Source organism: Pteronotus mesoamericanus, unplaced genomic scaffold (assembly GCF_021234165.1).
Source record: "Pteronotus mesoamericanus isolate MK-2021 breed Mesoamerican mustached bat unplaced genomic scaffold, CSHL_Meso_final contig_27, whole genome shotgun sequence".
Taxonomy (NCBI): Eukaryota; Metazoa; Chordata; class Mammalia; order Chiroptera; family Mormoopidae; genus Pteronotus; species Pteronotus mesoamericanus.
This window is the reverse complement of record NW_026555115.1, coordinates 25,051,742-25,195,311: the sequence shown is the minus strand read 5'-3', so window position 1 is coordinate 25,195,311 and position 143,570 is coordinate 25,051,742. Positions and strand designations below refer to the sequence as shown.

The 143,570-nt window shown below is 45.8% G+C and overlaps 1 protein-coding gene across 1 annotated transcript; it reads left to right on the top strand.

The window, feature by feature from the left end:
- Positions 1-36,431: 36,431 nt before the first annotated feature.
- On the top strand, positions 36,432-127,720 carry PDIA5 (protein disulfide isomerase family A member 5). The gene is made up of 17 exons (XM_054575206.1): positions 36,432-36,554; positions 62,427-62,553; positions 65,488-65,575; positions 77,243-77,326; positions 77,579-77,624; positions 81,801-81,893; positions 84,912-84,972; positions 90,165-90,232; positions 96,381-96,472; positions 96,564-96,635; positions 102,624-102,760; positions 113,810-113,880; positions 114,448-114,608; positions 116,348-116,478; positions 120,480-120,550; positions 126,950-127,084; positions 127,501-127,720. The coding sequence occupies exons 1-17, from the start codon at positions 36,510-36,512 to the stop codon at positions 127,579-127,581; spliced, it is 1,563 nt and encodes a 520-aa protein (XP_054431181.1). The 5' UTR covers positions 36,432-36,509; the 3' UTR covers positions 127,582-127,720.
- Positions 127,721-143,570: the final 15,850 nt, after the last annotated feature.

Sequence of the window (143,570 nt, the reverse complement as noted above, 5' to 3'; positions counted from 1 at the left end):
AAAGGAAGGAAATTGTGATGCATGCTACAACATGGATTAAGCTTCAATACACTACACTAAGAAAAATAAGCCAGACACGAAAGGGTAGATCCTGTATGATTACATTTCTATGAGGTACCTAGTATAGTCAAATTTATATAGAAATAGAGTAGAAAGGTGGTTGTCAGGGACTAAGGTGATGGGAAAATGGGGAGCTAGCATTTAATGAGTATAGAGTTTCAGTTTAGGATAATGAAAAATTGTGCAGATGGATGGCAATGATGGCTGCACAACATGATTCAACTTAATGCCACTGAAGTGTACACTTAAAAATCATGAAGATGATACATTTTATGTTATGTGTATTTCACCACAATTAAAAAAGAAAAACAGTGATCCAGTCTATATATTTGGAGGTAAATATTTAAAAAAAATAATCAGCATACTAACTATTGTATTATATATACATTACTACCCCCATCACCACCGCCACAACAAAAGAATCTATGGCCCACCTGATCAGATTTAACATCTTTATAAATATTCTGAGGTGGAAAGTCACATAACAAACCTCCATATTACAGATAACTAAACACATTCTTCTAATTGCAATAGAAATAAACTGAAAGGCTTTGACAGTAGGAGGCACCAGAGCAGGGGTCCTCAATCCTAGGTGGGCAATAGTGTTGCCTGGGGGTGCTGTAACTGGACCCCAGCCCCCGGAGAGTTGCCTTGGGGTGGGGTCTGGGGGACCGTTGTTTTGCCAAAGCTCCCGCATGACTCTACTCTATAGCCAGAGGTAACTGCGTAGGGCATGGAGGCTGAAAACCTCAGGCTTCTGGGGTTGGAGTCTAGGCTCTGCTATTTGCCTGCTGTGTGATGATCAGGCTACTTAATCTTTCTGTTTCTTAATATTCTTGTCTTCAAAATTGGGTAATAATAATCCCTACCTCAGGGGGTTACAGAGAGGATTAAGAAAAATACTGCACATTTTGCACAGTGCCTAAGGCATTTTTAAGAGCTCACTAAACGTTAATTATTTTTGCTATCAACCGCGTTTGTATCAATTAGCAGAAAAGGGACAGATGAATTTAACATGGCATGTACAAATATGTTTAAAAAGAAACAAATTCAAACATTGTGACTAATATCTCTGTCAAAAGGCAGGAAAGGGCCCTGGCCGGGTGGCTCAGTTGGTTGGCATGTCATCCCGTGCACCAAAAGGTTGTGGGTTTGATCCCCATCCCTTCCTCTCTCTCTCAAATCAATGAACATATCCTTGAGTGAAGATTTAAAAAAAAAAAAAAAGGGAAGAGGCCCATATCTTTGGAAGCATTTCCCCTGCTAGGTTGTGAGTTTGAAGTACTCTTTTGCTCCAAAGGCCAACGAAACACACCAGGCATCAGCAAGGGGTCGGGGAGACTGAGAATAATTGAGCCCATGCCGTTGCATTTCTCTAAACACACTACACCCTCTCCTCATTGATTTGTGGTGAGTTCTAGTCACTGAACCTCTGAAGGGATATCTTGACACTGGAGAAGGAATGAAGATGGAACACTTGCGGGCTGCTGAAGGAAGCCAGGCCGTCAAGGTTAGAATTCTCCAGACTGAAAAGAGGACACGATAAACTCATCAATAACCAGTAGAAGAAGAACAGGGACTTATTTAACCCAAACACTTGCTGGAAGGGAAGATGAGCGAGGAACAGTTAGAACAAATAAAAGAAATGGGTAATAAACTTGGGAAACACATTACTCCACAATGTAGTACATGAGAGAAATATAAACCAATTCCCAAGAGCCTGGACAAATTAATGTCAAGAGGTGTAAATGGATCCCCAGGGGAACTGACATATGTCCACCTGAAGGTTGGGATCAGGCGAGGCAGTGGCCATATCCTAACAATGGGCTGAAGAGACCGTGGTCTGACCAGGGCGTGCATTCCAATTTTCTTAGTGTCTCTATGGAGGTATTAGGAAAAGGGTCAGGAATGAATATGAATGAGCTATGTTCAGGGACAGTGAGAAAACTGATTTGGCTGGAGTAAAGGGGCCATGTTAGGAAATAGGCAGGCGGTTATCTGAATATGAAAGACTGGATTAGATTATCAAGGGTACCCTGAACCAGTGCTAATGGGCTAAAATTAGTCCAAACATCACAGAATGTTGTAGCTCTTCTAGCCCAACCCCTACCTTTAAAGGATGAAAATAACGAAGCTCAAGGAGATCAATTTACTTGCCCAATGTCCTGTACCATGTTAACAGAAGAGCAGAGATGAGAATCCTGAGGCTCTTCCATACACCCCATGACAGACTGGGTCTGGGAAGGACTTTGGAGAAAGACCACCGCTAAATCAATAACTTATAACCTTAAGCAAGTGTTTTGGTTCCTCTGAGCCTCTATGAAGTAACATAACCCTCTTTAAGCCACATTAGTTTGAGGTTAAAAGTACAGACTTGGCAAAAGTCACAAAGCTCCACCCCCTTCAGCTCTGCGGGAATCGTAAGCTTTCCCCAAATTCTTCCCAGTTAGTCCTTGCAAGCCCCAGCATAAATTTCAGCCCAGTTCTGGGCCCAACCCTGTCAACTGTACTTGTTTTATCCCTCCTCCTTGTTTTGGTTGTTTGGGGTAATGTCCCCAGCCTCTATTGACGTCCCATTTGAGTGCCCTCCTAGTGTCTTAATGTTTGTGTAGAGGGCACTAACTCCCAGGGTGCAGAAACCACTTGCCTTAATTTTCTCTCACTATCCTTAAACTTTCATTTATTGATTTTAAAGAAAGGAAGGGGGAAGAGGAGAGAGGGGAGGAGAGATTTGTTGTTCTACTTATTTATACATTCATTGGCTGATTTTTGTATGTGCTCTGACTGGGGACTGAATCTGCAACATTGGTGTATTGGGACCGTGCTCCACCCAACCATGCTATCCGGCCAGCGCTTCACTGTCCTTTTTTATGGTTTCTTGAAAATGGAACCAAAGTAACATTGGGTATTTGTTCATTCTGTTCTGTAGCTGTCACGCCTTAGGACTGGAGTCTGAGTCATAGGACAGTGCTACACTCCCTGTGGCACTCAGAATTCACCCTCCTCCAAAACTGGTTCATTGCCCTTGAATTTCTTAGAACTGTATCCTCACTGCCTAGCACAATGTAGGTGCTCAACAAGTATTTATTAAATGAGTTACTGGGCAAATTTCTCTCTTCCAGTGGATTCTCTGTTCAAACTTAGACAATTTTTTTCCCAGAAGGCTCAAACAACTCCCTGCATCCTTGTCTACCTCATTTTCTCTGAAGCTTAAAGATAAATGGGCTTGTCTGCACCTTCCAGTAAACATAACTTAGGTTCCAACTAGGGCCCTATAAATCTAGGGTGTATGCAATGAGATAGTGTAGGTAAACATGTTCAGCATAGAGCCTGGGATATCAGAGATACCTCAACACTGTAATTCCTTTTCTTTCTTTGCTGACTAGGATCACTTACCCAGAAGGGGTGGGGGAGGGTCATCAAAGGCTTCACACAAAGAAATTGATTCAAAATGAAAACAATTTGAAATCAGGAAAATAATGGTGCATCTACATCTGGCATAATGTGGGTAGTTCTACCCACTAAACCTTAAAAGGGCTACAAGGCTTTTATTTACTGCAATTTTGATGTTAGACCTTACCTATTTCCAAAGACGATTGAAGGCAAGCAAAAAAAGTTAGAAAACAAACACATATGAGAAAAAGTGGGAAAGAAGAATAAACGTATGAACGTTGGGTTGGATTCATGTGATTCAGGAATGGAGAGAGTGATAAGTGAAGCTGGGAACAGAGTATCAGTTCCCGGGGGCAGGGCCCTGTGGCTGGGGAAGGCCAGGGTGGTCATCAGTGGATGGCCATGTCACAGGTCATATGTTTGGGATGGAGGCCAAAGAGACCCATCCACAGGAGTTTCTGGGATAGAAGTCGTTGGCTTTTCTTTGATCAATCCGAGAAGAAAGTACAAAGCTGGTTAAAAGGCAACAAAAGAGATATGTTGGTAGACTTGAACTTGAAAATAAAAAATAGTATTGCTTTGAAGGAGGCAATTTGTTCTGATGCGACAGAATATTTGAGATGTTAACAAGTGTATTTTTTTCTTCTCTCTCTCTCTTTTTTTTTGGTGGAGGGTCTCCATCTCATTGTGGCCTCAAGGCAAGGGAAGAGAAAGCCCCCTTGATTTTCTAGACCTTGGGAGTGACACAAGAGGGTTTATCTAGTTCCTTTGAGCGGGGGGAGGAAGGGAGAGGGTGAGGGGGAGAGCTGGAGGGGTGTTTCAGTTAGAATGAGGGGCCATGCACCCGGGGAATGTGGTCTGGACTGTCTCCCCAGCGAATGTGATGGGGATGCGACCACCAGTCAGAGGCCCCCCTCACCAGTGCAGTCTCCATTTAAAGGAGAACGTAACATTACCCCGGCCAGTGCCAACTATGAGGCCCATAAAATCTGCAAACAGACACCACCTCCACTTACAACCCTGCTGGGGGAGCATTTGCAGGATCCCATCATCCTCCAGGAACTCAGTACCATTCCCAAGGGGAAAGGGAAAATCACCTTGAATTGATTAAGCTTTCCATAAAAAAAAAAAAAAAGGCTAAGAAATACTGAATTTTATTGAGTTTATCCGAAAGTGACCAGAATATATTTCTTTCATCAAGCAGAGTAGGGGCTCAAGGTCAGAAATTAACTTGCGTTATAAGAAAATGAAGTTACATGTTTGCACATCATAGTCTGTGGATGTGAAATGTGTACCTGCTATTCTGGTTTTTCTTGTCGTTGTTGTCATAATAATGCCTCAATTAACCAGAGCTTTAAGTTTCAGGAATAGTCCTCAAATGAACATTAAAAACTATTTCTAATAGCAAATAGTCCCTGGTCATGGAGTGACAATGAAAACAATAAAAGTAGAAAAAGACCGAAAAGCTCACACTAAGACTGATAGATTTTTATGCCAGATGCCATTATATTTCTTTCTCTCTTCTACCACTTCTTAATTGTGTGACCTTGGACAAGTCACCTAACTTCTCTGAGCCCAAGACTCGTAGCAAAAGAACTGTGAACACGCTTCAGAAACCATGATTAGCTGTACATGTGCCATGCATAACTCCCCTATCTGTGGATGACTTCAGGCCACGCTGGTTGTATTTGTCCCTCAGCCCCTAATGAAGTGTTTGGCATGTGCTAAATATTCCTTCTGTGTGCTGAACTGAACTGAACAGGTTGACGACAGCTAGTAAAGTCAAAATGCTCCCTGGGAAATTGAAAGCTACAAGAAGAGAAATAAGTAGAAGGAGGGCAGGAAGCAGAGCAGAATTAACATCACAGGAAATGGTGGAAAAGTCAGACAGGAGCACTCCAGAACCAGACCCTCTAGCTGCGTGGCCTTGGACAAGTTAATTCATCATTCTGGACCTCATCTGCCAAATGGGAATAATAACAGTACCTCATTTACTAGGTCCATGCCAGGATTCAATGAGTTAGCATAAATAAAACATCTGGTGCATAGTAAGAATTCAGTGTTCATTATTTCTATTATTAGATATATCCACAGGGCATATGAAAATGGGTAGGTTAATTAATAATGAAGGAAATATAAATGAAAACAAGATACCATTGTCACCTATTGGCAAAGATTATTTTAAACAATTATTTACAGTTCTTGACCCTTCACATTCTATAAAGATATAAATGAAATGGAGGGGATGGTGATGGGGAGGAAAGGATTCTTTTAAGAGGATTCCTTTGGAGAGAGTTTTGCTGAGAGTCACAGACACACACGGAGACCATCAGGGTAGGATGCCAGGGTCTGGCCTCAACTCAAGCCCAGTGAGGGGGGTTCACAGGCAACTCAGGGTTGCCTGGGAGGCAGAGACTGAGAGAGTGGCCCTGAAAGACACACAGCGGGGAAGTCTCAAAAAAAAAAAATACATGAAAGTGCCCACAGGAGAAAAGAGTCGGCTTTAAATATTTGCCATGCTATGACAGCACGAGGCCATTTTTTGACAGTATCAGTTAAATAAAAACTTTCTTCTCCTTCATCCCACTCCTTTTCCCGCTGTGACCACAGAGGGATGAGAAGCAGCAGGTAGTGAATGAGAAGAAGGAAAAGTAGGCTGACCACTCTCATCACTTTGGCAGTAGGCTGCCAAAGACAGACAGCTTGCCTGCAGCTGATCCCAGTCGGGAGAGTGAGGGAGGAGTCTTAGCTTTGAGTGAAAGATAAGAATAAAAGTGCTAATGGAATTAACATTCTATTACTGAATTTAAGATTGTGTCTGCATCTTAAAGGGATCATAGACTGTTTTTTATTGAAAAGTGAGTAGAGTTTATACATTCAAGGGCAGAGAATAGATTTCTTCCACTAAGTAGGTTTAGAGAGACATGGGAAACAGAAAAAAAGAATTATTTTTTCATTCTCTTCTCTGAGCACTGTTTACTAATTAGGTATTGTTTCAGGCAGGGCTCAGCTGTTGCTGTGGATGGCTGTATTTGTCTGCCCAGCACCCGGCGCTCTGTGGTAGCAGCACCCTGATTTCTCTGTAGGGAATGACTCCTCTTCAATGCTGCAGTTTTGGGGGGCATGTTTATGAAAGTGCTCTAATGGAAGGGCATGACCCCAAGCTAAGCCAACTGGACGTTCTCTCCAGACTCCTGGACCTTGAGGGTAGGGCTAGCATGCTCCAGCAGCTGTGACTGGTTAGTTCTTCTACCAGACCTCTGGCACTTACCTTGTTTCTGTGGGCTCTCCCACATCCTTCAAATAAATTTCTCTTCCATGTAAAGTAGCTATTACCCATTTCTGCTGGTTGCAATAGGAAGATCCTAAGTGTTAAACTGGAGGGAAGCCATATGTGCCAGAACAGAGCTGGTGGTATGACAAATGTCACCCTATCAGAGGGATGGCCAAGTTCCACTAATGAAAATGTCACAGAGCACATCTCAGCTTTTGTTGAATGTGGACAGTTATGAAAGGTGGCAGGTAGTAGGTAGAGGGATAGCCAGGTATATGGGTAGATACGGATACAACTTTTATTTCTTAAATTGTGTAGTCATCCTCCCTCTGGCCCTATGTCAGTTGAATTGGCACACGGATTTGAAAGAGCAAGTGTGGGGAGAGAGTCGTGTATTTTCTTTCTTTATTGTTTAAAAAAGATTTTATTTATTTACTTTTAGAGAGAGGGAAAGAGGGAAAGGGAGGGAGAAAGAGAGGTAAACATGGATGTGCCTCTTGCAGGTGCTCTGCCTGGGGACTGGAATCGGGATGACGTCCAACCAACTGAGCCCCACCAGTCAGGGCTAGAGTCAAGTGTTTTCTGAAGGGCTGCTTTGGTGTTTCAAAGTGAGCAACAGAATTAGAAAGTTATACCAAGTTAGTGAAAAGCAATCACTTTGTCATGAAGCTGTAGACCAATTTTGTGGCTTTTTCAAGGAACTCTTCTGAATAGTCTCTCTTGAGCAGTTTTACAGTGTTTCTGAAACCTGTTTGTTATTATGTGAGGCTTAATGACCTCTGTCTCCATAGGCAAATCAAATGTCCTGGGGCTTAAGCAGAACAAAACAGATTAAAATCAAGAAATGTGCATTGAGCCCTATAGGAGACATAGTTGGCGCCCTGTGCAATAGCCATCTCCACTCCCCAGGGCCACTTTGTTGTTAATAGAATATGTGTACTGTTCAGGTATCAGGCAGTCGTATTTCAGGGGCCGGTCACCTCAGCCCCATTCCAAAGGGCAGTCTTAGTCATTCAAAATAATTTTTTTTTTTTTTTTTTTTTTTTTTTGCTGGGGATTGGCTTTGAAAAGGACTTATAACTGAATTCTGTCCAGTGAGATAATACTACCCATTTGCTGGGCAGAGTGTTCCAAGAGAAGTTTCTTAGCCTTACACAGAAGCCCAAGAGAGAGATTGCCCCTTTTCTGCCTCTGGATGGTGGCATATGGAGATGTAGTGCCCGGAGACAGTACAGCTGTCTTCGTGACTGTGAAGAGAGCTAGCCAGTGTACTTGGGATGGCAGAAAGGAAAGATAGAACTTGAATCATTAATAGGGTTAAGCCAATCAATTGAACAACCCTAAAACAGCCTTATCTCTACTCTAGCCTTCTTGTTATTTGAATTAATGGTAAATCTCTTTAATATTTCAGTCATTTTAAATTGTTTTTTGATATTTGAAAGCCTTTTCCCTCAGGGAGTTTGCAATCTCTTTTTATAAATTTCATGGAATGAATCTTTCAAATATATGGTACCATTTGCTTTTAGACAAAGGTATTTTTTCCTAACCGGTACTAACATCCTTTTGAACCTTATATGAAAGATTACTTGGGACCGCAGAACTCCCTAGGTAAGCAAAGCTATCCTATTACTAGATAATTATAAGATGCTCCCTGAGTTTATGGTCTGATAATGCTTTTACCAGCTTCCTGCCCTCCCCTGTCACCCTCCCCACTCCCTGTTGCTTCCTTGACCTGACCTATGGAGCAGGGGGATATCCTGAATATCAAGTATTATTACAAAACAAATGTCATGAACAAGCTGCTCTATCATGTAGATACCATAGAGGATTTCTGCAGCCTTATGACAATATTGAAGATACAGCTTTCATATTGCTTTGGCCTGAGAGTCTGTGAGAAGTCAAACATTAAAAACAACTTGAGGAAATCACAACCAGTGGCGTATTTGGAGAAAAACGTCACCTGATGAGGAGGAGAATGATAATACCAATGATGTTTTGAATAAATTGGTGTCAAAACACTTCTGCCCAGCTTCTTGATAATGGCAAAAGATAACCTTCCTTCACATTTAAACCCTGACTTCCTTCACATGAAGGCACAGTGGGTCCCAGTCTAGGTCTAGAGATGTAGAAACAACTGATATGTTCTACATGGCTACTGAAGGGTTAAAAGTAATGGAAGGCCACAGTGAAGAAGAAAAAGCTGTTCCGGAGGACCCAGCAATCACTGGAGAGAAGGCATTTCTGGCCTTTGATTCACTAATTAATTTTTTAGAAAGGTAGCTTGCAGTACATTGCCCCCAAGAGAAGACAGGATACAACCTTCACATCGCTTTATGAGAAAGAAGCAAATAACCAAAAAGCAAGCTTTGGGGCTTTTCCAAAAGAGCAATTTGGAGAGCATTTCCTGGGGTCAGTGATTATTCAGCCCTATGGGCCATCGTGTCTGCCACAATTACTGCAGTGCAAACGGATGGCTGGTGGTATTTGGGAGGCTGACCACAGAGTGCACGGCATGAGGGGACACCCTAAGCTTTGACGCCACCTATCTCCTACCACTCCTGCCTCCTGTTTCTACCTATCCTTAGTTGTTTGACCTTGGGAAAACCTCTTACCTTTTTTCAACCTTAGTTTTTCTACTTGTAAAAAGCAAATAATAGGCCTGCCTGCCTGCCTTAGAGGATTATTGTAAAGATTACAGATAATGTGAATGTAGTGGATGCTTATTGTTTTGTAGATCCATATTCCTTTATCTGGCAACCGCCCCCTCACTCCGCCTTGAAGGTTTCCAGGGCAATCATCCCATTGGTACCATGACCCCCTGCCCCTTGGCTGCAGCAGATTGGTCTGAGATACACGTCAACAAAACCAGGCCAGCTAGGGTCCTATCCAGGGAAGTTTAAGAACTGAAACAACCTAGAAGGAAGAAATAGTCTCATATTTTAACTAAGGACCCATAAATTGAAGATATGAAGATTGCTCTGTCTGCAGAGCAGAAAAAGGTAGTCAGCAAGGAGGGAGAGACTAAGGAAGGAGGAGTCCAAAGATCAGCAGAGAGAAGACTGAACTTTCCTTGGGTGCCCCCTAATCCCAAGGCTCCAGCCTGGTCCCACTCTGGACTTGGTGAGAGACTCCATAAATCCCCCGACACATCTCCATTTTTGTCTAGCTTAGCACAAATCCTTTTCTGATACTTAAAACCAATGGAGCCCTTCATAATCCAGGGTATTATCCCTCACTCATTCAATAAATACATCTTGAGTGCCTCCCCTGTGCCAAGCTTGTCCTAGGGGTTGGAACATACAATCTCCATCCTTATGGAACTTACAGTCCAGTGGGGAATATAGGCATTTCAGAATAATCACCCAAATAAATATATAATATAACTTTTGGTTCTCTTTCCTTGTGTTATTAGAAAAAGGCTAAATCATGTCCTTTTTAGACACTCAGGAAGACAGAGAAGCATCTTAATGGAGTTAAAGCTCAAGTCCTGGCACTTTAACAGTTAAACTTCAGTCATGTGGAAAATGTACTAATCCCAACAGCCTATTCCCTCCTGCCAGATGAGTGAGGCAGAGCTGTGTATCCGTGGGCCTTACGTTTCCCATCATCACCTTTATTGCTCTCTTTAAATCCTGGGGTTTCAATTTCTTTTCCCATCAGAATGATTCTGCTGGTAACACCCACAGACCTTGCTCCCTGTAGCCCCCAGGCTGGTGCCTCCACATCAAGTAAGAGCCATCTCTCCCAAGTGGAGGGCTGCACACACCCCAAGGAGCTGTGTTGTCACTGATTTATGACTCCCTGTCCTCTGCCTGTTGAGGAAAATCACTTTATCAAGATGAAAAGTCAGCGGTGGGGGGTGGAGCAGGGTTTCCTGTTTGGCTCCAATCACTCTGCTGCATATTCCACAGGCTGTTATATTTACAAGTCATCAGGACTGCGTGTGAGTGATTTAGAAAGAAATGACCAAATATTGAACAGAGGTGTGTGATTTGCCTTACATTTATTCAGTTATGCTTTTCAGGATTTGAATGCAGGGTGGTGAGTGTGAGCGATTCTGAATGTAGACATAAGAAGCAGAGCAGTCTGCCTGCAAATATTTTAGGGGAGATACCTTGCTGCTTCTTAGTTTCCCACTTAATGAATGTGAATTCACTTGGGGTTCTCTAGCACCACTTTCCTTTTCATCAATATCATGGTCATCACATTCAAACCTAGATTCTTGAGCATCCCCTTAATTGAACCTATCGTTTCACAGATAGGTTTAATCCTGGGGTTAAATCCTGAGGAAATTGAGGTTCAGAAAGAAGGAATGATTTGCTCCAGGTCATACTATAGAATTTGAGCAGAGACTAAAAACCAAATCCTCTGACCTTGGATTCATTATTATCAGGTCTCTTGTGCTGGGTGAAGTGCTGGGCAAAGCCTGAAGCACTGGATGTTGTCCAGTGACCTCAGGGTGGTCTGCAGCCACCTTGACATTAGGGTAGCCCCAAGTCTCAGACAGATGTGAAAAAATACACAAGGCAGAATTTTCTTACTACCTGTTTCTATCTAAGTAGTAATATAATCATATTACAAAAAATGTGGAAGTAGAGAAAAGAAAAAATTAGTTCTATCACCCTAATACAATCTATGTTAGCATTTTGTTCTTTTCCTCATTATTTTTTCCTTTTTGTTTAGTTTACTTTGCATGCAGTTGTGACTATAGTTTATTCACATAATCTTTTATCCTGTGTTTTCATTTAATTTAATGGCACAAGCATTTTCCATGTTATTGTTTTGTCTTCAGAGCCATAACTTTAATGATTACTTAATTTTATACCAAATAGATGTATCACAGTTTGCTTACCCATTACTGTAGCATTGGACATTTAGATCTCTGCAATATTCCATTAATATAAATAATGCTGCAATGAACATCTTATGGATATAGCTTCCCCCCATATTTATGTTATTTCTCTAGGATAGCTTCCAACACTGGAATAACTAGGCCAGCGATTCTGAAAAGTTTTATGGCTCTTGTTAAGTATTGCCAAATTGCCTGCTAAAAGCTTCTTACAAATTTACATAAACAATTTTGAGTACGAATCCAAAAGGTGACCAAATAAAAAGTTAGCAAGGAATTAAAAAAGAATCACTTCCTGTACGCATCACGCATGCATTCTGGGTTGTATGCAGTAGGATAATCCTATGTCTTTCATAGAGTTGAAACGAGAGGAAGAAAGTAAAGGCCCTCAGTTTGTCATGCCATTATTATCTCCAGGCTTCTTGGCTGTAATTCTTGAGGCCGTACAACAGAGTCACCTGAAATACTTAGCAAACTGCTGATGTCCTGGGCTGGTCCCTGGAGATTCTGGTTTAATTGGCCTGGTATGTTGTTGCAGAAGTTCTCTGTGTGATTCTAATGCGCCAGCAAGCTCCCTTGGATGGACTCAGGGGCGGGCAGGGAGGCTGAGGAGGTCAGCAGAGGCAAAGACCCTAAGTGATCTCCCCAGACCTACTTCCTTCTCTGCTTCCTGTGCTGCAGGGAGCCCTCAACCCATGGGTGCCAACATGTCTCCTGCTGCTCCTCCCATCCTGAAGCCAGAAGTTATCGCCTGCATCCAGCTCCCACAAGCCCTGACTCTAGAGGCCCAGGATTTCCTGTGAGGAGGAAATGCCAAGGAGCACAATGCCAGGGACACTTGTGGAGCCTCCAAAGTGCCAACTGGGAGTACGGGTAGGCCTTATAAGGATAGGAATCTCAAATGTCCAACTTCCAGAGACATTTATAGTATGTTCATATCATGGAGTATCATGCAACTATTAAAGAAATTGTGTTAAAACAAAAAGCTTGGAGTTCCAGCCAAGATGGAGGCATAGGTAGATACACTTTGCCTCCTTGCACAACCAAAAGAAGGAAACAACCAATTTAAAAACAAAAAACAATGAGAGCAGCCAGAAAATTAAACTGTTTGGAAGTCCAACAACCAAGGAATTAAAGAAGAACTATTCATCCAGACTGGTAGGAGGGATGGAGAGGATGTGTGGCAAGACACTGGCTGTATACACCAGGACAAACAAGTGAAGAGTGAGACCATGCAACACACGGTTCCAGTGGGAGTTGGGGTGGGGGGGGAATAAAACCTCAGAACATCTGGCTGTAAAACTTTTTGAGGGTTGTGGTGGCAGGAGAAATTGCCAATCTCTTAAAAGAAGGTCAAGAACCAAGCAAGCAACATTGTTCTCTCTTGGACCCCTCCCCACATACAGCGCCACAACATAGTGAAGTGGGCTGCCCTGGGGTGGCAAATACCTAAGGCTCCACTCCTTACAATGTAACAGGTGCCCCAAGACAAAGAAATATGGTCCAAATGAAAGAACAGATCAAAACTTCAGAAAAAGAACTAAGCCATGAGGAGATAGCCAACCTATCAGATACACAGTTCAAAACGCTGGTAATCAGGGCGCTCATGGAAATGATTGAGTATGGTCACAAATTAGAGGAAGAAGTTAAGGCTATGTGAAGTGAAGTTAAGAAATATATACAAGGAACTAACAGTGAAGGCAAGGAAACCAGGACTCAAATAAATGATTTGGAACAGAAAGGAGATAAAGGTTTAACTGGAACAGAATGAAGAGACAAGAATTCAAAAAAATGAGGAGAGTCTTAGGAACCTCTGGGACAACTTTAAAAGTTCCAGCATCCAAATTACAGGTGTGCCAGAAAGAGAAGAGGAAGGCCAAGGAATTGAAAACTCCTTTGAAAAAATAATGGAGGAGAATTTCCCCAATCTGGCTAAGGAAATAACCTTCCCAGGAGATCTAGGAAGCTCGGAGAGTCCCAAGGAAGTTGGACCCAAGGAGGAACACACCAAGACACATCATAATTATATTACCCAAGATTAAAGATGAGGAGAGAATCTTAAAAGCAGCAAGAGAAAAGGAGACAGTTCCCTACAAAGGTGTTCCCATAAGACTATCAGCTGATTTCTCAAAAGAAACCTTGCTGGCAAGAAGTATTCAAAGTCATGAAAAGGCAAGGACCTACATCCAAGATTACTCTATCTAGCAAAGCTATCATTTAGAATGGAAGGGCAGATAAAGTGTTTCCCAGATAAGGTGAAGTTAAAGGAGTTCCTCATCACCAAGCTCTTATTATATAAAATGTTAAAGAGATTTATCTAAGAAAAAGAAGATCACAACTATGAACAGTAAAATGACAACAAACTCACAACTATCAACAACTGAACCTAAACGAAACAAAAACAAAAAAGTAAATAACTAGAACAGGAACAGAATCAGAAAAATAGAGATTGCATGGAGGGTTGTCAGCAGGGAGGAGAAGGGGGAGAATGGGGGAAATGGTACAGAAAATAAGAAGCATAATTGGTAGGTACAAAATAGACGGGGAGATTAAGAATAGTATAGGAAATGGAGAAACCAAAGAACTTACATGTAGGACCCATGGACATGAACTAAGAGAGGGGACTGCTGGAGGGAATGGGGGTACCAGGCAGAGGAGGATAAAGGGGAGAAGAAAGAATGTGACAACTATAATAGCATAATCGATCAAATATACTTAAAAAATAAGAAAAAATAAATAAAAAGCTCTTCAAGCTCTGAACAGAAAAGCCCAGGGCAAAAGAGATGCACAAAATATGGAGGTAAAACAACCTATTGCATGCACTTTCATGTGCCCAAAAGGTATCTGAAAAGATACATAAAAAATGACTAGTGGTGATGGCCTTCGGAGGGTTGGATTGGGGGCATGGGAGTGGGGAGAATGAAGGGAAGTTGAACTGTTCACCTGAGGCCCTTCTCTACTGCTTGTATTGTGTGTCTCAAGCATGCATTACTTTCCATTTTATTTTTAAAAGAATATTATAATGTCTGCCAAAAGCAGAGGGGCAGGGAGAAGTGATAAAAATAGTAAGAATGCTATTCTTACTATTCTTACATGCCTTACGGAACCTTGAAATTTCTAAAAACACTACAACTATCTCTTTGGAGATGAGTTGGGCCAGTATTTTTCCTATTTTATAGACAAAGAAACTGAAGCTAAAAAAACAAAGAAACAGCAAGGGCATTATCAGGACTAGTGAGAAGTACACTAGAGTCCAAGGCTCTGACTTCCAGCCTCTGACCTCAGCATCCTTATTACAATTCCATATTTTAGAAATAAATTCCAATGAAGCAGGATTCCGATATTCCAGAAAACATTGATTTCCATTTGCCATGGCTTTTCCTGCCCCCTTTACTCTTCCCCTCCCCTCATAGACCCTGGAGCTCTGGGTAGGCAGGGGAGAGTGTCCAGGACCTGGCTCCCAGAGGAGACAGGAGGTGGAGGATTAGGTAGCTCACCTTCCTTAGGTCAGTGGCAGAGATGAGGCCTAAGAGGCAAAGGCCCTCCCCTGGAGGTTCTAAGGTTATGGCTCCTCTGCCTTCCAGGGTGTGAGATGAACAGAGGAGAAAAGGCGAATTTGAGGGAAGTGTGTATTAGGAGAGGAGGAAATACAATAATTGATAACTGAACATGCAAGGTATAGCATGAAACTGACAAGTAGCACATTAGGTAGCTCAACTCTATCACATCCTAGTAGTAAAGGGTTAACCACAAATCACTGCCTGAATCTGGGTCTGAACTCCCCCAGGTCTGGGACAGAGCCCTTGAGGGGAGGAAAGAGAGAGAAAAAATATTTCTAACTCCACCAGAGCCCCATAAAACACCATACCTGCAGAGAGGGTCTTTTAAAGGTCATTTGGGTACCTGGTTTCCATGCTGCACCCTCTTCGCCTCACCGCCACTAAATCTGGAGTGCTTGGCAACATGGGGAGAGATGCATCTTCTTTACCTCTGTGTCCTCTACAGCACCTTGCCTGCTGCTGGTATAAACTCCCCCATAAATATACCAAAGAAAATGGAGCAAACACAGTTAAAAATGGTGATAGCAAATATCTATTCCAATTTGCTAATTTACTCATTAATTTTATATATTTATATATTATGTATTGTATGATATAAATATACAATAATATACTATTATATAGTATATTAATTTATAAATTTCTATAAATTATTACTTTATTTATAACTAATTTATTATTAAACTTGTGAAAAAGAAGCTAAGTTTTATTGATTCCATTTTACAGGCGAAGACCCGAGCGCTACAGACATTAAGGGAACCTAACTTGCCTGAGTCCACACTGAGTGTAAGGGGGAGCCAGGCCTGGCTGGACAGGATGACTTCAGGTTCGCTGACTCTGCCACTGCCCATACTGCTCTCCAAAAACAGTACATTTGTCTGAGAGAAAGTGTCCAATCATAGTTAATCAGTAGGAGATTTTCCACAGAAGGACGAGGTAGTTAAGAGTGGTGGTTTCAGAGGTGGGTTTGATGAGGGAGGATTTGGGGTCATTATGTAAAGAATGAGTCTGTGACATGTGGGTATCTGATGGAAAAATCTATCAAGTTACACGTATGATTTGTGCACTGTCTTGTATGTAGTTTATGCTTCAATAAAAATTAAATTAAAACAGATGAGCTAGCAAACAGTTTCCAGGGCTTCTGGTGCTGTCTTGTATAGCAAGATGACTGGTTAATTCTTTTCTTTCCCCTTGGAGTGGGAGATGGCAGGTGTTGGTTCCCCCTGCTCCACAGCCTCCCCCACACTGCCACTACGAGGAATAAAGGCCCAATCAGGTGCTCCTCTGCCCACACTTCACCCCCTGACTTCTTGTTACTTCCAGAATAAACCCCAGATTCCTTGGCAAATCCAGCCACATTCCATGCCTAACCAACTTTCCAATCTAATTTTTCATAGAAGAAGTAGCATAACACCCTGGGTTCTACCACTGTTGGCTATGTGACCTTGGTCAAGTCAGTGAACATCATCTGTAAATAGGTGTGGTGTGGATGTTCCATGAATGTGGTGAAGATGGTAGAGATTATGCACGTGGAAGGTAGAAAACAGTGTCAGGCACCCAGTTAGCCCTCAGTGAATGTTTGCTATCACTTCTCATTTTTCACTTGACTTCCTGGACACAGAGCTTATTTCCTCACCATTCCCTGACCGCTTTTTCCCCTCACTCCTACATCTTCACTCATTCAAATTCTTTTCTTCTTTCTACGAGTAACTCGAATGTTACTCCTCCAGAGAGGCTTTTACTGGCTGACCCCTCTTCCCCCTACTCCCAGCATGGAACTTCTCAATCCTCTCTAGCACTCTCTTAGTGCTTTGTCTGTACTTCCACTAAAGCACTTATTCTGTGGTACCTGCTCTGCTGTTAGTGCTTTTGCAGGGGACATTCTCCCTTGTTGTAATATAAACATCTTGTTCATCTCCAGGAACCTCCCAGTGAGTGACTGGCGTTCTGCACATCGGAGTGGACAATGCCTGAGATGTTCATCCATCAGGTGATCTACATCCCAGCACTTTCTATGAGACAGCCCACTATCCCCAGCAATTATTTGGTGCACTGTGACTCCCTGCCGTTGCTAGCCCCTCTGGCCACTGTTGATAGGACTGGGGATACATAATTGACCCAAGCTGGGCTGAGCAGAACACTCAGTCCTGTGACTCAGAAAGGGAGGAGACATTTTCTGTCAGTCTGACCTGCTCTGCCCCATCCCCAATGTTATGGGTTGAATTGTGTCCCCCACCCCCAACCAAATAATGTGACCTTCCCTGGAAATAAAGTCTATGCAAATGACCAAGTTAAGATGAGGTCACTAGGGCAGGCCCTAACCCAATACAACTGGTATGCTTGTAAAAAGAGAAAATCAGGGACAAACATGTACAAAGGAAAGTTAATGTGAAGTCACAGGGACAATCTACATCTATAAGACAAGTAATATGTAAGGCTACCAAAAACTAGGAGGGAGGCCCAGAACAGATTGTCCCTCATAGCCCTCAAAAGGAGCCACCTTGCCCTCCTCTGGACTGAGATCATGAATTTCTATCCTAAGCCATCCAGTTTGTGGCACTTCGTTACAGCAGCCTGAGGAAATGAACACATACTCCTTTCGGTGAACTTCTCCCCTCTCAAGCACATGGTCCAAAAAGAGTACAGTCCTCTCCTTTCCTCCTTCTGTGTCATGGCTGTCACCACTATGACCACCACCACCACCATCATCATCATTCCTAAAACTTACAGAGCCCTATTTTGTGGCAGGCACAATTCTAAGCACTCTAAATTTAATCTTACTAATAGTCTGGGAGATGGGTCTTATTGTTATCCCTATTTCACAGACAAGGAAACTGAGGCACAGAAAGGTCATGTGCCAAGTGTCACACAGCTGATAAGTAACAGAGCCAGAATTTAAACCTAGGCAGTCTGACTCCAGAGTCTGTTCTATCCTCTACCCTTGCCAAGTTCCCCTCCCACCTAACCCAGGGATGGAGACATGCCCCAAGCTGGGTCAATTAGAGTCCACTCCAAAGATTTTTCTTAAATTAGACTTTGCGAGGTAGAGCCAACCTTCTCTAGGGGCAAGATTTATCAGGTGTCATCAGTGTCCTTTAACATGTGGCAGGAGCTGGGCTACATTAAGGAAAGGACACTCACAGGCAAAAATGAGAAATGGTGAGATTAATCACATCCAGTCCTTGTTACTGTCGGTCTAGGAGGCCTAGCCACAGCCCTATTCCTCCCAAAGCTTGTTTATCAGAGCTATAAATTATGCTTTTGTCCAAGCTAGTTATGTTAGGTGTCCATCATTTGCAAGCACAAGATTCCTGACTAGCACATCTCCAAACTGGAAACTGGGACTGAAAGACTTCATTCTCATTGTGAGTGGTCTCGTGAGTGGTCTCTTGAGTGGTGGGGCTAAAAGTAAACCTTGGTTCCTATGAGGCAGCAATATTCTGCAAGGGTCAGAGTATGGAGAGAGAGAGTTGGGGTCTGCAGCAGAGATGGAGAATCAGATGCTGAGAGAGAGGGGATGGACAGGGAAGATCATGGAGTCCTGACGGTTCTCCAGGTCTGAGGCTTGGCTGCAATCCTGCCCTTGGGTTCTGTGACATTGCCGTGTGTTCATGTAATCAACTCCCATTTTTGGTTTAAAGTGGGACATGGTGGTTTCAGTAGGTTGTGTGCAAAGAATCATAAGTAATACACACACAGTAGGAACTCAAAGCTGTTGAGTGTAATTGAAGGTTTTTAAGCAAAGCAGTAAATAGGAGGGGGACTATTTCTTAGGAATATTGCTCTGGAACCTGTACATAGGAGAGATTAGCTGGGGAAGCATGGATAACAACAGAGAGGTACCCACAGAGGCCAGCATGAGAGATGATCAGGAACTGAGTGACCGGAGAGATGTCACTCAGACTCTGAGGGGGATACTGAGAGAGAGGATTTGGTGGGACTGAGAAACTGAGAAGTTATGGGAGTGAAGGAGAAGAGGATGTCAAAGAGAATTGGACATTTGAGCCTGGTGTCTAGAAGGAAGGATGAGACCATTAATAGAAGGAAGGAAGGCAAGAGAGAAAAATGAGCAGGCTCTCACATACCAATATTGAGCTGAGGAACCATTGACAGAGCTAATTAGAATGACTGAGCAAAAAGAAGTGTGTCCTGGCATTCAGGAGAGGAGTCAGCTATTGAAGCAGAGACTGGGGGGTCACCGTCAGCTGGGAGCTGGAGCTGGCAGAGATGCCAAGGCAGTTTAAAGACAGTATACAGGAAGAAAGAGCAGGAAGTGAGGGAATGAAAAAGAGAAAGAGTAGCTGAGAGAAAAGACAGAACCAGCATGTGCAATGTTGAAGAAATTGAGGAAGGAAACAATTTTCAGAAGGGGATCAAGGTGAATGGTTTCCAAATGGCAGATAGGCACAAGCAGGCAGTTCTCAGGAGTGTGAACTCATAGAGGAAGAGATGATGGGAACCTCCCAGGGGACCAATGAGTGGGTGATGAGGGTAGAAGACAGGTGGCAAAGTTTCGGGGAGAGGTGTGCTGTAATAATTGAATGCCACAGCAATCTGCAGCTGCTCTTTCCTTCTGAGGGAGTGGTGAGGATGATTTTACAGCTAGAAAAATATCTGGACAATGTGTTTGAATGGGAAACATGAAGCCTTCAGGACATAACTTGGGTGTGCTGGTGAGATTGTAAGAAACCTGAACCTCAACTGTCCTACCTCATAAAGAAGCAGAGGGTAAGAGATTGGAGGTGTGAACTGGGGGGTAGAGGGAGAAGATGTGAAGGAGTGGTACCATCCAGCGTTCTTGGTTGCAAACAACATAAACTGACCCTGCTTAACATAAGCAGAGAAAGTATTTACTGGCCGCTTTTTGGTGGCTTACAGAATACAGAAGTCATATTAACTATTTATGCCACTTAACAAATTATCCCAAAAGTTAGAGGTTAAAAACAACAAACATTTATTATCTTAGAATTTCTATGGGTCAGGCACTTGGGAGCAGTTTAGCTGAATGGTTCTGGTTTGGGATCTCTCATTAGACTGTAGTCTAGATGTCAGGTGGGGTTTCATTGAAGTTTGGGGCTGGAGGAGCTGATTCTAAGACGGCTCACTTACTAAGATGTTGGCAGGAAACCCCTGTACTACATTGGTAATTGGCAGAAGGCTTCCTCACATATGGGTCACTCCATAAATCTATGTGAGCATCCTTATGACATGGTAGCTGGCTTCCCCCAGAGTACCTGATCTAACAGAGAAAAGGAGGACGCTTCAAATACCTTTTATGACCTAGACTTGCAAGTCACACATTGCCACTCTGCCATATTCTATTCATGAAAGGTGAGTCACTAAGTCTAGCGTATCCTCATGGGGAAGGGCATTAAGCCCCTGCTCTTTTATTTTTTTTAAGATTTTATTTATTTATTTTTTGAGAGAGGAGAGAGAGGGAGGGGGAAGGAGAGGGAGAGAAACATGGATGTGTGTGAGAGAAACATTGACTAGCTGCCTCTCACAGCCCCCAACTGGGAATCTGATCCGCAACCCAGGCATGTGCCCCAACTAGGAATCTAAGCAGGGACCTTTTGGTTCGCAGGCCAACGCTCAATCCACTGAGCCACACCAGCCAGGGAAGCCCCAGTTCTTGATGAAAGGAAAGTCAAAGAATTAGTGGACATTTTAAAATGAAAACCATTGCAGGAAAGTTGGAGAACTAGACGTGAAAAACAAGTTGCATGCTGGATGTCCAGTATGCCAGCCAAGGTCTTGCCAAGGAACTGCTGGTTGGGGTGGACACTGTAGACTTTGCTGTCCAGGCATAGGTATTCCTCTTGTTAAGATTCCCTACTTTTTTGGTACCGCTTGCTCCAAACACAAAAATCAATGGCCTAAGTAGCTGATTGGCTGACTTGGATCATGGTGCCCACACCCTGTGTGTAATAAGGCCTTTGGGGCTTCTACAATATGAAACAGAATCTGAATTCCCACCAAGACCTACATAGTCGTAGATCCCCCAGACTCACACACACCACAAGAACAATGCCCATCGCAGAAGGATTCCTGTCTGATTCTCTGATGAGAGTCTGATAATTCAATTCTAACACTACTTCCTGGGGTTAGTGTAGACCCCATGAGTTAAGAGCTCAGTCCCATAAGACCGCCCCCACTTCAGACCAGCCACAAATGGAGCCCCCAGGCAACTCCCAGGTCTGTCTAGCTGACTATAAGTTTGGGGGTTCCCACAATCCTTCGCAGATTTGATAATTAACTTGAGTGACTCACAGGACACAGGAAAACACTTTACTTATGATTACCGTTATACAAAGGATACCACACAGAAACAGCTAAATGGCCTAGGGGTGAGGGCACACAGAGATTCCATGCCTTCTCCAGGTGCACCATCTTCCCAAAAAGTGTGTTCACCAACTCAGAAGCTCCCCAAATCTTATTGTTCAAGAGCTTCTACATCTTAATCTCCAGCTCTCTACCTCTCCCCAGAGGTGGAGAGGATGTAAATTCCACCCCCTAATCAGGTGTTTGGTCTTTCTGGTGACAGTTCCTATCCAGAAGCTATCTAGGGACCCCACCCTGAGTCACTCAGGATAAACTCAGGTGCAGTTAAAAGAGGCTCTTTATGAATAACAAAGACACTCCTCTGTCACCACTCAAGAAATTTCAAGAGATTCAGGAGCTCTAGTCCTAGAACCAGAGATAGAAACCAAATATATTTTTATTATACCACAGCTTCAGAGAGAGGTGATGCAAGCCACACAGTGATGGGGGTGGAGGCAAGGGCTCTGAGGAGAAGCCACAGCCAGTGAGGAAGTCCTTAAGATGAAATGCCACAGCTTTTATTATTTATTCCATGTCAGTCATTTGCCATTTGAGGTATTGTCTGGTAGTTGCGTGGTAATGTAACTCTTCTGTAATCAGTAAATCCTTCAATAAAACTCTGCTGTGTTCTTGTGTTTGTGCTTGCCTTGGAGAATCAAAGAAAGAGGGGAATCTATCATGTTTATAGCAGCACAACGTGGGAAGAAACCAAAGTACCAATGAAATTCAAATGCTTTGGTGAAGACCAGACATTGGAGCTCATCACTGAGGCTTCCTGGAAGCCCATCTCTGATTGTCCCCAGAACTCTCCAGAAGCATTTTGTGGGGGATGGTGTTGGTTATGAAATTTTGAGTCATTTATTTATTTATTTATTGTTCTGGGAAATTTTCTTAGATTTTTGGTTCTTTAATTGAATTTATTGGGGTGATATTGAATCATGACACCATACAGGTTTCAAGTGTACAACTCAACAAAACATCATCTGCACACTGCATTTTCTGCCCATTGCCCAAAGCAAATTCTCTTTCCGTGCCCATTTATCCCCTCTTTGCCCACCTCCTTCTATACACACATTTTCCCTCTGGCTATCACCACACTGCTGTCTGTTTGAGTCATTTAAATGTAACTATTAACAGAAGGGTAATCCCATAGACTGAAGATAATAAAACATCCTGGATTTTGACACTTGATTTTAAACTTGAAGTATTTAGGAATGTGAATAGTATTGTTAAGGAAGAAAATGGTATCATTAAAGAGTAACTCTGGATTTAGTTTTAGCCCAAAGTTCTTTTCCTTCCTTCCTTCCTTCCTTCCTTCCTTCCTTCCTTCCTTCCTTCCTTCTTTCCTTCTTTCCTTCCTTTTCTTCCTTCCTTTGATGAGCTAAAGCCTGGGGTCCTGTAGGTGAAGCTAATTTAGAGAGCTAAATTTTGAGGAAAAAAAGAGAAATTGAAAAAAACATTCAGAATGTCAGGGACATAATTCTCTAACAGGGGTGTCCAAATCTTTGGTGTCTCCAGGCAACAATGGAAGAAGAGTTGTTTTGGGCCACAAATTAAATATACAAACACAAATGAAAATCAAAATATCTCATAATGTTTTAAGTAAATTTATGATTCTGTGTTGGGCCATATTCATAGCCATCCTGGGCTACATGCAGCCCGTGTGCTGCAGGGTTGGACACCGCTACTCTCAAAGATCCTTTGACCAGGATGGAGAAGTCAGAATGTACACTTTCAGGGAGCTATGGTCTCACCCAGGGTTCAGGCTTTCTAAAGGGGCCTAAAAGCACAGGCCAGAGGGCTTGGCTGGGGGTGCTGGGATGGCTGGGATGGATGGGTAGGGTTGGAGGAAGGGAGTCACATGGGGAAGATGGTGTGTTCTAAGTGAAGGTTAAGGGGTTGGCTTAGCAGGTTTAAGTAGTCTACTAGCTGGAGATAGGACAGACAAGCAGAAAGGAGGGCGAGGCAATCGGAAAAGGTAAGGATCAATGCCAGAAAGGACAAGCTAAAAGTGCTCTTATTAACTTGAGAACTGGGCTCTTTAATGTGATGTTTTCTTAATGAAATGTCAGAGGGAAACTCTGCAAATGAGTCTATGATGAAGTTCAATCAATGTCCAATAATGGGTAGCTAATTATTATTCAATAAGCAACTACACTCTTTCCAGGCCTACCATAGAAACAGGTGCTGGCAGAGACACTCTGAAGCTCCCCCTTCTATACCTGTTTTTGGAAGAACATACTCTAACCCAGATCTGTGAAGATTCTTTTTTGGTCTTAAAATTACTTAGCAGCATATTCTGCTGTTGATCCATATTAATGTTGAGAAGGGTTTCTTTTGTCAAGCCCTCTTGCTAAAGTTCATTTCAAATATTTAATAAGCTCCTACTATGTGCAAGGCACTGGCCTAATCACTGGAGAGTACAAAGATAAGCAAGGAAAACCAGATGTAGTCTTTGCCTTCAAGAGTTCACATCTACTGTGTGTGTGTGTGTGTGTGGAGGGGAACGTGTTGAAGTATGGAAACTGGACACTATAGAAAATTATAATAAACAGTCTGGGACAAAAATAGATTTATAGCTGTATGTGAAAAAGCTATAAATACAAGTTTATTCTTGTATTATTTATTAATTATTGTATTATTTTCCATATGAACAACTGTAAACCTACTTTTGCCATATGAACAGGTCTATCAAAGAAAAATATTCATCCAGTACAAATGGTAGCTGGATATTTTGCATACAAAATCTCATTTCATCCTCAATATAACCTTGCAAGGGAGGTACTGTCATTATCCTCATTTTACAGAATGGGGATTTAAAGTCATGCGACTTCTCTAAAGTTGCACAGATGGTAAGTGGCAGAGACAAGACTCAAATTCATGCTTTCTAAGGTCACAGGTCATTTTTAAAATTTATTGTGGTAAAATATATACAGTATCCAGCACAAATAACACCCCTTTTTATCACAAAATCTAATAACACCCCTTTTTTATTATAAAATCATAACCATGTAATTCTATAACATAACATCACACACAAGCACACCATATGACATTTTAGGTGAAATGTTCAAATTAAAACTATAAATTATTACATCCATATTATTACCCTACCAACCACACTCAAGCAGGAGTTACTTCTGCCAGACCCTGTATAACATATTTACCATTTATTCATCTTTTTCTTTAAACTGAAGTGTCTTTTTCTTTTATTTATTTATTTATTTAGAAAATTTCAGATTTCCTTTTTACAGATTAAATTTTTAAAAAGTTGTAGTAAAATATACATAACATAGAAATTTTGGAATCAAGGTAGTGGAAGAATGAGTGGAACTGATTCCCACCCAGTGAATCCCACTGACTCCCTCCCAGGACCAATCTGGAATTACAAGTAAGTTATGGAGAAATCACCTGTAGCAAACAACTGAACAATAGTGAAAGAGGAGCCCTATAACTTTGGACAGACAGAAGAATCAGCTTTAGCACAACCTCACTGGTAAGGACTGTGGTAGAAACTCAAGAATGTGGGCAGGGTGTCCACAGGCAGCAGCACCAGAAGGATATTGAAATGGCCAGTTAGATCCCCCTGAAAAGAGCAGGGTCTAAACCATAAGTGGGGATCTCCAGCCTACAGCAGCACCAGAGCCCAAAAAGTACAGAGATAACAGCCAGCTGTGAAAAGCAGCAGAATTGTTCTCTGTCAGAGACTGGCGGCTGGAGATGCAAAGAATCATTTAAAGAGCCAATGCATAAATTTTTATTTGCAGCCACTTACCCTGGTGTCTGGCAAAGTCGGGGCAGAATGGGCTAAAAACACTGGAGGAGAGACTGGGGAAGGAGGCTTTGGGGAGAGAACTGAGAGAGTGGCTTGAGGGGATCCCGGTGCTGACTCATTCCCCATACGGCAGCAGCAATCTTGCTCAGGCAGACCACTCCCCTGAGTGGCAACAGTGTGAGAGGATGCAATAGCCCTGCCCCCAGGAGGGACTAGGCCCTTGGCCCAGTAGTGCTAAAGCCAGGCTGCTGAGTACAGAGTGGCAGCCACAGATAGTATATCCCCGGCTAAAGGAGGTGCAGAGTGGTCTAGAGATACTTGAGGAGAGACTGGAGACAGAGGCTTTGGGGAGAGAACCAAGAGAGTAGCTGGCAGGATGCCGGTGCTGACTCCTCCCTTGTACGTCAGCAGCCATCTGGCTGAGGGAGAACCCTCCAATGAGCGGCAGCAGTGTGAGAGAACCCAATAACCCTGCCTCCAGGAGCAACTCTGTCCTACCCTGTGGTGTTTAAGCTGGCCTGCTGAGTGCAGCGTGACTAGATTAACAGCTGAAGGAGATAGCCACAGACAGTAGATTCCTGGAAATCTCAGACTGCCTAAGATGAGACAGGGTCAACATCTGACATAATCAGAGGCAGATCCAGAAAAAAAACAAACAGTGGTCTTCTGTCATAGAAGTTCATACCACAAATTCAGGAAATCAAGACAAATCAATTTCACAAGCAGAAGCCAAAAAGAGTCTCACAAATAATGGGAAGACAAAGAAACCCCCCCCCCCAGTCTAAGGGAAAGGAGGAATCCCAAAAAGGGAACCAAATGAAATAGAGGCAAGTCAACTATCAGATATTGAATTCCAAACAATGGTTCTAAGGAATGACCTCAATGAGCTCAGTGAGCTGAGAGAGAATTACAAAAAACTACAGGGAAACTACAAGGAACTTACTGCAAACTATACCAGCATTAAAAAGGACATAGAAACTATCAACAAGAGGCAAGAGGAAATGAATACAATTTCTGAATTGAAGAACACAGTAGAAGGAATCCAAAGCAGGCTATCTGATGCAGAGGGCTGAATTGGAGAGCTGTAGGACAAGATAGAAAAAAGCTCCCAGAAAGAGCAAGAAAATGAAAAAAGACTCAAAAAGAATGAAGAGGCATTTAGGGAAATGCAGGACAACCTGAAATGTAATAATATCCATATAATAGGGATACCAGAAGGAGAAGAGGATGAGGAAGGGATAGAGAACCTATTTGAAAAAGTAACGATGCAAAACTTCCCTAACTGGAGGAGAGAAAAAGTCACACAAGTCCAGGACGCACAGAGGGTCCCATTCAAGAGAACGCAGTGAGGCCCACTCCAAGACACATCATCATTAAAATGGCAAATATCAAATTCAAACAGAGAATCCTAAAGGAAGCAAGGGAGAAAGAGGAAGTAACATACAAGGGAGCCCCAATACTGCTAGTGCCTGACTTCTCCACAGAAACACTACAAGCCAGAAGGGAATGGCAAAAAATATTCCAAGTTATGAAAAGCAAAGGCCTGCAACCAAGACTGCTCTACCCAGCAAGGCTCTCAATTAAAATGGAAGGCGAAATAAGGAGTTTCCCAGACAAAAGAAGGCTAAAAGAATATACCTCCACCAAACCAGCATTGCAAGATATGCTAAAGGGACTACTTTAAGAAGATGAAGAAAAAGAGTCTATGAATACCCAGGTCCTTTCACAGTCACCAATACTTGATATTACCAATATTTTTAATACTTATTAATCTGATTGTGACAATAATGTTATTTTAATTGCTACTTTATTATTTGTTGAAACTAAACCTGTTTTAGTATATTTCTTACCTATTTCTATTATTTTTAAAAAGCTTTAAATTACTTTTTGGTATTCTTTATCCATTTTTTGATTAAATGTTTGTAGAATTTTTTTCCCTAAAAAAATACTATTAACCTTATTTTAGATGTGTTGCAAATATTTTCCTATTCTATTACTTGTCCTCTAAACTTTTTAAATATGTATATTACTATGTAGTCTTAAATGTTTAATATAGTCATATTGTCAATATTTTACTTCATAGCTCCTGGGTTTGAATACGTTACTTCAGGGTAAGAAAAATATTATTTTGTATTTTTTCCTAAAACTCCTTAGATTTTACATATTGATTTTTAACTAACCTGAATATTTTTTGTGTAATGTGTGAAATAAGACTATGTTTGTTTTATTTCAAGTTAATAGTGGTCCATGCACCTTATTTGTTGAATAAGCCTTATTTTCCCCATTGATTTAAAATATCACTTTAATCATATGTTATGTTGTTAGACAGATATATATGTTTGTTTCTAGAATGCTCATTATATTTCATTGATCTACCTCATTATTTCTGTGCTGGTGTCATGTTGTTGTAATTAATGAGATTTTATAATGGATTTAATTTTTAAAATATTTTATAATGGATTTTGACATTTAAAAAATAAAGTCAATCTGCATTTAAAAAGAAAGAAGGAACTCCTACCTTTTGTGACAACATGTATTGAACTAGAGAATATTATGCTAAGTAAAATAAGCTAGCTGGGTGAGAGACAAATACCATATAATCTCATCTGTAAATGGAATCTATTCAACAAAATAAACTAACAAACAAAATAAACCACAGGCATGGAAACATGGAGCAGACTGAAAGTGACCAGAGGGGATGGGGAAGGAAGGCAATGGTGGAAAGAAGGGGAAGGGACTAAACAAAGAGCATGTATGAATGACCCATGGACATGGGCAACAGTGTGGGAATTGACTGTGGGTGAGGGGGCAGGCAGGGTGAGATGGGTGGAGGAGGGCAAAGGGGGAAGAAATTGAGACAACTGTAATAGAATAAACATGATTAAAAAAAATTTTGCCATCTTTACCACTTTTCAATATCCTACTGAAATTCTGCAACCATTAAACAATAACTTCTCATTCTCCTCTCCCGTTAGCTCCTGGAAACCACTGTTCTACTTTCTGTGTCTACAAATTTGTCACAGTTTATGCTCTTAAGAACTGTGTTCCACCCGGGAAATTGTGGTAGTACAGAGTAGGGACATGTATGCCCAGACTGGTGGGAGTGTTGGTGGGAGAGTGATGAGTGTCAGAAGAGGCTTTTGGAGGTTTGCCCAAGTTGAGTGGGTATCAGCCAAGCAGGGGAGTATGGGTGGCGCAGGTGGAGCTGCAGGCCAGCAGACTTGATGAGCAGAGGCAAAAGCTTGTGAGCAGCACAGAGGGTTCTTGGCACTGTGAGTGGTTGTGCTCAGTCCCTCTTTGGCGGGACTTGTGCTTATCCAGGTGCTGGGATCACCGAGTGATTTTTTAGCTGTTTCTTCTTTGGAATTCACTCCTCCTTTCACCTTTCTTGTTCAGAGCTGACTTTTCTTTCTTTCCACCTAATTTTTCCTCATTTTTAAAAAGATTTTTAGAAATTTTATCTATTCTTAGGGAGAGTGGAAGGGAGGGAGAAAGAGAGGAAGAGAAACATCGATGTGAGAGAGAAACATTGGTTGTCTCCCACATATGCCCCGACCAGGGACTGGGCCTGCCACTCAGGCATGTGTCCTGACCAGGAATCAAGCCAGTAACCATTCTTTTCATAGGACAAAGCTCAACCAACTGAGCCACACTGGCCAGGGCTCCTCCTCTTCTTTTTAAATTGTAAACTTCTTATTGAAATATAGCATATGTACATAGCAAAACCCATGAATGTGTGTGATGAATTTTCACAAGTGAACATACCCAGATGCCCTGCACTCAGATGGAATAACAGAATCCCCGCACCTCCGGAGATCCCTTCCAATGACGGCCCACTCCCTTCTCTGAAGGTAAGCACTACCCTGACAACTACAAAAATAGATAACTTTTGCCATTTTTATATCTTGGAATCATACAGAACACTTCCTTTTGTGTCTGGCTGCTTTGGCCAATTCTCATCCAGGTCTGAATGTCAGAAAATGGTCATTGTGCTAGTCCCCACCCCAGCTGAAATGATGGAGAAGAACTGGCTACACAAATATTAGGTGGTGTCACAATTCACAGTAAACAGCAGGACAAGAAGTTTCTCTGTCCTGGCCCTGCGGGCTGTTGCTGGAAAATGGATGGTGCCCATTGAGGGCAGTAACGGTAGAGGGACAGCACTTGCCCTGTGCTATTCCCCTAATATTTCAAGGAGAGTGACACTTAGAATTGTTAAACATTCCCAGGAGGGCCATAAATCTCATTTTAGCTACTTTCAATTGTAGAATGAAATGGCCTGTTTTCTTAGCAATTTTTATTTTTTCCTCTCAGTCCCTTGTCCTCTTGTTCTCTGGCTCGGAGGCTCATGGTTTCCTTCCTTCCTTCCGCTCCTGGACGCTTTCCTCTTTTGGTTGTTTTATTTCTGCAGAGTTCAGCCCTCTCCAGACCCAGGGCCTTTTAGCCAGTGTTGGCCTGAGGAGATACAAGAGTCATAAAGGATCCTGTAGGTTAGCTCATTCACCCTACCCTTCAGTTTTTGGACTTTTAAAACATTGAGATATGATGTACATACAGTAAAGTGTACAAATCTTAGCATATAGCTCAAATAATTCAGCTCAATTATTTTTAAAAAATATTTATTTTTATTCTTATTTTACTAAAAATAAAACTTCTGAAAACACAAGTGGTTATAAAAACCATGTAATATGAGCAATGCTTATGATTTGAGGTTAAATGAAAATAGACCAAACTAATGAAGATTACAACTATTCAGCTCAGTGCTTTAAGCAACCACACTGAGCCTCACAATATACAGTAGGTACCTAAAAAAGAAACTTCCCTATGTGTGCTGTCCTTCTGCAGTGGCTAGCTCTTGGACCTCCCCACCCTTTGTACTCTTGCCCTTTGCTTGCTCATTTTAGACATGTATTTCTGACTTGGTTTTCTTTTAGATTCTGCCTTGCTCCTGTCAGAATATGCTCAGGGACTACTTTTGGGCGTGCCTCTCCATATCTAACCCTACTTTCCCATCAGCCAGTTGCCTTATCTTGAGTACCTAATTTTAAAAATAAAGAAAAAGAAAAAGATTGGTAAGAAATCCAGGATACCTAAATGCCAATAGTCCTGTGGTAGCATTACAGGTAGTCTTTGCCACTTTTCCTTAGGCTTGAAATTTTGCAACGTGGTTGTGTTTGTTTTATAACAAGAAATATTTAAGGTTTGAATTAAAGTCATCTGCCAAGTGCTTTCATAGGTAACTATTGAATTTTCCTTCTGTCATGATTTCCAAGGATGGATATAAAACTGATATCCCTTTATCCAAGAAGATATCAGATCTGTAAGCTTATCTGGGTCAGAGAAATCTTTGTCACCTTTCTCTCTCCAAGTAGACCCTGCACAGAGAAAACAGAGACATGAGCATGTACTTCTCCTTCTTCAAAACTTGAGGTGCTCCCAATGCCTGCAGGATCAAGTCCCAGCTCTTTAATATGGTATTGCTCCCAAGACTGTTTATAATCTATTGCCACTTTACCTCTCTAACTTTATCTCCCCGTAATCTGCTAACCTTTTTCTTCCTTACTCTGTGTTACATCAGGCTATTTGCCACTGTTTAACATGCTAATGTTTTTTGCTTTTTTAAATTGGTGTATAACATTTATATAGTAAGGAGCATAAAACTTAAGTGTACAACTCAGTGGCTGTTCACATATGTTTAACTCACATCAAGATCTAGAACATTTCTAGAACTCTAGAAGGTTTCTCTTACTCCTTTCTAGTCCATGTCTACATTACCACTCAGAAATAACCACTATTCTGAATTCTATCAACAAAGATTAGTTTTGCCTGTTTTTGAATTTGCTTTTTTAAAAATATATATTTTATTGATTATGCTGCTACAATTGTCCCATTTTTTCTCTTCTTTATTCCACTCCACCCTGCGCCACCCCCACCAGCATCCCTCCCAATTAGTTCTTATCCAAGGGTCGTACATGTAAATTCTTTGGCTTCTCCATTTCCTATACTATTCGTAACCTTTCCCTGTCTATTTTGTGCTTATAATTTATGCTGCTTATTCCCTGGACTTTTTCACCCATTCTCCCTCTTCCCCCTCTCCTCTGATGTCCATTTCTGTGATTCCGTTCCTATTCTAGTTGTTTACTTAGTTTGTTTTTGTTTTTGTTTCTTTTAGGTTCAGTTGTTGATAGTTGTGAGTTTGTTGTCATTTGCTGTTCAAAGTTTTGATCTTCTTTTTCTTAGATAGGTCTCGTTAACATTTCATATAATAAGGGCTTGGTGATGAGGAACTCCTTTAACTTGGCCTTATTTGGGAAGCACTTTATCTGCCTTTCCATTCTAAATGAGAGCTTTGCTGGAGAGAGTCATCTTGGATGTAGGTCCTTGCCTTTTCATGACTGAATACTTCTTGCCAGCTCCTTCTTGCCTGCAAGGTTTCTTTTGAGAAATCAGCTGATAGTCTTATGGGAACACCTTTGTAGGGAACTGTCTCCTTTTCTCTTGCTGCTTTTAAGATTCTCTCCTCATCTTTAATCCTGGGTAATGTAATTATGCTGTGCCTTGGTGTGTGCTTCTTGGGTCCAACTTCTTTGGGACTCTCTGGGCTTCCTAGATCTCCTGGGAAGTCTATTTCCTTTGCCAGATCGGGGAAGTTCTCCATTATTTTTTCAAAGAAGTTTTCAATTCCTTGCTCTTCCTCTTCTCTTTCTAGCACCCCTATGGCTTGGATGTTGGATTGTTTTAAGTTGTCTGGAGGTTCCTAAGACTCTCTTCACTTTTTTGAATCCATGTTTCTTCATTCTTTTCTGGTCGAATGTTTATTTCCTTCTTCAGCTCCAAATTGTTGATTTGAGTCCTGGTTGCCTACCCTTTACTGTTGGTCCCCTGTGTATTTTTCTTTATTTCAGTTTGCATAGCCTTCACTTTTTCCTCCATTTTGTGACCATTTCTGTGGGCATCCTGATTACCAGTGTTTTGAATTGTGCATCTGATGGGTTGGCTGTCTCTTGATCACGTAGTTCTATTTTTGGAGCTTTGATCTGTTCCTTCATTTGAGCCATATTTCTTTGTCTCAGCGCACCTGCTACATTGGGAGGGGTGGAGCCTTAGGTATTCACCAGGGTAGGGAAACCCAGGTCCCTGTGTTGTGACACTGTCAATGGGGGAGGGGTCCGAGAGGGAACAGTGCATCTTGCTTAGCTCTCAGCCAGCTTTCAGTGTCTTCTCCAGATACCAACAAGCAAATTGGGCCCTTCTAGTGCTGATTCCTGGGCAGGGGGGTTGTGTACGTTCTAGGACCCTGTGGGTCTCTGCAACAGACTCCCCAGTGAGGCTGGGAGTTTCTCCTGCTGCTGCATTCTCAACAGGCTTTTATAGCCAGAGGTTTTGAGGCTTTGTTTCCCTGCACTGGAACCCTGGATTGTGTGGTCTGTCTTGCTCCATAGCTGTTCCTCCCAGTTTATCCGCACGGAAATGTGGGACCGCTGGGTCTTTCCCACGCATCCTCTCCATCCTGGCTGTCTGTCTCTGTCCCTCCAACCAGTCTGGATGAATGTTTCTTCTTTAACTCCTTGGCTGTCAGACTTCCATACAGTTCAATTTTCTGGGAGTTCTGATTGTTTTTTGTTTTTAAATTTGTTGTCCTTCTTTTGGTTGTGCAAGAAGGCAAAGTGTATCTGTCTATGCCTCCATCTTGGAGGGTCAGCTCAATTATTAATTTTTATATACATACACTATCATGGAACCATCATTTAATCAAGATATAAAGTATTTCTGTATTGAGAACCCAGAAGGTTTGTTCGTACTTTTTCCTTGCTGATCTTTCTTCCTGTTCCAATCCCTGCCATTGCGATAACCCTTATTTTTCTTCTTTCACTGTAGATCACATTTGCCTATTCTTGGACTTGAGGTAAATGGAATAATACATATGTACTTTTCTGTGTTTGGCTACTTTGATTCAACATCCGTGGGTTTGAGATTAATCCATGTTGTTGTGTGTTTCTGCAGGGTTTTTTTTTATTGCAGAATGTTATTTATTTATCTATCTTCTTTTAAATCCTCACCTGAAGACACGCTTATTGATTTTAGAGAGGCTGCCTCCTGTACATGCCCCAACTGAGACCAAACCTGCAACCTAGGCATGTGCCCTGACTGGGAATTGAACCTGCAAGCCTTTGGTTTATGGTACTACACTCTAATCAACTGAGTCAAGCTGGCCAAGATTATCTATCTATCCATCTTTTTTTTAAAAAATTTTTATTTATTTATTTTTAGAGAGACAGGAAGGAATGGAAGAAGAGATGGAGAGAAACATTGATGTACAAGACGCTGGATCAGTTACCTCTCATGTGCCCCCAACTGCGGACCTGAACTGTAACCCAGACATGTGCCCTGATGGGGAATTGAACCAGCAATCTGTCATTTCACAGGCTGGTGCTCAATCCACTTAGCCACACCAGCCAGGGCTTTATCTTTCTTTTTAAGGACATTTGAATTATTTCCAGTTTGGGCTACTGATTTAATTTGTTAGGGCTGCCATAATAAAGTACCACAGCTGGTACTTTGGCTTAAACAACAGAAATTTAGTTGCTCATAATCCCGGAAGGTGGAAGTCCAAGATCAAGATGTCAGCAGCGTTGATTTCTTCTGAGGACCTCTCTCCTTGGCTTGTAGATGGCTATCTTCTCTCTGTGTCTTCACAAGGTCTTCCCTTCTGTATGTGTGTCTTAATGCCCGCTTTTAATAAGGACACTGGTCATATTTGATTAAGGTTCACCCCAATGACCTCATTTAACCTTAATGACTTCTTTAAAAGCCTCATCTTCAAATACAGCCACATTCTGAGGTATTGAGCGGTTAGAGCTTCAACATATGAGCTTTGGAGGGGACTCAATTCAGTCCATAACAGCTACTATGAATGAAGCTGCTATAAAAAGTTTTATATATATTTTGCACATGTACCATTGTCCAAAGTGGTTGAACCAATATACACTCGCATTAGCAAAGTAGAAGAGTACAGGTGCTGTACATTCTCACTGGCTACTTCATTTGACAGCTGAGAAACAGAGATGAAAAGGAGAAAAAGAGAGAAGATGAAAGGCCCATTTTACCATATGCAGATCATGAGCTTGAGGTCACAAAGCAGAGCATGCAGAGCTGTCCCCAACCAGCTGCAGGAATTTCTGAAACTCCCCAACACCTCACCTCATACAGTCTTTCAATAATACACAAAAAAGAAGATTGAGAACCACCTGAGGCTCACATTAGGTGCTAGGCTTCAAAGTTAGGTAAAAACCAAGAAAGATGTAAAACTTAAATTCCAGTTGTAGCAACAGGCAATGAACTACATGACTAAGTAAGTAAGTACAGACTGTGGTTAAGTTCTGGGTAAGGAATGAACAGAACCCAGGCAATGGAATAAGGGGTGTGGGGCAGGGAAGGGTAAAATTTCCTTTTGATGGGTTGCTTTGAAGAGCCTCTCTAAGGGGGAACATATAGGAGAGCGCTGAAGGATTAGAAGGTGCCAGTCAGACCAAGGGCCAAGGAAAGTGTTGAGGCAGGGATAATAGGAAGAATACTAGCCCTGAAGTGCAAGCAGCTCTAGGGGGTAGGGAACAAGAAATAATAGGCTGTGTGACTGGATCAGTGTGGACAAGGGCAGAAGAGAGGCAGGAGATGAGGTCTAGAGGGCTCGGCCCACAACTTGCTGGGCTGACAGGTGAGGGGAGCAGTTGCAGAGAGCAATGGGAAGCCATGGTAGGGTTTTAGCGTAGTGACAACCAAGATCCAACTGACATGAACAAATGTTTTGTAGGGTGTGCAAGGAAGAAGAAGCAGGTAAATGCTTTGGGACTTTACCCTTGCCTTGGGCAGACATGGCAGTGACTTGGATTCAGGATGTGGCAGAAGAGATTTTGAAAGCAGAACTGACAGAGAGAGCATGGTGAAGGGTCAGAGGAGCATGTTGAGAAGTGAAGGGTGAGTCAAGCATGACTTCTAGGTTTTGAGCTTTGAATCTCAGACAGTGAGCAAGGAACTTTCAGGTATTACCTACCAACTACAGACTGCACTTCCCTGTCCACCTTCTTACTGTATATCTGGAGCCTCAGAATGTGGTAGGGTTCAATAAATATTCTTGACTGCATGCATGAATGTTTTAGAATATGGACTAAGTTTGATACAAGTTTTTAAAAAATGTTTAAATTGAAGTAAAATTCACATAACATAAAATTAACCATTTTAAAATGTATAATTCAGTGGCAGTTGGTACATTCACAGTGTCATGCAATGATCACCTCTGTCTAGCTCCAAAATATTTTCATCACCCCCAAGGGAGATCTTGTACCCACTGAGCAGTCAGTTCCCATTCCCTCCTCCCCACAGCTCCAGAAAACCACTAATCTGCTTTCTGTCCCTAATAGGGATTTACCTATTTCTAGATATTTTACAAAAATGTAATCATACAATATGTGATCTTATGTCTGGCTTCTTCCTTAGCATAATATTTTTGGGGTTTATCCACAGTGCAGCATGGCTGAAAAATATTCCATTATATGGACATACCACGTTTTGTGTAGCCATTCATCCCTCAATGGCTGGTTGCTTCCACCTCTTAGCTATTGTGAATAATGTTGCTATGAACATTGATGTACAAGTATTTGTATGAATATCTGTTTTTAATTCATTTGGGTATATAAGCAGGAGGGATTTGCAGGGTAATTTGGTAATCTATGTTTGACTTTGTGAGGAACTGCCAAACTGTTTTCCAACAGCTTTTTCCAAATGCAAAAAAGAAAAGTATTTTCCAAGTGCAAAAAAGAAAAGGCAGGTTGAAGCCTGGGAGTCAGGGATGAGGGCTTTTCCCATCCTCCAGAAAAGCTCAAGTTCTCTGGGCTGACTCCCGTCCTCAAAGTGGGGAAAATAAAACTTACCTTTGTGAGCTGAATGAGGTAACTTCTAAAGTTCTAGGCACGAGTAATCTCCCAAATTAATTGCCTTCCCTTACCATTGTGTACTTCCCTCACATCCTACTTGGCCTTGGCGGGGCAAGTCCACACCTCCAGGTCTTACAGCCCAGCCTTGCTGCAAACTACAACTCCCAGCAAGCACTTCTTCCCAGCCGCCTCTCCTCTCCTGGCGCGCATGCTTTGGCAGACGTGGCACCGGGAACTAGGAGGCGGGGAGCGGCTGGGAAGTGGCGGTGGCAGTTGGACCCGGCGGAGCTGCGGGCGCGGGAGCCCGAGTGGAGACCAGAGCCGGCCGTGGGCAGCGGTGGCGGGGATGGCGCGGGCCGGGCCGGCGTGGCTGCTACTGCTGGCGATCGGGGTGAGGCTGTGGCGCTGGGGTTCGGGCCGGGGCCGGCACCCGCACGTGCGCTCGGAGTGAGGGTCCGCGCTCCCTACTGCCGGCCCATCCTGGACATGCGGGGAGGTGCCTTCTGCCACCGGAGTAGGGGCGTTCGTGCGAGGATGGCGGGGATTCAGTGGCTGCAGGGGAGGCAGCGAGCGGCCCCGGTGCCCTTCTCTCGGAGCGTTCTGGGGCGCAGGGGCGGAGGGAGCCCGGTGGCACTGGGCGATCCCTCTCAGGGTGCTTGCGCCGCGGGCACAACTTTGCGGGGGTGCAAGTCAGGAAGCGGCCACCAGCTTGGGCGAGACACCCGCGTGCAGACTCACTCCGGGCCCTACACCTGTTGTGAGTGCGGTATGGGAAGGGGGTCCTTTCCACCAGCACTGCCGGAAACCTTGATTTAGGGTCACTTGGTCCTTGGTTTCTTACCCTGGGCGGCTGGGAAACTGCAGGTCCACACCTGGGTCCCTGCCCGCAGGGAGTTCAGCTCCTACGCCTAACTGAGGTTGGCCCGAACCTTGGCCACTTTCTGGCTGTGTGACTCGGCGTATCGTTTAAAGTATATGATTCAGTGTTCTCTTCCTTGAAATGTGGACGGTAAAGATAACCCACCTCTCAAGGTTTTCCCGAGGGTTGGATGAGAAATCTGAGGAAGAAGCTCTATAAACTGCAAAATCATACAAGAGTGGAGGAGGGGTGGGCTGGGAGTACTGGGAGTGGTGGGTTCTCCAAAAGGAGTTTTCTACGAGTGTGTGAGATGCCTCCAAGACGTCCCTGGGAGAGGTCTGAATGGGTGTGTCCACGGGCCTTGGTGTTGCCTGGGTGTGTGATGGGATAATGTTGCCCCTTTCCATATTTTCCCATAACTTTTGGTCTCCTTTATTTTGAGACCATCTTGACTTCTTTTTTCCTGAAGTTTCAAGGAATTCTGTTGCTGGCACCCTCTCCAACCCACTTTTTTTTTTTTTTCTTTTGGGTGTGACAAGGATGCTAGGCAAACGAAGGAAAAAAGTCGAGTGTGGATTAAATTGTTTGAATATTTTGATCTCCCAGTACCCTGTCCTTTTGGGATCACAGTGAGGAGTGGCCCCTGTCTTCTGGTTGTCTGGAAGTGGGTGGGGAAGGAAGCTCTCTGTCCCCCAAGATCTGACCGTTCTCCCTCTGGGAGAGAACCAGGCTGGAGTGGGGCAGTGTCACTTCACCAGCATTGAGATGTGTTTGATAGTCTGCTTGCATTCTGTTCCCTGGAGCCAGCTGGCCTTGGCAGGTCTCTAGGCCAGGCAGGACTGCAGGAAGGTGCAGAGGGGACCATCTCCAGTGAGATATTCTGTCGGGTCTTTGCACTTGGGCTGTTTTAGGAGGTCCTGCTTTCCTTCTTTTTTCCTTTCCCCCTCCCTCCTGTGAAAGTAAAAAAAGAGCTTGGGAATTTGACTGGAAAGAAATTTCATTCAGCAAATATTTATCAACCACATTGTCAGGATCTGGGTTGGATTTTGGGTGGAGAGCAAAATACACATTGTCCCTGCCATCCTGTGTTGCCCTGGTTTGGGAAGGGAAGTTAGTCCTGTGAGCAAAAAAAGACAGAACTACGAATGCTAATATCCGAAGGGCTGGGTGCTTCCACAGAAGGGGAGCCATATGTTAATTCAGAGGGAGGGTCAGCTATGGCTTTCCTGAGGCAGTGGGTTGAGCAGTCTGGAGGGAGTGTGGGAGTCAGCAGTTGAGGTCTGCAGGTGCCTTCCACTCAGAAGTTCAGAAGAGTGGGTAGGTTTGCTGAGAGCACTAGAACCTGGAAATCCCTCAGCAAGGAATTGATGTTTTCTTTTTTCCCTAAGCCCTTGGCTTAGCAGGTGTGAGGCACAGGTGCATGGTCAGTGGAGAGTGGCTGGTGGACACTAGGATGGACTTTTGTAAATCTATACTCTATGTCCCTCTGATAAGGGCTTCCAGGTACTGGGAGTGTATTGAGTTTCTTTGTTCACTCAATATTTACTAAGGGCTAATACGTACACAGCATTGGGCTGTGACCTGAGGGATATGATGAAGTATAAAAGGAGTCTACAGAGTTTCATGGACAGGCATGTACACCCGCCACATGCTTTTAATAGCAAAAATATGGAAATGGCTTAAATGGTCAACAGTCATTAAATGGTTAAATGACTTTTGGCCCTGTCCATACCATGGGAAGTGATGTTTATGAAGAATATTTATATTTACTAGAATGCTGTTTATTATAAAAATGTTTTGTGATGCTAATGAAGGTGATCTAAAGACATGGAAAAGTTTTCTAGTGAGATGAGTAGGGGAAAAGCAGGATACAAAGCCAAATCCCAGGATGGCTGAAGACGGCTACCTGACTGTGTGAGAATTTAGAAGTGCATCAAAATATGAACAGTGGCTGGTCTGGAAGGTGGAGCTGTGGATGACTTTTGCTTACTTCTTTGCTTATGGTTTTCTGTGTTTTCCAAGATTCCTACATGAACATATATTAGTTTTAGATCAGGAAAGGTAATAAGCGAACATTTTTTAAAAGGTTCTTTGGGGGCCTCACCTTCCAGAAGAATACTGTGGTAGAAAGAGTGAACACTTGGGACAAGTTGGTTCTAGCCCTGCGAGGCTGGGTGGGTGTCTCTGCCCTTGGGGCATGTGGCTGAGGGGACTGAGCTGTTCTGCCCCTTCCTGCTGTCCGGCCCAGCAGCTACAGCTGGCCAAGCCGTGGAGCTAGGCTGTGTTGAAGTTTTTACTGGTCTGCAGACAGATTGGAAAAATAACAATGGTGAGTGTTTTTGGGTTTTTTTTTCATGAATCCAAATATTTTCAGTTTAAAAGCTTGTTCATTCTTTTGATATGATGTTCATGTTTGGGGATAGGGAGTGGTTTACAATATCCTCTTGAAAAATGAAAGTAGTGATGGTATATTGTGATTTTTTAAAAAGTCATTTCTTGATAAAATTTATTTTTAAGTATATATAACATACATTATACATTATATTTAAACATATATATACTTTAAAGTATATTATGCCAATCTGTGAGATTCAGAAGTCTGAGAATTACTGAGCTAACTCAGCTCTCTCATTTTATAAAAGAAAAGTGAGGCTTTAAGAGGGAAGGGACTCACTTAAGGCCACCCAGTTTCTAAAGGCAGAGCTGGAATTAGACTGAGGCTTATGAATTATAAATCAGGATTCTTCCCACTCCATTTCTGTCATCGCAGCCCCCCGCCCCCATCGCCTTCACGCTTCCCTCCTCCAAAGCCACTGCTAGAGCCTCTGCCCCGATGGTGGCTTGAAGCTCAGAACCCAGTGGGTGGAGGTACAGGAAACAGGAGATGTTTGCCCCTGGTCTCTCCTGCAGAGCTTTTAATGTACACGTATTTAGATTCTACATTATATATTTAATAGGCTTCTGTGGGTTGGCCTGGGGACCTAATTGCCATTTATAATGCTGTTTGGAACCTGGAGTGTACTTCTCCCACAGAAATAAACACATGACAGAGGAAGTTTTAAAGAAGAACTGGCATAAGTTGGGGGAATGGCTGAGTGCCGTGAGTGGCCGTGGATTCAGGCAAAGGCCAGGCTGTGGGGCACCGAGTGACCGGAGAAGGGCCCAGCTCACACTTCACAAAGGAAGGCAGAGTCTGAGCTCTGTTGCTATGGGGTCCTCCCTGTCCTGGCTCTTGTGTCCCCAGCACCAAGCCCAGGACCTGGCACGCAGTCGTCCCCAGTCCATGTTTGGCTGAGGGAATTCGTGGTGTTGTTGACAGAGAAAGGAAATCTTTCCAGACAGAAACGTGGGCAATGAGGAGTGATGGGCCAGGCTTGGCTGGCTGGTAGGAAAGATTTGAGTCTGGGAGTTGGGGAATAAGACTGCAAAAGTGGACCGTAAAGAAGCTTAAATGCTGACTTTTGGGACTTGATTCTGTAGGTAATGGAGAGACATGATGAAAGCTGCCCTTTGAATAGCGAGATCAGTCAGGCCACAGAGTACGGTTTCGGTTGGAGTGGGAGAGACGGGATTAATTTTCTCAGAACAGCACTTTCCTCCTCTTCTGTTATCTACAAGATAAAGTCAAGTGTCATGTAGTGGAAAGAACATGGGCTTTTTGCCAGCTAGACACTCAGGAGCTGTGTGACCTTGGGCCCTGCCTCAGTTTTCCTGTTTGTAAATGGCGGTAATAATATCCATCTTGCAGAGTTGAAAGGATCAGAAATCATACAGAAAGCACTCAGCACAGTGCTTGGCACGTGAGAGTGCCCAGTAAGTGGGAGCCAAAGCAGTCATCTCAAGTTGCTGAAGAAGAGGTGCTGGGGGAGCCAGTTAGGAGGAGGCGGTGGACAGTGAACGGCCAGAGTGTGTGTGAGCAGAGGCTGCAGGACATGGATGGCGACGACCTGTGCTGCTGTGATTTTCTCTGTCAGAGTTCCTTGGAGCTGGGCTCTTGCCTCGATTCTTGCCCCTGCCCACTGGGCCCCTGCACGGCCTCTGGTTTGGGGAGGGTTGGGGAGTGGGGCGGGGGGCGTTGGAGTGGTGGTGCATTGCAGGTGGGATAAGGGTTTAAGTGCTCAGTGTTTCTCTGCCCTTTCTTCTGAAAGTGGATTCTCTCTTGAGAGTGGATACACCAACAACACTGCCTCCCTGGAGGGTTCGCCCCAGCATTGCGGTTTTGTTCTGCAGGGCTCTTGTGTCTCGCTTGGTCGTTGGGGTAGGTTTCGGAGGCAGTCCAAATGACAGCGCGCCTGAGAGCGACGCGCGGGCGTGAGGACAGCCTAAGTTCTCTCACATTACCCAGACTAAGATGGTGTCTTTGCCCCCCACTCCCACCTCCTTCTCCGTCCTTCCATTTTTTTGCATCTGGCATCCTAGGCCCCATTGGGACACGGGAGGGGCACAGGGCTCGCGGTTGCCTGACCCATCCTGCAGCGCTGGCTGGAGCCTCGGGCTGCCCGCCGGATTTGTTGATGTGAATTATGACACACTTGGTACATTTGAAGAGGGCTTTAGAGTTTGCAAAGCATTTCCACATATTCCATGCCTGTGTAGTCTCGAGCCCCATGTTAACTTGAATACTTTTCCCTGTAGAGAGGGATGGGTGGGTGGACAGAGAGGTGGGAGGAGGGAGACCAGTAGACACGAGTGGAGGTATGGCCTGAAAGGCGGAGAGACAGACAAATGGGTTGGGACTCAGTAATAGTTCTTGGTGGCTTGCCTGACTATTTAAGCAGCCAGGTTGGTAGGTGCTATTTTCTGAAATAGCAACACCAGCCATTTTCCTGGGTGTCTGTGAGACTTGCTCTTTAGCTCCCTGATGGCCTGAGTAGGGGAGCAGGAGCAGCCAGCTGGACACTTGTCCATCCTTCCCCTCTTTCTCATTATTCCCTTCTTAGCTCTAGTGCTGTTCTCTCTGACCACCTTAGTCCAACAGGGCCTCTTCCCACTCACCAGCTTACAACCACTTCTAGTTAGCTTTGCAGTTAACAGGGGGAAGGGGTTAAAAACTCTTGTGGAGTGTGGAGTTAGAATAGCCTTTTCGTTCCCCAAGGTCATGCTGAGCCCCCAGTTTCATGTGCACTCTGCTCCCTCATGGCCTCATGATGAGCCTGTGCCTGGCTTCAGAGGTTTCCAACTCATTACAGCTGGTGGGGGAGGGGTAGAGAATCCGGGCCCCCCAAAGGATCCTGCCATTTATTCAACCCCTTGGCAAGAGCAGATAGATTTAATTCATGAGCAGATCCTTTAATCCTTTCCTTGGAAGGTATTAATGGAGATCCAGCTTGAGGGCCCTAAGGTGGGGCTTGAACTTAAAGGTGATTTGGTATCTGAGCCAAGACATGGGCTTGGCTGGAAGCTCAGCTCCTGGGCCAAGTAGGCCAGGCTCCAGAGGAACATGCAGGTTCGCTCTCATGAAGGGCTCGCACTTTGCTGGGTCCTGGGCAGAGTGTTGTGCCTGATCCTTATTTCAGAGGAATGTGCGCCACGATCGGCATGCTCCCCACATCTCTGATGTCCATTCAGTCCACAGATTGATCTTTCTCTTCTTTTCTTTTTTTTAACACATATTTCTTGGGAGTCTTTTGTGAGTCAGACGTACCATGCTACAGCTTTGGGGACATAATGATAAATAAGATGGGCCCATCCCTTTGTCCCATTGCTTAGTGGGAGAGCCACAGATTTATTATTTAATTCAGGTAGAAAGTGCTGAAAGGAGGAAATATAAGGTATAATAAAATGTGTAACAAGGGTCCCCAGCCTGGTACAGGGAGTCAGGAAAGGCTTCTCTGAGGACTTGTAGACCCTTTCTCAGAATAATGTTCTTTCAAAAATTATTTTTTTAATCCTCACCTGAGGATATGTTTATTGATTTTAGAGAGAGGTGGGAAGGAAAGAGAGAGAGAGAGAAAAGGAGGAACAGAAACATTGATGTGAGAGAGAAACATTGATTGGTTGCCTCCCAAACACACCCCATCTAGGGATCAGTCACTAGATGACACTCCAACCAACTGAACCACTGGCCAGGGCTAGAATAATGTTTAAATGTATAAACAGAACGCATGGGATTATAAAGGAAACCAGAGATACTGAAATACAGTTATACGAATCCAAATATTATAACAAATACGTGATAAAATATTTACATTTTTTATTAATATCATATAAGAAGATCTAGTGATAGGTTTGCTGATTTCTCTAATATTAAGTAGCATAAACAGTGTTTCAAGATATTTATACCAATTGCAGTGTGATAAGAAATGTGATTTCTGTTGATGGTAAAGTCACATACTGCCAGTGTTACTGTTTGTTACCTACATTCACAATAAAGGGTAGGCTAAATTTCAGTTAGACATTAGTGGAAATGAAGATGTGATATTTCCCCATACAGACTCATAGACCCCATGGTAAAGAAAAATTATCCAAAAACTTGGGAATAAAAGATGATTTAGTAACTTTTACGTCATACAGCAGTTTCATCTAAGAAGCTCACCCCGGGGCCATCTAGTGCTCTGGGGAATTTAACTTTGCTTATTATTCTTTAGGACCCACCCTCTGTAAAGTAGATAAGATGTAAATAATGTCTGGTAGAGAAGAGAGACCTGAAGGTTATTGCCCTGCAGGACATTACCAGTTTGATATCTAACTTAGCAGCCTTATATCAGTATTCTTTTTTTTAAAAAATCAGTTATATGCATATTACTATCTTATAACTTGTTTTTCAAAAACCTTTTTAAACTTTTTTTTTAAAGATTTTATTTATTTTTAGAGAGGGGAAGTGAGGAAGAAAGAGAAGGAGAAAAACATTGATGTGTTAGAGAAGGTTGCAACATCGATTGGTTGCCTCTCGCATGTCCCCTACCTGGGACCTGGCCTGCAACCCAGGCATGTGCCCCAACTGGGAACTGAACTGGTGACCTTTTGGTTTGCACAATGACACCCAACCCACTGAGCCACATCAGTCAGGGCTAACCTTTTTTTCTTATATCCTCTTGTGACTTGTCATTTTAGCAGGTCCCTTCTTAAAGAGTTCAGTAACACTTCGAAATGTGCTCAATATCTATTTTTATGAGTGAGGTTTTTAACATTTGAGAATTATACTTGACCCTGGTTTAGGAACTGCTGAGTGAGCAGGATGTGAGGGTGTGGTGCTCAGAAGGGAGGTCTGGGCTGGCGATGTTAATTTAGGGGTGCTGCCCAGAAGGTGGGTGAGATCTCGCAGGGGAGAGAGGCGAGAGGAAAGAGAAGGTGGACTGAGGGTGCGCCGAGGAACTTCAACTTTTAAAGGATAGAGAGAGGAAGGCTTAAAAAGAAGGGTGACTAGAGAGGTAAAGGGGGACCAAGAGCGTTTGCCCAGGTTGAAGAGGTTGAGCAAAGCAAGAACTAGAGGTGCCTGTAGGGTTAGCCATGTGGAAATCTTTGTTGAACCCCCACGGAGAGTCTTTCTGGTGGTGGTGGGACAGATCTGAGAGAGCTGAGGAGTGGACAGGAGAGAAGGGGGAGACAGGACGTTTTGGCTGTGGAGGAGAGCGTGACAGGAGGTCCAGCTAGTGGGTTTTTTTTCAAAGATGGGCCAGTGGCAGACGTTTTCCAACCTGGCTGTGGATCCAAACCACCAGAAGGGGCATGTGTAAAAATGGATTTACTTCAAGGATAAGGCCCAGGAATCTGTGTTTCTGAAAAGCTTGTTCTGAGAGCTGTTGTGCAGCTACCAACCAAATAAGGTTAGAAGTTTACAACATTAGTTTTACAGGGGGGATAATATTTGGGTAGCCAAGGTTGCTGCTCTGGGCCGAGTGGTGTGGCACAAGTCCTGCCCATGTCATGAGCCACACACACGAGTGACACTGGGAGGCATCACTTGGCTGGGCTTGTGTGATTTCTGCGTTTCTCTGAAGGCACGTGGGGGATTGCAGGCTGGTGGACAGGCTCCTTTCAGATGGTCACATTCAGCAGCTAGATTGGAAGGCAAAGTGAACTTTCTGGCCTCTGGGTCTTGTTCTGGGTGCAGCTGTAGGCAGTGAGAGGAAGCTCCAAGGACATTAGTGGGAAGATTTACATTGATGGGCTAAGAGAAGAGCATCAGATCTGTACTCACACATCCAGTCTGAATCCTGGTGCTGCCATTTTAGGCTTCCCCCAAGGCGAGGCCCAGAATGCCTTAGAGCCTCAGTTTTCTTATCTCCAAAGTGGGGATAGTACCACATCCCAGACAGATTGTTTATAGTTGTTTTTCAAACATTTTTACTGCAACCCCTGCAAGAATAATTATACATTTTTACATTAAAACCAAGTATATATATATATATATAAAACATACATTTATACATTTCACTGAAAATTTAGTCTTGCTATCTGTGGTACACCCTGATGTTTTCTGCTTAATGTCATTAAAACATGTGGGTGGTAACCCACTGGATGGATTTTGTGACTCAGCTCTTAGGTTGAGGCCTGGGGGGTGGAAAACACTGTTTGAGACTCCTAACTTTAGAGGATGGAGTAAGATAATGTGTGTACAAGCACAACAAGCACCTGAATTGTTACTTTCTTATCAATTACCAGAGCTTTGAGGTAGGGTTGGATTTCCAGAGCCAGAATTCACCTGCTCTTCCTCCCTCCCTGCTGCCTAGTTCACTCTTTTCTCTCCCCACTCTTCCTCATAAGTCCATGTTGTGCGCGCACAGGCTGGCAGCCACCCAAAGCCCTCTTGGCTCTCAAAGAGGTTTTCCAGAACATTAGGGTTTTAGGATCTAAAGTCCTGGTTAAATGTACTGCAGTTGCAATTTCAGGATAAGGAAAGCTATTTGTATAAGCCCTCGGGCGAGTTGTCCTGCCTCCCCTGTGTTGTCTCTTGTTGACAGCCACCGTTGTGCTATGGGGAGTATGGGGGGGGAGGGGCCACATTGTGTAGCCCACATATAAAGTGTGGTTATTAAAGGAAGCAGAATGTAAGAAGCACAGGAGTGAGCGGTCAGATGTGCGTGGCTCCGGGAACCTGCTGTCTCTCTGTTCTGACTGAGCGCGGAGTCTGTCAGACTCAGCTGTGTCTGAGTCATAGCTCTCATACTTATCTGCTGTATACAAGTTTCATAGCTCCTCTTAGTCTCAGTTTCCTTCTCTGTCAATAGGTATAATAAAAGTGCCTACTTCATTCACTTGCCGAGATAATTAAATTAGATAATCATGTGACCTGCTTTGCTTGCTCCTGCTCACACAATAAGCACTCTGTACTTTTAGCTATTATCATTACCATGGGCTAATCCCTAGGCCCTGAAATTTGGAATTAAAGAATCCATTCTTGGGTTCTATTCCTTGCCAGATACTTTCCTAGTTTTCTCATTCTTTTTTTTTTTTAATTTAATTTATTTATTTTTAGAGAGAGGGGAAGAGAGGGAGAAAGAGAGGAAGGAGAAACATCAATGTGAGACACCGCGATCTGTTGCCTCTCGCACACCTTCAACCAGGGACAGGACCTGAAACCCAGGCATGTGCCCCAACCGGGAACTGAACTGGTGACCTTTCGGTTTGCAAGACTTTGCTCAACCCACTGAGCCACACTACACTGGGCTCTCATTCTTAATAAATACACTTAATTCCCTCAGCTGCAGCTAGTGGGAGTTCCACATCCCAGGGCCGGTACGGCTGTCTGTCTGTCTGTCTGTCTGTCTGTCTCTCTCTCTCTCTCTCTCACACACACACACACACACACACACACACACCGCCCCCCCCCCCCCCCCCGCCCTTGTCACTCAGGGCTCATGGTGCTCATTTTTATTTTGAAGTCTGCTGTGTAGACATCAAACACTGGGAAGTATTGGTGATGAAATCTCCAAACTTGGTTTGAGGTTAGGCCTCACTCCTCATGAAGAATGGTGTTTAGCTATGGTGGTTGATGACAGATGCCTAAACTTTGCCCTTTGGAGGGGCATAAATTACCCGTATTTTAAAACTAATGTTCTTTTGTATATCTCTCCCTTGTCCAAGCCATTCTAGGTATGTGTTGTATGCAAAATGCTTTGCAGATACCACATACTAGTTCTTACAAAAGTACAAAATGTCAAATGAGCAGAGGACTGACAGTCAGCTAGAAGTGAAGAAGGACAGATAAGCACTACTCTTATTTTTTACTTTTCAAAAAGTAAAGTATACTTTTTTGAGGGAGGAAGAGAGAGAGAGAGGGAGGGAGATTGGTTGCCTCTGGAACACACCCTGACTGGCGATCAAACCTGCACCTTTTGGTGTCTAGGATGGGACAGCGTTCCAATCAGCAGAGCCACTTGGCCAGGGCAAGGGCAGGTAAGCACTATTCATATGTGGAAAGTGCCAATGAGCGCTTGCTGGATGGCGGAGGTTTATCAGAAGGACTGTGGAAGGCAGTATTTGATTGTGTTCCCGGCTTCTTTCTTTTTTTCTCTTTAGATTTTTTTTTCTCTGACTCTAATTTTGAAACAATTTCAGACTGAAAGAAGAGTTTGCAAGAATACTACAAGGATTCCCATCTACCCTCTACCTAGACTCCACAAATACTAACATCTTGTCACATTTGTTTTTATCATACTCACCCTCTACATAGGTAATGTAGTATTTTGGCTCAAGATTTAGTCCAGAATCACATAGTACATTATGTTGTCTTAACTCTTTAATCTCCTTTAATCTGGACTGATTTCTCAGTCTTTGTCTTTTGTGACCGTGACAGTTTAGAAGAATGTCCCTTAATTTGGTTTTTGATAATGTTTCTCTTCAGTGCATTCTGTCAGGAGGCACGTGATGTCCATGTGGCCCATTACTGGTATGTCAACGTTGGCCCCTTAGTCAAGAGGGTTTCTGCCAGGCTTCCGTACTGTACATTTCTATTTTATCCTGGGGAGATATGATACTTTGAGATTGTTAGTTATTTCCAAGGTGGTGGCCAAATGGTGGTAATTTTTTCTTTAAATACTAAAATTGATCATGCCTATTATAATGAGTTAGAAAAACAGACAAAGGGGAAGAATAAACTCTCTCCAAGGACAAAGCTTACTTTGGTGCATTTTCTTCTTCCAGTCTTTTCTGAGCATAATTTCACATATAATGATATTCATGCACATTTTGAATTTTATCTTTTAAAGCGTAACATTAAAACAAGCATTTTTTCATTGCGCCATCTTTGAAAACATTGTATAAATAGCTGTATTATTCTGTAGAGTGGTTACTCTAAATAACCATTCCGTGACTGTTGGATTTTTAGGTTGTTTACAACTTTTGACTCTTGTGAGTAAGAACATGTGAGTCACATCTGTGTCAGAGCCTCCGCTAATTTCCTGAGGACAGATTCCCAAAAGTGGAATTAACCAGGTGGGGAGTATAACTACTGCTAAGATACTTGATAAATTGTGCCAAGTAGCTTTCCAAAAGAATTGTACTAGTTTAGGCTTTTGCCAGCACTGTGTGACAGGTAGCCGGGCTCAGTATTTTAAGTTCACTCATGGCGATTCTCAACTTAAAAAATAAAACAAAACATTTTGACCCATCAGTCAAGATTTGTGTTGAGGTTAATTTCCTATATTTTGAATTATGAGAGCACAGGTATTTATTTCCCAAAATAAATATAGTGTGTAGCACGCTACCCTTTCCAAGCTCTGACATGCTGTTGCCAGCACTGGCACGGCCCTGAGAATCCTGAGCGTGGCTGTGTCTAGGCAGGTCGTTCAGAACGGTGTGGGACCTGAAGGCACAACTGAGGAGCAGGCGGGTTCACCTACGGAGTCCTGAGGGGATGTGTTTGCTATCCTCAGTATGGTAAGCTGACGGAGGAACGGCATGGGGAGGGGAGGGAGCTACCCACGCTGAAGTGGTGGGTGGAGGACAGGGGTTTCTGTGGATTAACATCTTTAGTTCCTCCAGCCTTCTGGATGCCACTAGGTTGAGCAGCTTCAGGAGATTTTGAGTCCTGGGCTCTGGCGGCCTGCCTTGAGGCTGGAGATGGCATGCGAAGAATGTTGAGAGAGGTCCTGTGTCAGAGAACCAACGAGCCCAGTGAAAGCCTGCAAGGGATGTCCTAGTCTCTCAGTCTCTTGCAGTGGTCCCCCTACTAGGAAAGGGCAGAGGCTGCAGGGAAATAGGAGTGTTACTATAGCTAATTTTCTTTTTATTTGTGGGTAGCTTTTACCAGGTGACCAAGATACCTGACAAGAACAGGCACAGTGAAACCTGGGTAATTAGTAGGAACATAGTGAATCAAACATGATTGTCTGTCTCTTTCCTTATTACAATTTATTTGAAATATAATGCATGGCTTGATGCCTTAGATACTTTGAAATATCCCAAATGGACCAGATGTTAATATTTCTTTCCAGTTAAAGCTTTTCTTCCAGTAGGTACTCAAGATCTATTTGTGTGTGTGCCAGAAAACACAATGATAGTGCCTTTAAAAGAGGATTTATTTCACTAATGTAGAAGCCTGGAAAAGGGTGTTCTAGGACCAGTATATCACTCTGTGGTGTCAGAGTCCCAGGTACCTTCCATCTAGTTACTCCACATACTTAGCCTGTTCTTCTCGTTGTCCCAAGGTGGCTGCTTGAGTTCCAGGCATCCTTCCCAAATTCCAGCTGGCAAGAAGGAGGAGGGGACTATTAGGGACTGTTCTAAAAGTAGCCACATAACGCTTCTGCTTACATTCCAGGGGCTGAAATTTAGTCACATAGCCACAGTTGCTGCCAGGGAGACTGAGAGGTGGGGCTTTTAATGCGGGTGGCTACATGCCCAGAGAAGCTCAGCTGCGTAAGGTATAGTGATGCATAGTACTTCTCTAGTAGTGGTCGTGAGAATAGATTTGCCAAATGTCACAACTGGAAAGGACTTCGGAAATCTCTTGGAGCCCCTTCATTTACAGAGGAAGAAACTGAGACTTAGAGAAGAGAGACTTGTCCAAGGTCACACAATCAGTAAACATCAAAGCCAGCACAGAAGTTGGGTTTTGGGCTCTTTCCACCAAACTTCTAGCTCTAAATTCTCAAACAGCTCAAGTTCTGTGACCTTGGGTTCAGGTCATCTGTTTTTAGCATTTTCCCTAGATCCCTTTGCCACCAGCTTCTTAAGAGTCTAAACTTTTGGATTCTGACATTTCAAAACTATTTTGAGCAAAACGTGGGTTACACTAAATTCTTCACAGCTTCTTCACAGGTTCCCAACATAAGAAGGATATCTTTTTTCAGGTGACAGAGCAAAAAAGGTCAAGTCTCACCTCTACCCTTTTTCCTAAATGTTAAACTTCTGTCTTAAATCTTCCTCCTTTAGCAAGCTGCTTTCATGTAATTGATTACCTCTGGTTTCATGATCTTCATTGAATAATGAATCTATGAGGACAGACAGCCTCCTTAGCTAGAGTGAACATGAGGGTGCTGGCATGCGCCCCAGAGAGGGGGAGATTTTTAAAGCTGAGGGTGTAATGTGACAAGGACTGTTCTCCCTATTATTTTCCAAAATTGTATGACTCTTTAGTCTGGTGGTGGTGGTGGGTGAACTTACGTGCAGAGAGAGGAGCTTGTGTGCTGCGTGTTGGAGGGAAAGCAGTGGAAGGGGCGCAGACTTCTGTACAGAACCCGACTGACAGCAGAGCTGGGCTAATGCCCCAGGGCCCTGAGAATTGGGCCGACCACAGGTGCCCTGGGCTTGCGGGACGCAGAGGGTCAGTGTGAATCTCTGCTGAAACTCCCCTTGCCACGGGATCTGGAAGAGTGGGGCTTTTCCTGGCTGTTCTGATGGGGCCTGCCTGGGAAGGAAGTGTTCCTCTCGGCTTGGGTTGCCCCGAGTCCAGGAAGCTTGTGGGGTTGAGGGAAGCAGGCTACCACCTCTGGCCAGGAGCTGGGAGACCTAAGCTCTGACCTTAGTTCTGTGTACCTACTGTGTGGCCCTGACAAGTCATTTAGCCTCTCTGAGCCCCAATTTCCTCTTCTGTGGGATGAGGCCAGTACCCACTCATCAGGTTTTGTGAGGGGCAAACGGGCACAAAATCTGGAAGGAGCATTTTACATGTGCTACGTGGGCTCCTGTCTGGGCCGCTGTGCAGATGGGTGGTTATCCCAGGTTTTATGATGCTGAATATGTGTGCGTGCACACTTCTTCCTGCCTGGATGTGCTCTTTTGCCTGATTGCAGGTTGGGCCCTGGAGAGGAAGAGGTGGTGCCCATTTTACTGTTGTCCTTGCTCTATGAATTGCCTCACTAATGCTCTTACTAAAGATAATTATAATTATTATGTACTTCCTTATGCGAAGTGTTACGTTAGGTTCTCTGTGTACTTCCCCTCCTCCCCTCGTTTAATCCTCAGCCAACCCTGCAGGGCAGGTGTCAGTGTTATTCCCTCCCTCTACAGGTGGGGAAATGACATTCTGAGAGGCACAGTAACATCGGAGATCATCATGCTGTGAATGAAGGCGCCTGGGCTTGACCCTGGGTCTGTCTGACTGCAGAAGTAGTTCTCTTTCTGTGCTGTCTGAGGGGTGGGAAAGCCACAAAGGGAGCACGTGAGAGTGTCCTATTAGGTTCGAGGGTCGTTTGGCTGGTCTGATATGGGCAAACACCCGTTAGGAGAACACTGCAGAGAGTATGGAAGATGAGGAGAGAACCCAGTTTCCTCCGTCCCATTGTCTCCTGTCATGGTGGGAGTAGGGTAAGGACTTACAAGCCAGGGACCCTGGGTGCTGCTGGGCTCTGAAGAGGGCCTTGTACTCTGCTGAGGGAAGAGGCGTAGGGGTGGAGGGGGCTGCTACTCTGATGGAGGGGCCTAGCGTTCTGAGGGAGGGGCTGCACTATGGCAGGGGTTTGGGGCTGGGGAGGCACTCTGATGGGGGGCTCTCTGATGCAAGTGGGACTTAGTTTTGGGGGCCTCTGTTTCCCAGGAGCAGCAAAAGGCAGGCCATCCTTCCCAAGTTTTTTTTTGCTCCGCACTGGGGGAATGGTTCATGGGTCTCAGTCTAGCCCTTGAGGGCAGCTCGGCAGGGATACCAATCCTGTTGAAGCTGCTGGTGGCTGAGCAAACCGGAAGCAATTACTGGAGCTGATCAGAAGTTCGTGTGGTGAACAGAGGGTTTTGTTTTCGTTTGCCTTTCTCTCTCTCGTCTACCTCTAAAGAAAATGACTTAGAATGTAAAGAGCCCGCCAAGGCTAGGAACAGTTCCATGGCTGGCTTGAAAGGTGCCTGGCTTCCGAAGCACTTTTCAAACACTGCCTCTCCCCCTGAGGGCTTGGTAAATCAGAGAGTTTGTGCATCATTAACAGTGTTATTGTTGCTGTAGTTATTGTTGTTATCAAGGCTTGTGGGTCGTGATTTAAGAAATCTGCAGGGAGATGCTAGGCGAGGCCAAACAAGGCTCACTGGAGCTGCATCTTAAGGAAAGGAGGGAGCGTGCACACTGGAAAGGTTAAAATAGACTGAAGCGGAGGAGAAAGGAGAATGTTAAGTGGCTGGAGGAGTATCCCTCGGGTTTAGGGGAGGGGGAGAGGGCTGCCCTCCTGGCTGTCCCTGTGCTTGCCTGCCAAGGTGAAGGTCTGTCTGAGACCAGACATGGGCTTTTCATCCTCCCTGCTCTCGGAAATGCTAAGCCCAGCATCTGAGTTCTTTGTACGATAAGTCTCCAGGTTCCCCTGGATCTGGCTATCCCACCTGTTTTTCTCTGTCACTCCTAAATCTCCAAACCGTGCCTCTCCCGTGCTCACGGATGGGCAGTGGAGACGGCTCATTCTTCTGACCCGGGTGGGTCACCTGTGCTCCTTCTATTGTCATCCCAGCTCCTCTGCTGGGTGTGCTGTTTCTTCTCAGCACTCAGCTTTTGACCCCCCCTGCCACCATGCTACTGAGATTCTCATAATGTCCAGGGACTTTGCCATGGCCTTTGCTTGCGGATTTCTTTAAAAATATATGTTTTATTGATTATGCTATTACAGCAGTCCCATTTTTTTCTCCCCTTTATTCTCTTCTGCCCTGCATCCCCCCACTCCCATCAGCATTCAGCCCCCTGCCCCCTTAGTTCAGGTCCGTGGGTCATACATATAAGTTCTTTGGCTTCTCCGTTTCCTATACTATTCTTAACCTCCCCCTGTCTATTTTGTACGTACAATTCATGCTTCTTATTCCCTGTACCTTTTCTCCTATTCCCGCCCCACCCCCCGCCATGATAACCCTCCATGTGGTCTCCATTTCTGTGATTTTGTTCTTGTTCTAGATTTTGGCTTTGTTTTTTTCTGTTGTTGTGGTTTTTTTTGTTGTTGGTTTGTTTTTTAGGTTCGGTTGTTAGTAGTTATGAGTTTGTTGTCATTTTACTGTTCATAGTTGTGATCTTCTTCTTTTTCTTAGATAAGTCTCTTTAACATTTCATATAATAAGGGCTTGGTGATGAGGAACTCCTTTAACTTGGCCTTATTTGGGAAGCACTTTATCTGCCCTTCCATTCTAAATGAGAGCTTTGCTGGATAGAGTCATCTTGGATGTAGGTCCTTGCCTTTTCATGACTGAATACTTCTTGCCAGCTCCTTCTTGCCTGCAAGGTTTCTTTTGAGAATCAGCTGATAGTCTTATGGGAACACCTTTGTAGGGAACTGTCTCCTTTTCTCTTGCTGCTTTTAAGATTCTCTCCTCATCTTTAATCCTGGGTAATGTAATTATGCTGTGCCTTGGTGTGTGCTTCTTGGGTCCAACTTCTTTGGGACTCTCTGGGCTTCCTAGATCTCCTGGGAAGTCTGTTTCCTTTGCCAGATTCAGGAACTTCTCCATTACTTTTTCAAAGAAGTTTTCAATTCCTTGCTCTTCCTCTTCTCTTTCTAGCACCCCTATGGCTTGGATGTTGGATTGTTTTAAGTTGTCTGGAGGTTCCTAAGATTCTCTTCACTTTTTGGAATTCGTGTTTCTTCATTCTTTTCTGGTCGAATGTTTATTTCCTTCTTCAGCTCCAAATTGTTGATTTGAGTCCTGGTTGCTCCCCTTTACTGTTGGTCCCCTGTGTATTTTTCTTTATTTCAGTTTGCATAGCCTTCACTTTTTCCTCCATTTTGTGACCATTTCTGTGGGCATCCTGATTACCAGTGTTTTGAATTGTGCATCTGATGGGTTGGCTGTCTCTTGATCACTTAGTTCTATTTTTGGAGCTTTGATCTGCTTTTTATTTGGGCCATATTTTTTTGTCTCAGCGCTCCTGTTACTTTGGAAGGGGCGGAGCCTTAAGTATTCGCTAGGGTGGGGCAACTCAACACATCTGCTAGTGGCACTGTACGTGGGGGAGGGGTCAAACAATGCCACGTGCTCGGCTCTCGGATGGCTTTCAGTGACTTCCCCTGGTACCCACAGGGAAATTGGGCCCTTCTGGTGCTGATTCCTGGGTGGGTGGATTTGTGTACATTCTAGGACCCCATGGATCTTTCCAGTGGACTCCCCAGTGAGGCTGGGAGTTTCTCCTGCTGCCGCATTCTCCACAGGCTTTTATAGCCAGAGGTTTTGAGGCTTTGTTTCCCTGCACTGGAACCCTGACTTGGACAGTCTGTCTCTCTCCCAAGTTGTTCCTCCCAGTTGTTCCACAAGCATATGTGGGGCCATCTGGTCTGCCAGCCACCACCTTGCCTACCCGGTCCTCCAGCCGGTCCTCCAGCCGCTGCCTTGCCACGTGGCCTCTCCTCTCCTCCTACCAGTCTGAATGAATGTTTCTTCTTTAACTCTTTGGTTGTCAGACTTATATGCAGTTTGATTTTCTGGCAGTTCTGGTTATGTATGGGTTTTAAATTTGTTGGTATCCTTTTTTTGGTTGTGTGAGGAGGCAAAGTGTATCTACCTATGCCTCCATCTTGGCCAGAACCAAAGTGACTTTTCTGCTTGTGGATTAATCACTGCTTTTTTGTGTGTCTCCTCCCTGGTTTGTGTGGACAAAGCACTTCCCACCTTTTCCTTCTGTCTGTCCTGTCCTTCCTTTTCCTTTTAAGTGAGGTATTCCTTCCTTGGGCTTCTCTCTGTAAACCTTGACCCCAGCGACCTGGTAGGCTTCGAGGCTTCTTCTCCAGCTTGTATTGGGGTGTCTTATTGTCCACATGTCCATGCCTGAGCTTATTATCATCTTCCTCAACATAAGACAAAATCCTTTGCTGCTTTTCAAGTCTTTCATTTTTGGCTATTGTTCCTCTCCTAGTCCAGAATCCTTGGGGTCATTTTAGCCTCTTTTCTCTTACTTCCTTGCTTACGTATGAATAGTCATTGAATTCTCTTGTTTTTCCCTGAGGCTCTTGGATTGACCCATTTCTTTCCACTCGGGCAGCCACTCAGCTGATCCCTTCACCTCCAGCCTCCTGGTGGCTGCCCAGCCTGAGGTCATGGCCACATGAAGATCTTAAGCCAGGCTTTCAAGACCGCCAGCCTGGCTCCACCTGCCCTCCCCGACTATGCTGCAACCCAGACCCTCACTGACTGCTATGATCTGTCTGGTGTCGGTGGTCCCTTGCAGGTCTCCCGAGAGCTGTCATGGACTCACTGTGTCATATGCTTCTGGTGGGTAATCTCTGTGTAGGTCAGGAGTGTGGTAACCAGTGTGCCTTGTCATGTTTATTATGCTGGACAAACATTTCATATAGGCCTCCAAAGAGCCAGGCACTGTTCTGGGCCCTGTCCTGCAGAGCTAGCTCCTAGTCTAGGGGATGGGGTATTGACAGGCAGGTGGGGAGGAGACAGACCTTCTATAAAGACCTGTCTCTGGGCAGTGCCCACTTTAAGTCCCAGTGTGATATCGGGCAATAGTGTTAAGCAGAGGCAGTTTGCTCAGTGCGTCTGTGGTTGAGCTTAAATTCTCTCCTGTGTGAGGGTAAAAAAAGTAGGGTCAGAAGTTTTGGTGGTTGGCTGGAATGTGGTTTATTTACTCTGAGGGTGGCCACTGATCAGATGACAGGAGGGATTTGCTGGGTTTTATAGGAAGGAAGCTGTGGGTCTGTCATGAGACTCGGCTCTTGTGGTTTCTGCTGTAGACACTGCGTTGTCGCTGCAGCCCAGCTACACGCCACCGAGCTGCCTGGGCAGGTGGGCACTGGGATCACCCTCCCTCCCCTTTTCCTTCTCCCCAGTTTCAGCAGCACAGGTGCCTGCTAGTCTCAGGAGGGCTGGTCCACAGGTCAGAATCCCCAGGCACAGGGCAAGGGCAGTTGTTTTTCTTAACTGCAGATTATTTGAGGATGAAAAACAGCAGAGTCAGTGTGTTTTTTTAACAGATTTTTTTCCCCTTTAATCCTGTGCGTTGAGCTATGAACTTTCCAGCCTGAAGCCCATTAGCTGTCCGTGAGCAGCAGAATAAATAACATGTAATAATAAAGTGGAATTAACTTTTTGGTGTGCTCTCAAAGTGGGCTGCGTAAGGGCAGTGGACTTTAGGCATTGTCCATGGCTCTGGCAGGGCAGAATGAGGGAGGAATAATTCCTCAGCACCTCTCCTGGATGGTTTTACCCTGGAGAGAAGGAACCTTGAAATCTAATGGCAAATTGTATTTAGAAACACTAAACCACATTTCTGTGTTCTCTGCTGAGATGGAAATTTGTATTATATATTATGGTAATGATACTATTGTAGGGCTTTACGATTTATAAAGTGTGTTCAGTAAGTTATCCCAATTTATCTTCACAGCAGTCCCATGAGGACTTTATGGAGGAGGTGTTACTATCTCCATGTCAGATGCCCGGCATTAAGCCTCTAGAAGGTTGGGTGATGTTGCTTAGGTATCTTAGCTGTTGAGTGGTAGAGCTCAGACTTAAGACTTCTGAGTCAACTAGAGAGTCTGGGGGTTCAGGTCCTGGCCCTGCTTATTAACTGTGCAACTTCGGTCAGATAATTTAACTGATTAATATGATCAAGCATATCAGATAACTTACAGTTGCCTCTTTTTGTTGATCACATTCTTCCATATTCCTGTCCTTGCTCCTTTCTGGCTGGTTGCTCTGTAAGCTGTTGAACAGTTGTCCTGGACTTCTCTTTACCATCGACATGGTAATTTTCCTTGCCTCTTTTCTCTCTTGGATCCTTTGTTTCCTACATTCCATGTCTTTATCACTTCTAATTTACATCTTATTCTTGTAGAACATGACTTCCAGTAGCTTCCTGAGAAAGGCTGCATTGGCAGTAAATTGTGCACACGTGAGATCTTATAGTTTGAGTTAATCTGTACCCACCATTGAAGCTTGGCTGGTTATAGAATAAATGCCAGTTGGAAGTCACAGCAGTTGACAATTATGAAGGCAGTGCTTCATTGTCTTCTTGTATGCTGATAACCAGTCTGAGGCCAATTCTGACTCCTGATCTTCTATATGTGGGTTTTTTTGTTTTTTCTTTCCCCCCTGTGAAACTCAAATCCACTCTTTGTTAGAAGTGTTCTGAATGTTTTTGGTGAGAGGTTTCTTTCTTTTTCTTTTTTTTTTATTTTTTATTTATTTTGATGCTGTGCCCTCTCAGCTGAAAGCTCACAGCCTTCAGTTCTGGGGTGTTTTCTTAAATTGTTTCGTTGACAATATCTTTTCTTCCATTTTTGTCTTTTTTCTCGAGTTCCTTTAATTTGGCTCTTGCACTTAATTGATCTAGCTTCTTATTTTTCTTATCCTTTGGCCCATTTTTTTCCCCCCTCAATCTTTTCATTTTATTTTCTTGGAGTATTTTTCACTTTTACTTTTAACTGTGTTGCAAGTTCTTTATTTTTATGAGTTTCACTTTCTAAGAGTATTTCCTGAGTCTCTCTGACTGTGCCTTTCTCATAACATTCTATTCTTGTTTTATGGATGCACTGTTTTATTTCTCTGAGAATACTAATTATAGTTTTGCTGTTTTATTCTTTTTTTCCTTTTTTTCTTTCTCTTTTTTTTAAATTTATAAATCATGTTTATTCTATTACAGTTGTCTCAGTTTTTACCCCTTTACCCCCCTCCACCCATCCCACCCTGCCCCCTCTCCCATAGTCAATTCCCACTCTGTTGTCCATGTCCATGGGTTATTCATACATGTTCTTTGTCTAGTCCCTTCCCCTTCTTTCCACCATTGTCCTCCTTCCCCATCCCCTCTGGTCACTTTCAGCCTGCTCCATGTTTCCATGCCTGTGGTTTATTTTGTTGAGTAGAGTCCACTTATAGGTGAGATCATATGGTATTTGTCTTTCCTCAACTGGCTTATTTCACTTAGCTTAATACTCTCCAGTTCCATCCATGTTGTTGCCAGTTTAGGAGTTCCATCTCTCTTTCTTTCTTTCTTAAATGCAGATTGATTTTATTTATTTTTTAAGTGTCAAAGTTAATTATAAAATATTAAAAAATTTAAAACCATTATAAAGTCTCAGCAATTAAACCAACATGACACCAGCACAGAAATAATCAAGTAGATCAGTGAAATATAATGCGCATTGTAGAAACTAACATATATATCTGTCTAACAATGTAATATATGATTAAATCGATATTTCAAATCCATGGGGAAAAATAAGGCTTATTCAACAGATATGGTGCATGGACCACTATTACTTGAAATAAAACAAATACAGAGCCCTATTTCACACATTATACAAGAAATATTCAGGTGAGTTAAAAATCAGTATGTAGAATTTAAGGAGTCTTAGAAGAAAATAGAACTATTTTTCATGACCTGAAGTAAAATATTCAAACCCAGAAGCTATAAAGTAAATATTGACAATATGACTATATTAAACATTTAACTATGTAATAATATACATAAAAAATGTTAAAGGCAAGGAATAGAATAGAAAAGTATCTGCAACACATCTAAAACATGGTTAATAGGGGTTTTTTTAGAGAAAAAATTCTACAAACCTTTAATCAATAAATAGATAAAGAATACCAAAAAGTCATTGAAAGCTTTTTTAAAACAATAATAGAAATAGGCAAGAAATATACTAAAACAGGTTTAGTTTCAACAAATAATGAAGGAACAATTAAAATAACATCATTGTCACGATCAGATTAATGAGTATTAAAAATATTGGTGATATCAAGAATTGGCAATTCTGAAAGGAACTGGGTATTCATAGAAACTTTTTCTACATGTTAAAGCAAGTCCCTTTAGCATATTTTGCAGTGCTGGTTTGGTGGATGTATATTCTTTTAGCCTTCTTTTGTCTGGGAAACTCCTTATTTCGCCTTCCATTTTAATTGAGAGCCTTGCTGGGTAGAGCAGTCTTAGTTGCAGGCCTTTGCTTTTCATGATTTGGAATATTTCTTGCCACTGCCTTCTGGCTTGCAGTGTTTATGTTGAGAGGTCAGCGGATAGCCGTATTGGGGTTCCCTTATATGTTACTACCTCTTTCTCCCTTGCATCTTCCTTTAGGATGCTCTGTTTGTCTTTGATATTTGCCATTTTAATAACGACGTGTCTTGGAGTAGGCCTCATTGGGTTCCTCTTGAATGGGACCCTCTGTGCTTCCTGGATGTGTCTGACTTTTTTTCTCCTCCAGTTAGGGAAGTTTTCCATTACGGCTTTTTCAAACAGGTTCTCTATCCCTTCCTCATCCTCTTCTTCTGATATCCCTGTTATACAGATATTATTATGTTTCAGGTTGTCCTGCATTTCCCTCAATGCCTCTTCATTCTTTTTGGGTCTCTTTTCATTTTCTTGCTCTTTCTGGGAGCTTTTTTCTACCTTGTCCTCCAGCTCGCTGATTTGGTCCTCAGCTTCATCTAGCCTGCTTTTGATTCCTTCTACTGTGTTCTTCAATTCAGAGGTTGTATTCTTCATTTCTTCTTGTCTCTTATTGATAGTTTCTATGTCCTTTTTCATGCAGATATAGTTTGCAGTAAGTTCCTTGTAGTTTCCCTGTAGTTTTTTGTAATTCTCTCTGAGCTCACTGAGCTGCCTTATAACCGTTGTTTGGAACTCAATATCTGATAGTTTACTTGCCTCTATTTCATTTAGTTCTCTTTCTGGAGATTTCTCCTTTCCGTTCGGGTGGGGGGTATTTCTTTGTCTTCCCATTATTTGTGAGACTCTTCTCTTTTGCTTCTGCTTCTTAAGTTGGTCTGTCTTGATTTCCTGACTTTGTGGTGTGAACTTCTATAGTAGGAGACTGCTGTTTTTACTTTCTGGGTCTGCCCCTGATGATGTCAGATGTTGACCCTGTCTGACCTTAGGCAGTCTTTTCGAGACTTCCAGGAATCTACTGTCTGTGGCTGTCTCCTTCAGCTGTTCATCTATTCACTCTGCACTCAGCAGGGTGCCTTAGACAGCTCAGGGTGGGGTGGAGGCCCTCCTGCAGGGGGTGGTTATTGGATCTTTTCAAGCTGCTGCTGTATGAGGGAGGAGTCCACACTGGGATCCCACCGGCTACTCTCTCCTTTCTTTCTCCAAAGCCTCTGTTCCCAGTCTCTCCTCAAGTGTCGCCAGACCTCTCTGCACCCACTTTAGCCAGGGATCTACTGTCTGTGGCTGCCACTCTGCACTCTGCAGGCAGGTTAGACAGCACAGGGTGGTGTGGCTATTGGGTCCTTTGACGCTGGTGTCGCTCAGGGGGAGTGGTCTCTGCCTGAGCAAGATGGCTGCTGCAGCATGGGGAACGAGTCAGCACCGAGATCCCGCTGGCTACTCTCTCAGTTCTCTCCCCAAAGCCTCCTTCCCCCATTTCTCCTCAGGCGTCCCTAACCCCCTCTGCCCCCGCCTTTGCCGGAGACCAGGGTAAGTGGCTGCAAATAAAATTTTATGCGTTGGCCCTTTAAACAGTTCTTTGCATCTCCAGCCATCTGTCTCTGGCAGAGATAGCAATCCTGCAGCTTTTCACAGCTGGCTGTTTTCTGTGTACTTTTTGAGCTCTGGTGCTGTGGGCTAGAGATCCCTGCTTTTGGTTTAGACCCTGCTCTTCTCAGGGGGATCCAACTGGCCGTTTCAATATCCTTCTGGTGCTGCCGCCCGTGGGCACCCCGCCCGCCTTCTCGAGTCCCTACCGCACTCCTTGCCAGTTAGATTGTGCTAAAGCCGATTCTTCTGTCTCCGAGGTTACAAGGCTCCTCTCTCGCTATTGTTCAGTTGTTTGTTCCAGGTGATTTCTCCACAATTTAGTTGTCATTCCAGGTTGGTCCTGGGAGGAGGTCAGTGTGACTTCCACTCGCTCCTCTGCCATCTTGATTCTCTCCCCCTTTCTTTTTTTAATCTTAAGTTTTATCTTTCTATTAGCTTGTTTTGCCCTTGTCTTTTGTGTTAAGGGCTCTCCTCAGCTATCTGGTGAACTTTGGTTATCCGCGTGTATTGAAAAGCAAGGCACTAGCACACGATCAGAGAATGAGTGTGGGGAGGGGCTGGAGGGCACTTGTTACTGAGAGGGCCTCACAGTGGGTATTCGAGGGGAACTCAGCTAGTTCATGGGAGGATCTCCAAGTCACTGTCTTTAGGTTGTTTTTCTTGTGCTTCTCTGTTTCCCCAGGGAAAAATTCTCTAATCTCCTTCCTGGGTAAATAAGACTGGCAGCATTCTGGGGGATGGGGCTCGGGGGGGGGGCGGTTGATCTCAAGGTTCAGTTTGTAGACTTCTCCTAACCCCCTGTTGTCTCTCAGGGCCATACGTCCGCCCTCAGCCTGGTGTCTCCCAGCAGAGCTTCTCTTACTATAGTTACCGCATAGTAAGCCCTGTTTTTCTGCCAGCCGGGCAGGGGGCTGTTGGCCAGCTGTGAGAGGATCTGCTGTGGGACTGCTCCTTATTCAGACTTTTAAAACATACACACACACTCACTCACTCGCTCACTCACTCACTCGCTCACTCACTCACTCACTCACTCATTCTGCTTTTAACCTACCTTTTATCATGCCTGCAGAGGTGACTTGGTATCTCCAGAGCCCAAGGGTTTCAGGGTTCTTGGAGACAATTAGCTCATTTTTGGTGGCTGGTTTCCTGAGGCTATTGGCTGAGTAGGGAAAGCAGAAAACCCCTCACCCATCCGTCAAGATCACCCTAAACATCAGAAGTGATCTTATTTCTCTGTGGATTTTGTGTCTTGGTGCTTCTAAGTGGGATGGAGTTTTCACGTTGCTCCAGTGTATGGTGCAGTGTAGAATGTAGACATTGACCTCCCAGAGGGGTCCTGGTTAAGTGAGTGGCAGGTATGTCCATGCAGCATGTGTCTATCGTATGCAACCCTTAGAGCCTTCGGCATGAAGAAGAGAGTGACCCAGAGACTAAGAGTGGACAGGGAAGTGTCTGGGAGTGTGGTGACTTGAAGAGGGGGATGGGGTGAAAAGGCAGCTCTAGTGTCCTGAGAAGGGACAGTGTCGTCTTATCCCTCTGAAGTAAAATGTGCTGTAGGCAACATACCTGCAGGCACCCATTCTTCCTTGGGCCTGGCCAGGAGCTGCGGTCAGGCTCACTCTCCTTGTCTCCTTCATTTCCAGGTGGTCCTGCCAGTGCGGCTGTCCTCCACAAAGGTCTCCTCGCTCATTGAGAGGATCTCTGACCCCAAGGACTTGAAAAAACTTCTCAGGACCCGAAATAATGTATTAGTGCTTTACTCCAAATCTGGTGAGTGCCTTGCCTGGCCTTCGGGACATCCGTCGGGGGTGGGGATGGGATAGGAAAGGAATGAGGGGGGCAGAGGTGGGAGGTAAGACCTTAGGACCAAAAACCACTCGGGGAGAGTCTGAGGGACATCGGTGTGTCCGTGTTCCTTGGAAGACAGGGTAGAGGCACGGAGGGGCATTAGTTCTGCTGGTTTTGGATCCCAGAGAGGCCATGTCAGTTCTTTTTTATAAGTATTTCTTAGAAAAAGCCTCATTACCTCAGGAGGGAGATGGCATGTGTGTGAAGGAGGACAAAAGACCCCAGGGATGGACATTCTGACTTCCTGGACAGGCATGCTTCTCCAGAGCTGATGATTAACAGGTTGGGCCGGCCCGTTGCCAGCTGAAATGGTCCCACTCCTGGGGGCACGCACCCAGGCTGGCAGCCCTGACCCTGTCTGGCCTCCACCTGCCCCACTCTGGGACTGAAACGCCAAGACTGTGTTTGGACTGGGCTCCACCCTCAGGACAGGGCCCCTTCAGTGGGGGTGGGAGCAGCTGCTCGCCTCTTCTGACCTTGGGGCTGGGAAGGGCATAGTGGATGGAGAGAGTTTTGCTTGGCTCTTGGCCCTGACTTTGAACATCTGACTGTTGATACTATTCCAGCAAAGTTAAGTGTTTTTGCTGCTCCTGATGGTGCCAAGTTTTCTGTGCCCTGGAGAAGCAACAGCCAGTGGCTGGGCCAGATCCGGGCATGGCTCTCCCGGCAGCTCATCGTTGACACTCATCGGCACTGGGGCTGATGGATATCTTGGACGTGTGTCGCTTCTGGAACCCGCACCCTGCAAGCACCCTGGCACGTGCTGCTCCTTGCCCTTCTGAGGGCCTGGCAAACGCTCCCTGAGTTTTTTGGGAGCCCAGCATGTGGCTAGCATTTCTCTGCTGTCAGGAATAGGGGTAAACAGAGGCCAGGGAGAAGCAGAGTTGCTCCCGAGGCCTGGCTGTAGGACCCTGAATAAGTGGCCCACCACCTTGTGTGCCCCTGGAACTGGTGTTTGTCAGTACAGGAACACACTCAGTTCCTTCTCTGGGTAGGTCCCGTCACATAAGCTTATCATCTTATATGGACTCTGCAAGGACCTCCTGCAGCACGTTCTCATTTGCTCCTCTGCCACGAAGGAGGCAGTGTAGGCTGTCAGATAACGTCCAGGTTACAAGTGAGGAATCTGAAGCCGGGAGAGAAAAGCTGACTTGCCTGAGGTCTGCCAGCCAGTAGACTGTAGAGCCGGTGCCCTGCCCTGCCTCTGTCTTGCTTCTCCTGGAAGGTAGGAAGAAATGTCGTATTTCTGCAGTGATGGGAGGGCTCTGCCACCAGGAAATGACTACGGTAAGTTAGAGAGTGGCAAGCTGGGATCTCCTGATGGCTGCTTGCAGGGCAGGAGGCAGGGCCTTGGAGCATCTTATTTTCTCTCCAGCCCTCACCAAGGCGTGGTCTCATTCGTTGACAGTGAGTTCCCCGTGCTGCCCACATGTCAGCTCCTCCCTGCTTCAGCAGTGGGTGTGGGTGATTATTCTACCTTCCTGCCCCCTGGCCCAGGCCAGGCACTAGACTTGTGACTGTGAGTGCACTTTCAGAGCAGCACAGTAACTGGGTTTTCTCCCCTCCCGTCCTTCCAAGCAGGGCTCCCATTCTGCTGCTGAAAGGCAGGGTTAAGGGAGGGACACCACCTATCGCTCTATTTCAGTTTCCCTCCCCCCTTCCCAGAGCCCACCAGCGCTGTGGAACGATGGCCTTTTCCACCTCCGCTGTGCCCTGCTTGTGTTGTCCTGGTGGGGGTTCCTGGCCCCCATTCTGGAATGGTGCTTTTTGTTCACTTCCATGAAAGGCTCAGCATGCTTTGTATTCGTAAACAGCTACCATTATCCGCACTAGAGAAGGAGACCTGTGGGGGCAGACAATTCAGACATCATTTCTGTTTGGCTTTGGAACGCATCATATGGTTTTTGGTGGGGGCGGGTAGGGGGAAGCCAACAGACTGCTTTTTCCACCAGTGTTGGCATGGTGGGCCTTTCAACGGAGCTCTGAGGGATGACAGGGGAAAGTGACACACCAGCCACAGCCACTCTGCAGTGGGACCTTGCAGGCTGGCAGTGTTGAAATCCCAGCCACAGAGGCTCCATTCCTAAGAACCTGCCCTCCTACCGTAGTTTCCAGGTGCTTTGCCCAGACCGCAGGAATGGACACCTGGACCAACAAAACACTTCCTTTCTTGGGTTCCTGCCACCCGGCCCTGAGGCATAGTCCACGGCCCTGCAGCTGACTCCTGAGGTGCTGCCAGGGCCAGTTCGGGGAAGTGGGCTGTGAAATCTGACCTGGGTACACTTGGCGTTGGTCCATCAGAATCTAGCGTCACATGTAAACTTTGTTTAATTACCAGGTTGTACCGAGCCCCTAGGTGAGTGTGTGATGGACAAATGAAGGAAGGGTCTGGCCCTTGCCCTTGGCAGCTCCCAGATGGGGTGCCAGGACAGACAAGTGTGGAACTGGCAAACTCATTTCCTACTTTAGTTACAGAATTGTAATTATTTGGTTATAGAAGTTTCAAAATTTGTCCCAAAAAGGTAGCAGCGAGTCAGAGACTCTCCTGGGAGTTGACTCTCCTGGCTCAGAGATCCTTGGGAGAGTGAGGCTTACGGGAGGGGTGGGGTGGGCTGGGGGTTCTGTGCCTGTGAGGAAGGGCCAGGGAGGGCGGCGGGCGCAGGGGTTCCTGAGCAGGGCTGGGCTGTGCTCACAGAGCTGTTGGGCACAGGGACCGCGTTTTAACTGGTGCTCAGGACCCCACCCACTCTGGGACTGGTTTCCTTCCTTCCTCGCGCCTGAGGGAAGATGGTAGGGGTGGCCCTGCTGTAGTTGGGCACAGATGTTTAATTTCTTTCTTTTTCTTTTTTTTAACAGAGGCTGCAGCTGAAAGTCATCTCAGGTTATTGTCCACTGTGGCCCAGGCAGTGAAAGGACAAGGCACCATCTGCTGGGTAGACTGTGGGTATGTCCTGGGGACATGGGGCATGGTGGCTAGAGGGCAGGGGACTTGGGGGCTTTGGCAGGTGGAGTAGGGAATTGTTCCTGGTTCACAATCTGAGAGAGAAGGTGTGAGGGAGAGATGCTGCAGAAAGACTTCCTTAGCAACCCTGCAGCATCGCCTGTGGACTGGAGACAGGCAGGCTCTGGCTCTCCCTCCTGCTCTTTCCAGCCCACCCCTCTTCTTTCCCTCTTCCATAGTGCTTTTACTTTTTACTTTGTCACGTGTCACTTGATTTTGTTGGTGGCAGAGGGAGCCTTGTTTTTTAGTTGGAGCCTTGATAACCAGAGAGGCAAGGTGATTTTCAGGATGACCCAGTGAGGAGGGGGGGTTGACAGCAAGAACCTGGGCTTTACCCCCAGCCCAGGCCAGTGACAGAGGTCTCCACTGCCCGCAGCCCAAAGGTGGTGGAATCGGCTGGCCGACCTCATCGCTGCCTTGGCTTCCAAGGTGACTCGTTAGCTGTGTCAGTCCTGGACAGGGGGCTTAGCCCTTCAGCTCTCTCCTCTGACTGTGTCTCCCTTCCCCCACCTGTCACAATGCCAGTGCCGTGTGCTCCTTTTTGTCCTTGTCCTTCCTGGCCTCCCTCCTCCCAGAGACTTTCTTGTTAGAATCAAGTGCCAGCCCACAGGAGGGAGTCCACAGGAAGGAGGGCTACTTAGTGTAGGGAAGGGGCCTCTTGATGGAATTCCTCTGATTCTTTTGAGTTTGGAAGCTGGAGTCCAGGGTGTACTCAGCCTTCCTTTCTTTTCAATCACTAAGAATGATTTCCACATCTCTCTGTGTTCAGTGCTTTGCTGCTGGGATTATATATACACATACCACTTGTCATATCATTAGCTCCCAATTTGCCATGGATTGGTAGAAACACAGAAAAGACACGCAGGTAGTGAATGAATGTAGGAAAAATGACAGTTTAGAATAGGCTTGTCCTTTGCACATTTACTGAGCACCAGCTGTGTGCAAGGCATTGCTGCACTTGGCGGAGAGCAGCATTTACACATCCTTCTGAGTACAGGAAGTGTTTCCAGATCCACTGTGTCCGGCCAATTCTCACCTGGACTTAGGGTTTATTAGGAGCGTGGGTTTGGGAAGAGGAGGGGAAAGAATTGCACTCAAGAGAATTGTACTCTGTTAATGTGGGGAAGAGGTGGGGCTCTGCTGGGAAAAATGTCCGTTCTCTTCCTGGATGGCCCATTCTTTTAAACCTTGAATGTAGCTGACCTTGCCTGAGTCACAAGCCTTGTCATTACCCTGTGGGTTAAGTGAGCTTTAATGGTCTCCACTCCAGTGCAATCTCCTTTCTCTACAATCTGAGTCTTAAATGGCTGTTTTACAAATGAACTTGATGGCCTCAAGCTTGTCCTGCCCAGGACTGGAGAGAATTGAAGGAGATGCATATTTTGACAAGGCACTAAATAAGACCAGAGAAGAAGTGTTAGCCCAGTAGCATTTGCTGTAGGCGTGTGTGTTTGTGCACGTGCATGCATGTTTGGCCTCATACCTCCAGGTTTATTTATATACCAACTTAATGGAAGAAACTGCTCTCTAGGGTCCCCAGTCCCTGGGCAATGGACCAGTACCAGTCTGTGGCCTGTTAGGAACCTGGCCACACAGCAGGAGGTGAGCTTGAATCATCCCAAAGCTCCCCCAGCCCCCTGCCGTGGAAAAATTATCTTCCACAAAACTTGGTGCCAAGTTGGTGATTGGGGACCGCTGTTCTAGATAGTTGGTGAGATTGTAGCTATTGGTGAATTCTAGTTCATAGTTGGTCTGGAAGTATTTTAGTCTCCCAGGCATGTCTCTGTCTCCAGCAGTTTGCCAGAAGTGCACTATGTGACTGGCAAAGTGACAAAGCCTGTTGGAGAGGACAGGATACTTTGGATTCTCCATAGCTGAGATGATGCCAGTTCTGCCTGATGGAGGCTTGTAAGTGGCAGAAGTGGGCATAAGAGCTTGGTTGTAGCTGTTCCATCTACCTGGGCCCACCCAGCAAGCATTCCCAAGCACTTGCCGTGTGCCCTGAGATGTACAGATGGGTAAGTGTCTTCACGTGTGCCAGGAGGAGGCCGACACCTAATCAGGAGACTGCAGTCCGGGTGAAAAGTGCTATAAATGGAGGCTATCTGTATAGAGTCACTTCATTTGCCTGGAAAGAACGCTTCACAGAGGAGGTGGGGCAAAGATCTCAGAGTATCAGGTCTTAATGTGCCCTGGCTCACCCGCCAGCAGCTCCTTGTGGTGTGGGGCCCTGAGCACTGCCTGCGGTCTGGCTGGTGGATATGGCGGCGACAGGCCTGCTGTTCCCTGGACGGACAAGGCTGAAAGGGGCCGGGGCGAGCCTGCAAAGACAGACTAGGACGATTAGAACACACTAATTCATTGGGAGACAATATAAAACTGCCAGTGGGAGAAATAATCCCATTGTGACTCTTGATGTGCTGAAATGAAAACCGAGGGGCACCTTAGAGCTTGTAAGAGGTAACCTTAAGACAAGAGGATGGGCTGCTCCATGCAGTTACCACTCAGTTTATCCCTGTAAAAGGAAGTATAAATTGAAATATTAAATAGTTTTTAAAATAGTTTAGAAGTACATGGATTGAGGAGCCATAATGGATTTGTTGGAAGCAGGAGTATCTCTGTTTGAAACCAGAGGCAGCCCAGGAGACAGAACTCCGGGCTCTAGTCCATGCAGGCCACCCTGGGTGGCAGTTCTCACAGACCAGTGTCACATGAGACTGCCAAGGGCAGGATCTGGCTCGGCCCTCCTGCTCCTAGACTTCTGACCTTCTGCCCTGTAAATCACTAGGGGGCCCCACTGTCTTAACTCGGGCCCTGTGATGACAGCTCTTGCTGTTGTCCTAAATGCGTTCAGCCTGTGTTTTTGAGTCTGAATGAGACGCTCTGGGGATGGGCAGAAGCTCTCTCAGGAGCTCTGTCTGTTGCCGTCTGCAGTGGAGTAAGTAGGTGGACTGGAGCCAACGTCTGCTCGCGTTTTATCTCAGCTGCTGTTAACTAGCAGGTGGGCAGCCAGGCGCACCTCCCCTCTCGTGGGCCCTCCGAGGCTCCCCAGCGCCCGTCCTTTCCCAGCTCTGCCTCCTGCCCTGCCAGCGGAGGGTTGGGGGCTGGGGTGGGGACACCAGGGCTTGGAGGGGGGTGACGGGGAAGGTCAGGAGTAAACAGTCCACTCTGTTTTTCCCCTTTAAAGGGCAAGTGAAGAGAAGGGCAGTAGTCCAGGATGAGAGACGGTAGTGCACTGGTGTGAGGCGTCTTTGGACGTGGATGGGAGTGGCATAATGGCAGAGACCTGGGTTGAAGGGTCAGCTTTGCTACTTGCTATCCCTGCTTGCTACTTGGATAGGACAGTTACCCTGAATCTGTTTCCTCATCTATAAAATGGACAATAATTATTTCTTCCTAGCCCCATGACGAGGGTCAGGTAAACAAAAGTTCTTTCTAGAATAGAAGTTAAATGTGAGATCCCATGCCACCATTGTTATTTTTCACCCGGGCAAGATTGTTCAGGGCATTTCAGGAAGCTGGAGGGGAATAATGGTGTTTGTTCTTCAACAGCTTTTTTCTTGGGTGAGGAGGCCTTGGTGGTTGTGAGAACGCCCCTGAAGGGTTTTGGGCATGAGAGTCAGCCCAGCTCGTGGGTGTTTTGCCCGGACCCTGAAGTAGTACAGGGTGCAGCGGAACTTGTAGGACTGCACGTCAGGAGGCCTGGCTCTGAGTCCAGGTTTTGATGGCAAACAGCTGTGGGACCTTTGACAAGTTGCTGCCCCTCTCTGGGCTTCTATTAATGTTTTGTGAAATGTGGAGTTAAATTTTCCAAATTGCACTCATCCATAAATAGCCTAATTCAAAAAATCTCAGAAGATGCCAGGCTTGGTGTGCAGTGTGTGTGTGTAAGTATGTGGTAGGGATGTGTCTTCTAGTCTTTTGGGGCCCTTTTTGTGTGGATGTCTCCCCATTTGGGGTATTTGCTTTTATATCTTTCCAGCCCTTCCCTCTGAGTGTCTTTCCTGTCTCCCCTTTGTTCCATGTCCCTTACTGGTTTTGATTGTTTCTTCCCTTCTCTGGTTCTGGCTGCCCATTCTTTTGGTCTTTTTCCTCCTCTCTTTTCTGTGTGGATATTTTTTCCCTCTTTATCGCTTTTCTGGCTCTTGCCTCCCTACTCATGAATACGTGCTTGCAGGCACATGTACCCCTCTGTGTTGGTCTTCTCCCCGGTTCCAGTAACTTGTGGCTGCGAGGTGTCAGTAGAGTGTCTGGCTTCTGTCCAGGGATTGGTCACCTCTCCCTGCCCCTCCCTCTACCCGCTGGCTCAGACCTCAGCAGCCACGCTCAGGTTGGCTGCTGGTAGTTGGCTGTTGATGGGTTGTATGTGAGGGAGTTGGTATTCCCCTCGTGCCCTGAAGCCTGGCTGGCATTGGAGCTCGGCCTTGGCGTGGAGCGCTGCTGTCTGGGCAGCTGAGCGGGAGCCAGCAGGCCGGAGCTGTGTCTGGTATCCTAATTCCTGGGGGCTGATTGTCACTGGGCTGAGGCTGCCCTGCCCATGCTCACTGCTTTCTTTTCTTGAGGGTTTAAGGTCATTACCTAACCACATTTTCCTTCTTCCCTACTCTCTTTGTTGCATCTGCTCTGTTTCCCCTGGAGCTGTGCTGCCTTCCCAGATCCAAGATTTGCGGCCTGCCAGGGTAGGCATAACGTATTTTGAAGTCCTATGTTTTCTTTAAAGAATGTTTGGATTTAGCATTTGCTCCTTTACATGTAAGCCTATTTAACATTACTTGCCATGGGACAGAGGAGACTCCCCAAAGGAGTGCTGTGTTGATGTGTCTTCCAATGCCTCCTGGCACACTGACAGGCACTCGCTGAGGAGTGGAGCCTTAGAATTGCTGTGCTGGGGAGGCAGGGGGAGGAGGAGAAGGCACGCTTCTCTCCCTCTATTCCCATTACTTTTACTAACTATGCTGCATAATTTATACTTTATTCTGTGCCTTCTTGAGGTAGGTACGAAGGAGAACAGCCAGGCCTGGGAGGACCCCTGCTGTACACAGCTAGTCCCTTCATCAGAGAGTGCAGCATGGCCGCCAAGGTCTGCCCAAGTTTAAGGCCCATTTATGCCAGGACTGTTTTCTGTTTCCTGCCTTGTGTCCTCCAGATACATTTGTTCATATTATCCTTGGTATTTGGCACCTGAAAGTCACTCTCACAGTATTTCTTGCTCACTTGCTCCTTGTCTCCCATTTTCTTCATGTCTCTGAACTGAGGGCACTTTCTTCCTTTCCTCTCCTACCAGCTTCAGGGGTAACAGGTCCATCTACTCAGAATCCCTCCATGTCAGACCTGGCAGGTGGGAGAAAGAGATTTACTCTTTCTTTGATGGGGAAACGGGACCCAGGGAGGCTGCGTTAGCCAGGGGTACCCAGTGGCCAAGACAGGCACGGGGCCTCGCCTCAGGTTCTTAGTGTAGGATACTTTTCCCCCGCTGCAGGAGGCCGCCGTGATTTGCATGGACGTAGGATGCTGAGTGGCTGAGCGAGGATCTGGCCAGGGGCCTAGGAGAGAGATGACGGAGGTTCAAATATTTCGGAGTCTCCACCTTCTGCCCTGAGTTCTGGCTCCTATTTTATCCACCAGCATAGAGGCAGCTTGTGTTGGTGCTTTAGTAATTCTTGACCCTGCAGAGGAATTGAAAGTTCCATTCAGCTCACAAGGACAACTCCAAATTTTGCAGCTCGGGAATCCAGGGGCCCTGCCAGTGGTCACGGGCTGGCTAATGGCAGGGCCAGATCTAGAAGCCATCAGTCACGCTGCTGGCAGTTGGGCTTTTCTCCAGGAGGGGCTGGTACATAGGATGCGACTTGGAAAATCCACATTCCCTCCCTTCCTGAGCCTCCAGTGCCTTGTTTCTTCCCTTTCTTCCTGCCTCCTCCACCCCTCCTTCATCCCTGAGTCTGACTCCCAGGAGTGGGAGTTGCCGCTCCCGTGGATGATCAGCCCTGCACCCGAAGATCTGGTAGACACGGCACCACACACCTGCAGCAGCCACTCCACACTTCTAGCCAGTCACCCCATGACAAATTCAAATGAGATGCCCATGTGCATGTGCTTGTCTGGGCCCAGGCTGGGAAGGGAAGTGTGTTCAGGCCTCTGAAATCATTTACTCCACATTCTCTGCAGAGGAGAGCCAAGGGCCATGGGATTGGATATTATGTGGCAGGTTGTGCAGAGGGAGGCTGGGCTCCAGCATCCCCAACAGAGTAGCAGGTTAGGCCCTTTTTTGCAGCTACTCTCCATGATCCATGGTGGTTTTCTGCCTCCCCCTCCATTCCTGCAAAGGGTCTCATTTCCTTGCTCACTGCCTATGGTCTCCTCTCCCCCTAGAGCCTTAGTCACTTGCTAGGGAAGGGAGAGAAAGAGGGAGGTAGCCAGTAGATCAATTAATTGTGCCTACTCTCTCAACCCAGAACCTTTTAAGTCCCTGTGCTTGGGCAATTTCTCTCTCCTGAACTCTTATGGCTTTTATTGTCCGTAGTGCACAGTTAGTGCACATACCCACACACACACACATTCTGAGAGACAGAATTGTCTGTGAGAGGGGAGCTGATCTGACCGAGGAGTGTCCAGAAGTGTCACCTGGTGGGATTCCTGGAGCTCCGTAGACAGATCCTGGGGCCCAGAAAGCCAGCAGTGCAGAGGCTCCTCCCAAGCAGCAACAAGACAGCATCAGTCATTCACTCATTCCCTCAGGTGAGTATAGAGTGCCTGCTTGGTGCCAGCTGCTCTTGTGACCCAGGGGAAACAGCCGTGAACAAAACAAAGCCCTCACCTTCATGGAGCAAACTTTTTGATGGGGGTGACTGTCAGTGGACACGCTGGCCAGATGTGGAGATGCGCGGTGGAGAGAGACGGCAGGGAAGGGAGTGCTGGAGGTGGATGGCAGAGGTGCTCAGAGAACACAGGAAGCTGCCTGCACGCCCCGCCCACCCCTGTGAGGATGTATGCATTTGCATGTGTGTATGTGCTTAGGGGATAGGGGAGAATCCTTGGGGAGTGTTGTAGAACCCGAGGGGGGAAGAAGATTGCATGGAGTCTTCAACAACGAGTCCTGTGGCAGAGGCAGAGCTGTGATTAACTCTTCTGGAGTTGGGACCACAGGCTGCAGGCGGGGGTCCACACTGAGAAACAAGCCTCCCAGATCCACTCAGGCAAGTTGGCCAGTTTGGAGCATTGCTCCTAAGCCTGGCCTGGCCTCAAAGGGGATCCAGGGCTGCAGAAGACTTTCCCAGGGAGTGGGTTCCAGCAGAGCAGGCAGGAATGGGGTTCTGGGATAACTCTGAACCCAGTCACTCCTCTCTGATTTGTGACAACCCCTGCCAGCCAGGCTCGATGGAAGAGAGAGCCAGCACGGGGTGGCTCTTCTCCCCTCCAGTGGCTGCCTGGCAGAGTCTGAGTGGCCACCACAGGCACAACTGGATGCAGGGTGCGGTGGAGGGAGGCCCACGGTGGTTTGATTCCTTCTCCAGGTGCTGTTTGTTGTTGCACTTGAGTGGATGGAAGGTGGTCACAGAAACAGTTGAGTGCAGCCAAACAAAGCTGGCCTAAGAGAGTGCCAAGGAACAGTTGTAAACATCCTTAGTTGAGCCCTGTCTTCTGGGGAATTAACTCAGGCCGAGGAAGTGCACCGCAGCCACAGTTGTTCTCAGACAAACCTACTTCCTGTCTGTGTAGCTTTGCCACAGCCTGCAGGATGGGGCAGACCCAGACTCTAAGAGCTGTTGTCCGTGGAGGCATGGGTGGCATCTCCACAGGGCTTCCCGGGAAGTTTCCAGCAACGGTGCAGTGGGCTGCCCTTACAGCAGCCTTCTTTTTCTTTTATTTTTTTATGGTTTAATTTTTCATTGAGATATAATTCACATATAATGTGTGTTTCAGGTGTCCAACATGATTCCATATTTGTATATATTGTGAAATGATCACCACAATAAGTCTAGTGATCATCTATCATGATATAGTTACAATTTTTTTTCATTGTTTACTGAGAACTTTTAAGATCTACTTTTTTAGTAACTTTATTTTTTTCTTTTTTTAAATTGTCTCAATTTTCCCCTCTTTGTCTATCTCCAACCAGCACCCTCATTCCTTCTGGCAGTCCCCATCCCCTTTAGTTCATGTCCTTGGGTCATGCATATAAGTTCTTTGGCTTCTCTATTTCCTACACTAGTCTTAATATCTCCCTAATGTTCATAGTTTTGATCTTCTTTTTCTTAAATAAGTCCCTTTAACATTTCATATAATAATGGCTTGGTGATGATGAACTCCTTTAGCTTTACCTTGCCTGGGAAGCACTTTATCTGCCCTTCCATTCTAAATGATAGCTTTGCTGGATAGAATTATCTGGGTTGTAGTTTGTTGTTTTTTTATCACTTTGAATACCTCTTGCCAGTCCCTTCTTGCCTGCAAAGTTTCTTTTCAGAAATTAGCTGACAGTTATATAGAAACTCTTTTGTAGGTAACTCTCTCCTTTTCTCTTCCTGCTTTTAAGATTCTCTCTTTATCTTTAACCTTTGGCATTTTAATTATAATGTGTTTTAGTGTTGTCCTGTTTGTGTCCATCTTGTTTGGGACTCTCTGCTTCCTGGACTTGTATGTCTATTTCCTTCACCAAATTAGGGAAGTTTTCTTTCATTATTTTTTCAAATAAGTTTCAGTTTCTTGCTTTCTCTTCTCTTTCTGGCACCCCTATGATTCGAATGTTGGTACATTTGAAGATGTCCCAGAGGCTCCTTAACTGGTCATTGTTTTTTTTTTGTTTTGTTTTGTTTTTGGATTCTTTTTCTTGCTGTTCTGATTGAATGTTTTTTTCTTCTTTATGTTCCAAATTATTGATTTCATTCACAGCTTCGTGCACTCCACTGTTAGTTCCCTGTAAATTTTTCTGTATTTCACTTAGTGTAACCTTCATTTCTGCCTGGGCCTTTTTTATGTTGCTGAAGTGCCCAGTGAGTTCCTTGAGCATCCTAATAACCAATGTTTTGAATTCTGCATCTGATAGATTGCTTATCTCCATTTCATTTAGTTCTGTTTCTGGAGTTTTGCTCTGTTCTTTCATTTGGGCCATATTCCTTTTGTCTCCTCATTTTGATGGCCTCCCTGTGTTTGTTTATGTGTATTAGATAGAGCTTCTTTGACTTCATATCTTAGTAGCTTGGCCAATTGTAAAAAAGTGTACCAGTAAGTTGGATGGGGTGGAGCCTTAGGTAATCACCAGGGTAGGGCAACCGGCATCACTGCTCTGTGGCTCTGTGTGGCGGAGGGCTCAGAGAGGGGACAGTGCCACTGCCTGGCCTATGGAGGTTTGTCCTGGAGGAAGCTGTCCCCGGTACTCATCCAATGTCAGACACTCAGTTTCTCCCCCTATGCCACTGATGCCCTTCCAGCTGTTGCCCTTGTGCTAAATCCCAGAGCGGGTGGGTCTGCATAAGTCCTGAGACCTTTGGGGGCCCTTTAAGAGGAGTCTCCTGAGAATCCTGCAGTTTCTTCTGCTGCCCCCAACCTCCACTGGTTTTTACAGCTAGAAGTTATGGGGACTTATCTTCCTGGCTCTGGAATCCTGAGCTGGGTGGTCTGGTGTGGGGCTGGGATCCCTCGCTCCCAAGGTATCCCTCCCGATTTTTATCCACCACTTGAGGGCGTGGGCCTGCCAGTTCTGTGTCTCCACACATCTCCACCCTGCCTACCTGCCTAGATGAATGTGGCTTCTTTAATTCCTTGATTGTTGGACTTCCATACAGCTCGATTTCCTGATGATTCTGGATGATATTTGTTTTGTAGCCTAGTTGTAATTTTTGCTGTGGTTTTGCGAGGAGGCAGGCCATGTTTGCCTATACCTCCATTTTGACAGGCACTGGCCTTCTGGTGTATACTCTCAGCCCTCTGGGTCTCCTTCCCACCCCCAGCTTATCCCTTTTTTCTGGAACCCTATTTTAAGATGCCCTCACCACCTTGGAGGAGCAACCATTGCAATGTCATTAGCCCTTCCTTTCTGAATGCATCATGCGTTTCTGAGTTCCCGCTATTCGCTAGGCCTGAGGCTGGGAGCTGCAGGTTGCAGCGGCACAGTGATGGCTGCCACAGGCAGGACTGAACAGAGAGGGAAAGGCCTGGGGTCAGAGGGCGGGGGGGCTGGCGGGTAGCTCTGCTAGTGCCTGACACCCCCCTCTCTGACCCACGCACACCTCTCTAGGAAAACATGGTTCATTTTAAATCTAAGAAGACTTAAAATGAGGTTCCACAGTTTTGTTTGTGCATTGATGAGTGTTGCTTAGAATTGAGCTGAATGGCTTAATTAATCCATCTGTTCTGGGGCTGGTGCACAGCTGTGTGAAGCTGATGGCTATAAAAGGCAGTGAGGTATGTAAACAGGTAGGAGATGAAAGGACTTCCCTCAGATGGCCTTCATACCTGGAAAAACAAAGTTTCTCATGTAGTGTAGTCAGCAGAGGCCAGTCCACTCGGATCTGGGGAGAGGGCCCTAAAGCAAGGAGCAGAGCCCTGCATGGGTGGGGTGGCTGGCTGCCTTTGCTGGCTGTTGGGCACACTTGGCTGAGTGTGGTGAGATCGTGGGGAATATATGAGAGCAGGTGAGGTCTCTGAGGCGGGGGTTGGCATAGGGCACAGGGGAAGCCCAGCCTCATGGAGCTGGGAGAGAGGAGGAGGAGTCAGGATGGTGGCAGGCATCGGATTACTCGGGGGCTTCTTTAAAACACAATTGCTCCAGTGTCCACGCAGTTTTGATTCTGTAGGCCTGGCATGGGGCTGAGTGTTTGTATTTCTAACAGTTTCCTGGGTGATGCCGAGACTGCTAGTCCAAGGGCCACACTTTGAGGTACATTGGTCTAACAGGAAGGTAACCACGACTTGATGAGATCATGCGTGAACACTTTATAAACAGTGAATGGCATCTGACAGACAATTTTTATTAGAAGAATTGCGAGAGGGCGATTATTGCAGACTCGAGTGCTTCACTGAAGTTTTTCCCATTCTCCTTTTGACTTTTGTCAGTTCCTGGTCAGATTTCAAAATTCTTTTAATATTGTAGAACTTTCCTCCTATCCTGTTCAGATGGTCTGTAGCAGGTGGCATATGGCACACTTTGGAGCTTGAAAAAAAACCCTTGCTCGGGCCCCAGGCAGAGATTCTGAAGTAGTGATCTGGGGATGGGCATGAAATCAGAATTTTTTGAACTTCCCCAGGTGATTCTAATGAGCAGCCAGGATTGGGAACCACCAATCTATACTGAGTTTATTTTTCTTCTTAGAATGGGCTGTCCGCCCCCTAAGCATCTGGTGCACTTCCTTTGTCTGGCCCTCCCAGTGTTGCCCCTGATGACTAGTGATACAGCCCCCGCAACCGCTGGTCCATCTTTCCTGATCAGTCCATGTCGTCGTGGTTACTCTGCTCCTTCCAGTTCTCTGAGAACCCATCTACAGTCAGGTCTCACTTGCTATTGAGAATTCCAAGTTACTGGGTTTATTCTTTGGCCACCGGCAGATTTTACTTTGTCGATACCTTTGTGAAAGCCACAGACAACAAATGGTTCTTGACATTTGTGTCTTTCAGTGACACAGAGAGTAGAAAGTTATGCAAGAAGATGAAAGTTGACCTGAGCCCAAAGGACAAAAAGGTTGAATTATTCCATTACCAGTAAGTACACATGGTCATTTCCAATTTCCAAGTAAGCACTGAAAGCTTTTATTGGTATTCTCATTGAACAGGAGTTGTTAGTTAGATTAATTTTATTTCTGAATGATTTTTTTCTGTTTACAATTATTTCTTTTTAAAAAAATGTTGAACTGTGTTCAATGGCTGAATCTTATTAAGATGCTGCAGGAAACCAAAGGTACGTCTCTTTACAGCCATTTCTAAAGTTAATACCTTTTTCTCCTTGTTTGACAGGGATGGTGCATTTCATACTGAATATAACCGAGCTGTGACATTTAAGGTAAATTTACCTCCCTCGTTCTCAGCAGAGCTGGTGTTTGAATGGATGCCAAAAGTCTGGCAGCTTCTCTCTGAAAGAAGGAAGGGCAGAGTGCACAAATAGCTCTTCTGAAGGACCTGAGGGATTCTTATCTCTAGAGCTTATGTCAGCAGAATATCTGGGAAAGTTTGTAACTGTTAATACAATAGGGATGACCAGACTTGTGGTTAGTCTGTGACTCTATTAGCAGTTAGACAGGTGACGTCACACCTCTCCCCTCCAAAGGCCCAAGTCTCCCTTTGCTGTGGCTTCAGGCCCTCCCTCTTCTCTGCAGCAGTGCCCACAGTGGCTGCCCACGTGCTGGAGGGGGCTTGCTCTGCCCAGGTTAGCATACTATGTAGGACACCGGCAGGTTGGCACCTGCAGGCAGATGCAGCTTGTTCCAGATGAGATGCTGATGTCACCAAGATTTTCCCTGCTCCAAATCCAATTTAGAAGTTGACAGAAAAACATTAGTGAACATGAATATGGAGATCCTGTGACCTGCAGATGCTGTTTTATTATCACAAAGTCGCTGCCCTGAGCCCTTCTCCTGCCCTTGGATTCTGCTCCTTCACATATGCATTTCCTTCCTCAAACCAGCCTTTTTCTGCCTCTGGTCCAGGCAGCGCTCCCCTGCCCTGGCTGGCGCCATGTATTTCTTCTGTTCCCAAATCTGCTGATCTCACTCATTCTGACCTTCCTGCTTCCCAGACGGGGTTCGGCCCTGTACTCCTCTCTGTCTCTCCCCATCTGTGTCTCCTTCCGTTCCTGCATGTCTGTCCATCAGGTCCTGCAGCTGTCAGTGCCCCGTCCCCACCAGCTCCCTGGTCATCTCTTGTTTATCCTCTAGCACTGCTTCATTTTTCAGTTGCCTCAGCTTTTATGTGCTATAGATTCAGCCTGATTACACATCATCTTGACACCCACTTAGGAACTTAGAGACAATTCTATCAATTAAAGTTGCTTAACCCCTCTTATTCTGTGTTAAGATGTCAGCTGAGTAAGAGAACATGTGCTCCCCCAGAACAAGATTTAGCTGGGTGGGGTGGGGAAAGTGCCTATATGCTGAGAGATAGATGGGGATTGTGGGGGACGGCGGGGGCTTCTGTTTTTGGAAGTCGTGTTCAGTGTGTATTTAGCCATCCCTCTGAGAAGTCTATATTGTGATTTTGGACCAGGGGATAGCAGCTGCTCAGAACTGTAGTAGCAGGAAAGGAGTGAGGAGCCCTGGTGATCTGAGCTTGCCTGGGTGGGGTGGCCGAGTCCTGGCCTTCATTCACTTCCTTACAAAGACTAGGAAGTGTACAGTTTCATTCTTCAGTGATTTGTACATCAATAAACTGGAGATGTGGGCAGAGCATTATACCAGGGCAGAGTCTTGGTGGAGAGAGGGCTTCCTTGGCCCCAGAGCCCCCAAAGCCTGCAGGGCCATCAGGGATAGGGTAGAGTCCCTGAAGGTCTCCAGGGCAGGGGGAAGTGATGTAGTGTTCCCGTGACTGCCTGACAACTCTGCTTTTCTGCAGGAGCAGCCAAGACTAAGGCCCTCGTTGGTCATGGATTAGTTTTCCTTTCTGGGTTTCCTCCTGGGCCTCTGGCTCCAGAGGGATGGAGGTGGGGTGCAGTCTCGGGCTCATGCACTGACTATTGTTGCTGTCATCCTGTACAACTTAGCAGGGGCCTGGTCACAGGGAATATGCTTTAGCCCCTAAAGAGGCCAGAGGCCAGATAAATGAAGTTAAAGAGCAGGAAATTCAGAGGGAACTTCTTGTGTAAGTGGCCTTCTGGTTGTCAGCAGTCTGCCCCCCAGAATCCTCCCTGTGTATAAGTGGTAAAGACCAAAGGTGTCTAGAAACTAAAATTCAGGTGGCTCTCTCATGACATTCTCCCAGGCTCTTTAGCTATAAGTGGAGTTTCCCTGGAATGAAGTCACCATTAAGGTGCAGCTTTTGGGCCATTTCCCTGGGATCAGAGCACCCAGAATAGGAAGGCTGAGAGTGGGGCTCCAGGTGCTGCTCCCTGCAGACTTTTCCACCCAGGATCTTGTCAGTTAGAACACTTTGGAGAAAAACCTATGAATGGGATTTTTCAACTTCAATTAAGGAAGAATAATATCTACCTGAAAAGCAAAATATTGCCAATATGAATGTTTCAGTTGTTACATTAAAAAAGGCTATTTCCTCCCTGGCCAGGCGGCTCAGTTGATTGAAGTGTTATCCCGTACCAAAAGGCTGTAGGTTCGGTGCCCGGTCCGCATGTGTCCAGGAGGCAACCAGTTGATGTTTCTCTCTCCACCCCTGCCTCCCCCCCGCCCTGCCTCTGTCACTGAAATTAACAAACATATCCTAGGGCGAGGATTAAAACTAATAATAATAATAATTGAAAAAGAGGCTATTTCTTTCCTTTTTTCATCTATATCCATCTTTTCTCCTTGATGCTGCGGTGGGGTGGAGGGCATGGGGCAGCTACGTTAACCCTTTGACAGGCTCATGCTGGTATGAGACAGGAGCCCTCCAGCATGGTAGTTCCTACCTAGTTTGGGTTTCTCATCCCACTGACAGTCACCTGAAAGCCACAGACCCTCTCCTTGGAAACTGCACATGCATACATTAAGGTCAGTGTTTTCATATGGGTCTAGGGTTTCACAGGCTCTTGAAGTCAGTCCAGTGTGCACCCTAGATTGAGACCCCCCTGCACCAGCTTTTCTGTAACAGTATGCAGATAGGCACCTATAAACATGCTTCTCACATGGCCCTGCAGGTGCCCCTGCAGCTGTGGGTGAGTATGGGTCTCAGGACGGCCCTGCCAGTTTCATTTTGACTTGTACTGTTGCTATGAAGCTTTGACAAAGGACTGGGAAAGGGCAGATCTGCCTTTGCCATGGTGGAAATGGCCCTTCTCTTGCCAGGAGGTGTTTCAGAGCTCCATTTGGATGGACAGAAAGCACTCTCTGAGTGAAATCCTATGAAGTCTTGGCTGTTGCTCATTCTCCCATAACAGCTCTTTCCAAATAGCAGTTTCCAGAAATTATAAGCCTCACTGGTTGTCCGTGTGTGACAGTGGACAGGCTAACCGCGTAGCCTCACTAAGATGGTCTTTCCTTTTCTCACCCCAGACCTCCCTTCCTCCCCCAACATGCTAATGGACACACGTAATTGGTCATGTCCTCCTTGGAGCTTGATCAAAGTGGACAAAAGTAACAGAATCTTGAATCAAATTGGGGGATACTGAGGGTTCTGTCTGTTGAAATGAAGGCCACAACTCCCCTCCAGGGTAGAGGAGGAGGCTGGCTGGTTTCTGGTACCCATTCTTGGTTCTTAGTCATTTCCCAGAATGACTGAGAGGAGAGGGAGTGCTGCGTCTGTCCTGGACCCAGGAAGTGTGATAGGAGGAGAAGGGAGTGGCGGGATGTGCCCCTGTTCCATGCCCCATGTGTGTCTTCTCCAAGGGGAGCAGAGATCTGAGTCAGTTGTCCACATGACAAAGGCTAGTTAAGTCCTTTATCTTGAAGCTCTTTGTCATATGTTCATCCTGGATTGTCTAGAAAGGGGTCCAAGGAGAGAAGTGCAGCAACCAGCTAACCACAGAGTTGAGCCCCCTGCCCTGGGGCTTACTGTTCAAGCTCCACAGAGGAGGATCAGGATTTAACGCATTCTCAAGCCAGTTTAGATCATGAAATAGCAAGCAGGCTACAAGTAGGTGTGATTACCTGCCTATGTGGTTGACATTTTTTGTGGCTGCATGAAAGTCTCTACTTTGGACAGGACTGAAAACCTGTATTCAAAGTAATCAGGGAGACTTTCGGGAGGAGGTGAGATTTAGTAGAAGCACAAGTGTGTCTCTGGTTTGAATAAGCCAACTAATTGTCTCAAATTTCCCTTTTTTGGTCCATGAAGAAGCATAGTAGGTATGGATCAGCCGACCAGAGTAAGGTTTCATGTGACTGAAAAATCCTGGTGGGGATGGTAGGGATGATGGGGTGCATTTTTAGGGCCCTTAGCAGGGATGGAATGGCACACTCCCAAGCACGAGCCCGTATGCCACATGAAGTTCCATTCCAGGCACTTGGGTGTCCAGGCAGGGAAACAGGCTGGATCCCGATTCCCCCACATCCCCCTTTTCCTGACTAAATTCACTTTTGCCTTCTTTCTTCTTCAGTCCATAGTGGCCTTTCTGAAGGACCCCAAAGGGCCCCCACTGTGGGAGGAAGATCCTGGAGCCAAAGATGTTGTCCATATTGACAGTGAAAAGGTAATATATTTCCCATCAATTCTGATGGATGCTAGAGCTTCCCCGGAACCAGTTTCCCAAAGAGAGGTGCCCAAGGAACTGAGAAATGGGAGTGGTCCCTGGCCAGCTATGCCGTCCTCCAAGGGAGCTGGGCCAGGGCCCTCATATCTGATGCTCCTTCCCGGCCTCATGATGGAACCAGCAGATCACAGGCTCGCTGCCTGAGAGCTTCTTCCATTCTTTGCTCTTATTTAATGTATTTTAACATTTTTAGCATTTTCTTATTATATAATCTGGTGGTTGTTGGATTTGGCTTTGTGTTTTTCCTTTTTTTTAAGTTTTTTTTGTTCTTTAAGAAGAATCTGGGAGGCTTGGGTCAGGTCTCTACGATTCTGAGTCATTGTGTAACTTTGAACAAATTATTTACCCTCTTAAGCTTCATTTTTGGGGTTTGGCCAGGATGGGAGGTTGGAGGGGTGGAAGGGTAGTTCTGATTTATTGTCTCCATACAATCGTGACCCTCCTTTGGAAGCCTGCCCATCTGACCTTAATGTGCATCTATATCCCTGTGTACCTGTATGTGCATCATGCTCTTACTTGCTTGGCTGTGCCTTCACACAGGGATGGGCAGGAACTTCTTTTTGACATTTCAAAGGGTCTGTGGAGCAAGAAGTGCTTTTTTTGTAGATGGAGGGAGAATGTCCGTTCTTATCTTGGCAACATCAAATGCACCTTTTATCTTCCTATGCCTCTCTTCCTCTTTCATTTAAAATTATTGGCTATTATTAATACCCCAAAGGAAAGCGATGCCATTTATACTTTGTGGAGGACGGGGCCTTGTGTAATCATCGCAGGCTAACCAATTGGGTCTGTGGTGATTGGAGTGAGGGGCCGGACCTCAGTGTTTCTCTAGGATAGAAAGTGCCAGTATCAGCAGCTAGATGATAGAGCCCTTTTAAGAAAAATATAAATATAGTTAGTACACAATCTCATGTTGGTTATATTTGTTTCAGGTTATTATATAATGTTCAGCATTTTTATACCATGTGATCACCCCCACTAAATCCTTTATAAAAACCACTTTGGGGGCAAGGAAAGAGGGTCAGGTGCCAGGAGGTGGGGGGACCTGTGCCTGTATGTAAAAGTGAACGACTTAAAAGGATTGCTGGTCCTGGGTGGATTTTGTGGTAATATGTAGTTTTACCCATTGTTCATTGGTAGCCTGGCACCTCCTTCCCCCAATATGTGCATGTCCCCAGACTCCTAAGATTACTCTTCTGTGACTAGAAATATATACACACATACATGCACACAATGCACACACTGGAATACTACTCAGTCATAAGAAAAGATGAAATACTGCCATTTTTGACAACACAGATGGATCTTGAGAATATCATGCTAAACGAAATAAGACAGATGGAAAAACCACCACATGATTTCACTCATGTGGTATATAAAACAGAAAGCAACAAACATAGCAAACAAGCAAAGAAAAAAACTCATAGACAATACTTTAGTGGTTGCCAGAGGGAAAGGGGAGTTGAGGGGATAGTAAAGAGTAAAAGCGACAAATATATGGTGACAGAAGGAGACTGGACTTTGGGTGGAAACACACAATGCAGTGTACACATGATGTATTATAGAAGTGTACACTTGAAACTTATATAATCTTATTAACCAGTGTCACCCCAATAAATTTAATAATATTTTAAAAAGAGTGTCTTTACCCTCAGTTATATATCTTCAGAATTTATTACAAAATGTTTTAAATTCCCAAAAATATTTGTAATTTTCATATAGCTGAAAAATTATAAGTAATACATATTTGTTATTGAAAATTTAGAAAATATAGCTTTAATGTAAAGGAAAGAAAAAATTCACCCCACCTTTCCCTTTGAGAAGTGCCATCGCTGCTATTTTCTGTAGCTTTTTAGGTTTTCAACATAATGCAGTACATATATATTAACAAAAGTGTCATTAGATGTTATATGCTGTTTCGCCCCTACCACTTAATGTAATGTGCACATATTATTGTGACATTAAATATTCCTCTTTGTAGTTTATAATGATGTAGCAATATTACATTGTGTGGGATGTACCATCATCTATTTACTTAATGTCTTGTTGCTGCCACAAAGCTGCATTTTGAAATTTCCTCTTATTTTCCTTATTATTCAGAAGAGAAAAACTTTAATTTTCTTCTATGTAAACGGGTTAGAGGAGCTTATTTTAATCAAAATGTGCTGTCATGGTGCTGCTTTGCAGTCCTTAATAGATTTGTTTTTTCCCGAACATCATTGACTCTTATTGGAAAAATGGTCTCCAACCCTGCTTTACACAGAAGTCTCTCCATTAGCACTGTTATGATCTTTGTCTTTTTACTTTCATTATATTTATTTAATCAGTAATTATATATTGCCTAATAATATGTCAGGAACTGTTCTAAAGGATTTACAAACACAAACGATTGGTTTAGCTTGTAACCTCCTGGGGGTGGGGGCACATGTTTCGTCCTGTGCCCCCAGTGGACATGGACGGTGGTGGCAGGAGCGTGGGGAAGAGATCAGCAGGCGTAGGTTAACCCTGTGTCTGGCCAAGTCGGGCCTATATGAAGGCAGCCACCCACCACAACACCACTGCACTGTAGACCACATGAAGAGGGGCAGCCTAGCTGACAGCCTCATGTGGCATAAAAAGCTTCCCGCAGACTTTTAATTGTTCAGGTGTTGCCGAAAGTAAAGCTGGTAGCCTGGTCCTATTCAGTCATCCCAACAGGTGGCCTTGGGAAGGCCATTTGTCTGCTCAGGGTCTCAGTTTCCTCATCTGTAACATGTAAGAGTGGTCTAGAATAGATCGTCACTAGGGTTCTTTCAGCCCCTGCATACCATGACCCTGTGCTACAGCGCACGACCGCGCATCAGACAGTGGGATTTCTGAAGTGCTCGCCTGCTCCCCACACCACTGTGAGCCCCAGGCGGATGGGACCTCTGTCACTGACTTGTGTGTGACCTGTGGTCTTCTCTGTTTGTGCCTCAGGACTTCCGACGACTTCTGAAGAAGGAAGAGAAGCCAGTCCTGATGATGTTTTATGCCCCCTGTGAGTGACCTTTCTCTTTTGGGCTAGAGTTAGTTGTTCAGGTTCTTGGTGGGGCAGCTGGGGATTGTGAAGGGGGGGCACTGGGAACAGGCCCCAGGCCTTGCACTTAGAGCACCTAATCACACTGCTCACCCGATCTCACCATCTGTGCCTCTTTTCCTTCATCTTGGCCTTCCGTCTGGCTTTCTTCCCTTCCTGTTTCCACATCAGTTTTTCTTTCACTATAAGTGGCATCCTTCTGCCCTGTTCACCCAGAGGTCCGCCCAGCAACAACACAGGTTTCCTCTCAGGTATCCTGCCTTCCCTCACCCCTCTGCCTCCTGGGGGGCTGAAGCCCCCTTCCTGCCAGCTCTGTGCTTGGTGGAGCCACGCTTCAGTCTCGATGTGCTCTTCAGGGTGCTGCTGCTGCTGCAGTGCACCCCCCAGAGCCTGGCCAGCCTCAGGGTAGCTGCCCCTCCAGCTCTGGGTCCTGCACACCTCTGCTGGTGCCACCTGGGAGGGGAGCAGGGGTCAGAACCAGGAAGAAGGTGGCTCGGTATTTGTGTTCAGTTTCTATATGAGGGAAGAGGCCATGGGAATAGCAAAGGATCGTTGAGATGACAACCAGGAGACCTGGGTTCTAATTCCAGGTGTGCCACCAATGAGCTGGGTGACCTTGGTCAGATCCTTCACCTCTCTGTTACTCAGTTTCCATTTATGTAAGAGAAAGGACTGGGTCAGAGAATTGGCCTTCAAACTTTTTGACTGAATTGCACAGTAATTTTTTTTCATGGCAATCCGGTACTGTAAGTATACATAAATTGCATACAAACAAGTTGAAACGAAAGTTTTTACAAAACCATACTAACCTTTACTATATCTTCCAGATATAGTGCACACTGATATTTTCTTTTTTTATTCTGTTTTATTAAAAGAAGTCATTGGTTTTTCCTACTACTTCATAACCTTCTAATAAAGGGTCAGCAAACCCTGGCCCCTAGGCTGGCTGCCCTCTTTTATAAATTAATTTTTGTTGAAACACAGCTACATCCATTCATTTACATGTTGTCTGTGGCTGCTTTCAAGCTACCACAGCAGAGCTGGGTACTTGACCATATGTCCTGCAAAGCCTCAGATATCTCCTGTCTGGACCACCCCTGTAGTCTTGCGGGTCCTGACTCACATTAAAAAACCCTGGGCTAGAGCCTGTGGGAGGTCCTTAGTTAGACATGTGACTCTGTGAACTGCACATGCTCTTCAGGAGGCCCAAGGCCTAAGGGCTGGAGAAAGAGGGGCTATGGGTGGTGGGAGTGCCCAGGCATGTTTTTGGCTCGGGTGGGTATCCTGAGCTGTGGCACTGGGGTTCTGTTTACTCTTGAAAGCCTGCCTCTAGGCTCCCCTCCTGAGAAGTTCTTTGAGCAAAAGAACTCTTCACATCCTCGCCTTGGGGACCATGCCTTCCTGGCTGATGCCCTTCTGTGGGGTCCTGGTGTTTGTGCCTGACTTGGGCCTGTGGCTTGTTCACTATGGAAACAGCCTCTCTCAGCTCATGTTGATTGCTGGGTGGCCCCTACCCGACCTCCCTCCAAATACCTTGCCTGCCTGTGGAGAGAGGCCCTGGTGTCCCACTTCCTGTGAGATCTGGCTCTGCCTAGAATGGTCTGTACTTTAACCCTGGGTCATTTTCTCTGTTAATGTTCACAACTGAAGGCTCTCACTGCCTTTGGGTTTCTTCACCCCAAACACAATCAAAGGATCAGAGCCCTTAAAGACTTACCAGTTAGAAAATTGGTGTGTATCCCAGGATTAAGCTGAATTATGAGGCCATGAGGCTTGAGTGCATGAGTATAATAAAAGGACAACTTTGCTCATTAAAAGCAACTACAACAGACTTCCAGCCAAGATGGAGGCGTAGGTAGATATACTTTGCTTCCTCATACAACCAAAAGAAGGACAACAGCCAATTTAAAAATTTTAAAAAACCCAAAAAACAGAACTGCCAGAGAATCGAACTGTTTGGAAGTCCAACAGCCAAGGAGTTAAAGAAGAAACATTCATCCAGACCAGTAGTAAGGGTGGAGATGGGCAGTTGGGACAGAAAAGATATGCGTCAAGGCAGCAGCTGGCTGATCAGGCAGGCGAGGTGGAGGCTGGCGGACTGGGCAGTCCCACATTCATGCGTGGGTAAACTGGGAAGGAACAACGGGGGAATGACACAGACCATGCAACCCAGGATTCCAGGGCAGGGAAATAAAGCCTCAAAACCCCTGACTGTAAAAACTAGTAGGGGTTGCAGCAGTCGGAAAAACTCCCAGTCTCACAGGACAGTCTGTTGGAAGGTCCCCCAGGGTCCTAGAATGTACACAAACCCTCCCACCTGGGAATCCATGCTAGAAGGGCCCAATTCACTTGTGGGTAGTGGAGGAAGTGCCTGAAAATGGGGCAAGAGCCAAGCAAACAGCATTGTTCCCTCTCTGACTGCACCCCCACATAACAGTGCCACAATGCAGCAAAGTGGGTTGCCCCGCCCCAGTGAATACCTAAGGCCCTACCCCTCGTTATGAGGTGCGCTGAGATAAAGAAGTAATGACCCAAATAAAAGAACAGATCAAAACTCCAGAAAAAGGACTAAGCAACAAGGAGATAGCCAATCTGTCAGATTCAGAGTTCAAGACACTGGTAATCAGGATGCCTACAGAAATGATTGAGTATGGCCGCAAAAAAAAGAGGAAGAAGTGAAGGCTATAGAAAGTGAAATAAAAATATACAAGGAACCAACAGTGAAGGGAAGGAGACCGAGACTCAAATTAATGATTTGGAACAGAAGGAAGAAATAAACAGCTGGAACGGAATGAAGAAACACGGATTCAAAAAAATGAGGAGAGGCTTAGGAACCTCCAGAATAACTTTAAACATTCCAACATCCGAATCATAGGGGTGCTAGAAGGAGAAGAGGAAGAGCACAGAATTGAAAGCTTAATTGGAAAAATAATGAAGGAGGACTTCCCCAGTCTGGCAAAGGACATAGACTTCCAGGAGATCCAGGAAGCTCAGAGGGTCCCAAAGAAGTTTGACCCAATGAGGAACATACCAAGGCACATCATAATTACATTACCCAAGATTAAAGATAAGGAAAGAATCTTAAAAGCAGCAAGAGAAAAGGAGACAGTTACCTACAAAGGAGTTCCCATAAGACTATCAGCTGATTTCTCCAAAGAAACCTTTCAGGCAAGAAAGGGCTGGCAAGAAGTATTTGAAGTCATGAAAGGCAAGGACCTATATCCAAGATTACTGTCTCCAGCAAAGCTATCATTTAGAATGGAAGGGCAGATAAAGTGCTTCCCAGACAAGGTCAAGTTAAAGGAGTTCATCATCACCAAGCCCTTATTATATGAAATGTTAAAGGGACTTATCTAAGAAAAAGACCAAAACTATGAACAGTAAAATGACAACAAACTCACAACTATCAACAACTGAACCTAAAAAAACAAACCAACTAAGCCAAACAACTAGAACAGGAACAGAATCATAGATACGAGATCACAGGGAGGGTTATCAACTGGGAGGGGAAAGGGAAAGAAGGGGGGAAAGGTACAGGGAGTAAAAAGCATAATTGGTAGGTAGAAAATAGACAGGGAGAGGTGAAGGATGGTATAGGAAATGGAGAAGCCAAAGAACTTATATGCACAACACATGGACAGGGACTAAGGAGGGGAGGAACCCTGACAGAAGAGATGCCTTCTGAGAGCAGATGCCTTGGCTTTGCCCTGTGGACTGACCTCGCGACAGCTCCCGTTCTTCCTGAGTCTTAGTCTGAGCCTGAACTCATGGCATGAACTGAAAGCCCAGGCTTAATATGTTGGTGTGTTTGTGTCCCTCTGTCTGTCAGGCAGGAATGCCAAGGAGGGGACCGTGGGCATTTTGAGAGTTTTGTGTCAAAATATCCTGCATCACACCTTGTCCAGTAAACTTGGTGCTGGGAGGCTCAGGTGGTCTCTAGGAGAATTAGTCCTGCTCACAGTTCCCCAGGGTCTGTATCCCGGCCTCCTGGGTGTGAGCACCTGTCTGATCTGTATTACTCTGCCCATGGCCTGCCAAGACAATAGCTGAACATGAATTAGAGCTTGTTAGCCTGCTGCAGCGTGGCCCTGTTCGCGCCAATCCGTGTTGAGATGGGAACCAGCCCGATGTGGGGTTCCAGGCAGCTTTGCTGTCTGCAGCCTTCAGGTGCCTCTTGAAGCCGGTTTTGCAGCAGAGTGGCTGTCAGAGAAAGAGAAACAGCCTTGTGTGTTAGAATCCCTCACCTCTCAGGAAATGCTGCTCGTGTCCTGCAGGACCCGCGCTGATACATAGCCTGCTCTGGTTGAAGGGAGGAGAATGGTTTTAATCAAGGTCATGCTGAAGTAATAGTGGATGTTTGGCATCTGGCTCTCTTGGCCCTGAGCCTCACAACCTTCGGGGGGCTTCACCACCCCAGGAGAGGATTGTGACTATGGTGGACCACAGGACCCCAGAGGAGGTTGAGCCAAGGACATCACAGAATCCTCCAACATCAGACCTGCCTGGTTCAACTCTGCTCATTTGCCAGAAGGAGCAGCAGCCAAGAGAGAGGAAGTGACCTGTCTGGGGCTACCCAACAAATGGAGGGAAAACGAGAACTCCAGGCCTGCGATCCTGGCCTGGTGCTCTTCCCATGGGGCCAAGGGCCAGCATTTTTCATCTCAGACCCACCTCCAGCCATTGCATAGTGTCCTTGTTAATGAAGGAAAAGAGGCATGAGAATCCCAAAAGTCATTGTATTTGTAGTTGCACATTTTCTCCCTAATGGTACTTGATTCAGGTTCATTTGCAACCCCTGGTGGGGCAGTGAGGGGAGGCTTTCGGCTGTGCATGAAGTGGTGCTCTGGCACCTATTCTGGTTCTCTGAATTCCTCTTGAACTCACTGTCAGCTCTAAATTATTCAGTGCTTTGTCCTTCTCCACTGTGTCATATTTGCTTAGTCGGTCCCACATGTATTAAGTCGCTGCTGGGCTGTGTCCTGTTTCATGAATGTAAGCTGTTTGGAGGCCAGGACCTGTGTCCAGTTCCTTCTGTGTTCCTGGAGGCTGGGTAAATGTTTGTGGACAGGGGTCATTCTGATGGGAGGGAGGGTGGAGCACAGGGCCCAGCACCCACTGTAACTGAGTTTGGTTTTTCTCTTGCCTGTGACTAGGGTGCAGCATGTGCAAGAGGATAATGCCGCATTTCCAGAAAGCTGCCACCCAGCTGCGAGGCCACGTTGTAAGTGAGGACCCATGGGCCAGGCAGGGCTGGTTGCTTCTCAGACCCTGCCCCTCACCTGCGAAAATGGCACTGGAACAGGGGTGGGGGAGGGCAGGTTTTGAAATCACGATGGGGCCTTACCCTACTGTTGCTGACCCTGCTGCCCTGGGCTGTGGTTCAGAGACCTGCCTTCAGGAAATGTTGAGAACTCCGCAGAGTTGCTGGGAGCAGGGGAGTTTAGTTCCTGTCAAAGGCCAGTAATGAAATAGCCAAGAAAACAACAAGAAGCACATGGGGTGTTACCAGAAGGCCAGTGGCCAACAGCAGACCATCAGGGTCCAGAATTATTGGCGCTGGGCTCCATAGTGGGCCGAGGCAAAGAAAGGAACCCAGCGACACCAGCTGTGGCCAGAGACACAAGCAGGTCCCTGAGGCAGTCTCCTGCCTTGGCAAGCCGAAGTTCCTCAGTTTCTGTGAGGCAGGAAGGATGGTGGAAAGGAGACAGTCCAGGTGGGGAGCCGGAGCCCCGAGAGAGCAGGCAGTCTGTGAAGGAAGGACTGCAGGTGTGTGGGGCCAGAGCAGATCGGTTGTCTCAGGGGTGCCCACCTTTAGGGAACGTGAGGGAAGAGGAGCCACTGAGGAGACAGATTGGCCTGCAGAACAGCAGGAACAGCCAAGGATGGTCAGTGAAGGAGGAGGAGCGGCTGGGTGCCCAGGCCTCCCCCAGGGCTGAGGATCAATCAGTGAGGGTCTGGCTTACACTACGAGGCTTGTGTCTTCTGTGCCATTTGGCTGTCCATTTTTGCATCTGCCCTGAGCCACAGAGGTTTTGGGTTTTTGTTTGGTTAGTTTGGGGTTTTTTTTTTGTTTGTTTTTTTTCTTTATGGAGGAGGGGGCTGGTTCTTGGAGGCAACAGAAAAACAACAGCTAGCTTCTCCAGGGAGCATGGAAAAATCCACACACCTTTGATGAAAGGTCATTGGGAGGAGCCATTCCCGTGGGGCTGGCCAAAGCCCCATTAAGGGAGTTCTAAGACTTAACACTATGTCATGATCTTTATGGATCAAATTAAGTTGGTGATTAGTTCAAAGTCAATTTGAAAGTTTCAATGGCAGCACCTGGGCACGGCGACAGCCCTGCTAGGCGCCTGCAAGATTGGGTTGCAAAGAACCAGCACTTTCTCTTTTGACCTCATTCTGGGGGTGCCAAGGCCCTGCTTATTTCTCACTAAAAGTTAGCAAAACTTGCCTGAAGACGTTTGGCCGTGAGGCACACATATGTCACTCTGGGGACGTTTCACTTCACATTTGGGGGCCTCAGTAGATATCATATTTTAAGATTATTTTGCCTAGAGAAAAGACTTAATTATCCACAGTGTTCTCCCTACCTGCACCCAGTTACACTTTTAAAAAACTGCTCGGCTCAACTTCCAAACTCTGGTACAGTGGAAGGTAAGCAGCTCCAGCCCCAGTTAGATCACAGATTACCTGGCCAGCCCCTTCAAAGCGGGCAAGGTCTTGGTGCCAGGCTCTTCTGGAAGATTCTCAACCATTGTTGCATTTACCTCCTAAACTCGGTATTCCTCCAGGCTCCTCCCGCAGAGCTTGTCCATGCCTCCTATGGCCAGATCTGCCCATCTTTGCTTTTGTCCTAAATCACTTTGTTCACCAATTGATACTAATTATGACTTTCTCACTGAAATGTGAGCTTCTTGAGCACAGGGGTGCTATTTGATTTGGCCCTTGGTTCACACTAGGCTCTTTTGCAAGGGTAGCCCTGAAGGTTACTTGTGTTCGAGTGCCTAAGCCCAGGCCCAGAAATTGAAAGTGTGACCCTTCCAGTTCCCTAGACAATGTTACAGAAAAGTCAGTGGGATGGTCCAGATACCCGGAGGGCCAGGTAGGTGTTCGTTACCTTGGCCAGAGACACCTGTGCGGTGTGAACTCATCCATTTTCATGCTTCCAGATTTTTTTGCTTATGGTTTGTTTTGTTCTATTTTCCCATTAGTTTCTTAGGAAAGCACCTTTGCTCTCCTTGGAGAAGTTTTTACCTTTTCCCAGCTCCATAAATGGGAGGGGTCCTGGCCACCATGGATACACCCACTGTAGGAGGCATCTGGAGACCCAGGCACATGGTGCAGCCACAGCTCCCCAGAAGCAGGGTGACTAGGAGTGTTCCTCTGTGTCCACACACACAGGGCAGAGATGCGCTGACAGTCCCCTGAAATCAAAAGTTTGTTCCCTCCCCACTGTTGAAACCCTGCCAATCAGTGCCTCCTATCTCCACTTCATCTTTGTCATCTCTGAGCCCTTTCTGGCTGGCCATGGTTATGGCAGGGGCCATAAATCTGCCTCTTCTACAGCTATCTTGGGAGGTATCCAACCTGATGACGTCATTTAGACAGAAACCAGGCCAGGTCAGGGATGCACAGCCTTTGCCATTTTCCAGACTCAGATCTGCCTTTTTGCTGTCACTGATGTCTGGTGACTCATCGGTGTCTGTTCCACCTAACTGCTAATTGACATCCTCGTTGGCAGCTGTCGCTGCTCCCTGATCAGAGCAGCCATCAGAATGACCCTGTTCTCTTCCCATTTGCCAGATTGACATCCACACTGAGTCTCTTGTTAACTGTGGCCGTGATGGGCCCTCTGGGTGTAAACACTGAAGTGGGTCCGTCGTGGTAACAGATTTGTGCAAATTAGACTCTGGTGCTGGCTCTCACTAACCAGTTGGGAGATCTCAGGCAGAGAGATTTGGTGCCTCCATTTTCCCATTTGTAAAATGAGGATGATGATGGCATCCCTGCCTACCTCACCGGGGTGTTGTGAGGAACAAATGGGCTGGAATGTGGACATGGCGCTGTAACCTCTAGACACTTAGCAGTTACAGATGACTGACACACCACTGTTCTGTACTTACTGTTCCTCTCACTCATTAGATGGAGGCGCTCACAAGATGCTCCGTTCCACCCTCTTTTCTTACGTATTACCGCACTGGAGCAAGTGCCCAGCACTGAGCTTTCCTTGCCTCGTTGTGGCCTGTGTGTCCCTCAGTGATTTTTATCTACCTTCATAGCTTCAACATAATGTAGCTCCACAGAGCCTGAGTCCCTGAGCCCTAGCACCACGTATCAGACCGCTTGTTTCATATCTTAGTCTGGATTTTTCTCCTTGTGTCCCAAATGCAAGCTCTCTAAAATAGAATTCAGTATCTTCCCAGCGGGCAGACATCCAGCTTTTCTCTGCGACTCTCCTGAGTACTCCAGGCTCCGCCAGCGTGCCTGGGCATCGTCAGACGTCTCTTCCCTCACAGCCTTTGTCCTCTCCCTGCCTGCTGTCCTGGCTCAGGCCCTGGTTAGCTCACACAGGGTGGTTGCCAGAGGCTGTTGACTTGTCTCTCTGACCTATGACTTTCTCCTGCAGCTCAGCCTCTACATGTGAAAAACAACCGGGAAACCCTCCATAGCTCTCCAGCGGCTCCTGAATGAAGTTCTGGTTTCTTAGGCATGAGAGCCTTCCAGAGTGACCTCAGTGAACCCATCCCACCTTCTCTTACACTCCTGTGTGTCCTGCAGTCCGGTTAAACTGACACACTCCCCATTTCTCAGGCTGAATCTTGTTTTGTCTTGCCTCTTTTTTCCTAGAATGTCTGTGGAAATCTCAACCTCCTTTGGGCACTAGCTCACATGTCGCCTGCCCTGTGGGGCTTCCGTGATCAGTCCTGCCACCACAGGCTGAACATGAGAAAGCATGTTGTGCCACCTGAATGCCCCAGGCATGGCTAGCTCAGTGTCAGGAGCTGTGGCCTTACCTTTCCTTAGATTGAGACGAGTTTTGTCTCATTCAACTTCACAAATTCCAAAGGTGGTTGTATATAGTTCAAAAAATATTTAATTAACTAATAAATATCCCCGAAGTAGTACAAAAGTGCTACAGAAACTCGGAGAATTAAGAATTCATGACAAGCGAAGGTGATTTGGAAAGGCCGCTGGGGAAGGCGGGATCTGAATTGCCTTAAGGATGAATGAGCCTCTGGTGGGAGCCGAGAGGTGGAGCATGAGCATCATAAGCCAGGGGGCTGGGAGACACAGACTAGGGGTGCGGCATGTGTTCTGGAAGTGAGACCAGAATTTCAGAGCCTCTCAGCAGTGGTAATGGAAACATCTAACATACTTTGAGTGTTGTAGATACTTTTACTATTTCATTTAATCTTCACAGCAACCACAGGTGGTGGCTGCAGATGAGGAAAGTGAGGCACAGAGTTAACTCTGATTTGTTCAAGGGAATGCATCTACTAGGTGGAGAGCTAGTATTCAAACCCAGCATCCTGACCCTGAGTCCACCTCCTAGCCTCCATAGTTCACTGCTTGTCTGTAAGGTGCCTTAGATAGCACTCGGTCCACCTTCCTCTCTGTGCAGAAATTTCAAACTGTCTCATCTGGGAGAATAAAAAAATGTAGACCCTAGCAGGTGTACAGTTAAGGGTTTTGTAAGAAACGGGAATTAAGAAATGATGTAGAGACTGTATGGCCTATGAGTGTAAAGTTAGACTTTAGCCTGTATTCAATGGAATTGAAAGGTTTCCTGCAAGGAAGTGATGTAATGAAAGAGGAGGATGAGGAAGATTAATCTGGTGAATGTGCACTAACAGTAGGGAGATCAATTAGACATAAAAAAAAAAAAAGAACTTTAAAGCTATAATTATTACTGGAAAAGGCTGCTGAATCAGTCTGGAGACATGAACAGGCTTTTAAAGGTTCCAGCTCTTCGAGTAAGTTCTATTTCAGGCTTATTTTTCCTGTATTCCTTGCAGCATCTCAAAGTGTGTTAGGGAAAAACCCCCTGTGATTTAGCAAGCACTTATTGTGTGCCAGGCATTGTGCTAGGTACTTAAAACAGTTGGAAAGACATGTTTACATGCCTCTATGGGTGGAGCGGTCAGAGGGCATAGCTGGCTGTCATACTGGGAGGGCTTGGCAGGAAATAGAGAACTTGATTATCGATAGCAAGTTCTGTGCTAAAATCTCTGACGTAGATCATCTCATTCAGTTCTCTTTAGAGCCCTGGGATAGTCTTGTCAGCCACATCTTCCAAACAAGGAACCTCACTCAGGGAGGGTGAGCGACTTGCCCAAAATCTCGTGACTCCTACATGGAAGCAGTCTTTGGAATCAAGATCATTGCCTGATGAAACTGCTGTTTTCCTCCTGCCCCTCCTATACTTTCTTATACGTTGTTCAGCAAAATTCAGCTTCCTGGGTTTCTTCTTGCTCTACTGTAACTGCTACTGGCTCCGCCCCCCCGCCACTTCCTTTCCCCTCTCTTCTCTGCCACCCGGTTTTCTTGAACAGCCTTCCTGTATCTGGCTACACTATCCACATTCTCAAAGTCCTCTTTCTGGGCACTGATCCCCCTCCAGAGGGAAAGTTTTCTGCTTCAGAAAAGGAGTTTTAGGTTGTTCTTAGAACAGCCCCATCGTCAAGAATACAGCTGCAAAATCCCCCTTCCCATTCAGGGATGTTGGATATGTGGTGATGGTCAAAAACAGGAGGAGAGAGTTGGGGAGGCCTAGCAGGGTCTGGAGAGAAGAGAGTTAGGCAGGTGGATTGTCATGAGAACCACACCCTCTCCTGCGCCACACAGAGCTGTGAAGTCTGATAATGTTGCACGTAAAGTCCAAGTGGGCAGACTGAGGACAGGCCATGAGATATCCAGGAAAGTGTCCAAGGACACCGTGGAGTGGCTGAACAGTGATTCTATAGTTTGGGAGTAGAGTATAACCTTAGTTGACATGGGCAAAGAAAAGGCATAACATGTGCTTAGGGGACAGTGGCCCCACTGTAGGACCTCTTTAAACTTGGTAGTGAGGCCAGGTGTCTTCCTCAAACCTCAGGACTTTGCTTTTGCTCTGGGATGGTCTTTCTACAGGGCAGGTGAAAGAGAGCACCTGTGTGGAGGGCCACACTGGGCCCAGAGCTCTGTCTTCATTCCCAGGCGGCTTAACCTGCCTAGCGCCCTGCTGTCCCAGGCCGCACATCAGTGTGCGGGGCTTTGTCCTTTTCATTATGTCCCCATCGTTGTTGGGACAGCTGGCCAGGAGGAACATGGACAAGGTGAGGTGTCTCCCAGGCAGAGGGTGGACAGGTCTGTTCTCGCTTTGCTCCTAGGTGCTGGCCGGGATGAACATCTACCCCTCGGAGTTTGAAAACATCAAGGAGGAGTACAGCGTGCGGGGCTACCCCACCATCTGCTACTTTGAGTAAGTCCCCTGATTCCCTGAGACGCTTGCCACCTCTGTGATGACATTTGCATCCCCGGTTGAGCCCACGTTGTCTCTGCACATTTTACAGGAAAGGGCGGTTTCTGTTCCAGTATGACAGCTATGGGTCCACCGCTGAGGACATTGTGGAGTGGCTGAAGAAGTAAGTTGGGCTTTACCTGTGGGCAGGGACGTTAGGGGACTGGTGCCCAGAGGGAGGGGCACCTACCAGGCTCCAGGGTGGACCCTAGTCCCAGGGCTCTGGCTGTGGTTTGGGGAGGAGGATGAGGAAGGAAAAGGACCTATTGCGCTGCCTGCACAGCTATTTTTGAGTTGCATCTACGTGAGGTCAGGGAATCTCTGTGAGTATAGGATGCAGGAGTTGGGAGGATTTGTTGTCACTTTGGCTGTGATGGCCGCATTGCAAGTAGTGTTTTTCCTTATACTGTCTGTCTCGTGGATAGATGTGTTTCTCACTCAGAATGTCAGGTTTGAGACCTGTCACCGTAGGTCTGTCTGAAAATAGAATTGTCAATGGAATTCATATTTCACACATAACACAGCCTTAGGTGCTGCGCAGCTACTGAGAAAGATTTTAATGCCCTAGGTGTGCAGAATGCTTTGCCGTTCACCCTGCACGCCCCACAGATGCTGCTTCTTAGGAGCCTTGTGAGCCCTGTTTTAATGTGATTAGATTCTTACAGACTAAACCACCCCCTCACCTGGAGTCCCCTCCATCTCAAAGTGTGACTTTGGCATGATGGTTGGATGGACCCTGACTGGTGTGTTGGATGGGGAGTCTGGGATAGGGCCACCTCTCTTGGAATCCTCCCAGGCCAACCAGATGAGCATCATCCTGCTCGCTCTATGCTTGGCCTGGCATCAATTTGGTGCTAACCAGTCGGTGCTGATATGTGGTTATTTGTGCATAATAACAGCTAACATTTGGGGGGCTCTACTTTGTGGCTGGCATTGTTCTAAGCACTTTATGTGGATTCTCATGTAACCCTCAGAACAGCCCTGTGAAGAAGGTATTATTATTACCCTTATTTGATGAAGCAGGTAACTGCGCACAGTGACGAAGTAGCTTGTAGCTTGTCCTCACTCCTGCAGCTGACAAGCAGCAGGGCCAGGCTCCCCGCCCCCACCCCCAGCCCGGCGGCAGCTCCCCACCGTCCAGACCCACTCCCCTAAGTTCTGGTCGGAGCCCCTCCCCCCAGCTGCCAGCAGGGTGGATATTTACTGACATCACTACCTGAGGGACCCACGCTTAAAGAATTAGTTATCCAAAAATATGGAAGTTGAAAAAGCATATTTTCAGAATGGGAAAAGAGGATGAATTTTTGAACCCCGCCCCAGAAAGACCCCACAAGAAACAAACTGTTAGATTCTGAAAGTTGAAACTTTCAGTGTTCTGTCAATTCTCAGGGACCTGGGGGATAAAACACAACGATAATATCATGCTTGCATAGCATCCTTTATTTCTTGGAAACATTTCATATCTCTTTCCCCATATATTACCTCATTTCCAGCCCCTGCCCAGGGAGGCAGCTGCCCATTATCACATATTCGTTGTCTTAATCTGGGCCTTTGCTACCAGCCTCTTCCTTTTTCACTCGATAATAAGTGTGTCCTCTCCTACAGCCAGGCATATCTTGCTCTGCTTTGAGAAAAGGTTTCAACAAACAGCAATCTCATTTGTCACCAGAGCATAAAAATCTGTCTGCTTCCCTCCCCTTCTCTAACCTTTTCTGGTTTCAAAATAGACTCATCTTTTTGGAAGGATAGGTTTGGATTTTTAAAAAAGTGTTGAGAGAATTGCTTGCTAACCGCAGACAAGGGGAACATATCAAGTGGAGTTTCTGAGACGGATTATTACCCCCTCTGTGGCCTGCCACTCTGCACACTGCCACCCTAGCTCCTCGCTGGACTCATCTCTGGCCTGTACCATAGGGCTGCCTTCAGATCTGTGTCCTGGGTTGGTGCCTCCCTGCTTCCTATCTCCTACTTCTCATTCACCTTGTCAGCAGCTTCTGGTTCACCCTGCGTCTCCAGGTTGAGAAGGTTGGTGGGGTAACTCCACGGAAGAGAAGGTAGCATCTGGGTCTCCTTGGCAACCCCTCCAGAGCTGTCCAGCCACTTGATCACTGATCGATCAAGTGATCAAGTTGATCCGATCACTTGGTCGGAGACACACACATGAAGGTAGCCCCTCTGAAAACATGGCTACGGCGAACTCCCCCAGCGCAGTGGGGCAAGGAGATGACCTCCTGAAGGAACCCCAGTGCGCTGCCTCATCTCTCACCCCAGCAAGAGCAATGTCACTGTGCTGCCTACTGGCCTAATTTTTTAAAATTAGATTTTAAGGCTATTCAGGTGACATATGTTATTATAGAAAAACTTTAAAATATAGTTAAACAAAAAGAAAAGTTCTGGATCCCCCTGCCCCATATATATTAAGCTCTGAGTGCCAGTATTTTAAGTCTTTACCGGATTTCCCCCAAGTCCTAGAGGGGGGTAGTAGAGACTCGCCTTTCCTGCTTCCCTGGGCCTCCCCGCTGCTCACAGCTGTGGCAGCCCAGTGTAGAAGGGAAGAGGGTAGATCCAGCCTCGCTAACTCTCTGGATGACTTTCAGAAGCTCAGGAGAGAAGAGCCCAGATCCTGCCCTCCGATGAGCGGCACCGGCAGGTGGGCATGGTGTCCAGTGTCCCAGGGCTGTGAGGCAGACGCAGTGACCACAGGAGCTGTGCCCTCTGTGCTCCTGACAGCTAGTTCTCAGGCTCCTTTCTGCAGATTTCATGCTATTAAGTTGAGCCTGGCAGGTGGAGCATGCAGAAGTGGTGATCCGTTTTCACCTAGCCCACCGTTCTGCCTGTGTGTTTTCATACTAACCAGAAGTGAGCGAAAAACACAGTTTTCTTGTAAGGCCTAGAGTTGCATGTTCTCATCCCTGGCTCGGGCATCTGCCTCAGGCAAGAATCTGCTTTGTGTGAAAGAACCAGGGAACTCAGAGTCTCAGGACCGGAAGGGAAAGTCAGTGTGAGTGAGTCGGCCCCCAGCAGTGCCCTTTAATGTTGCCCCACCTTTAGGATAGATGTGCGTACCTCAGCCCTGCAAACACCTGAGAACAGGGCTATAGTTCATTTTGAGGCTGTCTATTCATGTTTGAATGATTCTTATGATTTACGTTATAAACATCTAGGAATATTTGGGTAGTACTTTATAAAGTCCTATCTCACATCCGTTATCTGTCTAGATGTACCTGAGGAGTAGAAAAAGAAAGGCCCACATATATACTGTCTTGTAGATGTTTCGAGTCAAGTTCGTTGCCTAAGCCCCTAGAGCTGGTAAATGGAGGAAGCAGGACTCAAACTTAGGTCTTCTGACTCCCCGATCAGCTCTCTTTCCTGCTCAGGCTGTTGTAGATAGAAGGTTTCTACTTCTGTTGAGCTGAAGTTTGTTCTCTGGAGCTTCCATTTGTTGGTGTTGCTGCTCCTTTTGAGGGCACAGAATATAATCTTAATTTCCTGATGCAGCCTGAAATATTCAAAGATAGTTATTGTGTGCCCTGGGTCTTTTTCAGGTTAAAATCTCCAGTTCCTTTAACCATCCTTCTCTCATTCTGTCATTTCTTCAAAAGCCTTTATTGGGTATCTGCTGTGTGTTCAGTGCAGAAGGTACAGAGATGAGAGGAAGCCCCAGTCTTCAAGGAGGCAGACAGTAAAAAGCGTAATTCAGTAATAGTGTATGGCTTTAGCTTTCTACTCAACCCCTATCTTTCCAAAGTCCTACCTCTGTGCCTAGCTCTGCAATCCTCTCCAGAAAGTAAACTTCCTGTTGTTTATTGGGTGGGAAGGAGGTGTTTACCTGGTAACCTCTGGAGTGAGGGACAGGATCTGAGGGCCTGGCTGCTCAAGCTTTTCAACTGTGCTTCCTGTTTTCAGCCCCAGGCCACAGCCTTGCTGCAAAGGGACGGGGCCTCTGGATCCATGGGAGCCTTTGCCTTGCACATTGTGGTTCTTGGGCCCCTGTACCCTCCTTGTACCCAGCACCTTGACATTCTGCCCTCTGTTTTGCTAAATCATTTTTCTAACTTTTAAAATTACACTGATCTTTTTTTCCTCTCTTTGTGGTTGTCTTTTTGCTCTTGTGCAGTCATACTTAAAAAAAAAGAAAAGAAAAACAACACCTGTACTGTTATTTCCGTGGTCTTAGAGTGTTCTCTGCCACATTTACCTAGAAGTTTCCCAGGTGTTTCCATATGCTTATACTTTACTAACCCATGAGCCTCTCCATTCAGTGTGTACAGTCCTGCTGGATTTTAAAGTTATTTTAATATTTGAATATATTCCATTCATATAATTAAAGTAACTTTTAAATTATACTTAAAAATTATACATTGAAAAGTCTCACTTCCATCCGTTTCCTCCATCCTATTCTCCCTCCCATCCCCAGAGCTAACAACTTTGATTAGTTTCTTTATGCAGACACAAGCAAATGTGAATAAGTATTTTTAAAATCTCTCCCAGACTTCTTAGCACATTGCGGCCTGTTCTGCATGCCGCAGCAGCCTGTCTGCATCAGTGCACGGAGCTGCCTTGTTCTCCGCCATACTCAGCCCTGTGCGTGCGCGCGGACGGCAGTAGACCTGACACTCTCCACCAGTGGACTCTGGGTTATTTTCAGCCTTTGCTATGATGAATCCTCTACAGTGAATACCTTTGAATGCACAGAATTTTGACATGTGCAGGTGTATTATAAAGATAAATTCCCTGAAGTGGAATTGGTGGTTTTGAGGGGTTGGTGTTTTGAGCCCAAGTATAGGAGCCTAGGTTTGCTGATGTTGGTCTGGGACCATTGTCTGGCTGGCGATTCATTCTGAGTCTCGTTTTTGCCACCAGCCTCGTTTGATGTTGGATATGCAAGGGCTGAGAACGGTTTGCCATCTCCCCGCCACTTCCTGTGACTTGGGACAGGGTGACTGAAGCTGCCGGTGGGGCCTACTCTGAAGCGCCAAAAGGGCTCCTGAGGGTATGGGTGGTGTCACACCCAGGCCCTGTTGTGGGGTGGGGGTTGCGGTTCCACTGCGTTGACCACATTAGTTTCATAAATTCTCAGCCCTGGCTGCTGGAACTTGACACTTTTCCACTTTAGGCTCTCAGAGGCAGAAACAATGGTTGTCTTTTCACATTTGTCATCCTAAAAGGTTTTTTCAAAGCAGCAGTTAAGGTGCTTGTGGCAGTGAAGCATCAGAGAATTTGTGTCAGCAGCAGTCTTGTCTTCAACTTTGGAGCCATAGAGGGCACCCTAGAGCCTCTGCGCTGAGCCCGCTCGTGACGTAGATACCAGCGCACAGCTTCCCTAGGCCGAGGGCTCCAGGGAGGCTGGGCAGCTTCCCAAGGTTTTGCTGCCAGTGCTGGTGGAGTTGGAATTTGGACTGACCCCAGGGGCTCTTTCTGCTGCAGCACTCTGCCTCGGGGAGAACTCGATAACCTTGTTCCTGGTCTCTAGGAAGAAGTTGTGATATAACAGGCATAGTCATACTTAGGGTATCCCCAGCCTTGTTCCCTTGGCCTCACTCTTCCTTATGATGCCTTCCTCCCATGCTGGTCACCCTTGTGGCAGCCTCCCTTTCCCTTCCCAGCCCAGATTTGGTCTGAGACACCTGGCCTTTCGCTTTCCTCTTCACCCCAAGGCGTAAACCTTCTCCCCTGTAGTGGTCCCTCTCCCAGCCCCTCCCTGCCTGTGGGGCACTACTGAACACAATAGTGAGCTTTCCAAAGGTCACGCTCTTTGCTGTTCTATTTATTCTTGCCAGTTTGCCGAAAGTCTGAAAGAGCTTGAGAAATTTACAAACCTCCAGATTCCGGGAGGCAGTGAGATTTCCTGAGCTGCCTAGAAAGCTATAGCTAACACTGCTGTTTGTGATGGGGTATCAGCTAAGCACTTCTGTGAGGCTTTGAGGGGACAGTGGAGGTGGGCAGGGCCAGACCACCTCTCTGCCCCTTCACCAGGGGAATTCCTGGTGAGCCCCTGCAGCCAGCCAAGCCGAGCCGAGCCAGTGGGGGCTTTGTGCTGGGGGCTGGATTTTGTAAGGGCTGCTCAGGCCCCAGGGCTTGCTCTGAGCTCTGCCTGTTTTTGGTCTTCCAGTCCGCAGCCGCCACAGCCCCAGGTCCCTGAGACTCCCTGGGCAGATGAGGGCGGCTCCGTTTATCACCTGACCGATGAAGACTTTGACCAGTTTGTGAAGGAACACTCCTCTGTCCTCGTCATGTTCCACGCCCCATGTGAGTGGAGCTTTGCTCCTCCCCACCACATTCTTCCCTCCCTCAGCGTAGGAGAGCGCTGCTCTGGGACGTGAGTCCAGTGAGCACCTGCTTGTCAAATGCCTCCTCGGTGCCAGGGATGCTCTGGTGCTAGGCGAGGTTCCTGCCTTCACGGGTTCCCGGGGCACACAGCTCACCCCGCATCACCATCAGAAGAGCACACAAGTCCCAGTCAGGCCGCATGTGTCCCTCAGCTCAACCTGGCAGGCCTGAGCTGCTTCCTCCAAGTCAGCGTGGGTCAGGAAATGCACGTGGATTTCCCGAAATTGGAGGAATTAGGACCAGAAGAACCCTCAGATATTGCCTAGAACAGTAATCACCCCTCATCTTACAGGTGGGGAAACTGAGGCCCCGAGAGGCCCTGTATGTTGCCTAGCAGCTGGGAGGGCACAGGGAGGCCAGGGCTGGAGCCTCAGATCCCCCAGCGTCTAGAATGCCTTCCTTCTGCTTCACTCAAGTGTGTCACAGCCTGAAGCAGCCACACTGGGTCAAAGGAGGAAAATGGGTGAAGCTGTACAATGTGTGTGTAATGCAGCTGAAAGGCCCGTAGCTCCGGATTTTTCTAGGCCAGTGTCCTCCCCATTCCCATGGAGAATGGAAATCGCTTGTAACTCATTTCTGAGGGAGGAGGCTCCTCTTGTAAGGTGAGCAACAGTGGTGTGAGAGCAAGAGGATGGCAGCCTGGGACAGAGACCTCCTGGGAGAGGGCGGGCCCATCCCAGTGGGTGAAGAAGGGGGGTCCTCAGCACCCTGGAACAGGGTGCGTGGGGGGGGTTCTCTTTCTTGGTAGCTTCTCGCCAGCCCTTTGGCCCAGTGATGGCGAGTAAGAGATTGTGGAGGAGGATAAAAAGCCAAAAATAACTACAGATCAGGGTCATAATCATCTAGTCCATAATGGCATATTCAGTGACAGTGTTACAGAGCCCAGCAAAACTGCAAGCGAGCTGACCGGGGCCTGTCCATGTGCTGCCTCAGTGAATGACCCAATAATTAATGCTGGAAGGAGCAGGTCTTTATTTACAACATTCCAACCTTGGGGGGACTCAGAGCACCTCAGCTCGGAGCCCTCCTTTCCCATGAGACCCAGCACTTACCATGCTCCACGCCAGGCTACCAGCCAGAAGCATCCCCAGAAGTTTCCCATGACCTCATCTGTGCAGGGTCTGGAATACGTTGCCATCAGCCTCCAGGTAATGGTTCAGAAAGGCATGCGCCATGTCGCTCTGGATCATGGTGAAACCCAGCAAAGGCACAGGTCTTAGTAGTCCAGGTAAAATGCAGGTGGAGCAGGACAGGAGCTTGCAAGGAAGTACACTGCAGCTCCGGAGTCAGCCACAGCGTTTACTCTGCCTTCTCACGCTCTCCTTCAAAATGCATGGCCAAAGTCCCTCACCACAGACAGCACGTCTCTTCCCTCACTGCTACTCCCCTCGTGGCCAAGAGCGCTTCGCCTTCTTCAGCTGCATGATTTAAGAGAGCTCCACACGGTTCCTACGTCCTACTTTTCTTTTCCTTTCTATGCCACGTGGCAGAGAGAGAGAGAGAATGGCTCCCACACCTAGTTTGACTCCCAGCACCTCCTCTGTGACCCCTTTTCCGACACCTCCCACAATCGACTACATCTGCCCGTTCTCTGGCTGCCATTGTTAGTCTGGGGGGCATGGCCCTTTGACGCGGAGGAACCTCCTTCCTGCTCTCATGCAGGTGAGGCAAGCCCTCCATCATGGCTGCAGCGGGAGTCAAAGTCACTCCCATCTCCCTGGCTCCCCGCGTGCAAGACACAGCACTTAACACAATTATGAAGCAAGCCAAATCGCTGTAGTTACGCACAGTGACTCTCAATGGCTGTCCTAAGCTGCTTCCTTCCCCAAGCCAGGTTTAATGAGAATATCCTCTATAGTCCCTGTTACAACAATGCATTATTATCATCTTAGTTATAGGGATCCTTATGCTAACAGTTGTGCATCACCTTAGAGTGATAAAGTGGCTTCTTGCAGGGTCATGTCCTTTCATCATGATGCCACAGAGCAAATATGATTAACTCCATTTTACAGATGTGGAGACTGATGTGCAAAGAACTAGCACCAATTGTTCCCTGTTTTATGAGTCCTATATGCTGATCCTGGTCTTCCCACCCTCCCCTCCCCGCAGCATCACATGGGTGTGGGTAGGTGGGAATTGTTCATAAACAGAATACCACTGGGGATTTCCCTGGCTCCTTTATTCTTAAAAGTGCCAAATTCTTAAGAGAACCCAAAGGAAAAGTATTCCCTTTGGCCATTTTCCTTCTGGATTTCTAGAAAATTGACCAAGCGAACAAACGAAAACCAAGTTTTGAAACTCCTCCTGATTAAGAGCAATGGCAGAGCCTTAGGAGCAGGTCACCCCCAGTCCCGCCGTGGCCTCAGTGAGGGCAACCCTGTGGTTGGAGGTGCTTGGAACACTGCCCGCCAGGCACCACTGCAGTGCTCTCCCAGCCGTCTCAAGAGTTGCTGATGGAAGCAGGTCTTGCAGGAAGTTATGTTGAATCTAGAGCTAAAATCACCCTGCCTGCATCCTTATCCCTGCAGGAAAGGCAGATGCAGGCTGGCTGTTTTCAGATCCCCCTGGGAACTTCACCCCTGTGTTCGGTCGTTCTGGTGTGCGTCAAGAAAGCCCACCTGACTCTGGGAAGAGTGCCGAGTGGTTTGAGCAGTGGTTTGTGGTTTATGCATCGCAATGTGAAGAGTAGATGTGCCCTTTGATGAATCCTGTAAATCAGGGGTCCCCAACTCCTGGGCCACAGACTGGTACTGGCTCATGGCCTGTTAGGAACCAGGCCACACAGAAGGAGGTGAGCAGCGAGCAAGCAAGCAAAGCTTCATCTGTATTTACAGTCGCTCCCCATTGCTCGCACTACCACCTGAGCTCTGCCTCCTGTCAGATCAGCAGCCGTATTAGATTCTCATAGGAGTGCTAACCCTACTGTGAACTGCCCATGCGAGGGATCTGGGTTGCACGCTCCTTATGAGAATCTCATGCCTGATGACCTGAGGTGGAGCTGCAGCAGTGGTGATACTAGCGCTGGGGAGCGGCTGCAAATACAGATTATCATTAGCAGAGAGGCTGTACAGAGACCATAATAAGTCAGTTGCTTACAGACTCATATCAGAACCCTATCAGTAAGTGGCAAGTGACAATTAAGCTGCATCTGGGGGCAGGTTATACAGCCATTTGTCTACCCCACCCCCACTCCAGTCCATGGAAAGATTGTCTTCTACAAAACCAGTCCCTGGTGCCAAAAAGTTTCGGGGCCACTGTTGTAAATTATCCAAAAGTATGTACCAGATAGATTGGAATCGTTTAATAATCATTTGTTAAGCGCTTTCTTAACAACGCTGGTTGCAAACTAGACTTGTCTGTTCTTTTTTGTAGTCGTAGGTTGAGAACAATCCATTGTAGTAGCTGATGCATGTAAGGCGGTGGTGCCAGGAGCCTGACTTTAGGGTCCCTCCTTTCCCCTCATAATGCATTCTTTTCCCTCCCTGAACCAAAAGGAGGTCACTCATTACTTCTGCCCCCAGCCCCAGTCACCCATGGGCATAGGACAGAGTAAGGGCTTAATGAATGAGAAAAATGAACAAATGAGGTTGTTCTAGAGCTAAATTAGAAATCAGAGAATGAGAACTAGAAACCAGATGGCAGCTTTTGTTTTCCCCATCAGTCATTATTAATGAATATTATGAATAATACCCTGCCTTGTGTAGAGCTCTGCTGAGGGGCTCTGATTTCAAACTTAGCGAATGGAGCTGTTAGAGGCTCCTCTTGGTGGGTGTCTGCCTGTTAGGGACCCTGCATTCTTCGATGAGGTGTCCGCCAGCCCCCTCTGGCTCTGTGCATGTGTACACCTGTGGGACCAGCAGAGTGAGAGGGCTCAGGGCAAAAGCATGAGGTGAAGCTTCCTGGTGAACTGCCTGTTAAAGTTCTCATCAGATGGGAGTGGCTGTGCATCAAATAATCTCTCCACGCATCCTTTTTCCTTATCTAGGAACAAGGTCTGCCACCTGGGAAAGGATGAGTGCGCCTGGTTTAGAGAGAATTCGGAGCCCAGGAGGATGAACTAAAAGCAGAGAGCTCCCAGCTGCCTAGCTATATATCATGCCAGCTGCTTGAGAGAACCCGTGGTGATCAGGAAACCACTTTTGAGGTGTTTGAGGGACTGAGAAGAAAGGACAAATGTCAGGAGGCTAGAGACTCTGCAGGTTTTCCAAGTGTAGAAGAGGTGAATTCTGGAAATCACAATATTACAGATGTCAATCCTAGACCAAATAGGGGTGGTATAGAAACGAACCATTTTGGAGACTTGGAAGAACAAGCTGGGCTCTGTCAACATAGACGACCATAGATCCTTATACTAAGGATTGCCAAATGTTGGTGTTTTTTATTTTTTTAATATTTTTTATGTATTTATTTTTAGAGAGGGGGAAGGGAGGGAGAAAGAGAAAGAGAGGAACATGGATGTGAGAGAGAAACATCAATTGATTGCCTCTTCCACACACCCTGACCAGGGGCTGAGCCCTCACCCCAGGCATGTGCCCCAATTAGGAGTTGAACTGAGCCACACTGGTCAGGACCTTGGTTTGTTTCTTGGGATAGGATGACTAGGCTGATGAATTGGCATGTTTTTCTTTTATCAAAAGTGAGGTGCAGCTTTCTGACTAGGATGGGGAGAGCGTGGCGGGATGGGCCACTGTGAGGGGGCGTCCCCTTGATGCTCTTACTGGGAGTCTGGGCTGGTTCTGCCGAGAAGGTGCTCCTTTTTTTTTTTTTAATCAGCAATTTTGTTATAACTATAAAAAGCAAGACATACTTTCAAATCTGGGAGGGTTAGAGTTGTAAAAGGATGGCCAGAGAAAATATCAAACAGTTTGCACCAACATTTTAAAGCATTCCAATGGACTAAAATAGTGGGGCTGAAACCAAAAGGCTGTATTATTTTTACGGTGTATTAATTTTTGCTAATTAAAAAGGAATGCATGTACGTTTTATCAAGGGTTAATATAGGAAAGTATAGAGAAGAAAATTAACATTGTTGCTGACACTGACTCCCAGAAGAGCCATGGTCTCTCTCTGCAGGGTTGTTTTTATGCACAGGGTAAGTGCTTCCTGTTTGTTTCTTTCCTGGTCTGGCTCTGAAAGGCCAGAACAGACGGGGTCTTCAGCTTTCCTCCTGACCTGTGCCTACGCTTGGCGCGCCGGGGGCGGGGGGGGTGGTGTAGTGCTCCCTGGCACCTGCAGGTTCCAGGACAAGTCGCTGGGTCCTCTGCCCAGAACCTTTGTGGTTGTGGATGCTGGCGGAGCCACACCCCTAGGTTCTTGGCAGGAAAGGTCGCGGGCCCTGACTGTTATAATTATCAAACACCCCACTGGCCGCCTGCTTCTTCATTCTCTCTCCCAGATTTCCTGCCACTTATTTCCGCCCTCAGCCTCTCCCCTCATCTACCTTCTGTTCTCTCCCAGCTGGAGTTGTAGAAACCCACCCAGATTCTTCAGCAGCCTCTACATCTGACATCTGAGTTGGCATTGAGCAAATAAGCATCGGCTCAGCCACAGAGCTGGGGCCCTCCACAGATGTCAGCCCCAGTCCTGCCCCAGGTCACACGGGGGAGCAGGGGGAACTGAAATTTAAAGCAGATTTGCCCCGTGGACCCCTCCCTCCTGAGGGGGACAGTCTGCGTGCATGAGCAAGCTCAGAGAGGGGCATGTGCACTGAGCTGGGCCCCAGCTTTGGCGGCAGCCTCTCTGTGCTCAGCACGTCCTTCTGCATCCACCTCAGGGCGGGTGCCTGAGTGGGTGTGGGAGGCTGCAGCCCTGGCTGCACAGGACAAAGATGGCGCCTGGAAAGGGCGTGGCAGCAGGACACTTCCTGCCTCCTCTCGGTGCCTTTCACGCCTTTCTGCAGCTTTCCGAATGAAAAATCAGATTATATGTTGTCACTTGTCCTCTTCTGTTGTGCTGCAGTGACCTCCAGCTGCTCCTCCCTGTCCATGTCACTCCAGCCCTACGTCCAGCCAGGGAAGGACTCAATGCCATAGGGCAACCTGAGTGAGCCTCCCAGCATGGGGGTGGTGAAAGGAACAAAGCGAGATTTCCCAGGAAGGGTGTCACTGAGGAGCAGCTTGTCTCCCATTCGGGTGCTGAGGGGCCGGCAGGGAATCCAAGAAAATAGCTGCCGGGGAACCAGAGCACCTGTGCCACCCCCTCGCCGGAGCCCCGGTGCCTGCAGCCCTGCCCTTGTCCGCCCCCTTTCCTCGGCAACAGGCCCCCGCGAGGTGTTATCTTTGCCACAACCCGCTGGCAGCAGGTCTGTGCTGTGCCTGGCCCGTGTTCCAGAAGCTGGGCTGTCCATTGGGTTGACAAGTCCTGCCAAAGTCTAGACTTTCAGTATTGGAGTCTTATTCTCAAAGTAATGTGTGATCTTTATAGAAAATCTAGAAGGTATAGAGAAACATAAATGATTAAGGAAAAAATAACCTGTAATCCCATGATGCAGAGGGAACCACTTTTCACTTTTGACATCATTCTCACTGGTTTCTTTGACATCATTCTCACTAGTTTCTTCTTTTACGAATTTCTCCCTTGTTTTTAACTTTTATTTATTAAATTAACATCCAGTTAAACTGACTTTTCTGACCTGTGTGCAGATTTGTATAGCTTTCATGCCATAGAACTCCTTCATGCAATCCCTTTTATCTTTTAATCGCATAAATAACTTAATAATCTTAACATTATGTCATTGGTAGTGCAAGGTTCAGGGGACACATGAGAACATGTGTCCCCCAGCCCACCTTCCTTCCCGGGGCTGACCACAGTCAAGAGTTGGTACATCCCTCCTCTGTGCTTCCACCTAAATAACGGGGGTTTTATTTTATTTTATTTTTTTATATAGATACGATCATTCCCTGTCCGTTTTTTATGTGATATGCTTTTTTTCACTTATCAGCAGGTTTTGAAGATGTTTTCATGTAAATGTAGGTGTTGGCATATAAATCTCCCTCAGTCTTTTCAAACACTGAATAGTATTTTATAATTTAGAGATGCTATAAATTGTACAATAAATCATTCCCCCGATGATAGACATTTGTCTCCAGTCTTTCACAGTTCAGACACTGCAATGAACATGTATAAATATATGTATTTGGGGCCATGTCTAAATATTTATGACTAACTTCTGAAAGTGAAGTTGCTGGGCCGTGGGGTCAGTGTGCCTGAGCTTCGATAGATCCTGCCACCTCGCCCTCCAGGAAGGTGTTGCCACACCTAACAGGGTATGGCAGAGCCTGCCTCTTTGCCAGCCATGGACACTGTCAGCCTTTTCTGTTCCTGCTGGCCTGGGCAAAAGGGCTGCCTGGCCGCGGCCCTCTGGCCCCCAGGAAGGTCAGGTATCTTTCCTTCTGATAACCGGCTTTCCTCCTTTCCTTATTCCGAAGTCCATACTCTTCGCCCATTTTTCTGCTGCGTAGTTTGGCTTTTTTTTCTTCTTGACCTAGAACTCTGGTTATAGATAGTAATCTTTTATCTTATCCATGTTGCAGATGTTCTCTGTTAATCTGTTGCTTGATTTAACTTTCTTTTTGGTGCCTTTCATTGTACAAAAGCTTTACATTTTTAGTAGTTAAATAATAGCTATTATATTTTTTGAGTACTCACTATGGATCAGGCTTTGTTTTAAGCGTTTTCCATATATTAGCTCATTTAATCTTCACAACAAAACCCGGGAAGTGTACATGAAGATTTTCCCCATTTTACAAGTTAGGAAGGGGAGGCACAAAGAGATCAAGAAACTTGCCAAAGACCACACAGCCCAAAAAGGAGATCCAGGGCGGAAGCCAGGCAGATGAGGGGCCACGGCCTCACCCCTGAGCCTTCCGCATCCCCGCGCCGGGCTCCTGGGCTGCTTGGGACCGCCCCCCGCTAAGATGTGAAAATAGCGCGCTGTATTTCATTATGATATTTTTGGTTTTATATTTCATTCTTTAATTCATCTGAATTTTTCATTTGCTTGTTGGACCAGGTGGAAGGAAGGGATTTATTTTACTTCTTTAAGTCCCTTTTTCTGTGCATCTTTTTCTTTTTTTCATTTTTCTTAACATTATCTTATACATATTTTCCTAGTGGTATTAAAAATGCTTTCTTGTACATGCTTTTTAAGGTCACATAATATTCCATTGTATAATGGCACCATACATTTCCAGGATTGCAATGTTGAAGGTTGAGTTGTTTACCCTATTTCCCCATTGTAAATCATGCTGCACAGAGCATTCTCATACATAAATATTTGTCTACATGTCAGATTATTTCCTTAGGATAGAAGCCTGGAAGAAAAATTTTTAAAGCTTGTTATTCACATTTTACACAAACATAAAGGAATAAAAAAGCCCAAAACTTTCTTTGCACAAAAAGAGGGCTGTGTAACGGATGGAAGCATCTGTCACTGTGAGAGTTTGCTCCAGGGTGTCTGAGTTTCTACAAACCAGCTTTGGTGTATATGCGAGGGGAGACCCCCAAAAACCCAAAATTTATTTATAAAACATTATGTATTGATTCTTATCTGTTTAAACTTCAGTCACCTTCAAAGTACTCTCCATGTGATGCATATACCTAATGAGACATTTTCTCTGCTGCTCAAAACAGTTTTTGAACTCGTCAATTTTCTTGCCTTTTAGTGCTTCTGCCATTTTTTCTTTCACCTCTTCCACATTGGCAAAACGTTTCCCTTTGAGGACTTTCTTCATCTGGGGAAACAAACAAAAATAAAGTCCCTCGGGGTGAGATTGGGTGAATAGGGAGGGTAGGGGCATGGGAGTCGTGCCTTTTTTGGAACAATCCATGTGGTATGGGCAGGTGTGCTCATAAGTCACCCATCAAGAAATGGACAAACACGCTGATTCCTCAAAAAAAAATTCACTGAAGCTGAATACAGCTTCTCCCAACACCACCAGCTGGTGCACTGATACAGATGGGCTCCTAGAACACTCACGTAGTGGGGAAACCTGTACTACAAGGGGCCCGCCCTCCAGAAGATAATTCTGTTTTGGGGGGGTTCCCTCTTGTACACCTGGAAGCCTCAAAAAGTCTCTGAGGTGTCTGGGGCAGGGCAGTCATGGCATTAAGACATCGGGGTTTCTGCTGGCATCTGCAGGAGCCCCACCTCCTTGGCATGCCCCAAGCCAAGGTCTGGGCATGGCGGCAGGAATGTAGATAGGAAAATCCAGGCTCCTCTAGAGTCCCAGGTACCAGAGAGCTTTCCAAATTAATGTGGACCCCTAGAAAGCTCTGGTTCCAAGATCCAGGAAAGTCTCCATAGCAGGTTTATAATAAAATTATAAGTGTAATTGAAGATAATGGAGGCCAGAAGAATCCGGAGGCTTGGGGTTGATGGGAGGCCAACCTTCCTACAGCCAGAAAAGAGTGTGATTGAAGAGTTCATGCGTAGCCTCTGTGCCAGATCATGAAAATCAGTGTAAGTGCACTTACACAGATGATAAAAGCCCAACAAAGAAGTTTGGCACTAAAACTTAATGGCCTATCAAATCACAATCAGGACACAAACCAAGCGGCCTGGAGGCCTACTCCCAAGTACAACCCTCCTCCTCTGGCCATCCCGCAGCCAGAGTGTCCTGAAGGCCAAGCCCAGGAAGCTGGAGCTGGGGTCAAGGCTGGCACTGACCAGGACCCATGGCTCCCAGAACAGGCAGGCACCAGCGAAGAAGATATTTGATCGGCCAGATCTTTCTGCCCCTCGGGGTCTGGCCAGTCTCCTCATCATAAACTCTGTTTACAGAAGATGTTGCTTAGCCTTAGTATTTGGTTCAGGGAACAGAGGGAATTTATGCTAGAAGCAAAAACTGTAACAGTTCAAGAGAACCCTAGGGTATGTCTGGAAACTTTAGACCAACATTCATGGGTGTTGGAGATTTCTAAAGATGCTTTTCAGACCGAGTAAAGAGCAGGGAAATTGTATGAATGGTGGTGCAGAGGAGCAGTAGATGCACGGTAACTGCATTGGCAGCCAGTTATATTAAATAGAGGTGTTCAGTCAAAGTAGCAACTATTTGGGTGGAAGGCGCAACTTGCTCCAAAAGTATTTAGTCCAGTTATACCTTTTGATCACAGGTGTAAACCTGAACAATATAGCCATGTGGTTAATTCATTCAAACTATATGGAACACCATCCTCAGTACCAGGGACGTAGTGGTGAGCTAGACAGCTAAGCCTGTCCAGAGCTTACGGTCCAATTGGGGGATGGACCAAGAACAAGGAAGGTATTCCAGCTGTTCAGAGTTCACTTGAGAAAATAAATAGGATATTGGAAGAGACCGTGATGGAGTGAGGCTCTCTAGGATTATGTGGCCGTGGAATTTCTCTATAGAGGTGAAATTTGTGCTGAAGTGTGATTGAAATGAAGGGGAGAGTCATGTTGGGACCTGGGGGAAAATTGGGTTCCAGAACAGTGTTAAGAGCCCTGAAGTGGAAATGAGTTTGGTATGATAGACGAACAGGAAGAGGGCCACGGGCTGCAGAGTAGAGACCAGGAGGGGGTCGAGATTGGGGGTCAGTTGGTGTGGGGCTTGTGGCCAGTGGGAGGAGTTTGGATTTTGATGTATCTGCCATAGGAAGGATTTAACCAGGGGAATTTTTATCTGATTTATGTTTTAAAAAGATGCCCTGGCTGCTCCTAAATATCAGAAGACAGCTATATGACAGTCTCAAGGCAGTACAGAATTAAATGCCATAGAAATAGAAGAATGAGAAGTGTTTTATGAGTAGAAGAGAAATAGGTGGTTCAGTGGGGCTGGACTTCCCGCAGTGGGTTAGGCCAGAGATTTCTTTGTCTGAACTGGTGCTCGTTCTTCTTTTCTCCCAGGTACCTGCCTTGGGAATAGGGCCAAGCTGCTGTGCAGAAGTGGCAGGAGGAGACAAGAGCCTCCATGCCATGGGAATGGTCTCTCTTGATTTTTGTCCCCACAGGGTGTGGACACTGTAAGAAAATGAAGCCAGAGTTTGAGAGTGCAGCCGAAGTCCTCCACAGGGCAGCAGACGTAAGCATCCTTTCTTTAACCTCCCCCCACCATTCTGGCTACAGAATCAGTGACAGGAGTCATTACAATGACCTCCCTGCAGCTCTGCAGCAGCTCTCCCAGTCCCTGGGGGTCTGTAGGACCTCCATGTCCTTGAGCAGACATGCCTTAAGGCAGGTGGGTGGGGCCCCTCCCAGGGATGGAAGGGTGCAGAGAGAATGGAGTCACATTCCCATGGCTGTCCACATATCCTCCGTCAGGCCGTGGCTCTGGGAGTGAAGCCCTAAGGTTCTCCCTCTTTTCTCTGGGACCTGGCTCTTGGAAACAGCCACAGTCTACCCAGCCTGCTTGGGAGGGGCAGATCGAAAAGCCTCGTCTTTGCACTCACTGAGGAATGGTGGGCATGCCAGTGTTCCATCATTCCTTGGGATGCGTGAGCCCAAGGGTCAGCCACCCCCCCCGCCCCCCCCCCGCCCCCCCAGTGAAGTTGCAGCAGGTCCTGGTGGGTCGGGGGCTGTCTGGGCTCATCTGCTCTGCCAGCACTGTGTCTGAGGTTGTTGTGCATGGTTGGCCTCTCCCCCGTCCCAGAGCTCTGGTGTCCTTGCAGCTGTTGATGCCACTGTCAACAAGGCCCTGGCAGAAAGATTCCACATCTCCGAGTTTCCTACGCTGAAGTATTTTAAGAACGGGGAGAAAGATGCAGTGCCCCTGCTCAGAACGAAGAAGAACTTCATTGAGTGGATGCAAAAGTAAGTCTGATGGTCTTGATAGTGTATCTTGACTCCTGGCTGTTGGCCACCAGAGGCAGCCTTGAGGAGGAGAACGAAACCTTGGGCGCTGCTGTCCTTGGCTCGGGGCCACAGGAGTCAAGACTGATGGACTTCCCCGATCCTAAAACCACTGCCAGGGCGCTCACCAGGTGTCCTCCTCCAGCAGGTAGCCTTTCTGGATGCAATTTCATCGGCTTCTAAGCCTTGTGTTTCTTATTTTAGAGGACCCCTCCCCCTCCTCCCAGTGTCTTGGCTCCAGGTTTCATCATATGCACTTCATTCCACCCCCTGTGAACGAATGATGGGAACACTCGCTCCTCACTTTGAGAGCTGGACTCACTTGGACCCAGGCCTGCAGGCGGTGCTCAGGGCCCGCAGTGGTGCCCATGGTGCTGCAGGCGGTGTTCTGGGGTGGAGAGTACAGAAGTCACAGAGCTCCTGCAGGCTGCTTATTAGTGTGCTAGGGCTGTCACAACAAGTAGCACAGACTGGGTGGCTTAACGGCAGGAGCTTTTTTTCTCACTATTCTGGAGACCAGAAGTTCAAGACCCAGTGTCTCCAGGGTTAGTTTTTTCTGAAACCTCTCTCTTTGGCCATCTTCTTCCTGTGTCTTCCCTCTGTGTCTGTGTCCTCATCTCCGTTCTTAACACCAGTAAGTTTGGATTAAGGCCCACCTCAGTGACCTCATTTTAACTTGATTACCTCTTTACAGACCCTATCTCCAAACACAGTCCCATTCTGAGATGCTAGGGGTTAGGACTTGAACATATGAATCTGGGGGAGTGGACACAGTTCATCCTGTAACAGCGTGCAAAAGCCCAGAGAACCTGAGTATCCTTGCAATTATTGGCTCAAGGACCCTCCAGCTCACCCAAGGACTTCGGAACATGCAGTTCTTTGCACCTCCCCCTCCTGTGAGGGGGCTGAGTGAGCTGTCACCCAGATGCCCTCAGAGAAGGGAGAGAAAGGTGCGGTTGTGGGGAAGGGGGCAAGGGCAACAAAGGCTCTTAAAAGACCCTGGAGAGCTATACTTCTGTGAGGCAGAGTGGAGGGAACCAGTGCACAGAAAGAGAATGAAAAATTATGAACACTTACTGAACACCTGTCATTTATTAGAGCATATAGGCTCTTGGCAACTGTTAGTTGTCTGTCTCACTAGGTGCTTTACATATGTTCTCTGCTCTATATAAAAGATCCCAGAAAGTAGGTATCGTTGTGCCCATTTAACAATAACAACAACAAAAATGAAAGCTCAGAGGAGTTTAGTAAGTTACCTACGGTCACACAGTTGATAAGTAATCTGGATTTGAACCCAGGACTCCCTACACTCCTTGGCCTATGCTCTCTCCACCAGAACAAAGGCTCAGGAACAGAGAACAATGGAGGGCCCTTCAGGGTCTCAGAAGAAACAAGAGGAGGGGGGAGAGGAGCCCTGCAGAGGAGCTTCTATACCCGCAGCAAGGAGATAACAGCCCATACCTGGAGAGTCTGCCCTGCCCTAACATGGCTCTTACTAGGCTCTTCAGAGGGAATCAGATATCTTGCTGATGGTACAGATATTTTTCATGTTTAACTGACATTTTAAATTTTAAAAAGGATGCAAAGTGATTTCTCTCTTGCTCCCCTGCATGGTGGTGATGGAGGTAGGGGTGGAAGGACTTGCCTATACGTGAGCCTCTCCTCATGCCTGTGTCCCCTCCACCCCCGGCCTCCTGCAGTCCCGAGGCCCCCCTACCCCCAGAGCCCACCTGGGAAGAGCAGCAGACCAGCGTGTTGCACCTGATGGGGGACAACTTCCGGGAGACGCTGAAGAAGAAGAAACACACCTTGGTCATGTTTTATGCCCCTTGTAAGTAGCTGGGATGCTCACTGAGGGGTGAGGTCGAGGCGTGGGCCAGACCGAACCAAGGTCCGTGCTGGGATCGGGGCATCTGCAGGTGACTGTCAGCTCATCTCTGCTGTCAGCCTCCCCAGTTTCATCCCAGGCTGAGGTCCTTCCACATGCAGAGCCTGCTCCTGTCAGCTCTGTTGGGCTCTCTCCCTCCATCTGGGGAGCTTTTCTCACATTAGCCCTAACGCCCTCTGCTTCTGCTTGTGGCAGGGACCGCCTGTACGATAATTCAGTCGCTTCGTGTTCATGGAATCTTCCAGGCTGCCTGCTTCCCACCCAGCCACTTCCTTCCACCTCTTGGCTTCCTCCATCCTGGTTTCACCTTCAAACCTTTGAACTTAGCAACTTGGAATTGGCCTTCCCACGTGGCTTTGAAGCCACTGGTTTTGAAGCTGCAATAAAGCACAGTCACATTCCTTGTAATCAAAGCTTAAGTTGAGGAAGTGGCACGCCTGCTAACACTGGTGTTTGTGTCCTCAGGTTTTGTGTATTCCCATTTTGAAGTTAATTGATACTTAAAAGGAAGGGCTCTTGAATTTCTCACTCTTCTTCCGTTGCCCTTCTCTCCCTCTCCCAGGTTACAGCTCAGCTTAATGGAGTGGGGATAATAAAGCTGTGCTCTGTGGAGAAGCCAGGCAGCTCAAGCCCCTCATAAACCTGCTGGGTTGTAGCCAGCCCTCCTGTTTGCTCCCCTCCTGCCCCCACTTTTCAAGTGTCAGTAATCCATAATGTCTCTCGGCGCTCCCCATCTGGAAAGGGTTGCCTCCGGCCCTGCCGTTGCCCAGCCTTAGACGCCGCCCTCAGGAGGCTAACATGTACCCCTGAGTGGGACCTTGGCTTTCTCAGTTCCGTATAGAGTTTCTCACTGTCCTTGTCTGCCCTCAAAATTTGCCTGAAAGATGGGATTTTAAGAGGTTAACATCTTCCTTCTGGGGAGACTCCGGGGTGCAGGACTGAGACCCAGGAGGTTGGATTAGTGATCTGCCCAAGGCCTTGAAGCAAGTTAGTGACAGACCTGTTCCTGCAGCCTGGTGCTCCTTTTTTTGGTCACAGATTCAATTCAGAGATTCTGGACTTTTTCAGCAGCAAGTGACAACCTGGCTGTAGAAGTAGGAGCACTTGACCAGCTGCTGGATGGGCTTTAGAAAGCCCGGGCTAAATACTTCTCCCTGGAAATGTCCCTTTTTCCCCCTGACCCTGGGGTGGGGACTCCTGCTCTGCCGGGCTGCTAAGGACCGCCGTCAAATACCAGCTGTGTGCAGGGTGGTGTCCTGGACCCAGTACACAAAGGAAGGAAGCGTGGTCCCTGCCAGGCCTCTGGTCCCACAGTCTGCCGAGGCAAGAGATAACTGTAAATGCATTGCGAGTCCCCGAGTGACTCAACTCTCGGCAAAGGGCTTGGTGGTCTGGAATCTCCCACCTCCTTACTGCGCTTTCCTGTCTCAGCCTGCTCCAGACTCCAGACACAGGTTAATCAGTGGGTTAAGGGTATTGGGTGGCGGCAACCATCCAAAGACAAACAAATCTTCACAATTTTTTAAGTAATAGAAATAATATATACTTATTTATAATAGATATAGTAGTACATAATATATACTTATTTGTATACCACCACTCTGAATACTACAAAAAGGTCAAATACCTGATAAGGTAGATGTAAAGTAAAAACCAAAAACCGACCTTCTTATCCCTCCCCCTGGCTCACCTTCCCCCACTCCCGTCTCCCCAGTTTCCGCACAGATCTTCCAGATCTTCCTCTTGCTATTTCACTGGTCTCCCCAGTTCCAAGCCCCGCTTCGCTCTGAATGGCCTGGCCATGGTGGCTGTCCTCGTTAGGCCAGCTTGGCTGCGTCTCTAAAACTGGAATTTTCTGTCCTGTCCTCAGTCTTTGTTTCTGTCTCCTCACCCTGGGAAACTCCTTTGGTTTCCTGCTCTACAGAGGTAGTGCTTTTTTTTTTTGAAGAGTCCAAATTAAAAAATCATACTTCTCTGGCCCGCTTGACACCTCTTGGCAACTTGCTTATGCCCTGTCTCACACAGCCCCCGTTCCGGTTAGTCATCCACTGTCCGCTTTCTTTTGCATAACGAGAAAATTAGATGCAACAGGAGGCCATTAATCTGAGATTAATACTTTAAATTGATGCTAACAGGAGTTTGCACTAGGCTGACAGTTGCTTTTATACTTCTATGCTTTTATACTTTAAGCAAAGGGGTTAGAAAGGAAAATTAGCGATCCAGATTTGGGGGAAGAGGGCAGCTATTTCTGGCAGACTGATGCTATCAGTGGGCATCCGTGCCGCTCACAAGGGGCCTCTCGGTGACCTAGGGTGTGCTTTGGCGAGCCTTGTCAGCCAGCATATACATTACACCCTTCACGGTGTGACATTTTTTTGAATTTGAGCGCTTTGTCCCTCTGTTAGGTCACATTAGTTAAGTGTTCTTGTAATTGCCACTGAGGCAATCGAAAAACATCTTTTAGTACCTGCCATGAGTTAGACTGTGTGAAGTACATTTATTTCTGATATAGCCCATCACGAGCCTAGCTTTCTTCTCTACTCCTGGGTTAGATGATGGAAATTCCTTGGAGCCCCCTCCCCATCACCGTCCACACTGGTTGTTCTGCCAGCCATGCTGTACGGGCGGTCCTGCCCACTCCAGGAACCCATTCAACTGCTGGCTTCAGGTTAAAGTTGATGCTTAGTCTTAATTTGGTTTCACAAAACCCTTGAAATGCCAATCATTATCATCTTATTTTTAAAAGAGGAAAAGCAGATGAGCAAAGCCATTCTGTCACTGCCTTGGCTTCCCCAGGCCAAGGGAGGGCTGGAGGGCCGGCCTAGCCGTTTGTCAGGGTCTTGGCTGGAGCCAGGTCTCCCCACAGGGCATCTGGCCTCCCTCACCTGTGTTTTGATGAGAATAAATTACCACAGTCAGGGAAATCCTCCCCTGAAAGCAGTTCTGTTCTCTTGGCAGCCGTGTTCCATGTCTGGGGAACGGGTGAGAGGAGAGGTGGGCTTGGGTTTTGATCTGCCGATGTCGAGGGAAAGGCTGAGAAAGTGGGTCTGGGCCAGAGTGGCCTGCAACTTCCCAAGCTCTGTCCTCAGTGGTTGCTGCCCCGGGTTTGAGCACAGAGAGCAAAAGAGACAGGGTGGCATGCGAACCACGGTCCCTCTCAGGGCCTCTGGAGCCACAGGTACCTCGTCTGCTCTGAAGGGCCTCTTCCTGGGTCGGGAACCTAGGCCCTGAGAAGTGTCAGGGACTCCCTGCATCTTGTCGTCCTCTTAGCCTGACCTTGGCTTCCCCATGCCTGGATCCAAGGTTCAGGTTCGTTGTAGAGCGAAGGGTCAAAGGACAGCATGAAGACCGGGGGCCTGGTGTGGCGGCTTGGTCTGGGATGAGGTATTGGTTGCTGAGATTGTGGAAGTCGGCCCTGGAGCTCAAGTGACGTGGTTGCTCCTGGGCCTCCCCTGCTCTCTCCCCCTGCCGGCCTTTCCCAGTCCTACTTTCTTAGTCATGAAATGGAGAGGTTTGCCATTGTCACTGGGGCAAGAGGAGGGGGCCTTGTAACAGGCTCAGAGAATCCTGAGCGCACACCCACCTCTTCTGAGCCCAAAGCTCCCTCTGCACCGGGTTCTTCCAGCCATCAGGGCAGCCCTCTGTGGGACGGAGCTGTCCACCTTAGTCTGGGTATAGGATGGGAGGTGCCAGACAGGAGTCGGCCTGCTGCTCGCACAGGGACACCTCATGCCGACAGCAGACACACAGGATGGTGGTTTGAGGGGCAGGGTTGATGCATGGGCCCTGACATTGGGGTGTGCACAGGGAGGGAGTCAGATGAACCCCCCCAGTCTGTTGGGTGGAGAGCAGCTTCTGGAAGGACCTCTCTGGAGCTTCCAGGAGGGGCTCCTGGCTCTGCAGCCTCCCCGTCATGTGTGGCATTCTCTCTCCCTCTCGTGTAGGGTGCCCACACTGTAAGAAGGTCTTTCCCCACTTCACTGCCACCGCTGACGTCTTCAAAGATGACCGAAAGGTAAGGATACCCCTCCTTATCACGTGTCCTGCCTTCAGCTCTGCCCCGTCACCAATTCCCACACCTTCTCCCCATTCAGTCCCCTTCCCAGATAGGGTCTGCTGAGACCAGGGGATTCCTGGGAGCCAGGACTTTCTTTTTTCCTGGTAAGGCAGGATAGAGCAAGCTGGATTTATACTGCAAAATCAACCAAAAGGGAGACACGGAGCCGGAGCAGCCCTTCCTTGGAGGAGGGGGGTGGTAGAGGGCTCATCTGTTTATTTTTTTTTTAGAGCTTGAACCTTTTTACAGTGGGATTTGTAGTCATGCATTACTTATATGATAAAAAATACAAATTAAAAAAATCCAACGGAATAGGCAGCCAAGGTGGAGGAGAGCAGGCTCTGTCTAGGGAGTTTCGTAAGTGAAAGGCTCCTGGAGCAGCCGACTGATGAAGCCTAAACTTAACAAGCTAGACCTGCAGACTGGATTAGAGTGTGGGGAGAGGGGGCCCCCAGGGCACGTCCTGCAGGCAGCTCCAGCAGCCATGCCGCTGCCCAGGGAGGGCCTGTGGCCCAGGAGAAGAACCCGGAACTCAGGCTGGTGTGGCTTCACTGCTGCTGACGTGTGTGACCTGAGAGGGGTCACATCAAGTCTCCAGGCCATGTGTTCCCTTCTCTGTAAAGTTGGAGGCCGATCTAGATGAACATGAAGGCCATTCCCAGGCTCTGGGACAAGGTCGTAGGAACCTGTTTCCTGACACGCCCCAGAAACACACCTACACGCACCAAACCCAAAGTCATGTGCATCTCTGCCGTGGTGCCTTATTTTCCTGGCGGGAATCCTCAGGCAAAGCAGAAGCTGGCTGGACACAGACAATGGGATCACCTCGAGTCAGCCCTGCGAGGGTGGCAGCAATAGGATAGAGAATGCTTACAGGGTCAGCAAGTGAGAGGAAGCCAGGCCGGGGCACAGGCGCATGTGGACAGTGGGGACCGCTGGAGATTCAGACCCCGGGATCCTGCCCTAGACTCAGAGAGTCCCGTCGTCACCCACAAGCCCTGGCCGTGGCCTTGAAGGAACCCCTCACCCCTGTAGGAGGGAGTATAAGTCCCAGAACCATGTTTCTCCTCTGGCCACTTGGTCCGCATTGAGAGGAACAGGGCCAAAAGGGGCTTCCCATCTTCAGTCTCTCTCACCATCCGCCCCGCTTCTGCCGCTAGGGCATGCGCCTCTGCCAGGCTGGCTGCTCCTGCTCTGGGAGCTCCAGGGAGGTCCAGCATAGCCCAGGCTGTCAGTCCCTGCAGGGTCCCTCACACTGGGCCCTGGGAGGTGTGGGGAGGCCTTCCTCCCCAGAGAACACTCTGTGTCTGGACAGATAGGATTGTGGCAGAGGTGTGGGGTCTCTCTGCCGCCATGGCTGCTTAGGTCTCCGTGGCCCCAGGGTCTGTGAAGGCATCGCATCAGTCCCAGCAAGGCCAGGCTGTCCTTGCCTACAGCAGGCAGCCAAGGGTCAGCCCTCCTCTTCCCCTCTTCCCTCTACTTATGCACAGAAACCCCGTTTTCACGGTGACCCCCGCCTTCTCTGAGACATTGGTGCACCTTTGCTTAATTGTCTTAACTTGATCCAGTAATGTTGCTGGCCTTTTCCTGGGGTCGTTCCCTCTGTCTCTCCTTCCACCTTCCTTTATTCCAAGCCAGGGATAACCCTGTTTGCAGAAGCACACTTAACCTGTCTGTCCCAGGCAGCTGGCAGGCCTGGGTCCTGGAGGTGGCTCTCAGCAACCTCGGGGCAGTATTCTGCCTCTGGCCTGGGAGACTAACATTACTGCTGCCACATGCTGGGCACCATCCTAGACTATCAAATCAGACACTCTGTGGCATGGTTCCAGGAACTGTTATTTGTAAGAACTGGCTCCTGTGCTGGCCACAGGCTGGTGTTTGGCGGCCCCTGGCCTATCCTGCTCTCTCCTTCCACTTGTGACTCCAGAGAGGAGCAGTGCGTTGTTGCAGCCAAAACTGGCTCTCCTGACATCCCCGTTCCTAGCTGGCATTGCATTTTTTTCCATCTAGAAGCCAGTCCCTGTTCCTTCCCCAATCAATATGCAATTGGTTGCTCACTTCATTTTCATAGCCAAAGTCAATACTAGCTCCTGCAGAGATTTATTTTACTGAATCAATAAAGCCACGTGAGGCAGTTCACATTTTAGCTAGGGAGCCTCCGTTTCCTCTCAGGCGCTTACTGAGGGACTTCAGCAGTTTACATGCTGAGTGGAGAAAGGCTGCAGGCCGGTAGTGTCGGAATGAATGGTGTTAGGGGAAGGGGTCATGGAGGGCAAGGATCCCAGGTGGGAGGCTCATGGACACCGGCCAGGGTCAGGGGAGCACTGGGCTGCAAGGTGGGGCTCATCTCTGCACATCCGGGTGCGCCCGGCCTGGCGGCGAGCAGAGCCTGCAGTGCAGCTCTTGGCCAGGTGTGAAGGTCATCCCGGGGGGGTCCCTCAGGCAACAGGAGCCCTTCCTCTGTGATTGGCCCTCAGGCTCCCGTAACTCTGACCATGTCGTATATAGTCCCCAACATGTTTACAAAGCTGCCTGTCCATCAGGAGGGCAAGCTCCCTGAGGACAGGGACCTCATTTGTCCTTGAACTCCCTGCAGTCTTTACTCCTGAGACCTCTGTAAATGTTTGTTGAATGAAGGAACAATAACATATTTCATATTTCTTGAGAGTCCCTGTCCCATTACTACTTTAAAAGCATTATGTCATATTGTCCTCACAATAGCTTATTCAACTAGGTATTACTACTTTCTCAATCAAAGATTGACTCTTAGAGAGGTCAAATGACTAGCCCAGAGTTACCCAGCTGGAAAGGGGCAGCATTAGAATGGAACCAACAGGCATTGTCAGAGTTCTCCCAGAAGCCAGTGGGGGCCTGGGACTTGACTTCAGGGGGTCTATTTAGGAGGGGATAGAGGAGGAAAGGGCAGATAGGAAGGGAACGAGAGCAGGGGCATTAATGAGCAGATTGTTTCACTGGCCTTGCTTCCAGCTCTCTGCTGCCAGGCGGTACAGGTAGGTACCAGTGGCAATTGCTGGGCCAAGGGAATGCGGCAGGGGCACCGACAGCAAGTACCATGGAACAAGTCTAGAAGTTAGACTTGTGCTGCTGGTGAGTTCAGTACAGATCGTGAGTGGGCATGAAGGGGGCAGGCATCTACACCATGAAATTGGGAGAGATGAGAAAGGTTTATCTGCTGCCTTCTTTCCAATGAGTCCATGCCACTTCCTTCAGAGAGGGCCGCCCTTGTCTCTTACGGAAACTGAGCACAGAGGAGTCTTTGCAGCTAGAAGTAGCCCTCTTTGTGTGTGGCTGGCAGCTAGTCTAGGTGATTCAGAATAAGTCCACATTTTTAATTTAGTAGATTTATAAAATCATATACTACATTTCCCACAGCTCCAGGGTATGTGTACAAATTAAATTTATAAATTAAAGTGGATGCAGGGAGAACAGCAGCCTGGAGCACCGCTCATTAAACACTTTCACAGCATAACAGGGGAGCATTGGATCCTTGGCCTGGGGTCTCCAAGACGGCTGCCGGGCTGCCCGGTGCGGGAGGTCTCCCTGGCGCCGGGCCCCTCCCCGCCTGCCCCGAGAACTGAACCCAGAGGACGGCCAGAGGAGCGCCTGCCCCAGGTTTCTAAATCTAAAAGCGCTTTGGAGGGTGAGCTGAGGTTCTTGAAACCCTTAGGGGCCGGCCTGCGGGTCTGCTGGATCAGGCTTCCTGTGGGAACGACATTTGAACCTGCCCAGAGGAGACAGTCCCTCTGCCCCAGCCAGGTGTTGCCTGTGGAAATGGAGAGCAAGTGCCATCACACCTGGCTTTTAAAGAGAAGCTGTCAAGCCAAACGTTCATATGAAAGTCTTCTGGCTCTTTCTCTAAGTTGGTAGCTAATTCAGATTTTTAAAAAAAATTCTGTGTGGGCCAAACAGAAGGACCGAGAGCCAGATAGAGATTGTATGCAGCAAGTTTGCAAACTCTGCTCTATAAAGTAGCACTATAGAGCAGGTGGCTGCGGACTAGCACCAGTCTGTGGGGTGTTAGGACCTGGGCCACATAGCAGTAGGGGAGCAGCAGGTGAGCAAAGAAAGCTTTGCTACATTACTACCTGAGCCCTGCTCCTGTCTCCTGCCTCACTTCCCCTGTGAACACTGCTATAGAGAACGTTGTAGCTGAAGAGCTAGAAGTGTGAGGGCAGGTGTGGCACAGTGGTGCCCAGCATGCAGGCCATACTCACTCTTCACGCTGACCATCAGTTCTGCTGCTCATGGAATAGTAGCCCTGTTCACATGGGCACATGGTCAGTGACCCATAATGGTGACTGCTGGTGGCCTTCAGGGCTCTCCTACCTGGAAAGGGGGCCTTTGTTCAAATGTAAATAACCAGCAGCCAAAGAACTCCGGGAATCATGGTTATTCAACAGTTCAAGCTGTGGGAATAGTTCGGTCTGACTTCCTTAATGCCCTCAGCTCTCAGAGGCCCCATGGGCATTCCTTTCCCAGGTCCTGGCGTGGGCTGCTCTTCTCGTTGGGTGCTCATCACGCAGCTGGTTGCCTACTTATCACTCAGGGTTCAGATCAAATGTTATCTCCTGGGAAAGGCCTTGGCCATCCTGGAGAAAGCAGCCCTTCTGGCTATTGTCTTGTGGAATCACGCTCTTTTAATTTCTTCAGAGTAGTCATTGGGCTCTCAAATGATCTCACTACGAGTCATTCAGCAGTAAGAATGGCAGTCACTCAATAACTGAACTTCATCAAAGTCACCTTGTACCGTTAGCATCTAGAACATATAATGGGACTTTGTTAAATGCTGGCCTCTCGTCAGAGTTGGTTCTCCCCTCTTCTGTGATGCTTTTGTATATGTGTTGCCATTACTGGACTCTCTCCCCTTCTTCCTGGCTTTGTGACCCTGAACAGGGAAAAAGTTCTGTGTGCCTGCTTTATACCCTCTTGTTTTGAAAGAATACCAAATAATAAGAAAATACCACCCAGCATATGGAATTGGTAAGATGGGCAAGAAGAGGCCGAAGGCCAATTTGGGAACCTCTTTCTGACCAAACTCAGTTTGCTTTAGTCATACTGAATTCTTCTATTTTTTGGAAAATGCCCCCCTGGCTGGAACTTTCTCTGCTCCTGTTTTGGGCTTGGCTCAGATGGCAAACTGTGCAGTGTCTGCCCCACTCTCCTGGGCTCTCTTGGTGCCCAGGATCACCTCCATCATGCCTCCGACCACGCCTTCAAATTGTCTCTATCTTTTGTCCTTTATCTGAACAGACACTGAGTACTTGCTGGGGACAGAGCTTGTGTATGGGGCCGGTAGATGTGACTATCACAATACCTGGGTCCTGACCCGGTAGCTCAGTTGGTTAGAGTGTCATTCTAATACGCCAAGGGTGCGGGTTCAGTCTCTGGTCAAGCACACAAAGAATCATCCAAGGAATGCATAAATAAGTGGAACAACAAATTGATGTTTCATGTGCTCTCCCTCTCTCTTTCTCCCTCTCTCTCTAAAAGTCAATTAAGTTAAAAAAAAAAAAAAAAAGACAGCTGACATTTACTGACCACTAATTGTGTATCAGGGTCCTATGCCTATGGGAATTGAGGTACCAGAAGCATAGGTAATTTTTCTTAGATCTTAATATGCAACCCAGCCAAACTTTACACTCAGGAAACTTGACTTCAAAACTTTTATTCTTAACTATAGAACTACACTGCCCCCCAAGCAGATGGTCTGGGAATATTAATTGGTAAATGAATGAATCTCACAGTTCCTTGCAGAAAGTATCACAAAACCTGTGGTGTTTACAACTGCTTTCAAGTCATAATTTCCTTTATGGCCATTACAGTTGTCCCTTGGTATCCTTGAGGGATTGGTTCCAGGACTCTCCACAGATACCAAAATCAAGGATGCTCAAATCCCTTATATAAAATGTCTTATATTTGCATATGACCCATACTGGCATATAGGTGATAGCAGCTTGTGCCTATACATCACTTCATTCCACTGGATTCAACGTAGTGCTCAGCACATGGCAAGGTTCAAGTTTTGCTTTTGGGAACTTTCTAGGACTTTTCTTTTTCAAATATATTTGATTTGCAGTTACTTGATTTTAAATGATAGTCTCAGGGCACTCCAAGCTGAGTCCTCAGATCTTACCCACCTGCCTTGGAAATAGAAAACAGGCACCATCAGCCTCAAGGGAGCTCCAGGCTGGTGATGCTTTGGCTCAGCTCCTCCCTGCTGTTGGGGAAAGATCACAGAAAGCACGTGGCATGGGCTGAGTGCAGTCTGCGTGCAGTGTCCAGGACTCAGGTCTCAGGTGGAGGCCCCTGTGCTGACCGTCCTTCTGTCACCCGTAGATCTGCTGCGCTGCTGTTGACTGTGTCAAAGATACAAACCAGGACCTATGTCAACAGGAGGCCATCAAGGGCTACCCCACTTTCCACTACTACCATTACGGGAAGTTTGTAGAAAAGTATGACAGTGATCGGACGGTAAGTTGGGGAGGGAAACCTGCCCTGAGCCCTTTCTGCTGATGGGCAGGGAAACGGCCACTGAGGGGCAGCAAAAGGGCACCTCCAGAGGCCGCAGAACTCATCTGGCCCATCAGACCTGAGAAGGCAAGGGTCTGGGCCAGGCTGGAGGAAGGTCTCAGGGGGTTGTCACAGAAGTCCTGTCCCCAGAGCCAGCATGGCTTCCGGGGTGTGGGAGAGATTCCTTCCCTGCTTCTCAGGGTTTTTCTGTGGGCCCGGAGACCCTCCGGCATCACCGGCTGCCCCCACCAGCTCCGCTAGTTTCTCTGCATGGAGGGTCAGGAAAGGGCAGTGAGGGAGAGAGTGCACATCTGTATCAGGGGTTAAAATTCCTTTTGTTTGGTCTCTCTCTCTTTCTTTCTCTCCCCTTCCCTCAGGAATTGGGATTTACCAATTTTATTCGAGCCCTCCGGGAGGGAGACCACGAGAGACTAGGGAAGAAGAAAGAAGAGTTGTAACTTCTGCCTCAGAGAGAAAGCTTTTCCATTACACTGTGAATGATAACCTGTTTTACTGTTCTTTCTGAATTTCCACGTGTCTGAAGACAGTTTTTTAGAGCCGCTTATGGCCATTTTGTACAATTTTGAAATAAAATTAAGCCAATTGTTTGGTGGTATGGGTTATTTCCACAGAGCTGTGCTAACAAAGAATGGGTACTTGTGCTCTCCCTCATTCCGTGCCCTCTTCCGGGGAGGGAGCCACCACCCAGGGTCGTCCGCACAGAAGGCACTCCTGAGGGCAGCGTGGGGTGCCAGCCCCTATTGATCGTTGAAGAGCGGAACAAGGAAATTGGGCCGCAGAAGAGCCTGTTGGAAAATGACTAGTGCTGTGAGGAAACACATCAAGGTGATCAGGGAAAATGGGATGCTGAAGCCAACAGTAGCCAAGCATTAGCTTTTTCTGGGTCATTGTGGTTTCAGTCTTGGAGTGTTTTCCTAGAACTCATTTACATATTTCTCTTTCTCCTGCAATTTTTGTCTTCTCTTCCTCTTTCCAGTCCCTTTATGTTCTCCCTTTGATTAGAAGTCTCTACCTCAAGGATGAGCACAGCAGACAGGTCCAGGCCAAGGGGCATCAGAAATGGAGTGGAGAGGGGACTCAGACTGCTTGCTCTGCGTGCGGACTGGAAGAGGTGGTGTGGGGGACATGCTGGCATATTCTCAGTGTGCAGGTGTTGGATCTGTTAAGCAGCCCACCCAAACCACAGTGACCTTCAGACCTTCACAACACACCCTCCAAGGACAGTGCCAGCCCGGGCGCTCTCTCTGCTCTGAGGCCTCACTCTGCCTCCTACCTGTGTTCCATGTCCCCAGCCTTTTTGCTCCACTAGTCCTGCATTCCGCATCCCTGTATGACTAACACCCGGCCCTGTGCCCGACGGTGCCACAGAGCCAGAGTACCCGTGTGTTTCTACTCAGTATTTCTCCATGGGGAATCGAACTGCCTTGCCCTGGCTGCCTTGACTTTAGTTGTAAGCAGTGGTCTTGGTACTTGGCAGCGCAGTTTGGTGGCCTTGTTGGGGAGTGGCCCCGTGGGAATGTTCAGCCCTGTTTCCGGGTCCGGTGCCCTCCCTCATAGCCTCCACCCTTCTTGCTGATGGGTCCATGGGGAGGAGGATTAGAGCCACAGAGTTCCTCATGGTGGGTTGACAAGGTGCCCCCACACAGGCCTCTGTATTAAGTGAAATTGAGTTTTGAGAGCTTTTGTTCTGTGCAATGTCTCAACTTCCCAATCCCCCCGCCCACCCCGACATCATCAGTTCAGCCTTTTTTTCCCTTCTAACACCCACTTCCTTGGCAGTGCCCCTCCAAAAAAAATCACACATGTTAAAAAAAAAAAAAAAGCATGCCCTAAATAAATAACTTAGCAACCTAGTGTAGCAGGTTTAACTCCAGGCAGCGCTGCTTCCTGTATGGCCAGGACTCAGCTTCCCTAGATCCCCACAGAGCTGCGCAGAAGTTGGCTGAGAGTTGGCTGATAAGCTTACCAGGGGGGTCATTACAGTGATATCACAGCACACCTCAGGGGTCCAGAGCAGTAGCAGGAATGAGGTAGTGACCAACCAGGACTAGAGAAGGAAGGTTGCTTGAGCCCCAGGCTTCAGCAGCAGGGAGGGACAGAATGGCCCTCAGCCGCCACCACTTCAGGTGTGGCATTGACCAGCAGAGGGAGCAAGGATCTGCAAGAGATGGTGTGGATCTCAGTCCCTTCTCCTTTGTCCACAGCTAGTGTGGAAGGGAGGAGGGGAACTCTGAAAGACTGGACATTTACCTGGGGAAGCATCCTAGAGTTACCTAAAGATAACTTTCAGTTTACTGGATCAGACTGAAATCACCACTTCTGCATAAATAGGTGCAGTGTAAGCATACAACTCCGACATGCCTGAGAAAATGTGGTTCCCTGTCCTGAACACAAGAGTGCAGGTGAGACCTGGCCAGCACAGGCTGGAGAGGACCGCCAGTCCCTCGTTCCAGATCTTGTAAGATAGATCTTGGTTAATCAAGCCCAAGACTGCAGGCTCATTGTCAACAAAAACCATCAAAACTTTTTCACATTGCTCATGGAGAAGATCAACACTTGATAATTTTCACTGAGTATTTTTCTTTGCTGATGTTCAAGGTAATATATGTGATAGAAGACACTTTGAAAAATGCAGAAGAAAAATCATAACACTGCTATCACCAATTACTGTTGAATGTAGTCCATTTTTTATCACACAAATGAAATCGCTGTGTTTTGTAACTTCAAAAACTTTTACAAAATATTTTGATGTTTTCCTATATCATTAGCTATTCTACCTCAACATAATTTTTAGAGACTATATAGCATTGTTTCTCAACACTGTTTCTTGGCACTATTGACATTTTTGGGACAGGTAATTCTTTGTGGTGGGGATGCTTTCCTGTACATTGTAGGATATTTAGCAGTGTCTCTGGCCTTTACCCACTAAGATGCCAGTGATACCTCCCTCCCCCACAGATTATGGCAAGCGAAAGTGTCTCCAGACTTTGCTAAATGTTTGCTGGAGCAGGGGAGGCAAAAATCTCCCCCTGCTGAGAACCATTGCTGTATAGTACTTGATGCCACGTAAGTATAATTGTTTACTTATAAATCTGTATTATTAGATGTATGTTATTAATAGTTATTTATAACCATAAATAATACTTGAATGAACATCTTTGGGTTATATAACACAATTTATATGTTTACAGAACTGGCTTTCTGGGTCAAAGAATATGCTTATTTTTGAGGCCTGTGATATACATTGTTTATTTTCCTTCAGGGGTGTGCCTATTTATACCCTTACCAGGACTATATAAAATTACCTGGTTTTCTAAAGTGCTAGCTCTGAAAATTACAGTTTTTAAAGACATTTGCAAAATTTTTATATAACTTTAAGACAATTTTTCTAGTTACATTTTATCTTGAAAATTCATCTTTGTTTTAGCCTGACAGGAGATTTTAGATTCTATTTCTGTCTCTCACAGGTTTTCTCTCTTTAGCTTTATGTCACTTGCAAATTTGGTAAGAATTAAAATGTAAAAGAATGTAGCCTAGAATCCTACACAGTCCCTTACAGTTTGGAAGCATCTTTTGTTGTATTTCATTTGATGCTCACACAACCCCATGGTGTTGTAATGAGGAGGCTCTGGAAGAGAAGGTAATTTGTCCAAGGTCATAGAGGTGGTTAAGTGGCAGAACTCAAAGGCCACACAGGGTTTCTTCTCTCATGATCAACAAGGCTTGGTTGGAGGTCTTTCCTTCTAGTGATTGTTGCTTCTTTTTCAAACCCCCATTAATCATTATTGTACTAAACAGCATAATGCCTGCTTAATTCGTCTTCCCACTTCTGGTCAAGATGGAGGCATAGGTAAACATGGCTCTCCTTCTTGCAAAACCACATCAAAATTACAACTAAACTACAGCACAGCCATCACTCAGGACCATCAGAAATAGAGTTGAATGGAAGCTTGACAACTACAGAACTAAAGACACCACATCCACCCAGACTGGTAGGAGATACAGAGACACAGAATGGGCTGGTCCCACGTCCACATGTGGTGGATAAAAATTTGGGAGGACTGTCTCAGGAACGAGGGACTCCAGCCCCACACCAAGCCTTCCAGCCCAGGGTTCTAGAGCCAGGAAGATGATAATACCCCATAACTCCTGTCTGCAAAAACCAGCAAGGTTTGAGTCGGCGAAAGAAACTACTGGATTCACAAGCAGTTCCTCTTAAAAGGGCCCACACGTGGAATTACACAAACGCTCTCTGAGCTCCAGCACCAGGATAGCAGCTTGAAAGGCACTAGTGGCATACAGGGAGGAAATGAAGTGTCTGGCATCAGGGCAAGAGCTGGGAGACAATTTTCTCCCAGACAAAATGTCAGGTAGAGGCCATCGTTCCTTTTCTGAACCCTCCCCTGACAGAGCCACAGAGCTGGCAGGCGGGTACCGTATCTGAAATTCCATCAACCTGGCCCACATTGTTTGCCCCACACTGAGGATTCCCTGAGGTTCTGCCCCACCCAACTTACAGCCCACCAAAGCTGTTAACAGTAGCTTTACCATATGAATGGCTTGTCTTGGCTCATGCTTCATATCTTCCCAAATCTTCTCAAGCAAGCAAGAGCCAGCCTCAGTGAGCTCCCAGCCCTCGTACCTCTTGCTAAGTGGCCCTAGGCCAGACACTAGCAGCAACCAGCCTAGATTCACAGCTTGGCTTTGCCTGGGGATCTCCAAGCCCAGCACGAGTAGCAGCCATCTCACACTGCTTTGTAGCTCATGCTAGGAAGCCCCAGACAGAACACAGGTGGTGACTGACCTTGTCCTGCAACACCCAGGAAACCCCAGAGCCTACACAACCAGTGGACACCTACAGACCACATTGGAACACCACCACTTTGTCCCCTACACAGCTGATCCTCCATGGACAGTGGAAGCTGGTGGTCAGTGGTCACAGCCAGTCCTTGTAGCTGACTGACTAGCCTGGGTAAATCCCTCCCATGATCTTCCAACAGCAACCAAGGCTCAACAACAAGAGGAGGGTGTAAACAGTCTACACGGAAGGTGCACCTCAAGTACCCAGCTAGGGTGATACGGGAAACTGTGCCACTAGAACCTTCAGGACACCTACTACATTAGGCCACAAGACAGCCATAGCAGTCATGGCAGCCATAGCTAATAGATATGAACAAAAACAGGGAGGCTTCCAAAATAAGGAGACAAAGAAACATGGCTCAAATGAATGAACAGATCAAAACTCCAGAAAAAGAACTGAACAAAATGGAGATGAGCAATGTATTAGATTATTGCAAAGATCATCCTATTAGATCAGTGTTTTGAATTCAGCAATCTATTAGATGCTGAATTCAAAACACTGGTTTTAAGGATTTGAAAGAACTTAGTGAGGACCTCAACAGCATAAAAAAGATCCAGACGGAAATGTAGGATACACTAATGGCAATGGAGAACAATTTACAGGGAAACAACAGTAGAGTGGGTGAAGCTGAGAATCAAATCAACAATATGGAACATAAGGAAGCAAAAAACAACCAATCAGAACAATAAAAAGGAAAAAAAACAAAAACAAAATGAGGATAGTGTAAGGAGCCTCTGGGACAACTTCAAGCATACCAACATTCACATCAGAGGGGTGCCAGAAGGAGAAGAGAAAGAACAGGAAAATTTGAAGTCTAATTGAAACAATAATAAAAGAAAACTTCCCTAATTTGGTGAAGGAAGTAGACATGCAAGTCCAGAAAGCACATAGTCCCAAACAAGATGGACACAAAGAGGCCCACTCCAGGACACATCATAATTAAAATGCCAAAGATTAAAGACAAAGAGAGACTCTTAAAAGCAGCAAGAGAAAAGCAGTTAGTTACCTACAGGGGAGTTCCCATAAAACTGTCAGCTGATTTATCAAAAGAAACTTTGCAGGCTAGAAGGGATTGCCAAAAATGTTCAAAGTCATGAGAAGAAGGGATCTACAACCAAGATTGCTCTATCCAGCAAAGCTATCATTTAGAATCAAAGGGCAGATAAACAACTTCCCAGACAAAAAACAAACAAACAAACAAAAAACTAAAGGAGTTCATCATCACCATACCATACATATGTGAAATGTTAGAGGGATGTATTTAAGAAAAAGAAGATCAAAACTATGAACAGTGAAATGGCAATAAACAAATACCTATCAACAATTGAATCTAAAAATCAAACTAAGCAAACAGTAAGAACAGAGACAGAATCATGGATACGGAGAGCATTTTGAGGCTTGCCATATTGGAAGGGGTTTGGGGAAATGGGTGAAGATGTAAGGATATTATGAAGTACAAATTGATTGTCACAGAATAGCCATGGGGATGTAAAGTACAGCACAGGAAATGGAGTAGCCAAAGAACTTACCCACCTGACCCATGGGCACGAACAAAGGGGTGGGGATTGCGTGAGGGAGTGAGGGGCACTGGGTGGAGTGGAGTAAAGGGGGAAAAATTGGGACACCTATACAGCAAAATCAATAAAATATAATAAAAAATTAGTGTTCCATTTCCTGGACTATGACTTAGCCAATTCTTAAATTCTTTTGGGCCTTGGGGGAAAATTTGTCTGGGCCAAAAAACAGAAAACAAAACAAAACAAAAATACCCCAACCTACAATTATTTTAAACAAGTTTGTCCTTCAAACTTTTACTCAATATTGATTTTTTTAAATTTATTTTTATTATATGTAACTTCCTTGTAAAAAATCAACAAATATGTAACCCATATCTAACTATATATAAAATATATGTTTATATTATATATAAAATATGTACTAAGTTATTAACTTAGTGTTTGTGTGTGCGTGTGCATGTGTGTGTATATAGATATATATGTAGAGAGAAAGAAACTATCTCACTTTTTGCCCTCCAGTTTCAAGTCCCACAAATAACTACTGTCGTTTGGTGTGTATCTTTCCCAACATTTTGTTTTTTGTTGTTGCTGTTCATAAACAAATATGTAGTATGCTTTTTATGTGTGTGTATGTATGTGTATACATGTATGTGTTTCTGAATATATATATATTCAGAAAACTCTTTTCCACTACAAGATCACGTATAGATTTATTCCTGGCATTTTAAAATACATCTCAAATTTATTTTGATTTAAGGAATGACAAAGACATCCAGCTTTTTGTCTTTCAAATGGTTAGTCACTTATCACATATTATTTGTCTTTTCCCACTGAATGTCACTTACTGTATAGTGAATTTCAAAATGTATTTGGGTGTCATACTTTCTGCTCTGTTCCACTAATCTATGTATTCTCATTTTATTATATTTTCCTATTCTGACTTTAATTACTTTTTTAATTTTTAGAATTTTACTAGCTTTTTTGCATATTTTTTTCACTTAAACTTTTGTCTTAGATTTCAGGTCCTTCCAAACAAAGATCATCCTATTCACCTCAGTACAATGATCATTCTCTTTGACAGAATAAACAGAAATAAAAATTATGGAGTTGTCACTTTCTTTTCTCATCCACCAGCATTATGTTGTTGGTTCCGAGCAGTGGGCCCCAATCTCCTTCCTTGAACCTCTTATTCTGGGCTTAATGAAAGCAGCTCTTTTTGTTGTTTGTTGTTCATAGCCTTCGTTTTGCAAGGCTCAGTGAGCTGGGCTTTCCAGGCACGTTCCTACGAGGCCTTTTATATGTGCCCTCCTTGCTCCTGTGCTTTATGATCTGAACTCCCCTCCCAGTGCAACCTCACTAGATTCTCTTATGTGTGGTCTCCTTTTCTTTTCACTGAGGTCACTTGCAATTGCAAAGTCAAAAAACACATTCTTGAGAACTTCCTCATCCTCTTAAGCCACGTCTCCTACTCCGAGTATTTTAGCTTAGAGGGAGGGGTATTCTTTCTAGGACAGTCACCTTCCCAGCCTGAGCTGAGAGTTGGGCCCCCAGACCCCAGCTGCCCTCCTACCTCAAACTCTAAGTCCCTCAAGATAAGGAAAAGGTAGGAAGGCTGCCATCAGCCTCTTGTCATTGGAAACCCCAGGGCTGAATTCCCTACAACCACCAGGATTTTCTACTTCACTCTCTGGAAAATGGATAGATCAACAGCCTTGCCCATCTTTCCCCTGGTGCTTTAGTTCTCAGTTCCTGATTGCGTGGTTCATCACCTGTAGAGCTTTAAAAACTTCCAAGGCCAGTGCCCCACCCCAAAATAACTGAACCAGGATCTCTGGAAATGGGGCCCTGGCACTAACATGTTTCAAGAGATCTCCAGGTTGTTCTAACATGCAGCTGGAGTCAGAAACAGCAGGCTGAGTACCGCAGGTTCGCAGGTGTGCAATGCTGAGCTTCCTTTTACAATATTTACGGAAGCAAGGCCAGAAAAGCTTGGAAAAATCAAGGGAAAGAAGTTTTTCCAACAAAAGTAGTCTTCAGAACCTTGGAATTTTTCTGGTAGGATTAAGTAATTAAGTTGCATGTGATCTCTTGCTACCTTTAACTCTCCTGAAATTTTTTTCTAAAAAACATTCAACAGGAAGCTGTATATGTAAATCTGCCCATATTATTGCAATCAATACAGGATCCATGCAGCAAAGATATCTTAGCTCTCAGACTCAAAGGCAGCAAAGTAAGTCACAATAACAAACCACTATATTTGTCCGGACCATACAGTGAACAGCACACACAGAATATGATGATTCAAATGCTGCCACATCACTGAGTGTTCAGCCTGGCATCTAGGCTGGGAGTCTGCCAAGCAAATGTCTCCTCTAACAAGATGTTAAAGCCTCAGCAGACTCAGACATTCATTCCCGTCATCACCTGACTGCTTCCAACCCTTCTGCTTTCTGCAGCATGGAAAAAAATTGGTCTGGGTTTCAAAATTCTTCTATCATGAAATAAATTAACATGTGAACGTACAGAGGGGCCTATCTGAATAAAAGCAGACACTAGGTTTTCAGGAGTTGAAAACACTGAAAAATAAAAGAGGTGTCTGGAGAAGGTAAATTGCTGACAGCAGTAGCTCAGAGAACATACTAAAGCCACCCAACCTCCATCATTAGTAGGAGGGGGGCTGGTTCTCCCTCCAGCTGCGTGATGTGGCTGGCAGTGGAATCTGGGAATGTAACTTGTGTTCATACATGTATTCAACACGTCTAGTTTTCAGCCTCACATTCAGATGGACTTGAGGCTTCCAAATCCTAACCTACCCGGAGTCTTGTGATATGAACCTGCTTCTGGGATTTTCCACACTGATCACTGACCACTCACCAGTGTGACAGAGCCTAGGGACTGTCTCCCGACACTGTTCTTCCCTTAAGAGTTACAGCTCCCATCCTCCCTCGCAGAGATCGGCCAGCTACAGATCCGCGATTTGTGGGGATGGAAGCTCATACAATTTAAGGCCCCCTGTAACACAGGCGCTCCAGACCAGGGAGCTGCTCTTGTTCTTGTGATATTCCAAAAAACCGCCTGGAGGACGAGCAAATGTGGACATGCTGTGCACAGGCCGTTTATTACTCACATCACAGGGAAGTGCGCTGATGACTGGGGATTGGTGCAAGGGTGACTGTGCCTCTCCTCCAGCCTTGGTGCTGCTTACACTGTTAGAGAGGAAGTAGCCTGTGAAAATTCTCCAATTCTGTGATAACCACAAGAGCCTTGAGAGAGCTGGGACACCCAGACACAAACTGTTTTCCTCACTCCTTATGACTGCCGTGTCCTGACTCACCCATACCCCCTTTAAGAAAAATAATACAAAATTAGGACAAAGGCAAATATTTATTTAGAATGAAGAGGAAAAATCACAAGTAAACACTTAAAAGGCTAACATTACTTAAAAAAATAACACTGTATTTGCGAGGTGGTGGTGGCGTTTATCTTTATTTTTCTTCAGGAGTCTGTTCAAATATCACCTCCACAGGGAGATGAGCACCCTATACCATGAAGCCAGTGCCCTTTTTTCAGTCTTCATTCCCTTGCTCTGTGTTCTTTTATTTCATAGTACTTATATTTCAGATGACATATGTGTTCTTACTTGTTTGTTTTTTGTCTTTTCTGCTCAGTGGAACTTAAGCTCTATGAGGGCAAACACATTTTCTGTCTACTTCTCCACATTGCTCCAACATCGCAATTATGGCAAATGCTCAATGAATGTTTGTTGTATAAATGTTGAAAATTTTCACACAGAATTCAATATTTTACAAAGTTTTTGTAAAGTATGATCCAGTTTTTATAATAATATGCATTGTTATATGCACAGGAAATAAAGACCAGAAGAAATAGGTCAAAATATTAAAAGTGATTATATCTGATGTTGACATTTTTTTCATCCTGCTTTTCTAAATAGTCTGATTTCTTTTCAATGATGTATTTAAATTTTTACATAAATTAGAAGCATTTCACTTCTAACTTATGTAAAGAAAGGCTAGATATGAAATGTACCTAATAAGATTCTGATTAGTTTTAGTTGTTTTTTTAAAATTAAAAAAGACTTGAAGAAAATGCAGCATAAATGCAGCATTTTCCATAATTTATGGAAATTAACCACTCTGGAAATTGGAATAAAAACCACCAATTTTTATTTCTTCCTATTTTTTTTGCATTATTACAGTTTTTAAATGGGTGTAATTACTTCCATAATGCATGAAAATCAATACAATAAATATTAAGATAAAAAAAGAACAGTAGTTATAAAAAATGAGATCCCCTTGACTAGAAATGTGGCTAGATATTTCGTGGTGTTCAAAAGAAGTTCATGAGAAAACAAAAAATAGGGCACTTAGAAGGAAAGAGTATAGTGGGAATAGGGACCTTGATGAGATTAAGATAAAATTGTTAATAGGATAAGAAAGAAGAAACCAACCACAAGGAAGGATGAATATAATAACAGAGAAGTGGAAAAGAGAAAGGCTCGCAAATTGAGTAAGTTAGACTTTCCCTGATTTTGATTTAAATAAGTGCCCACCTTCAGAGCTTCCTTAATCAATCCTATAATAATACATTTACAGTAATGTGAACTTCCAGTCAAGATGGAGGCACAGGAAGACATGCTTTGCCTCCTCGCACAACCATAGAAAGAATTACAACCAGATCTCAAAACAAGTAACACACAAAACCATCAGAAAATCAAGCTGTATGGAAATCCAACAATCAAGGATTTAAAGAAGCCACATTCATTCAGGCAGGTAGCAGGGGTGGAGTTTTGGAGATGGGCAGAGATGCGGTGTGGCACGGAGGGGTGGCTGTGGTGGTGGAACCCAAGGAAGCGCACACCAAGGCACATCATAATTACATTATCCAAGATTGAAGATAAGGAGAGAATCTTAAAAGCAGCAAGAGAAAAGGAGACAGTTACCTACAAAGGAGTTCCCATAAGACTATCAGCTGATTTTTCAAAAGAAACCTTGCAGGCAAGAAGGGGCTGGAAAGAAATATCCAAAGTCATGAAAGGCAAGGACCTACATCCAAGATGACTCTATCCAGCAAAGCTATCATTTAGAATGGAAGGGCAGATAAAGTGCTTCCCAGATAAGGTCAAGTTAAAGGAGTTCATCATCACCAAGCCCTTATTATATGAAATGTTAAAGGGACTTAATCTAAGAAAAAGAAGATCAAAAACTATGAACCATAAAATGACAACAAACTCACAATAATCAATAACTGAACCTAAAAACAAAAACAAAAACTAAGCAAACAACTAGAACAGGAACAGAATCACAGAAATGGAGATCAAATGGAGGGTTATCAGTGGTGGTGGGGGGGGAGGAGAGGGGAGAATGAGGGGGGTAGGTACAGGGAATAAGAAGCATAATTGGTAGGCACAAAATAGGCAGGGGGAGGTTAAGAATTGTATAGGGAATGGAGAAGCCAAAGAACTTATATGTACGACCCATGGACATGAACTAAGAGTGGGGAATGCTGGAGGGAATGGGGGTACTGGGAAGAGGAGGATAAAGAGAAGAAAGAATGGGACAACTGTAATAACATAATCAATAAAATATACTTCAAAATAAAATAAAAAATAAAACAAGAAGCCTTTGTTTTCCACTTAAATTAGCAAATTATTTTTTAAATGATAGTACCCAAAGCATCATCATCATCATCATCCATAACATTTTAAAGTGGAGTTTTAATTTAATTTGAAGTAACATTCAAATCTTTTAGAAAATAATCTGATAATATATTACTGAGAGGCACACAAAAAATTATAGCTTTATTTTTTAAATTTATTTTTATTTTATTTTCCCATTACCATTTATCCCCCTTATACCCTCTTCCATCTCCAAGTGCCCTCCACCACCCTCGCCCCCACCTTCACAACACTGTTGACTATGTCCATAGTCCTTTTCATTTTTTTCAGTCCAACAGCCCCTAATCAACCCCACCAGAGCTTTCAGCCTGCTATCTATCTATAAGACTGACTCTATTTTGCTTATTAGTTTAGTTTGTTCATTAGATTCCATATATGAGTGAAATCATACAGTGTTTGTCTTTCTGTGACTGGCTTATTTCACTTAGTATAATGTGTTCCAGGTCCGTCAATGTGGCTGCAAAGGGTAAAATTTTCTTCTTTTTTATGGCCAAGGAGTAATTCCATAATGTAAATGTACATAGTTTTTTTTATCCACTCATCTACTGGCTATTGTAAAAAGCGTTGCAATGAACACAGGGGTGCTTATATCCTTTTGAATCAGTAATTCAGTTTTCTTCGGATAAATTCCCAGGAGTGGAATCACTGGGTCAAAAAGCAGTTACATTCTAAATTTTTTGAGGTAACCCCATACTGCTTTCCACAGTGGCTGCACCAATCTGCATTCCCACCAAGAGTGCAAAAGGGTTCCCCTTTCTCCACATCCTGGCCAGCACGTGTTTGTTGATTTATTAATGATGGCCATTTTGGCAAGAGTGTGTTGATGTCTCATTGTGTTGTTAATTTGCATCTTTCCGATGGCTAGTAACGGATCATTTTCTTCATATGTCTGTGGGCCATCTATATGTCCTCCTTGGAGAAGTGTCTATTCAAGTCCTTTGCCCATTATTTTATTAGGTTGTTTGTCTTCCTATTGTTGAGTTGTATGAATTCTTTATATATTCTGGAGATTAACCCCTTGTTTGATGTATTTTTGGCAACTATGTTCTCCCATACATTTGATTCCCTTTTCACTTTGATGATGGTTTCTTTAGCTGTGCAGAATCTTTTAAATTTGATGTAGTCCCATTTGCTTATTTTTTTCTTGTCCTAGGAGATATATTCACATAAATATTGCTTCAAGCAGTATCTGAAATTTTACTGCTTATGTTTTCTTCTAGGATTTTTCTTGTTTCATGTCTAACATTTAAGTCTCTGATCCATTTTCAATTTATTCTTGTGTGTGGCATAAGAAGGTGGTCTGTTTTCATTTTTCTGCATATATCTGTCCAGTTTTCCCTCACCATTTATTGAATAAACTATCGTTAGTCCAATTTATGTGCTTGCTTCCTTTGTCAAATATTAATTGATTATAAAGGTGTGGGTTTATTTCTCAGGTCTTTATTCTGTTCCCTTGAACTATGTGCCTGTTTTTATGCCAGCACTATGCTGTTTTGATTACTATGGCCTCATAGTATAGTTGATATTAGGTAGCATGATTCCTCCAACTTTGTTCTTTAGCAAGATAGTTGTTGCTATTCAGAGCCTTTAGTGGCTCCATGTGAATTTTTGAAATAACTTGTTTTAGTTCTGTGAACTACATCGTTGTTATATTGATAGGAATTGCATTGAATCTATAGATTTCTTTGAGTAGTATGAACATTTTAATGGTGTTAATTCTTCCTATTCATGAGCACAGTATGTACTTTCACTTATTTGTATCTTCTTCAGTTTCTTCAGTGTCTTATAATTTCCCAAGGACAGGTCTTTTACATCCTTAGTTAGATTTATTCCTAGATATTTTATTCTTTTTGAAGCAATTGTGAATAGGATTGTGAATAGGATTGTCCTCTAATTTCCCTTTCTGATAATTCATTAGTGGCATAAAAATGCAACTGATTTCTGTGTGTTAATGTTATACCCTGCTACTCTACTGAATTCATTTATCAGCTCTAGTAGTTTCTTGGTAGAATTTTTAGGGTTCTCTATGTATGGTATCATGTCATCTGCAAATAATGAAAGTTTTACTTCTTTCTTTCCAATTTGGGTGCCTTTTATTTCTTCTTGTCTTATTTGTGTGGCAAGAACTTCCAGTACAGTGTTGAATAAGAGAGGTGAAAGTGGATATTCCTGTCTTGTTCCTGGTCTTAAGGGGAATGCTTGTAGTTTTTGCTCATTGAGAAGGATGCTGGCAGTGGGTTTGTCATATATGGTCTTTATTATGTTTAAGCATATTCTCTTTATTACCACGTTGTTGAGATGTTTATCGTACATGGGTGCTGGATTTTATCAAGTGCTTTTTCTGCATCTATTCACAAAATCATGTGGTTTTATCCTTCATTTTGTTTATGTGGTGAATCACATTTATTGATTTGCGAATGTTGTACCAACCACGTATCCCAGGAATAAATCCCACTTGATCATGGTATATCATTTTTTTGATGCATTGCTGTGTTCAGTTTGCTGATATTCTGTTGAGGATTTTAGCATGTAAGTTCATCAGAGATATTGGTCTATAATTTTCTTTCTTTCTTTCTTTCTTTCTTTCTTTCTTTCTTTCTTTCTTTCTTTCTTTCTTTCTGTTGTACTGTCTTTGTCTGATTTTGGAATAACGATAATGATGGCCTTGTAAAATGAGCTTTGGAGTCTTCCCTTTGCCTGAATTTTTTTGGAATAGTTTGAGAAGTAGAATTTTGGTCCTTCCTGCAATGTTTGGCAAAATTCACTTGTGAATCTATATGGTCCAGGCCATTTGTTTGTTGGTTTTGTTTTTTTTTAATTACTGTTTCAATTTCACTAGGTGTAATTTGTCTATTCATTTTCTCTGATTCTTCCTGACTTAGTTTGGAAGATTGTGTTTCTAGGACTTGATCCATTTTGTCCAGGTTGTTCAATTTGTTGAGATGTAGTTGTTCATAATATTTTCTTACAATCCTTTGTATTTCTTTGGTGTCAGTTGTTATTTCCCTTTTTATTTCTGATTTTATTTATTTGGATCCTCTCTCTTTTTGTCTTGATAAATCTGGTTAAAGGTTAATTACTCTTGTTTATTTTTTCAAATAACTATTTCTTGATTCATCGATCTTTTGTATTGTTTTTTTAGACTCTATTTCATTTACTTCTCCTCTGGTCTTTATTATTTCCTTTCTTCTACTTACTTTGGGCTTTATTTGTTCTTTTTCAAGTCCTTCTAAGTGTAAAGTTAGATTGTTTATTTGCTTTTTCTAGTTTCTTGAGATAACCTTGTAATGCTATGAATTTCCCTCTCAGGATTGCTTTCCCCTTGTCCCACAGATTTTTGGTTGTTGTGTTCTCATTTTCATTTGTTTCAAAGTATCTTTTGATTTATTCCTTGATCTCATTGTTGACCCATTCATTATTTAATAACATATTGTTTAGCTTCATTGTCTTTGTGTATTTTTCAATTTTTTTTGTGTGTGTGTGAGTGATTTCTAGTTTCATAGCATTATGTTTAGAGAAGATGCTTGATATGATTTCAATGTTGTTAAATGTATTGAGACTTATTTTGTTTCCTAACATGTGGTCTGTCCTAGAAAATGTTCTATGTGCATTTGAAAAGAATGTATATTCTGCACTTAAGGGTGAAATGCTCTGAAGATACCAATTAAATCCATTTGATCTAGTGTGTCACTTAAGGCCACTGTCTCCTAGTCAATTTTCTGACTGGAAGATCTATCCCTTGAGGTCAATGAGGTGTTAAAATCCTCTACTATGAATGTATTTCTGTTGATCTTTCTCTTTTTGTCCATCAAGATTTGCTTTACATATTTAGTGTCCCTATGTTGGGTTCATAAATGTTTACTAGGTTTATATCCTCTTGTTGGATTGTACCTCTTATCACTATGTAGGGTCCCCCTTTGTCTCTTATATAGTCTTGGTTTTAAAGTCTATTTTGTCAGCTATAAGTATTGTTACACCAGCTTTTTTTTTCTTTCCATTTGCATGTAATATCTTTTTCTATCCCTTTACTTTTAGTCTGTGTGTATCTTTCATTCTGAAATGAGTCTCTTGGAGAGAACATATATATGGGTCTTATTTTCTTTTCCATTCAGGTACCCTGTGTCTTTTGATTGGAGCATTTGAGCCATTTACATTTAAGGTGATTATCGATCAATATGTATTCATTCTCATTTTATTTTCCTAACTATTTTCGTTGTTTCTTTATTTTCCTTTTTCTTCTTTATAAAGCAGGTCCTTTAACATCTGTTGCAATACTGGTTAACAAAACTCCTTTAGCTTTTCCTTGTCTGGGAAGATTTTTATTTCATATCTTTCCATTTTAAATGATAGCCC

Coding starts and splice junctions, on each gene's coding strand:
- PDIA5 (XM_054575206.1), top strand. CDS start 36,510: ATGGCGCGGGCCGGGCCGGCGTGGCTGCTACTGCTGGCGATCGGG. Junction 77,327..77,578: donor GTTGAATTATTCCATTACCA/GTAAGTACACAT, acceptor CTTGTTTGACAG/GGATGGTGCATTTCATACTG. Junction 96,636..102,623: donor ATTGTGGAGTGGCTGAAGAA/GTAAGTTGGGCT, acceptor TTGGTCTTCCAG/TCCGCAGCCGCCACAGCCCC.